This window comes from Hypanus sabinus, chromosome 1, assembly GCF_030144855.1.
Source record: "Hypanus sabinus isolate sHypSab1 chromosome 1, sHypSab1.hap1, whole genome shotgun sequence".
NCBI lineage: Eukaryota > Metazoa > Chordata > Chondrichthyes > Myliobatiformes > Dasyatidae > Hypanus > Hypanus sabinus.
This window is the reverse complement of record NC_082706.1, coordinates 62,264,794-62,408,972: the sequence shown is the minus strand read 5'-3', so window position 1 is coordinate 62,408,972 and position 144,179 is coordinate 62,264,794. Positions and strand designations below refer to the sequence as shown.

The window sequence follows — 144,179 nt, the reverse complement described above, 5'->3', positions numbered from 1 at the left end:
GGAAAGGGGCAGGATTGAGGACGGAGCAAGAGGCAAAGAAATGGAGAGTGAGAGGGAGAGCGATAGTAAAATGGAAGGAGAGGAAAAGAGGGAGAGGGATTGGGATGGAGGGAAGATGGGAGAGGGAAAGGGTGGGAGAGGAATGAAGAGGGTGGATTGAGGAAAGGAAGGGGAGGGGAGAGGCATGGGTAGGGGAAGATGGATAAGGAGAAGGGAGTCAGGGAAGAAAGGGGAAAGCAAGATGGAGAGAGAGAGAGAGGTACAGAGGGAAGAAATTTGGAGCAAGGGTGAGAGGAGGAGAGGGAGAGATTGAGGGTGAAAGGGTGGGAAAGAGGGGTTGTGAGGGGGAGATGGAGCTGAACATCCCCAGCTCCCCTCCCTCAGGCCTGCCTCCCAGTCTGGCCCAGTAGCATGGCCCCAGCACAGAGCAGACCAGCCAACAAGTTTAAGGCAGAGGTGAAGCCCAGGGCGGCCATGGCGCCCACCTTCTCAGCCCAGCCCTCCAGCCAGCAGTGGACAGCAGCACCAGAAGGGTCCATCTTGGCACAGATGGCAGGCAGCTGGCAATCCCCAGGCCAGGTCTGGGGCAACTGCAGACCAGCCATCAGGCCCAGCACGCCGCCCTCCACTAGGGCTAGCGCGAGGCTACAGCAGGCCAGTGCTGCAGGAGGCGGCGAGCCTCCATGGCCAAGGGTGCTTCCCACTATCGGCGGGGACAGCAGATAGAGACAGCCAACAGGGAGGACCACCAGCAGGAAGCCCAGGTCCCAAGCAGAGGACATAGGGAAGGAAAAGCGGGCATCAAAACAGGCAGAGTCGCAGAAAGAGCCCAGCGTGGCATTGCAGATGAAGTCAGACCGGAAGTCAGTCCATGCACGGCCTGCTACCAGCAGGGAAGCGAGGCGCAAGCCCAGTAGGCCCAACCAGGGCGCCATTCCCTGCCGAGAGCCTAGCGAGCCCAGCGCAGCAGCTGCCAGCCGGCTGTAGGCCACGATAGCTGCCATCTGAGGGTCAGGAGAGCGGGATGGAGGGAGAGAGGGGGTGGGGATGGAGAGTGGGTAGGAAGCGGGAAAGAGGCGAGGGGAAGGAGGTGAGGGAGGGACAGAGGGAAGGTGAGAAAGATAGTGGTCAACAAGAAGGCTAACAGAACATTGGGCATAAAAGTCCCAGGCTGCATTTCAGACCTATGAGGAAATGGAGTTTGCAGGTGAGGGAAAGAGAGACCAATGGATTAGGAAGGAGGGTGCTGAGAGTGGACCCTCAGGTCCCACCAGGTCCCTCCAGCCAGACCTTGAAGCCCATTCCTGATCCTTACTGATTGTCCTGGGCCTTGGGGCTCCTTCCTCAGGCCCTGAAGAACGTCGCAGCAGCACGCACCCCCATCTCCCCAGAGAACTGGCAAGGTGAATTCCAGGTTGCACTTGGAGCCTATCGGAAACCCGTTGGGGAGACTAGAACCTCACCACAATAATAAAGCCTCGGGGGCAGTTTTGGCCCTATTTCCCTAGCACAAGAGGTCTGAGGGTTGGAGATGAGGGAGAGGACAGGGGAGGGAAAGCAGGGCCAGGGAGAGAGAGAGAGAGAGAGAGAGAGAGAGGGAGAGAGAGCAAGAGCAAACTCTGGGTAAGAACAGACAGAGATAGGCCCGGGGAGCAGAATGGAGCATTGGTGTTTTACAGGGAAAGAGGGATGAGACAGGGGTTGGAGAGAAACAAGGTTGGGGGGTAAAGGAGAGAAGAGAGAAAAGGGGAAAGGGGGATGAGAGAGGAAGAGGGGAAGTCATGGAGAAAGGGTGGCAAGGAGATTTGGGGAGGTGGGTGGCGCAGTCAGAGAGAGGGTGCAGGCTGAGGAGAAGGGGAGAGGAAGATGGGGATAGGCTGAAAATGAAATGAAAAGCAATGAGGAGGAGACAGGAATGGACAAGGAAGGAGAGATCACTGCCACTATCCCCAATCACATTGAATCCTCTCACTTGCTCCTGCTGTCAGAACCCCTTCCCTCCCCCCCATCTCTCCCAAACAAATCCCTTCATCTGCCCTCCCCACCCCTCCACCTACCCTTCATTTAACCCCATCCCTGCTGCCTTCTCTTCATTCCCTGACCTACCTCTATCCAACTCGCCGACGTTCTCCAGCCCTCGCACTGACAGCCTTGCCTCACTTCCTTCCGCTTTGATCCCCTGGCCTCGGCCCTTGGACCTTTACCAATTCTGCTCATTGTTTAAACCACTTCCTTCTACATAACCCTCACTCATCTCACTTACCCTGTCAGCCACAGCTGCTCTGTCTGCTAGACTCTATATCTTCCTCTTTCATTTCTCTCTCTCTCTCTCTTCAAACCCTATGCCTCCCTCACTCTCTTAATTTTCCCAACTCTTGCTAACATTCTCCCTTTCTCAAGACTCCTCTTTCTAATCCCCACTCTCTATAATCCCCATTCTCCCACTGCCCCACCCTCTCAGGTTCTCTAGTCCCCACTCTCTGTAATCCCCGTTCTCCCACTGCCCCACCCTCTCAGGTTCTCTAATCCCCACTCTCTATAATCCCCATTTTCCCACTGCCCCACCCTCTCAGGTTCTCTAATCCCCTCTCTCTATAATCCCCGTTCTCCCACTGCCCCACCCTCTCAGGTTCTCTAATCCCCACTCTCTATAATCCCCGTTCTCCCACTGCCCCACCCTCTCAGGTTCTCTAATCCCCTCTCTCTATAATCCCCATTCTCCCACTGCCCCACCCTCTCAGGTTCTCTAATCCCCACTCTCTATAATCCCTGTTCTCCCACTGCCCCACCCTCTCAGGTTCTCTAATCCCCACTCTCTATAATCCCCGTTCTCCCACTGCCCCACCCTCTCAGGTTCTCTAATCCCCTCTCTCTATAATCCCCGTTCTCCCACTGCCCCACCCTCTCAGGTTCTCTAATCCCCTCTCTCTATAATCCCCGTTCTCCCACTGCCCCACCCTCTCAGGTTCTCTAATCCCCTCTCTCTATAATCCCCGTTCTCCCACTGCCCCACCCTCTCAGGTTCTCTAATCCCCACTCTCTATAATCCCCATTCTCCCACTGCCCAACCCTCTCAGGTTCTCTAATCCCCACTCTCTATAAACCCCATTTTCCCACTGCCCCACCCTCTCAGGTTCTCTAATCCCCACTCTCTATAATCCCCGTTCTCCCACTGCCCAACCCTCTCAGGTTCTCTAATCCCCACTCTCTATAAACCCCATTTTCCCACTGCCCAACCCTCTCAGGTTCTCTAATCCCCACTCTCTATAATCCCCGTTCTCCCACTGCCCCACCCTCTCAGGTTCTCTAATCCCCACTCTCTATAATCCCCATTCTCCCACTGCCCCACCCTCTCAGGTTCTCTAATCCCCTCTCTCTATAATCCCCGTTCTCCCACTGCCCCACCCTCTCAGGTTCTCTAATCCCCACTCTCTATAATCCCCATTCTCCCACTGCCCCACCCTCTCAGGTTCTCTAATCCCCACTCTCTATAATCCCCATTCTCCCACTGCCCCACCCTCTCAGGTTCTCTAATCCCCACTCTCTATAATCCCCATTCTCCCACTGCCCCACCCTCTCAGGTTCTCTAATCCCCTCACTCTCTCAGCCCCCTGCCTCTCCCCATGCTTCCCTTTCATCCATCTCTCAACACACTTCACTCTTCCCTCCCATTTCTACTCTCCTCTCCTACTCACTCTCCACATCAACCTCATCTTCTCCAACGCCCCTCCCACGCTTTAGACGGAGAGGGTCAGCGTGTGTTCTTCATGGAGTGCAGGAGGCTGAGGGAGAAGAGAGGGAGTCATAAAGGCCAGTGAGTGATCACCGGGAGAGAGGTGGGAAATGGGGTGGAGCGGGATGGAGGTAGGAGAAGGAAAGGAGGGAGGGGAGAGAGAGAAGGGGGAGGGAAAAGGAAGGGGAAAGGAGAGGAGAGAGGGGGAGGGAGATGAGAGGTAGAAGTGTTGAGAGAGGAGAGAGGTGGAGAGAGGGGGAGATAGGAGGGGGAAGACGAGAGGGGAGAGGAGGAGAGGAGGACAGGGGAGAGGGGAGAGGAGGAGAGGGGAGGGGGAAAGGAGAGAGGAGAGGAGGACAGGGGAGGGGGAGAAGAGGACAGGGGAAAGGGGAGAGGAGAGAAGGGAGAGGAGGGGAGGGGAGAGGAGGGGAGGGAGAGAAGAAGGGGAGGGGAGAGGAGGAGAGGGGGAGAGGGGAGAGGGGAGAGGAGGAGAGGGGTGAGGAGGAGAGGGAGATGAGGAGAGGGGAGAGGAGGGGAGGGGAGAGGGGAGAGGAGGAGAGGGGTGAGGAGGAGAGGGGAGATGAGGAGAGGGAGACGAGGAGAGGGGAGAGGAGGAGTGGGGGAAAGGAGAAGAGGAGAGAGCGGAGAGGAGAAGAGGGGAGAGGGGGTGAGGGGAGAGTAGGAGATAGGAGCGGAGGAGAGGAGGAGAGAGGAGAGAGAGGGAGAGGAGAGAGAGGAGAGGGAGAGGAGAGGGGAGAGGAGGAGAGGAGGGGAGAGGAGGAGAAGAGGGGAGAGGAGGAGAGGGGATGGGGAGTGGAGGAGAGGAGAGAGGAGGAAAGGGGAGAGGGGAGAGGAGGAGAGGAGGAGAGGGGAGAGGAGGAGGAGAGAGGGGAGAGGTGGAAAGGGTGAGGGCGAGGGGGAGAGGAGGAGAAGGGAGAGGGGAGAGGAGGAGAGGGGAGAGGAGTGGGGGGAGGAGGAGAGGGGAGAGGAGGAGAGGAGGTGAGGAGGAGAGAGGAGATGAGGAGAGGGGAGAGGAGGAGAGGGGGAAAGGAGAAGAGGAGTGGAGAGGAGGGGAGAGGAGGAGATGAGGAGGAGGAGGGGGGAAAGGAGAAGAGGAGAGAGGCGAGAGGAGGAGAGGGAAGAAGGGGTGAGGGGAGAGTAGGAGATGGGAGAGGAGGAGAGGAGGTGAGGTTAGAGGAGGAGAGAGGAGGAGAGCGGAGAGGAAGGGGGAGACGGGAAGGAAGAAAATGTAAGCGGAGGGCAGAGGAGGAAAGGAGGAATGAGGACAGGGGAGGGGACAGGAGGAGGGGAGAGGGGAGGGGAGGAGAGGAGAGGAGGAGAGGGGAGAGGAGGAGAGGGGATGGGGAGAGGAGGAGAGGAGGAGAGGGGAGAGGGGAGAGGAGGAGAGGAGAGGAGGAGAGGGGAGAGGAGGAGAGGGATGGGGAGAGGAGGAGAGGAGGAGAGGGGAGAGGGGAGAGGAGGAAAGGGGAGAGGGGAGAGAGGCGATAGGAGGAGAGGAGGAGTGTGGAGATGAGGAGAGAGGAGAGGGGAGAGGAGGAGGGGTGGAGAGTGGAGAGGAGGAGGGGAGAGGAGGAGGGGAGGAGAGGAGGAAAGGGGAGAGGAGGAGGGGGGAGTGGGGTGGGGAGGAAAGGAGAGAGGAGGAGAGGGGGAGAGGGAGAGAGGGGAGAGGAGGAAAGGAGAGAGGAGGAGAGGGGAGAGGAGGAGAGAGGAGAGAAGGAGAGGGAGAGGAGGGGGGAGAGGGGAGGAGGAGAGGTGGAGAGGGGAGAGGGGAGAGGAGGAGAGGGAGAAGAGGAGAGTGTAGAGGATGAAAGAGGAAAGGAGGAGAGTAGCAGAGGGAGAGGAGAGAGGGGAGAGGGGATAGGAGGAAAGGTGGACAGGGGAGAGGAGGAGAGGGGAGAGAAGGAGATGTGGAGGGGAGAGGGAGGGAGAGGGGAGGGGAGGAGGGGAGGGGAGGGAGGAGGAGGGAGGGAGGAGGGGAGTGGGGAGAGGGAGGGAGAGGAGGAGAGGGGAGAGGGGAGGAGAGGAGGAGGAGGAGAGGGGAGGAGGGAGGGGTGAGGGGAGAGGGGAGAGGAGGAGAGGAGGAGAGGGAGGAGAGGGGAGAGGGAGGAGGGGAGAGGGGAGAGGAGAGGTGGAGGAGTGTGGAGGAGGAGGGAGAGGAGGAGGGGAGGGAGGAGGGTGGAGGTGGAGAGGAGGGAGGAGGAGGGGGGAGAGGGAGGAGGGGAGGAGGAGGAGGGGAGGTGGGGAGGGGAGGAAGGAGAGGAGGAGGGGGGAGGGGGAGAGGGGAGAGGGGTGAGGAGGAGAGGAGGAGGAGAGGGGAGAGAGGAGAGGGTGAGGAGGGGGGAGGGGGGAGGAGAGGTGGAGAGGGGAGAGGAGAGGAGGAGAGGGGAGAAGAGGAGAGTGTAGAGGATGAAAGAGGAAAGGAGGAGAGTAGCAGAGGGAGAGGAGGAGAGGGGAGAGGGGATAGGAGGAAAGGTGGACAGGGGAGAGGAGGAGAGGGGAGAGAAGGAGATGTGGACGGGGAGAGGAGGAGAGGGGAGAGGAGGAGGGGAGAGGGGAGAGGAGGAGGGGAGAGGGGAGATGGGGAGAGGTGGAGAGGGGAGAGGAGGAGAGGGGAGAAGAGGAGAGTGTAGAGGAGGAAAGAGGAGAGGAGGAGTAGCAGAGGGAGAGCAGGAGGGGAGGAGAGGGGAAAGGAGGAGGGGGAGAGGGGAGGGGGAGGGTAGAGGAGGAGAGGGGAGAGGAGAGAGGGTGAGAAAGAGAGAGGGTGTGGAGAAGGGGAGGAAGATTCTTAAAGAAAGAGGACAGCACTCAAATTCACTTGGTCCATCTCGGACACTTCTCTCCCCTTTCTCGATCTCTCGGTCTCCATCTCTGGAGACAGACTATCCACTGACACCTTCTACAAACCCATTGACTCCCATAACTACCTCGACTATACCTCTTCCCATCCTGCCAATGTAAAAACGCTATTCCTTATTCCCAGTTCTCTCTGCTCCCAGGATGATGCTTTCCATTCCAGGACATCTCAAATGTCGTCTTTCTTTAAGAACTGTAGTTTCCCTTCTGCCGTCATCATTGTTGCCCTCACCCACTTCTCCTCCATTTCCCGCAATTTGGCCCTCACCCATCCTCCCGTCACCACAACAGGGACTGTGTTCCCCTTTCCTCACTTACCACCCCAACAATTTCCAGATCCAGCATATTATCCTCCGCAACTTCCGTCACCTTCAACAGGACCCCACCACTAAGCACATATTTCCCTCTATGCTTTTCGCAGGGATCGTTCCCTCTGTGACTCCCTGGTCCACACGTCCCTCCCCACAGATCTCCCATCTGGCACTTATCCCTGCAATCGGAAGTGCTACACCTGTCCCTACACCTCCTCACTTACCACCATTCAGGGCCCCAAACAGTCCTTCCAGGTGAGGCAACACTTCACTTGCGAGTCTGTTGGGGTAATCTGTTGCATCCGGTGCGGCCTCCTCTACATCAGCGAGACCGACACAGATTGGGGGACCGCTTCGTCAAGCACAACAGACAGGATCTCCTGGTTGCCACCTACTTCAACTCTGCTTCACATTCCCATTTGGATATAGAATATAGAACATAGAACAGTACAGCACAGCATATTACAGGCCTTTCAGCCCACAATGTTGTGCCAACCCTCCAAACGCTGCCTCCCATATAACCCCCCACCTTAAATACCTCCATATACCTGTCTAGTAGTCTCTTAAACTTCACTAGTGTATCTGTCTCCACCACTGACTCAGGCAGTGCATTCCACGCGCCAACCACTCTCTGAGTGAAAACCTTCCTCTAATATCCCCCTTGAATTTCCCATCCCTTACCTTAAAGCCATGTCCTCTTGAACTGAGCAGTGGTCCCCTGGGGAAGAGGCGCTGGCTGTCCACTCTGTCTATTCCTCTTAATATCTTGTACACCTCTATCATGTCTCCTTCATCCTCCTCCTCTCCAAAGAGTAAAGTTCTAGCTCCCTTAATCTCTGTTCATAATCCATACTCTCCAAACCAGGCAGCATCCTGGTAAATCTCCTCTGTACCCTTTCCAATGCTTCCACATCCTTCCTAAAGTGAGGTGACCAGAACTGGACACAGTACTCCAAGTGTGGCCTAACCAGTGTTTTATAGAGCTGCATCATTACATCGCGTCTCTTAAACTCTATCCCTCCACTTATGAAAGCTAACACCCCATAAGCTTTCTTAACCACCCTATCTACCTGTGAAGCAACTTTCAGGGATCTGTGGACATGTACCCCCAGATCCCTCTGCTCCTGCACACTACCAAATATCCTGCCATTTACTTTGTACTCTACCTTGGAGTTTGTCCTTCCAAAGTGTACCACCTCACACTTCTCCAAGTTGAACTCCATCTGCCACTTCTCAGCCCACTTCTGCATCCTATCAATGTCTTTCTGCAATCTTCGACAATCCTCTACACTATCTACAATACCACCAAACTTTGCGTCGTCTGCAAATTTGCCAACTCACCCTACTACCCCCACGTCCAGGTCGTTAATAAAAATCATGAGGTTTTTGATCTTCCAACCTGAGTTTGGCCTCTACTGCCCCTCCTTCTTCAGTGTGGACGAAGGGTCTCGGCCCGAATCTTTGACTGCTCGTTTCAACGGATGCTGCCCAACCTGCTGAGTTGTCCATAACATCACTCTTTGGCGTATTAGACATGTCCTCCACCATGAAGACTGACGCAAAATAGTCGTTCAATGCCTCAGCTATTTCCTTATCAACCAATATCAATTTCCCCTTCTCGTCTTCCAAGGGATCAACGTTGATTTCAGCCACCCTCTTCTGCTTTATATATTTATAAAAATTTTCGCTGTTTTTATATTTTGTGCTAATATACTTTCATACTCTTTAATCTTTCCCCCTCTCATCTTAAAGCTCTCACCTCTAATATTTAAAATTTCTCTCTTTCTACCCTATCTGTGCCTCTTACAATATTATGAATTTAAATCATCCCCCATCAGCATTCAACACTCCAGAGAGGAAAACCCAAGTTTAATCTCGACAACATTCTGGTAAACCTCTTCTGCACCCTCTTCAAAGTCTCCACATCCTTCCTGTAACGTGGCAAACAGAACTGCACAGAACATTACAAATGCCCTTTCACTGAAGCCTTACAGAGCTGCAATGTGACCTATTGACTCTTATACTCAGTGACAAGACCTGTCAAAAATGGTGATGATTCATTGAAAGCTGAAAGATTCCCTGCAAATCGACTCATCACTTCTATTGTAATCATTCTATGCTTTGAAATCTAAATTCCTTGTCTCTAAGAATCTTGCACTACACTTTATCTGTAGTTGTTACACTTAATTCTGCATTGTTATTGTTCTACCTAAATACCCTGTGTACTCATCTGATCTGTATGAACAGTCTGCAAGACAAGCTCCTCACTGTACATGGGACAATAATAAACCAATTATAATTCCAAGCATGTAATCTATTTGTACTGTCTTTTTCAAATGCTGCAAAGAACTCAGTAAAAGTAAGAATAAGTCAAAAGGGGGCTTGAATATTAGAATCAGAATCAGAATCAGGCTTAATATGTCATAAAATTAGCAGCAGCTGTACAATGCAATACATGATAATATTGAAAAAATATAAGTAAATCAGTTACAGATCTAGCACTCTGTTCTTCTGATGCTACAAATATATATAAAATAGTTAGATTAGAAATAGTATAAAAAAGTGAGGGAGTGTTCATGGGTTCAACGTCCATTTAGGAATCGGAAGGCAGAGGGGAAGAAGCTGTTCCTGAATCGTTGAGTGTGTGCCTTCAGGCTTCTGTACCTCCTACCTGATGACATGCCCTGGGTGATGAGGGTCCTTAATAATGGACGCTGCCTTCCTGAGGCACTGCTCCTTGAATTTGTCCTGGGTACTATGGAGGCTGGTACCAAGGATGGAGCTGACTAATTTAACAACTTCATTCGATCCTATGCAGTAGCTCTCCCCATACGAGACAGTGATGCAGTGATATTAGTTGTCATGTGACTGTTTCTTTTTGCACTAGACATACAAATTACACTGAACAAGAATGGCACTACATTTGGAAAAGGGATGGCAGCATTCAAGATTTTTCAGAAAGTAAAATCAGATCAGTATATTGGCTTGACTGATAGACTCAGAGTCAATTACTTACTAGTGAAATTGCATTACAGCCTCAGACGTTGTCTAAAGTAGAATGATTGAAATGCAAGTTGACAGATAACTTCCAGAGATACAAATGCTCAGCTCCTACAGCCTCATCCTATTGAGAAAATCATTTACTTAAGACTGATAAATTACAGCTACAACATTAACAACTTGCTGTAAGTTTATTAACAAAATCAAGCATCATCATGCTATTAATGCGTCACCATTGTGGCCACCCGCAATACCACCGATGTGGCAGAGAGGGCCTCAAGATGGCTGTGGCTCAGAAGAGGGGAGCCGTAGAGTCATAAGTAGCTAGCCATCTGGACACAAGCTGGGGTCAGGGTCACCTGGAGGAGGGTGTAAGATGTTGAAAGACCCGATGATTCCAGGAATCTCAGTGGAGGTGTGTCCAGAGGCATCAGTAGATGTATGTTCACAGCAAGACAGGATGCAACTTCCTATGTCAAAACAAATTCACACTCACTGTTCTCTGCAGCCAAATGTGCAAACTGCATGTGAAGCAAGCTGCAGGCAAGTGGAGGTTGGGACCATGCCTGAAGGAAATTGTTGCATGCATTTCTGGTTCTTCCATTACAGAAAGGCTGTGCAGGTTTTGGAGAAGTTGCAGAAGAGGTTCACCAGGATGTTGCCTGAAACAGAAATTATGAACTATAAGGAGAGGTTGGATAAAATCGGGTATACTTTCTGGTGCATAAGAGGCTGAGGAAAGACATAACTAAACTTTATGAAGACTGAATCGTTTCTCCCCCAGGGTTGAAATGCCAAATACTAGAGGACATTGCTTTATTGTGAGGAGGGAGATTTTAAAGGAGGTGTGCCGGAAATACTTTTTTTCCACAGACTGGCGTGTGCCTAGAATGCACTGCTGGGGGTGGTGGTGGAAACAGACATGATAGCAGCATTTATGGGGCTTTCAGACAGGCAGTTGAACATCCAGGAAATGGTTTCGTTTGCCTTTGTGGTCAGCTCAGACCTCATGGGCTGAGAACACGTGGCTATGCTGTAGTGTTCTATGAATCTCTGGCAACGAATACACAAGCGTATAAATTCAGGAGCTGCAAGCACTGTTCCAGCTCCACTGATTGTGAACAGGACAGGCAGCTGCAAAGGAAAGTTAGACTTTTTAAAGCATCTTCGAAAGGAAGAGAGGAGCACAGTTTCATTAGGGGAAGATCCAGACTAAATATAGAACAAAATGATCAAATTGTTTTTGAAGAGGTAACAATCACTTATTGAAGAAAATACTGCTGTTGATGGATTTCAGAAAGGCCTTTGGTAAGAACGCAAATAGCAGACCCTTCCTAAAGGTTACATTCCAAAGATTCCCGGGCACATTGACAAACTGGGTCCATCGTCAGCTTGTAAATAGATGGCAGATACTGATAATGAAGGGTTATACTTATGTGGTAAACTATGTATACCTGTCTGGACATGCCCCTCTGCTGACTGCTCCTGTGGCTCCTCCCACAGACCCCTGTATAAAGGCGATTGGAGGCACTGCTCCTCCCTCAGTCTCCGAGAAGTCATGCTCCCTTTTGCTGCTAATAAAAGCCTATCGTTCACCTCCCGTCTCCGAGAGTTATTGATGGTGCATCAATTTTATTACCAGCAATTTTAAAACATGGAGAGCATTTTAAGACCCAACAGATTGGATCTCCATCCTCAATCCCAGGAAGCCGGCGACGCTTTCGAACTCTGGCTGGCATGCTTCGAATCGTATCTGGAGGAAATTCATGTGACCGATCCTGCCACGATGCACAGGGTTCTCCTCTCCAGAGTCAGTGCAAGGGTCTACTCCATGATCAGAGACCAAACGGACTACCAGGGTGTGATGGATGACCTCAAAAGTCAATACCGGCGGCCGGTGAACACCGTCTACGCAAGACATCGCTTAGCAACACGGCGGCAGCGGGCCGGAGAGTCAAGCGCTGAGTTTGTTCAGGCCCTACAGACACTCGTGCGGGCCTGCGACTGCAGGGGACTGACGGCGGAACAGTGTGTGGAGCTGCTAGTAAGAGACGCCTTCGTTAAGGGGATCAGGTCAGTGTACGTGCACCAGCGTCTGCTGGAACATGCCGATCTTACCTTACATTCGGCGATCGAGCTGGCCGACACGCTGGAGGAGGTATAGGGGTCGCCATCTTGGTCGCCGCCGTCTTGCCTGCCTGCTTCCTGCGAGGCATGGGGGCAGCCATCTTTGTCGGTGCCACTTCACCTCGCCTCTGACCCACGAGTGCTTACCGGGCACCAATATGGCGATGCAACTCTGGCCTCCATGACCCTCGACCAAAGTGCCCCACACCAGTTCACAAGGTCAATGATGGACATCCTGGTGGAGGGGCACAGGACTAGCTGCCTATTTGACACGGACAGCACTGAGAGTTTTATTCACCCGGACACAGTGCAACGCTGTGGACTCGTGACACGGCTGGTAAGTCAGAGGGTCACCATGGCTTCTGGGTCGCATTCCACAGACATCCGGGGGGTTGTGTAGCGACATTGTTGGTGCAGGGCACAGAATATTGGAACTTTGCGTTACTGGTCATGCCTCAAATGTGCTATTGGGGCTCGATTTCCAGAGCCACCTGAAAAGTGTGACAATGAAGTATGACAGGTCTCTCCCACCAATCACTGTCAGGAATCCTCAGTTTTGTGGGAATTCGTCACATACCCCACTACTGACCACACACACACTCACACCGACCCGCACATCCCACCCAACACCATGCCAACAGCCGCGCTACGGACACCACTTGCAGCCTCTCCACCCTCAAGATCCCTCCCCCACCGCTGTTTGCCAACCTGACCCCCGACTGTAAACCAGTGGCAACTAAAAGCAGGAGGTACAGCGCAGGGACAGGGCCTTCATTCAGTCGGAGGTGCAGCGGCTGCTCAGGGAGGGGATCATTGAGCCAAACACAAGTCCTTGGAGGGCCCAGGTGGTCGTTGTTCAGACCGGGCAGAAAAATAGGATGGTTGTGGACTATAGCCAGACCATCAATAGGTTCACGCAGCTTGACGCGTACCCCGCATCGCGGATATGGTCAATTAGATAGCTCAGTACAAGGTGTACTCGACCATAGACCTGAAATCCGCTTACCATCAGCTCCCCATCTGCCCGGTCAACCGCCCCTACACCGCCTTCGAGGTGGGCGGCAGGCTCTATCACCTCCTGCGCGTCCCCTTCGGTGTCACGAATGGTGTCTCTGTCTTCCAGAGGGAAATGGACCGGATGGTGGACCAATGCCAACTGAAGGCCACTTTCCCATATCTGGATAACATCACCATCTGCGGTCACAACTGGCCGGATCACAACACCAACCTCCAACGATTTTTCCAAGCAGCCCAAGCTCTTAACCTTACCGATAACAGGGACAAGTGTGTGTTCGGAACAGTCCCTCACTACGCAGACAAGGCCCACCCCCTGGTCAAGTCTACCACATTTCCCCTCTCAGCCGAGGCCCGCGCGGCCTTCAGCCGCATTAAAGGGGACATTGCCAAAGCAACGATGCATGCGGTGGACGAGACCATTCCCTTCCAAGTAGAGAGTGACACCTCTGACTTTATGCTGGCTGCTACCCTCAATCAGGCAGGCAGGCCAGTAGCATTCTTCTCTCGTACCCTTCAAGGTCCTGAAATTCGGCACTCCGCAGTGGAGAAAGAAGCCCAGGCCATAGTGGAAGCTATTAGGCACTGGAGGCACTATCTCGCCAGCAAAAGGTTCACCTTGCTGACCGACCAGTGCTCAGTTGTGTTCATGTTCAGCAACCAACAGCGGGGCAAAATCAAAAATGATAAAATTTTGAGGTGGAGAATGGAACTCTCTACCTACTACTATGACATCCTGTACCAGCCTGGCAAACTCAATGAGCCCCTGATGCCCTATTCCAGGGAGCGTGTGCCAGCGCTTAGTTCGACCGGCGACACGCCCTCCATGCAGATCTTTGCCACCCGGGGGTCACCCGACTTTACCATTTCGTGAAAGTCTGGAACCTGCCTTACTCCCTTGAGGAAACCAGGATGATGACCAGGGACTGCCAGGTCTGCGCTGAGTGCAAACCGCACTTCTACCGTCCTGAAAAGGCGCAACTTATCAAGGCCACCCGCCCCTTTGAGCGACTGAGTGTTGAATTTAAGGGCCCCCTTCCCTCCACCGACTGCAATGTCTACTTTCTCAACATAATCGAATAGTACTCGCGGTTCCCCTTTGCCATCCCCTGCCCCAACACCACTGCCACATCTGTCATAAAAGCCCTGCACCAGCTCTTCACTCTGTTCGGATACCCCTGCTATATCCGCAGTGACAGAGGGTCATCATTTATGAGTGACGAGCTGTGCCAATACCTGCTGGCTAGGGGCATTGCTGCTAGTAGGACCACGAGCTATAATCCCCAGGGGAATGCACAGGTGGAGAGGGAGAATGCCACAGAGTGGAAGGCCACACTCTTAGCCCTTAGGTCAAAGGGATTGCCGGTCTCTCGATGGCAGGAGGTCCTCCCCGAGGCACTCCACTCCATCCGCTACCTGTTATGCACGTCCACCAATGCCACCCCTCATGAGTGATTCTTTTCTTTTCCCAGGAAGTCTGTCAGTGGGACCACCCTACCGGCTTGGCTGACATCCCCAGGGCCAGTGCTGCTCTGGAAACATGCGAGGAGCAGTAAATACTCCCTGATGGTCGAGAGGGTTCACCTACTACATGTGAACCCCCAGTATGCCTACGTGGTCTTACCTGGTCTTACGGAGGTCACGGTCTCCGTCCGCAACCTGGCGCCCGCAGGAGCAGCAGACCCCTACTCTGAACACTCCACGGTGACTATGAACCCCGTACCCACCGATGTATATACCCACGAGACACCGCGCACACCAAGCCCTACACAGACTCCTCACGACACTCCCATACCGGGCGCCTCGCACACACACAAGGGATTACTGACACCTAACGGGCTGACACCTTAAGTCAGGTCGGAGCCAGCACAACCACCGTCACCGGTGCAATCACCACGGGCACTGGTGCAATCACCACTGGTGCTACGTAGACCGCAGCGACAGACTCGCCCACCTGATAGACTTAACCTGTAAATATACTTGAAAGAAACTTGGCCCTGTGGGGACTCTCTTTTAAAACAAAGGGGGGGGTGAATGTGGTAAACTATGTGTATACCTGTCTGGACACGCCCCTCTGCTGACTGCTCCTGTGGCTCCTCCAACAGACCCATGTATAAAGGTGATTGGAGGCACTGCTCCTCCCTCAGTCTCCAAGATGTCATGGTCCCTTTTCCTGCTAATAAAAGCCTATCGTTCACTTGCAGTCTCCGAGAGTTATTGATGGTGCATCAATTTATGATTGAAAGTCTGTGACCAGAGAAACGCCACTGGACTCAGACCTGGAACCGTTGACGCAGATTCTGAAAACTTACACTCATTTCTCAATTATATTTTATTTACTTGTGACCAAGGAGAACAGCATGGCCCCTGTCACCAGACTGATCTACAGACTTTTTATACAGAATCGATGAGCATATGCTGACCATTTGTCAGTTTGTATTGGCTTTTAATGCCTGACATTGTGAATGAGCTTTCAAGTAAAGAATTTAAACATACACAGTTTAAAAAATGCCGTCAAATACCATCTATAAATTTTCTGAGGATACAACCATTGTTGGTAGAATCTCAGGTGGTGACGAGAGGGCGTACAGGAGTGAGATATGCCAACTAGTGGAGTGGTGTCGCAGCAACAACCTGGCACTCAACATTGGTAAGACAGAAGAGATGATTGTGGACTTCAGGAAGTGTAAGATGAAGGAACACAAACCAATCCTCATAGAGGGATCAGAAGTGGAGAGAGTGAGCAGTTTCAAGTTCCTGGGTGTCAAGATCTCTGAGGATCTAACCTGGTCCCAACATATCAATGCAGAAGGCAAAACAGCAGCTATACTTCATTAGGAGTTGGAAGAGATTTGGTATGTCAACAAATACACTCAAAAACTTCTAGAGCTGTACTATTGAGAGCATTCTGACAGGATGTATCACAGTCTGGTATGGAGGGGCTTCTGCAGAGGGTTGTAAATTTACTCAGCTCCATCTTGGGTACTAGCCTACAAAGCAGACACTCAGCAATTCAGAAACAGCTTTTTCCCATAGAACCATAGAACATTACAGCACAGAAACAGGCCCTTTGGCCCTTCTTGGCTGTGCCGAATCATTTTTCTGCCTAGTCCCACTGACCTGCACCTGGCCCATATCCCTCCATACCTGTCCAAGTTTTTCTTAAATTTTAAAAGTGAGCCCACATTTACAACTGCATCTGGCAGCTCATTCCACACTCCTACCACTCTCTGTGTGAAGAAGCCCCCCAATGTTCCCTTTAAACTTTTCCCCCTTCACCCTTAACACATGACCTCTGTTTTTTTCTCTCCCCTAGCCTCAGTGGAAAAAGCCTGCTTGCATTCACTCTATCTATACCCATCATAATTTTATATACCTCTATCAAATCTCCCATTATTCTTCTACACTCCAGGGAATAAAGTCCTAACCTATTCAACCTTTCTCTGTAACTCAGTTTCTCAAGTCCTGGCAACATCTTTGTAAACCTTCTCTGCACTCTTTCAACCTTATTGATATCCTTCCTGTAATTCGGTGACCAAAACTGCACACAATACACCAAATTCAGCCTCACCAATGCCTTGTACAACTTCCTCTTTCTTTAAGAATAGTAGTTTCCCTTCTGCCCTCACCTGCATCTCCTCCATTTCCCGCAATTTGGCCCTCACCCCATTCTCCCGTCACCACAACAGGGACTGTGTTCCCCTTGTCCTCACCTACCACCCCACCAGACTCCAGATCCAGCATATTATCCTCCACAACTTCCGTCACCCTCAACAGGACCCCACCACCAAGCATCTTTCCTCTACCACCACCCCATCTTTCCTTCTCTACCTCTCTACACTTTTTGCAGGGATCGTTCCCTCCACAACTCTCTGGTCCACACATCCCTCCCCACAGATCTCCCACCTGGCACTTTTCCCTGCAAGCGTAAGTGCTACACCTGTCCCTACACCTCCTCTCTTACCACCATTCAGGGCCCCAAACAGTCCTTCCAGGTGAGGCAACACTTCACTTGTGAGTCTGTTGGGGTAATCTATTGCATCTGGTGCTCCTGGTGTGGCCTCCACTGCATCGACGAGACCCGACGCAGATTGGGGGACCACTTCATCGAGCACTTCTGCTCCATCCACCACAACAGACAGGATCTCTCGGTTGCCACCCACTTCAACTCTGCTTCACATTCCCATTTGGATATAGAATATAGAACATAGAATAGTACAGCACAGTACAGGCCCTTTGGCCCACAATGTTGTGCCGACCTTTAAACCCTGCCTCCCATATAACCCACTACCTTAAATTCCTCCATATACCTGTCTAGTAGTCTCTTATATTTCTGCCTCCACCATTGACTCAGGCAGTGCATTCCACGCACCAACCACTCTCTGAGTAAAAAACCTTCCTCTAATATCCCCCTCAAACTTCCCACCCCTTACCTTAAAGCCATGTCCTCTTGTACTGAGCAGTGGTGCCCTGGGGAAGGGGCACTGGCTGTCCACTCTATCTATTCCTCTTAATATCTTGTACACCGCTATCATGTCTCCTCTCATCCTCCTTCTCTCCAGAGAGTAAAGCCCTAGCTCCCTTAATCTCTGATCATAATCCATACTTTCTAAACCAGGCAGCATCCTGGTAAATCTCCTCTGTACCCTTTCCAGTGCTTCCACATCCTTCCTATAGTGAGGCGACCAGAACTGGACACAGTTCTCCAAGTGTGGCTAACCAGAGTTTTATAGAGCTGCGTCATTACCCTGCGACTCTTAAACTCTATCCCTCAACTTATGAAAGTTATCATTTTGTCAAGGGCAGGTTGTGCCTTATGAGCCTGATTGAATTTTTTGAGGATGTGACTAAACACATTGATGAAGGAAGAGTAGTAGATGTAGTGTAATGGATTTCAGCAAGATATTTGATAAAGTACCCCATACAAGGCTTATTGAGAAAGTAAGGAGGCATGGGATCCAAGGGGACATTGCTTTGTGGATCCAGAACTGGCTTGACCACAGAAGGCAAAGAGTGGTTGTAGACATGTCATATTCTGCATGGAGATCGGTCACCAGTGGTGTGCCTCAGGGATCTGTTCTGGGACCCATACTCTTTCTGATTTTTTTTTTCAAATGACCTGGATGAGGAAGTGGAGGGTTGGGTTAGTAAACTTGCTGATGACACAAAGATGGGAGGTATTGTGGATAGTTTGGAAGGCTGTCAGAAGTTACAATGGGACATTGATAGGGTGCAAAACTGGGCTGAGAAGTGGCAGATGGAGTTCAACCCAGATAAGTTTGAAGTGGTTCATTTTGTTAGCTCAAATATGATGGCAGAATATAGTATTAATGGTAAGACTCTTGGCAGTGTGGAGAATCAGAGGGATCTTGGGGTCCGAGTCCATAGGACACTCAAAGCTGCTATACAGATTGACTCTGTGGTTTGTGCATTGGCCTTCATCAATCATGGGATTGAGTTTAAGAGCCGAGAGGTAATGCTGCAGCTACATAGAACCCTGGTCAGACCCCACTTGGAGTACTGTGCTCAGTTCTGGTTGCCTCACTACAGGAAGGATGTGGAAACCATAGAAAGGGTGCAGAGGAGATTTACAAGGGTGTTGTCTGGATTGGGGAGCATGCCTTATGAGAATATGTTAAGTGAACTCGTCCTTTTTTCCTTGAAGCGACGGAGGATGAGAGGTGACCTGATAGAGGTGGACAAGATAATGAGAGACATTGATCGTGTGGATAGTCAGAGGCGTTTCCCCAGGACTGAAATGGCTAGCATGAGAGGGCACAGTTTTAAGGTGCTTGGAAGTAGGCACAGAGGAGATGTCGGGGTAAGTTTTTTATGCCGAGAGTGGTGAGTGCGTGGAATGGGCTGCCAGCAACAGTGGTCGAGGCGGAAATGACAGGGTCTTCTAAGAGACTCCTGGATGGCTACATAGAGCTTAGAAAAATAGAGGACTATGGGTAAAGTCTAAGGTGTTCTAAGGTAGGGACATGTTCAGCACAGCTTTGTGGGCCGAAAGACCTGTATTGTGCTGTATGTTTTCTATGTTTCTATCATTTCTCCACCAAAATTTCCAAATGGTGACTATTCTGAAAACAAGAAATACTGCAGGTTGTGGAAATGCAAACAGCACATACAAAATGGTGAAAGAACTCAGCAGGTCAGGCAGCATCAACTGAATAAACAGTAACTGTTTTGGGTTGTAAAGGAAGGGCAAAGAAACCAGAATAAAAACGTTTGGGGAGGGGACAGGAGCTAGTTAGAAGGTGTTGGGTGCTAGGTAGGTATGAAAGGTAAATGGCTGGAGAGAAAGGAATCTGATAGGAGAGGAGAGTGGACAATAAGAGAAAGGGAAGAAGGAGGGGTACCAGTGGAGGTGATAGGCCGAGAAGAGGTAAGAAGCCAGAGAGGAAATAGAAGGAAGTGGGGGGAGGACATTTTTTTTACTGAAGGAGAAGCTGATATTCTGGGTTGGAGGCTACCCAGATGGAATATAAGATTGCTTCTCCACCCTGAGGGTGGCCTCATTGTGGTACACAATGGACAACAGGAATGGGAACCAGAATGCAATTGTTTGGCCACCAGGAAGTTCCACTTTTGGTGGATGGTGTGGAATTGTTTGATGAAGCGGTCCCCCAATTTACAACGGGTCTCACCAAATTAGAGGAGGCTGCATTGGGAGCACTGACAATAGACAATAGACAATAAGTGCAGAAGTAGACCATTCAGCCCTTCGAGCCTGCACCGCCATTTTGAGATCATGGCTGATCAACTACTATCAATACCCAGTTCCTGCCTTGTCCCCATATCCCTTGATTCCCCTATCCATAAGATACCTATCTAGCTCCTTCTTGAAAGCATCCAGAGAATTGGCCTGCACTACCTTCTGAGGCAGTGCATTCCAGACCCCCACAACTCTCTGGGAGAAGTTTTTCCTTAACTCTGTCCTAAATGACCTACCCCATATTCTCAAACCATGCTCTCTGGTACTGGACTCTCCCAGAATCTGGAACATATTTCCTGCCTCTATCTTGTCTGATCCCTTAATAATCTTATATGTTTCAATCAGATCCCCTCTCAATCTCCTTAATTCCAGCGTGTACAAGCCCAGTCTCTCTAACCTCTCTGCGTAAGACAGTCCAGACATCCCAGGAATTAACCTCGTGAATCTACGCTGCACTTCCTCTACAGCCAGGATGTCCTTCCTTAACCCTGGAGACCAAAACTGTACACAATACTCCAGGTGTGGTCTCACCAGGGCTCTGTACAAATGCAAGAGGATTTCCTTGCTCTTCTACTCAATTCCCTTTGTAATAAAGGCCAACATTCCATTAGCCTTCTTCACTGCCTGCTGCACTTGCTCATTCACCTTCAGTGACTGATGAACAAGATCTCTTTGTATTTCTCCCTTACCTAACTCTACACCGTTCAGATAATAGACACCCTCAGCAGATTCATAAGCAAAGTGTTGCCTCACCTGGCAGAACTGTTGGGCCCCTGAATTGAGGTGAATGAGCAGTTGTGGCACTTTGGCTGATTGGAGGGATAAGTGCCAGGAGGGAGATTAGTGGGGAGGGGAGAATGAACAACAAAATCATGAAGAGAGCAATCCCTGTAGAAAGTGAGAGAAGGGGAGAGGTAAAGATGTGTTTGGTGGTAGGATCCCTCTGAAGATGGAAGAAGTTGTGGAGAATGATGTGTTGGATGTGAAGGTTCATGGGGTGGTAGGTAAGGACAAAGGAAATCTATCGCTGTTGTAATACTCATTTATGTGAACAAAAGTTTGGGGGCTGAATGCTTTTACAGTCATTATATGATTTTCTGGCTGCATATCTAATGCTACGTGTCTGTGATGCTGGTGCAAATTTTTCAATGCACCTTTGCACACATGGGTGTGAGCAGATGTTCGGGAATTGGAGGTGATTTGGGTGTGAGCAGCATCAACGGTGGAGGGAGGGAAACCCCACTCTTCGAAGAAGGTGGACATCCCTGATGTCTTGGAAAGGAAATCCTTGTCCTTGGAACAGATGTACTGGAGACAAAGGAACTGAGAAAAGACAACAGCATTTTTATAGGAGACGGGGAGGGAAGCGGTATAGTCATGATAGCCATGGGAATAAGTAGTTTATAAAAGATGTCGTGTGACAGCTTGTCTCTGGAGATGGAGGCAGAGAGACCAGGAAAGGGGAGGAAGGTGTTAAAAATGGACCACGTGAATTTAAGGGCAGGGTGAAAGTTGGAGGCAAAGTTGATGAAATTGACGAGCTCAGTGTGGGTGCATGAAGCAGCACCAATGCGGTTATTAATATAGTGGAGGAGGAGTTGTTTGTCATTTCAATAGATGCTGCCCAACCTGCTGAGTTCCTGCAGCATTTTGTGTGTGATGTTTATCCTGCTCAATCCACTGACGACATTCCTCATGATCTACAACGCTGCCAGTGTTTGCGTCATTTACAAATTTATTATTCAGCCACTTTTTCTTTGGTTTAAATCTCTTAAATATAACCTAGATAACAGAGATTATTTACAGATCTGTATAAATCAACAGTGGTCACAGAGCTCTCGTCAAAATAACACATCTCCACCACCATCCCTTTGCTTTCTGTGGTCAAACCAAATTTGAATCTGATCCAGGAAACCACCACAGACCACGTGTATTTTAATCATGTTTTCCAGCTCACCATGAGGGACCTTTGAACTTACATAGTTCTGCACGGTTGTGGGCCAAAGGCTTAGTCATAGTTATTCAAAATACAGACCAAAAGATTTCAGGATTTTGAGGGATATGAAGATAGTTCTACAAAATGTCACTGATGTCAAGGTGTAGCCATAACCTTCTTGAACAACAGAGCGAGTTTGAAATGTTGGATAGACCTCTCCATTTCCTATTTTACGCATTTAGGACAAATGGGTTAGGTCGGATACTATAGCACGGTAAAGACCTTCAGCCTCATTGTTATGTCACCCTTTTAACCTACTCTAAGAGCAATCTAGTCATTCCCTCCTTCCATTTTTCTATCATCCACGTGTTTATCAAAGAGTTCCTCAAATGTCCCTAATGTATCTGCTTCTTTTACCAACCCCGGACGTTCCACACAACCTGAACTCTCTGTGTTTAAAAAAAAACTTACTTCTGACATCCACCCTAGTTTTTCCTCCAATTGCCTTAAAATTATGCCCCTTGGTACTAGCCCCCTGCCTTGTGAAATTGTATCTAGCTCAAACTTGATCTATGCCTCTTACATCTTGTACCTCTCTTTCAAGTCAACTCTCATCCTCTTTTGCTCCAAAGAGAAAAGCTCTGGCTCCTCAGTTCCTTTGTCTCCAGTACTAGTAAATCTCCTCTGCCTCCTCTCTAAATCCTTCCTATAATGAGGTGAGCAGAACTGAATACAATTTTCTACGTGTGGTCTAACCAGAGTTTTATAGATTTCGCATTTCTTGAACACAGTTCTCCGACTAATGAAAGCCAATACCACATATGTGTCTCTAATCACCCTGTCAAATTACGCCGCAACATTGAGGGATCTAACGATGTGGACTCCGAGATCCCTCTGTCACCACATTGCAAAGAATCCGGCCATTAACTTGGAGACAGAAACAGAGTCAGATGGCGCTAAACGGCAACTTCTTTGCTTGCATCTTCGGAAACAGCTCTATTTTCATCTTTAGTATCTTTATTTTTCCCTTTCGGGGTTCTTTTGAAGACCCTGACCTGGAGTTACACACTGACTTCGGTTCTTTGCGGCAATGGGTCCCGTAGTCGGGGTTTCAGCATGCCAAGGGGTCGGCCTGAGAGGCAGCCCAGTGTTTGGAAACCTAAGCTCTCGGTGCTCTGGAGACGGGCGGATCGAGGGTCGGTGTCACGGTAGGAGACTTGTGTGTTGTCGGGGAGGCTGGAAAATCTTTTGCTGTGGGCCTGAAGTCCTGAGATCTTTGCGATCTTCAGGCACAGAGATTGTAAAAAGTAATAAAATGGACTTTTTAACATCGTAAACCAGCGGGTTGTTGTTATGTCACCCACTCGCTGTGAAAATGGGGGACACCTCCCCCTCCCTTATTAGGGAGAGAGAACCTGTGGGTTGCCGAATGCCGGATCAATTGCAATAGTCTTTGGGGTAACTGCAAGGTCTGTGTCTTTGCTATCGCTTAGCTCGTGTTTGTGCTCGGTAGTGGGTGCACTTTATGTTTTGTGGGTGGGGGAGGGGAGATATTTGCTCACTGCCAGGAGGGGGGACTTTGGGATTCTCACGTTTAACTGTTGTTCATTTTATGGGGCACTTCTCTGTTCTTGTGGATGTTTTGCGAAGAAAAAGCATTTCAGGATGTTTATTGTATACATTTTTCTGACATTAAATTGAACCTTTGAACTTTGTATTCTCCCTTCAAATTCGATCTTCCAAAATGAATCGCTGCACTTCTCCGGGTTGAACTCCATCTGCCACTTCTCAGCCCAGCTCTGCATCCTGTCAATGTCACATCGTAACCTACACAAGCTTCTACATATCCACAGCACAACACGTTCAAGGACTCATGAGAGAGTCTGGATGAATACACCACGGTTGTCTCTGACTTTATCGAAACGGCTGTGAGCAAGTGTGTCCCCAACCAGAATCCCCGGATGAACCATGATACCCGCAGTCTGCTGAGGTTACACATCAGCAGCACTCAGGTCTGATGACCGAGTAAGATACGAGAGGTCCAAGTATGATATCCAGAAAGCCAGCTCACAGCTGAAGTGGCAATTCCAAGATGTTGCCTGGATTGGGGAGCATGCCTTATGAGAATAGGTTGAGTGAACTCGGCCTTTTCTCCTTGGAGTGACGGAGGATGAGAGGTGACCTGATAGAGGTGTATAAGATGATGGGAGGCATTGGTCGTGTGGATAGGCAGAGGCTTTTTCCCAGGGCTGAAATGGCTAGCTCGAGAGGGCATAGTTTTAAGGCACTTGGAATTAGGTACAGAGGAGATGTCAGAGGTAAGTTTTTTACGCAGAGAGTGGTGAGTGCATGGAATGGGCTGCTGGCGGTGGCGGTGGATGCAGATTCGATAGGGTCTTTTAAGAGACTCCTGGACAGGTACATGGAGCTTAGAAAAATAGATGGCTGTGGGTAACCCTGGGTAATTTCTAAGGTAAGGACATGTCAACACGGCTGTAGGTTTTCTATGTTTCTATTTTTCTACATTTCTAAAGTAAAATGTAGATTCCTTGGAAGGTAAGAAGAGGGAATTAATATTGGGCAATTTGGAAATGGCCAGAGAGTGGTGTATCTATGGAATTCATTCCCACAGACGCTGGAACTTGAATAGTGTAAGGGCTTTAGATGGGGCTGAATTTGATAAGTGTATCCAGGAAGGTTTCTTAAATCAATAAAGATAAGAAACCTTGGATGTCCAGAAGGGTGATTAATTTAGTCATGAAGAAAAAAGAAAAGTATGTAAAGCTTCGGAAGTCAAGATCAAATATAGCACATGAGTATAACGAAGCCCGAAAAGAACTAAAGAAGGGAATTAGGAAGGCCAGGAGAGACTATGAAATATCCTTGGCAAGTAGGATTAAGGAAAACACATACATCAAAAGTAAAATGATAACTAGGGAGAGGATGGGACCACTCAAGGATATGGGGGAAACATTTGCTTGGATGCAGAGAAAGTGAGTGAGGTACTTAATAGGTACTTTTCATCAGTATTCAGCAAGGAAAAGGATATGGAGGACAGGACCAGGAGATCAGTGCTGAGTGTATAAATATTTTTGGGTGTTTGGAGGTTGAGAAGAGTTGGGCCTCCTGATGAGAATTAAGACCATATAGGAGTAGAATTAGGCTATTTGGCCCATCGAGTCTGTTCCACTATTTCATTATGGCTGATCTAATTTATCTGTCAGCCCGGAACTCCTGCCGTCTCCCCATACCCCTTCATGCCCTGACCCATCAAGATCTCTATACATCTCTGATTAAATACATATAAAAAAAACTCTCCACAGCTGCCTTTGACAAAGGATTCCACAGACTCACCACTTCCTGGCCAAATAAATTCCTCTTCATCTCTGTTCTTATAGGACATCCGTTTAGTCTGAGGCTGTGTCCTCTGGTCTTAGATTCTCCCATGACAGTAAACATCCTCTCCTCATCTGACCTATCAAGAGCTTTCACCATTTGATAGGTTTCAATGAGGTCACCCCTCATTCTATTGAATTCTAGTGAATACGGGCCCACAGCCATTAAACACTCTTCATATGACAAGCCATTCAGATTCAGTTTATTGTCATTTAGAAACCACAAATGCAATGCAGTTAAAAAATGAGACAACATTCCTCCAGAATGATATCACAAAAGCATATGACAAAACAGACTACACCAGAAAATCCACATAATGTTTGGCAATCCCCAATCCAGAGTCCAGAGAGGCTGATTCAATTCTGGAATCATTTTGATGAATCTCAGTTGAATCCTCTCTAGGTCCAGCACTTCTTTTCTCAGATATGGGGCCCAAAACTGCTCACAATACTCCAAGTGAGGCCTCATCAGTGCTTTATAAAGTCTCAACATTACATCCTTGCTTTTGCATTCTAGTCCTCTTGAAAAGAAAGCTGACATTGCATTTGTCTTCCTCACCACAGACTCAACCTGCAAATTAACTTTAGGGAATCCTGCACAAGGACTCACAAGAACCTTTGCACCTCAGTTTTTTTGATATTCTCTCTATTTAGAAAATAGTCAACCCTTTCATTTCTTCTACCACAGTGCATGACCATACGCTTCCCGAAACTGCATTCCATCTGCCATTTCTTTGCTATTCTCCTAATCGGTCTAAGTCCTGTAGCCTCTCTATTTCCTCAAAACTACCTGTCCCCCACCTATCTTCATATCATCCGCAAACTTTGCAACAAAGCCATCAATTCCATTATCCAAATAGTTGACATATCACATAAAAAGAAATGGTCCCAACACAGACCACTGTGGAACTCCACTAGTCACTGGCAGGCAGCCAGCAAAGGCTTGATTTATTGCTGCTCTTTACCTCCTGCCAGTCAGGAAGTGCTTTATCCATGGTAGAATATTTCCTGTAATACCATAGGCTTGTAGCTTGTTAAGCACCTTGTCAAAGGCCTTCTGAAAGTCCAAGTGCGCAATTGATTCTCCTTTGTCTAAATTGTTGGCTATTTCTTCAAAGAATTCCAACAGATTTGTCAGCCAAGATTTTCCCTTGAGGCTGACTATGGCCTATTTCATCATGTGCCTCCAAGTACCCTGAGACCTTACCTTTAATAATTGACACCAACATCTTCCCAACCACTGAGGTCAGACTAACTGGGCTATAGTTTCCTTCCTTCTGCCTCTCTCCCTTCTTGAAGAGTGGAGTGACATTTTCAATTTTCCAGTCTTTCAGAATCATTCCAGAATCTAGTGATTCTGGAAATGCCTCCATGATCTCTTTAGCCACTTCTTTAAGAACCCTGGGGTATACACCATCTGGTGAAGGTGACTTTACCTTCCTTCAGACCTTTCAGTTTCTCAAGAATCTTCTGTCTGGTTATGGCAACTTCACACACTTCAGGACTGAAGCAAAATGCTTATCCATTTCTCCACCACGTCCTTGTCCCCCATTACTACCTCTCCAACATCATTTTCCAGCAGTCTGATATCCACTCTTGCCTCTCTTTTATGCTTTTGTATCTGAAGAAACTTTTGGTATCCTCTTTAATATTATTGGCTAGCTTACTTTCATATTCCATCTTTACCTTCTTAATGGGTTTTTTGGTTGCCTTCTGTTGGTTTTTAAAAGCTTTCCAATCCTCTAACTTCCCACTAATTGTTGTTCTATTATATGCCCTCTCTTTGACTTTTATGTTGGCTTTGACTTCTCTTGTTAGCCATTGTTGTGTCATCTTTCCTTTGGAATACTTCTTCCTCTTCAGGATGTATATATCCTGTGCATTCCAAATTGCTTCCAGATGTTCCAGCCATTGTTGCTCTGCTGTCATCCCTGCAGGGTTAAGGAAGGACATCCTGGCTGTAGAGGAAGTGCAGCGTAGATTCACAAAGTTAATTCCTGGGATGTCTTACGCAGAGAGGTTAGAGAGACTGGGCTTGTATATGCTGGAATTAAGGAGATTGAGAGGGGATCTGATTGCAACATACAAGATTATTAAGGGATTTGTTAGGATTGAGGCAGGAAATATGTTCCAGATGCTGGGAGAGTCCAGTACCAGTGGGCATGGTTTGAGAATACGGGGTAGGTCATTTAGGACAGAGTTGAGGAAAAACTTCTTCTCCCAGAGAGTTGTGGGGGTCTGGAATGCACTGCCTCGGAAGGTAGTGCAGGCCAATTCTCTGGATGCTTTCAAGAAGGAGCTAGATAGGTATCTTATGGATAGGGGAATCAAGGCATATGGGGACAAGGCAGGAACCGGGTATTGATAGTAGATGATCAGTCATGATCTCAGAATGGTGGTGCAGGCTCAAAGGGCCGAATGGTCTACTTCTGCACCTATTGTCTATTGTTCTTTTCCAATCAATTCTGGTCAACTCCTCCCTCATGCCTCTGTAATTCCCTTTACTCCACTGTAACCCCAATCACTTTAGCTTCTCCTTGTCAAATTTCAAGGTGAATTAGATTATATTATGATTATATTACCCTGAAGGGTTCTTTTTACCTTAATCAATTCTGGTTCATTGCATAACACCCAGTCTAGAATAACTGATTGCATAGTGGGGTCAACTACGAATTGCTCTAAAAAGCCATCTCATCTGCACTCTAGAAATCCCCCTCCTGGAATCCAGCGCCAACCTGATTTTCCCAATCTATCTGCATACAGTCACCCTTCATTGCTGGAGGAATTGAATTTAAGAACAGGGAGGTTATGCTGCAACTCTGGAGGTTACTGGTGAGGCCTCATCTGGAGTACTGTGTACAGTTCTAGTCTGCTTACTTAAGGAAAGATATACTGGCATTAAAGTCAGTGCAGAAGAGATTCACCATGTTGATTCCAGAGATGAGGGGGTTAACCAATGAGAAGAGATTGAACCACCTGGGACTATAGTTGCAGAAGTTCAGAAGAATGAGGGGAATCTTATAGAAATATATAAGATTATGAAAGGGGAAGATAATATAGAGGTAAGAAAGTTGTTTCCACTGGTGAGTGACGCTAGAACGAAGGATCATAGCCTCAAGTTTGAAGGGAACAACATTAGAATGGATGTGAGGAGAAAATTCTTTTCCCTGAGGAATGAATCTGTGAAATTTTCTGCCTGAGAAGCAGTAGTGGCTCTCCCAGTAAATATATCAGTCAGGGCATCAAAGGAGATGGTGAGAAGGCGGGTTTATTGGGTTCAGTGGGATTCGAGATCAGCTATGATGAAATGGTGAAGCAGACTCAATGGGCTGAATGGCCTAATTCTGCTCCTATGTCTTATGGTCTTATATTTAAGAGACAGTTAAGTAGATTTTTGCATAGTCTGGGAAAAGGCAGGTAGGGCGAACCTGAATTCACAGCCAGATCAGCCATGATTTTATTAAATTAATTGGCCAGATAGGCTATTCCTACTCCTATTTCCTGTGTTCTGTAACTCAGATTAGGTATAAAGTTGTGTACATTTTTTTCGTGAATGTTGTTAACCAATGTTGCCGCAAGTTTTTTTTATTGCATCTGTGGTGCACACGAGTTTCTGTACACAATAAACTCGACTTTGACAGAGTGTGGGGTGGATGACGCATGGTTAAATCTAAAATAAAGTTCCTGCGTGTCTTTTCCAGTGAAGGCAGAGACTAAATGTGCCAAAAATATCAGGTAGCCTTGTTTGTCTTTACAGCTGGAGCATCATTTTGCACTAAAGTTTCTTTCATAAGAACACGATCTTATTGAGTAGAACTAGAACACTCGAGCTGTAAGCTTGCTGGATGTGAGATCTGAAGGATTTCCCTGGCAAGATTCATCTTCAGAGACATTACAGTCCCTGCTGAGCAACTCCCAAAGGTGCTTCAGGAACTAGAAAGCAATGGAAATCTAGAGAAGGTGCACAGCTCCCCTCACGGCCTGCGAGTCACCCCGATTGGGTGAGACCGGCCCTCCTCACAGATACAATCACCGGAGTTTGAGCTTCAGCTTCCGCTTCCGAGCAACACACACATCTGCAGCGCGCTTGTGAGAAAATCCGAGCAACACAGGCGAAATGCTGCAGGAACATCGATTCGACGTTTCCAACGCTTCAGCTGCGGGTGTTGCGTAGTCATCAACTTCCGGCTTTCTTGGCGACTGCAGCTCACGTGACCACAGCGCGCCGATGACGTCATTGTAGCGCCCAATTTCAAACGTTCGGTGAAAGCGCGGGACCGAGTTCAGCGGAGAAACGGTCAGTGGACTGGCAGAGGATTGGGGGCTGGGGGCTGGGGGCTGGGGGCAGGGGGCAGGGGGCAGGGGGCAGGGGGGTGATTGGGAGAGGACGGGGCGGACCGGACCGGGGGTGTGGGGGTGATTGGGAGAGGACGGGGCGGACCGGACCGGGGGTGTGGGGGTGATTGGGAGAGGACGGGGCGGACCGGACCGGGGGTGTGGGGGTGATTGGGAGAGGACGGGGCGGACCGGACCGGGGGTGTGGGGGTGATTGGGAGAGGACGGGGCGGACCGGACCGGGGGTGTGGGGGTGATTGGGAGAGGACGGGGCGGACCGGACCGGGGGTGTGGGGGTGATTGGGAGAGGACGGGGCGGACCGGACCGGGGGTGTGGGGGTGATTGGGAGAGGACGGGGCGGACCGGACCGGGGGTGTGGGGGTGATTGGGAGAGGACGGGGCGGACCGGACCGGGGGTGTGGGGGTGATTGGGAGAGGACGGGGCGGACCGGACCGGGGGTGTGGGGGTGATTGGGAGAGGACGGGGCGGACCGGACCGGGGGTGTGGGGGTGATTGGGAGAGGACGGGGCGGACCGGACCGGGGGTGTGGGGGTGATTGGGAGAGGACGGGGCGGACCGGACCGGGGGTGTGGGGGTGATTGGGAGAGGACGGGGCGGACCGGACCGGGGGTGTGGGGGTGATTGGGAGAGGACGGGGCGGACCGGACCGGGGGTGTGGGGGTGATTGGGAGAGGACGGGGCGGACCGGACCGGGGGTGTGGGGGTGATTGGGAGAGGACGGGGCGGACCGGACCGGGGGTGTGGGGGTGATTGGGAGAGGACGGGGCGGACCGGACCGGGGGTGTGGGGGTGATTGGGAGAGGACGGGGCGGACCGGACCGGGGGTGTGGGGGTGATTGGGAGAGGACGGGGCGGACCGGACCGGGGGTGTGGGGGTGATTGGGAGAGGACGGGGCGGACCGGACCGGGGGTGTGGGGGTGATTGGGAGAGGACGGGGCGGACCGGACCGGGGGTGTGGGGGTGATTGGGAGAGGACGGGGCGGACCGGACCGGGGGTGTGGGGGTGATTGGGAGAGGACGGGGCGGACCGGACCGGGGGTGTGGGGGTGATTGGGAGAGGACGGGGCGGACCGGACCGGGGGTGTGGGGGTGATTGGGAGAGGACGGGGCGGACCGGACCGGGGGTGTGGGGGTGATTGGGAGAGGACGGGGCGGACCGGACCGGGGGTGTGGGGGTGATTGGGAGAGGACGGGGCGGACCGGACCGGGGGTGTGGGGGTGATTGGGAGAGGACGGGGCGGACCGGACCGGGGGTGTGGGGGTGATTGGGAGAGGACGGGGCGGACCGGACCGGGGGTGTGGGGGTGATTGGGAGAGGACGGGGCGGACCGGGGTGTGGGGGTGATTGGGAGAGGACGGGGCGGACCGGGGGGTGGGGGTGATTGGGAGAGGACGGGGCGGACCGGACCGGGGGTGTGGGGGTGATTGGGAGAGGACGGGGCGGACCGGACCGGGGGTGTGGGGGTGATTGGGAGAGGACGGGGCGGACCGGACCGGGGGTGTGGGGGTGATTGGGAGAGGACGGGGCGGACCGGACCGGGGGTGTGGGGGTGATTGGGAGAGGACGGGGCGGACCGGACCGGGGGTGTGGGGGTGATTGGGAGAGGACGGGGCGGACCGGGGTGTGGGGGTGATTGGGAGAGGACGGGGCGGACCGGACCGGGGTGTGGGGGTGATTGGGAGAGGACGGGGCGGACCGGGGTGTGGGGGTGATTGGGAGAGGACGGGGCGGACCGGGGGGGGGGGGTTGTTTGGGAGGAGGGGGGAAGGACCGAGGTGTTGGGAGGAGGGGGTGGACGGGGACGGGAGGGGACTGGGCGCAGGTGGGGGGTGACTGGGAGGAGGGGCAGGGTGGAGGGGATCGGGGTGGGGGAAGGACAGAAGGGGAGGAGTGGGATGATGTAGATCTGAGGGGAGGTGGTGGGTAGGGCAGAGGGGTGGGGTGAGAATAGAGGGCAAGAGAAGGAGAGCAGGGGGAGGTGGGAAGGGAGGACGGAGGGGAAAGGAAAGCTATTATTATCAAACACCAGGAAATCTGCAGATGCTGGAAATTCAAACAACACACACAATATGCTGGTGGAACACAGCAGGCCAGGCAGCATCTATAAGGGGAAACACTGTCGACATTTCGGGCTGAGACCCTTCGTCAGGACTGCTCACAATACGCCAAGTGAGTCCTGACGAAGGGTCTCGGCCCAAAATGTCGACAGTGCTTCTCCTTATAGATGCTGCCTGGCCTGCTGTGTTCAACCAGCATTTTGTGTTTGTTGCTGTTATTATCAGCTGCTTTTACATCTCATTCTTTATTATTGTTACCTTTTTCTATTAAGCCTACTGGTCCGTTGTTACCAGGGTTGGTGTGGTCTTCCTTCTTGTATACTGGGACAGTGTTAGCCCATTTCCAGTCCTCTGGGATTTCACCAGTCTTCAGTGGTTTTTGAAAAATACATATTAGGGGTTTTTGTATATAATAACAGACCTCCAAGTACCCTTGGATATATGTTGTCTTGCCTTGGAGATTTGAGTTTTCAATCTTAAGCTGAAGCAGGACTTCACTTTCTAAGATCTCTAAGTCAACCTTATTTTTCTCTGCACTTCCTAGCACATTCCTAACATCTTTGCAGGTGTTGCAATGTGAGTCAAGAGTATCTGCTATGTCCTCCACATAATTTCTCTAGCTGTTTTTGCATGATATTTATTCGTCTGTAACAGAGTGATTGCTCATTTTTCAGGTGAGTGCCTAAAATGAATCAGAACAGAACTAGTGAAGCTAACAGATATGGATTTGCTACACCTCAAAGGTAAGTTCAAAAAAACTTTAATTAATTTTGAAGTTCTTGGTGGCATAGTTTTGGTTATCTAGGTGTCTTAAGTTGGGTAGTCTGCACTGATGTCATTGGCTTGGCCTGTTTGCCATGAAGCTGATGTTAAGATGGAGATTTTAGCAGACAGGTAACATTGAGGAGGGTGGAGTTAATGATATTTGATAGTTCAAGAAAGGCCAAGCGTATAGATAAAAGCTGACCCTTGCATTTATTTATCTCAGATTTATTGTGAAAATTATGTTGCTAGTTTCTGCATGTTTTGCACCACACTGCCCAGTTTGCCACTGGGTAGAAACACAAAGTGGAGTGATTCTAGAGTACAGGTTTTCCCCCGCTGTTCAAAGGTAAAGCGTTCCTATGAAACGGTTCGTAAACCGGAATGTCGTAAAGTGAAGAAGCAATTACCATTTATTTATATGGGAAAAATTTGTGAGCGTTTGCAGACCCAAAAAATAACCTACCAAATCATGCCAAATAACACATAAAACCTAAAATAACAGTAACTTATAGTAAAAGCAGGAATGATCTGATAAATACACAGCCTATATAAAGTAGGAATACTTTTCTGCAATTATTGCAACACTGTCCACCGCAGCGAAAATTTCACATAAGCACTCCCGGCAGAAACACTCTTTCCAGTAACCTTTAAGCTATGAAGCTACCGAATAACACAAAAATACACAGCCTATATGAAGTAGAAATAATGTACGCCCAGTGTAGTTTCACTTACTGGAATTGGGAAGACAGTGAGGACACTGATGATGGTGTGTTAGGCTGAGTCGTCGGAGGTTGGGGTGGCTGGAGTTAGTGGAGACTGGAGTGTCATTTCATCGTCATCTGTTTCCATCAGGGCAGGCAGGTCACCTTCTATGTCTGCCTGCCTCAATGTCGAAGGTCGAGTTTCATCGTCTGCTGTGGCTGATGTGGAAGGATTGAAAAACGACAGTATGCTTGACTGCTTAGCCTCATGCATTTTTCTATCATACAGTTCTTTGTAAGCACTCAAACCATCCTGCAAACCTGCCCTAAACCTACGTACCCTTTCAAAATTAAAGTCATACTTTTCTGCAATCATTGCAGCATTGTCAATCACAGAGAAAATCTCACGCAATTGCTTCACGTTCAGTTCCTGGACGTCTTCACTTTGGGCCACTTTTCGCTACTGCACTCGACTTCAATTGTTATCCTTTCCTCTTCATCGGCTCTTCATCTGTCAATTCTTGGTCATGTGATGTCAAGATCTCTTCAACATCATCTTCAACTTCCATAAATCCTTAGCCAAACTCATGTAAAGGGGTTTTTTTTTCTTTGTTACTGTTGGGAAAGGGTTTCCTTTTGTTAACTAGCAGGAATGATAATTTACTGATAATGAGAATGGTATTCCTTTGTAAACCAAATGGGGATTAATGTTTTTTCTTCTGAGTCTGTAAGCTTTTGTTGACGGGCTTTTGGGCAGATCGGCGCCAGGGGGTCGAGAGAGAGGACGCAATGCTCTAAGCTGGGCGAGGACCGGACCCCAAAGGGGGGTCCGAGGCCGGGAGATTCTCCGAGGAGGAGGGGGGGGGGATGAAGCTAGATGTGCTTGGTTGACCACTCGGAGGGTCCTGAGCTGTTTGTAGAGTCGAGGAGTTCGGAGGGTCCTGAGCTGCGAGTCGAGGAGTTCGGAGGGGATCGAATGGTGGCCAGAAGACTTCAGTAATTGAGCTCCAACGGCTGTGCACGAAGTGGTTTGGACTTTGATAAGTTTGGCGCCTTTTCTTTAATTTTCTCTTCATATATACTGTATCGTTATTAATCACTTAGTTAAAGTAACCTTTATAAATTGTACTCATTTAATCGCTTATGGTGTACTGTCTGTTTTTGGGCGAGGCGGGGACATCACACTGCATCCACACCAGCTGATTACCCAGTTTGGCGGGGCCGAAGGCTGCTCCCCCTAGACCAGGGGTCAGCAACCTTTACCACTGAAAGAGCCACTTGGACCCGTTTCCCACAGAAAAGAAAACACTGGGAGCCGCAAAACCCGTTTGACATTTAAAATGAAATAACACTGCATACAACGTTTTTTTTTGCCTTTATGCTATGTATAAACAAACTATAATGTGTTGCATTTATGAAATTGATGAACTCCTGCAGAGAAAACGAAATTACATTTCTGCATGCAACAAAAACATTTTGAACTCCGAAAAAAAGACGTTGGGTTGAAAGTTACTTTTAAGTAAAATACTCAATGTCTATTTGAGTCCTTCTTGTATTTATGAAAAACGCCGAACTTAAATTTTCCGCCAGCAGCAAACCAAAAATAACATCAGCCAGCTGTCAGCCTGAAAAATAAAAGGACTATTTCACTGAACAATGAAAAAATATGAATATACATAAAATAATAGGCAATTAAAATATTTATCATACTTGGTTAATGGGATTTCTGCTCCTGGACCTCAGCGCACAGCGTCTGCACATCAGGGCTGTATGACGTCACCTTCATCTTTACACAGGATCGCAAGCTGTCATCTGTGAGGTGTGCGCGATGTTTGTTTTTAATAAAGTTCATGTTGGAGAACACCTGCTCACTTACATATGTGGATCCAAAGATCGACAGGACTCAAAGCGCATACTTTTTAATGTTTACATAAATGTTGGGCATAGCATTCCATGTTTCGAACACAAGTTTGTCCGGTTTTGGAAGGTTTTCAATATCACTCCATTTGTGTTTCTGAGCAAGAACGGCCTTCTGACGGGCAACATCTTCAAGGTCTGCTGTCAAGCGTCTAAACTTGGACACCCATATGTCTTTGTCGGCTATGTCGGCCAGTTCCATCTCAAGATCAGGTTGACTCACACCTGCCAATGCAGTCGTATTCAGTAGGGAAGGATCGATGCTTAAGAGAGTGACCGGGAAGGATAATGTTTTTTTTTCCTCTCTGAACTCACAGAAGCGTTTCCCAAACGATGTTTGCATTGCGATGATTGCAGAATGTAAATACTCCGAAATTATCATGTCGTGACCTTGTTTGAACTCTCTCAAATTGGGGAAGTGAGACAAAGTGCCTTTCTGTAAATCTCTGGCAAGCAACGTCAACTTGCGCTCGAATGCCAAAACATCCTCCAACATGTGCAGGGCTGTGCGTCCTTTCCCCTGAAGAGCTGTGTTCAGCGTGTTCAGGTGCGCTGTCATGTCTACCATGAAGTGTAGCTTTTCCAGCCACTCTGGCTGTTCCAGCTCAGGAAAGGTGAGCCCTTTGCTGCCCAGGAAAGTTTTCACTTCTTCCAGACACGCGACAAAGCGTTTCAGCACCTTCCGTCTGGACAGCCAGCGATAAAAACACGTTGTAGCGGTGTCAGTAAACTGCAGTCAAAGATAGCTTTATTCGAACTAAACAGCCTTGCTTTTAAGCCTCCCTCAACCCAGCCCCCATGGACGCAGATGCTGCAAAAGACGCGTACTCACAAACCCCCGTAGGCTATCTCCCTTAGCCGGAATGCTGGCTAATTGTGAGCCGTTTCGGATGTGCCAGCCACACTTAGATTGTACAAGATCACCATAATCTTCAAATTTAGAATTACATTTCAAAAGCTAACAAACTAACATAAAATACATTTTAATTAAATACTGACCAATTATTTCCCAAAGCCACAGGGAGCCGCAGCACAGAGGTGAAAGAGCCACAAATGGCTCGGGAGCCGCAGGTTGCCGACCCCCGCCCTAGACGGAACGAGCTGAGCGAGCCCGAGGCGACCCAGGGGGTTACACTCACTATATCCTTAACTTGTTCTCCATGATCAAAATGCTTTATTACGTCTAGTTTTATGCTAAGTGTAACACCCCTGCGCGCTCTTTTAGGCTTTTCCAATACCTTAGAACTCATCTTGCTAACGGATGCACAAAATAAGTCGACGTAAAGCACAGATGCTCACAGGCATGTGTTTAAGCAATGTCGGCTAGAATGCAGTTCCAGGGGAGGAATTCGGCTGCTCGGCGTGCGCTGCCTTTTTTCGTAACAGTGAAAACACCTTCTGTTAGCGAAAACAGGTAACTAATGTAGGTCTTTTGCAACAGCGAATTGACGTAAAGTGAGCGCTTGAAAAGCAGGGGACACCTGTATTGTAGAATTTCTCCGTCTGAATGTGGCCACAGGTGTCTGTAGGTGTAAGGTATCAAGCAATAGGGCTGATCACCGCTAACCTGCCCCCCCCCCACCCCTCAACATCATGAATGACTGTGGTGAGCTAAACGCCTTTTATGCATGCTTTCAAACTACAGCTGTTCAAATCCCTGACTTTAGCCGACATCAGAACTGCTTTCATGAGGGTGAACCCTCGGAAGGCGTAAAGCCCGGATGGCCTACCTGACAGGGCACTGAAAACCTGTGCCAGCTAACTGGCTGAAGTGTGCAAAGAAATCTTCCATTCCCACTGCTGCAGTCAGAGGTTCCCACCCCTTCCCTATGTATTTCTAATGAATGTATCACCTTGAACCTCTATGTCCATTTTAATTTGTAATATTTGCTAACCTGGCAGCCTGCATTTTGTTTAACTCCATCTTCAAGTTCAGAATTGCACCTTTAGAGGTAATAGAAACATAGAAAACATACAGCACAATACAGGCTCTTCGGCCCACAAAGCTGTGCCAAACATGTCCCTACCTTAGAATTACCTAGGCTTTATCCATAGCCCTCTACTTTTTCTAAGCTCAAAAAAGCCATCCAGGAGTCACTTAAAAGACCCTATAATTTCCGCCTCCATCACCGCTGCTGGCAGCCCATTCCATGCACTCACCACTCTGTGTCTTTAAAAAAACAACAACTTACCCCTGACATCTCCCCTGTTCCTACTTGTAGGTATAATCCTGCTTTTAATTTTGGGGACATTAAGAATCGACTGTTTGTAATTTATATTTTGCTGAGTTGTGCTTTTTTCTTTCAGTGCCCCACGTGGTGCATGGCTTGGTTCAGGAACCTCTGAGAGAAGAACTAGCTTCTTTGGAAGAAGGTAATGTCAGCAATTAACCTCATCTGGGAATGAGTTTTACAATGTTTTTTTTTTCTATGTGACCTCAAAGGTTAATATAGTTAACGGAATTTTCACTATCGTTCTATCAAGTTTACCAACCCCCCCCCATCAAGGTTATCATGTTCTGCATTGAGAGAGCAAGCTCAAAAGATGTGAAGGGCAGGAAATGAGCAAGTGGAGGTTGAAGGTGAGAAAGCTGACATGGTTAGACAGTATATGTGCAAAGGTGACAATGAATGCCTCTTCAGTTGAACATAAATGGAAGGGCAGTGGTCTGTGGAAGGAGGAGTGGATTCCTGCTTCTTCAATCTGTGCACTTCCAGCTTCTTACTTCATTCGCTACCCACCCACCTTTCCCTCACCTGGTGTCATCTGTCACCTGCCTCCTCTTCCTTTTGCTTTCTTACTCTAGCTTTATCCCATCTCTTCTCCATGTTTTCCAATCCTGATGAAGGATCTTGCCTCAATGAGTTTTTATTCCCCTCCATAGATGCTGCCTGGCTTGCTGAGTTCCCCCAGCATTTTGTGTGTGTTGTTAATGTTTCTGATTTCCAGCATCTGCAGAATCTCTTCCATTTATTATGGGACAGTGTTTATCTTGGCAAGTAATTAATTGACAAGTGATAGACCATTGTGAATTAAGTGCTGGTAAATTGGATGGCATAAATATGTACACGATTATCTGTAGACCAAGGGCCTGTTTCTGTGTTGTATGAGTTAGAGAATGTGGAAAAATTAGCAATTAGTCATATGTTAGATATTAGGTAACTGAAAGTGAAGTGAAGAGGACAAAGAGAAATGTCAAGTCAAAGGGACGAAGACAAACATGAGGGCAGTGCTTGCTGAGTGAGTGGAGAAAGTTTGTTCATCTTAGTCTCTGGAGGAATACAAACAGATGGTGATGAGAAAATGAAGGAAAGTGGAGAGGGTGTAGTTCTGAAAAGCAGCAACTCTGATTACTCAAAATCTGAAATAAAAGAAATATGCTTGACAGCTAATATCAAGAGAAAAATGTAATCATTTGGAAATTTTGACACCGTTCTTACAGTAGTTTGATTTTTGGGCCAATCATACTGCATCAATACCTGTTTTGAAACAAAAGCTCTCCTAACTATCTAAGTGGCATCTTTCTATTCTGCTTTATGCCATGATTTCAGTCTGTTCTCTAATTCCTGTGGTTCTGATGTAGCTTTCATATCACTTTTCATGAAAGATTTTCCCTTATTTTTAACTTTGGGTTTGCTTCCATCATAGTTGTTGGGGTTCTCATCTGTGTTTTTCATTTCGTTTTCCTCTTTGCCCTCTTCTTCCTTTCCTGCCCTCCCCCACCCTGAACAAGGATAGTGTGCTCTCCTTGTTCTCTCTTGTTCCTGCAGGCCTTAATACAGCAGTCCTTTTGCCCTTTTCCCACAAACAGAAAAACACTGCCTATGTTTCTAACATACTGTGCTGTTTTCACTCCTTGCCACCTGTTCTCTGCATCGGAGAATCCGAATGTAGACTGTGTGAATACATGGCAGAACTGAGAGTGGCAGGTGGAATTTAATGCAGATATATGAGGTGTTACACTTTAGGAGGGCAACATGGTGAGCAGTAGGGCTCTGAGGAGAGTGGTAGAACAGAAGGATTTTGGAAGAGATTCATAATTCCTTGAAAGTGGTATCACAAGTAGATAGTGTCATTAAGAGAGCTTTTGGCATGTTGGCCTTTATAAATCAAAATACTAAATGTTGAAGTTGTATTGGTTGTTGAGGCCTAATTTGGAGTATTGTTTGCAGTTCTGGTTACCTACCTACAGGAAGATGTCAATAAGATTGAACGAGTGCAGAGAAAATGTACAAGGATATTGCTGTGAGTTGAGGACCTAAGTTATAGGGAAAGGTTGAATAGGTTAGGACTTTGTTCCCTAGAGCATAGGAGAATGAGGGGAGATTTTATAGAGTTGTACAAAATTATGAGGGGTATAAGTGGAACTAGACTTTTTCCACTGAGACTGGATGAGAATAGAACCATAAGTTGAGGATGAAAGATGACATGTTTAAGGGGAGCATGAGGGGAAACTTCTTCACTCAGAGGGTGATGAGAGTGTCGAATGAGCTGCCGGCAGAAGTGGGTTTAGGTTTGGCTTCAACATTTAATGGAAATTTGGATAGGTACATTGGTGGAAGGAGTTTATGGACAGTTATAGTCCAGGTGCAGATTGATGGGACTAGGCAGAATAATAGTTTGGCACAGACTAGATGGGTCAAAGGTCCTATTTCTGTGCTGTAATGTTCTCAGTTCAATCTGTAGAGGTGAACCTGATCTCACTATGCCACCCCTTGCCCCACCACCACCAAATTAGTTCTTGTACTGTTCCAAGGAATCCCAATGAAAGTTCAAGGAAGAACATCTCATTTGACTCACTGGCTGACTGGCAGGAAATTAAGGGAGCCTTTTCTGGGTGGCCTCCAGTGACTAGTGGTGTTCCAAAGGGGTCGGTTTAGAGATTGCTTCTTTTTACGTTGTATGTCAATGATTTGGATGATGTACTTGTTGGCTTTGTCGCAGATGCTACAAAGGTAGGTGGAGGAGCAGGTAGTGTTGAGGAAGCAGTGATGCTGTAGAAGGACAGACAGATTAGGAAGATGGGAATACAGTGCATGGTGGTAGAAGGAACAAAAGGATAGACTATTTTCTAAGGGGGCAGAAAATTTAAAAAATGGAAGTGCAAAGGTACTTGGGAGTCATTCCGTAGGTTGAATTGGTGGTGAAGATGGCAAATGCAATGTTAGCATTAATTTCGAGAGGGCTAGAATATAAAAGCAATGTTGAGGCTTTATAAGGCACTGGGAGGCCTCACTTGGAGTATTGTGAGCAGTTTTGGACGCCTTGTTTAAAAAAACATCTGCATTGGTGAGGGTTTAGAGGGGGTTCATGAGAATAATTCTGGGAAAGAAAGGGTTATATGAGGAGCGTTTGTAGGTGCAGGGCCTGTACTCTTTGGAATTTAGATGAATGAGGGGTTAATTCATTGAAACGTATTGAAAGTTGAAAGGTCCAGATAGAATAGATATAGAGAGGATGTTTCCTATAGCGAAGGAGTCTAGGACCAGAGGCATGGCCTTAATAGTAGGATGTCCATTTAGAATGGCACCGAGGAGAATTTTCTTTAGCCAGGGGATGGCGAAGCTGTGAAATTTGTTGCCATAACCAGGTTTGGAGCCAGCCCATTGGGTATATTTAAGGCAAAAGTTGAGAGATTCTTGATTAGTCAGGGCATGAAAGGTTATGGGGAGAAGGAAAGAGAATGGAGTTGAGGGAGAAAATGTATCAGCCTTACACACAAAATGGTGTAGGAACTCAACAGGCCAGGCAGCATCTATGGAAAAGTAAACGACCGATGTTTCAAGCTGAACCCTTTGTCACATTCCTGATGAAGGGTCTCAGCCCAAAACATTGACTGTTTACTCTTTTCCGTAGATGCTGCCTGGCCTGCTGAATTCCTCCAGCATTTTGTGTGTGTTGCTTGGATTTCCAGCATCTGCAGATTTTCTCATTTGTGAATAGATCAGCCTCAATGGTTTGGCCTATTTCCGACTCGCTCGAGATCTCAATCCAGAATTTTGGAATTTCAAATAATCAGCATTATCAGTTCAAATAATCAACCCTAATGTATCAGAACTAGTAAGCTATGATGAACTGTTAACTATCTATGATCATAAGACCAAAAGGTATAGGAGCAGTATTAGCCATTTAGCCCATTGAGTGTACCATGCCATTTCATCAGAGCTGATCCATTTCCCTCTCGGCCACAATCTCTTGCCTTCTCCATAAGATGTAGGAGCAGAATTAGGCCTTTCAGCGCATCGAGTCTGCTCTGCCATTCCATCATGGCAGATCCCAGATCCCACTCAACATCATATATCTGCCTTCTCACCATATCCTTTGATACCCTGATCGATCAGGAAGAGATCAGCTTCCACCTTAAATATATGCACAGACTTGGACTCCACCACAGATTGGCAAAGCTTTCCACAGATCTAGAACACTGGCTACAAATAAACTCCTCCTTACCTCTGTTCTAAAGGGTCGCCCCATAATTTTGAGGCTGTGCCCTCCAGTTCTGGATACCTTCACCATAGGAAACATCCTTTCCACATTCACCCTATCTAGACCTTTCAACATACGGTAGTTTCAATGTGATTTCCACCTCCCTCCCCACAACATACATCTAAATTCCAGTGAGTGCGTCTAAAGCTGCTAAATGCCCCTCATATCTTGACCCCTTCATTCCTGGAATAATGCTTGTAAGCCCCCTCTGGGCTCTCCAATGACAACACATCCTTTTTGAGATATGGGACCCAGTACTTCGTCTGGCCTGCTAGTGTCTTATAAAGCCTCAGCATGATCACCTTGCTTTTATGTTCTATTCCCCTTGAAATAAATACTAACATTGCATTTGCCTTCTTTACCACAAACTCAATCTGTAAATTAACTTTCTGGTAGTCTTGCACAAGGACTCCTAAGTCCCTCTGCACCTCTGATGTTTGAACCTTCTGCCCATTTAGGTAATAGTCCACACTATATTCCTTTTAACAAAATGCATTATTGTACATTTCCCAACACTGTATTCTGTCTGCCACTTTTTATCTGATTATACCAATTTGTCCAAGTCCTGCTTCAACCTCATTGCTTCCTCAGCACTACCTACCCCTCCACCTATCTTTGTCTAATCTGCAAACCTTGCCACAAAGCCATGAATTCCATTATCCAAATCACTGACAAACAATGTGAAAAGTAGCGTCCCAATACTGACCCCTGAGGAACACCACTAGTCACTGGCAAACAACCAGAAAAGGCCCTTTTATTACCACTCGCTGCATCATGGCTGTCAGCCATTCCATTATCCATGCTAGTATCTTTCCTGTAACACCATAGGATTTTATCTTCTTAAGCAGCCTTGTGTGTGGCACCTTATTAAATGCCTTTAGAAAATCCAAGTAAATGACATCCTCTGCCTCTCCTTTGTCCACACTGCTTGTTACTTCCTCAAAGAACTCCAACAGATTTGTCAGGGAAGATTCCCCTTTACAGAAGCTATACTGACTTGACTTATTTTATCATTAGTCTCCAAGTACCCCGATACTTCATCCACAATAATAGACTCCAACACTTTCCCAACCACTGAGGTTCGGCTAACTGGACTATAATTTCCTTTTTTTTTTTTGCCTTCCTTGCTTCTTAAAGAGTGGAGTGACATTTCAATCTTCCAGTCCTCTGGGGCCATACCAGAAACAAGTGATTCTTGAATAAGCAATGCATCTACTATCTCTTCATAACCTCTCTCAGGGCGCTGGGATGTAGTCCATCTGGTCCAGGTGACATCCAATTTAAGACCTTTCAGTTTGCCTGGCACTCATTCTTTGTAATAGCAATGGCATTCACTCCTGCTCCCTGACACTCTCGGACCTCTGGCACTCTGTTAGTGTCCTCAATAGTGAAGAGAGATGCAAAGTATCCATTAACTTCATCTGCCATTTGATTTTTTTTCCCCCCATTTCTACCTCACCAGCATCATTTTCTAGTAGTCCAATATCAACTCTCACCTCCATTTTACTCTTTATATAACTGAAAAAACTTTTGGTATCCTCATTATTGGTTAATCTGCCCTTATTTCATCTTTTCCCTTGTAGCTTTTTTAGATGCCTTTTATTGGATTTTAAAAGCTTCCCAATCATCCAACTTCCACGCACTTTTGCTACCTGATATGCCCTTTCCTTGGCATTTATGCAGTCCTTAACTTCCTTTGTCAGCCACGGTTGGCTACCCCTGCTATTTGAGAACTTCTTCCTCTGGCATATTCCCAGTAATTCCCAGAAACTTCAGTCATATCTGCTCTGCTGTCATCCGCATCAGTATACTCTCTGATCCACCTGTTAAGCTCTTCTGTCATTCCCTTTATTGCATTGTGATATTGATACATGTGAGTTGTGCTTCTTCCTCTCAAACTGCAGTATGAATTCAATCATATTATGAACACTGCCAACCAAGGGTTCCCGCTGTATCCTTTCATGCCCTGACTAATCAAGAATCTATCAACCCCTGCCTTATAGATACTCAATGACTATGCCTCCATAGCTGCCTGTGGCAACAAATTCCACAGATTCACCACTCTGAAATTCCTCCTCATCTCTGTTCTAAATGGACATCCCTCTGTTCTGAGGCTGTGTCCTCTGGACTTAGGCTTCCCACCAAAGGAAACATCTGCTTGACATCCACCCTATTGCAGCCTATTGGCATTCAATAGCTTTCAATAAGATACCCCCCTTCATTCTTCTGAATCCCAGTGTGTACAGGCCCAGAGCTATCAAATGCTCTTCATATGATTAGTCTTTCAGTCCCCGAATCGTTTTTTGAACCCACTGCAATATTTACATATCTTTTCTTAGATAAATTGCACACAATACTCCAAGTGAGGCCTCACCAGTGCCTTGAACAGCCTCAACATTACATCCTTGCTTTTATCTTCCAGTCCTCTTAATATGAATGCTGACATTGCATTTGCCTTCCTGACCACCGACTCAACCTGCAGATTAACCTTTAGGGATTCCTGCACAGGGACTCTGACGTCCTTTTGCATGTTAACTAGATGCTTCTTTATCCTCGGGTATTGCTTTACCTGCTCATTATTCCCTGCATTCTTATATTTTGGATTCCCAGTAGCTGAATCTCATAGTTCCAGTGAGAGAGGTACTGAAATCACGAAGGGGGAGCAGTGAGAGATACAAAGATCAGAGTCCTGATGAAGGGTCTCGGCCTGAAACGTCAGCTGTTTTCCATAGATACTGCCTGGCCTGCTGAGTTACTCCGGCATTTTGTGTGTGTTGCTCATTGTTCCAGCATTTTTTTTACTTTCTGTTCTGTCCTTGTTTGTCTCATGCCTACTGTAGTCAAAAAGGGAATAATTAACAAGACCATCACCTTCTCTCAGCCAGCACCACCACTCTTGCTCTGTTATTTCACGTTCCCTTTATTTGGCTGCTCCCTTCAATCTTCCAACAGTTTAAAACATTTCAGTTTCTTATCTTCACTCATTTTGATGAAGGCCATCATTATGAGATGTTATCTTTGTTTCTTTCTTCCTGAGTACAGTTCCATATAGCACAAATCACACACATCAGTATCACAGTGGCAACCTGGGTCTGTACCAGAAAAGCAGGTATGATTTGCAGAGGGTTATTTCAAGGGGGAAGAGACAATTTTGAGCAAGGTTGGAGGCAATATCGAATGTACGACAACTCTGGCATGGTTTGCAAGACGTTATTTCCTACAAAACAAAACAAAATGCTTCACTACCAGATGAACTCAACACCTTCTATGCCTGCTTTGAAAGAGAGAACATAACTACAGCTGTGAAGATCCCTGCTGCACCTGATGACCCTGTGACCTCTGTCCCAGAGGCCGATGTTAGACCCTCTTTAAATAGGGTGAACCCTTGCAAGGTGGAAGGTCCCGATGGAGTACCTGGTAAGACTCTTGTGACAACCAACTGGCGGGAGTATTCAAGGACATTTTCAACCTCTCATTGCTAAGAGCTGAAGTTCCCACTTGCTTCAAAAAGGCAACAATTAATACCAGTGCCTAAGAAGAATAATGTGAACTGCATTAACAACTATCGCCCGGTAGCACTGGTCTCTACAGTGATGAAATGCTTTGAGAAGTTGGTTATGACTAGACTGAAGTCCTGCTTCAGCAAGGAACTGGACCCATTGCAATTTGCCTATTGCCTCAATAGGTCAACAGCAGATGCAATTTCAAGGGCTATTCACATAGCCTTAAACCACCTGGGCAGTACAGACACCTATGTCAGGATGTTGTTCGTCGACTATAGCTCAGCATTTAGTACGATCATTCTCACAATCCTGATTGAGAAGTTGCAGAACCTGGGCCTCTGTACCTCCCTCTACAATTGGATTCTCGCCTACCTAACTGGAAGACCACAATCTCTGCAAACTGCAGATAATATCTCCTCGCTGGTGACCAACCCTGGTGCACCTCAGGAGTGTGAGCTTAGCCCACTGCTCTTCTCTCTATACCCATGACTGTGGCTAGGCATAGCTCAAATACCATCTATAAATTTGCTGATAATACAACCATTGTTGGTAGAATCTCATTTGGAGATGTGAGGGTGTACAACTAGTGATACATACCAACTAGTAGAGTGGTGTTGCAGCAACAACCTGGCACTCAACATCATTAAGACGAAAGAGCTGATTGTGGACTTCAGGAAGGGTAAGACGAAGGAGCACAAACCAATCCTCTTAGAAGAATCCGAAGTGGAGAGAGTGAGCAGTTTCAAGTTCCTGGGTGTCAAGATCTCTGAGGACCTAACCTGGACCCAACATATCGATGCAGTTATAAAGAAGGCAACTGTATTTTATTAGGAGTTTGAAGAGATTTGATGTGTCAACAAGTACATTCAAAGACTTCTATAGATGTACCATAGAGAGCATTCTGACAGGCATTGTCTTAGAAAGGTAGTGTACATTAGTAAGGGCCTCCAGCACCCAGGGCATGCCCTTTTCTCACTGTTACCATCAGGTAGGAGGTATAGAAGCCTCAGCGATTCAGCGACAGCTTCTTCCCCTCGGCCACCTGATTCCTAAATGGGCATTGAACCTGTGAGCACTACCTCATTTTTTAAATATATATTATTTCTGTTTTTTGCGTGATTTTTAATCTATTCAATAGATGTTTGCTGTATTTGATATGATTATTTTTTGCTTCTATATTATGTATTGCATTGAACTGCTGCTGCTAAGTTAACAAATTTTGTGACACATGCCGGTGATATTAAACCTGATGATCTTTTAGATGATCTTTTCTGGTATTTTCCAATTTTGGTTGCAGTTGTAAATGCTTAAGATAGATACAAGTTTGGGAAGGATGTGGGACTTGATGGAAGTTCTAGAGCAGGGGTCGGCAACCCGCGCCTCTGGAGCCGCATGCGCCTCTTTCATCTCTGTGCTGCAGCTCCCCGTAGTTTGTTATTTTTTGAAATGTAATTCGAAATTTGAAGATTATGGTGATCTTGTACAATCTAAAAACGTTGTGGAGACCCCGTTTCCTGGCACATCCGAACCGGCTCACAATTAGCCACCTTTCCAGCTAAGGGAGATAGCCTACGGGGATTTGTGAGTATGTGTCTTTTGGAGTATCCGCGCCCACGGGGACGGGTTGAGGGAGGCTTTAAAGCAAGGCTGTTTAGTTTGAATAAAGTTACCTTTGACTGCAGTGTCTTTATTTTAGCGCTGCGTGTAGCACACCGCTACAACGTGTTTTTTATCGCTATTAATATACATCACCACTGCCAATGCCTGACACCCGCCAGTGCGCGCTTCCTTTTAATTCTTCGATCCATCGTAGGCTAACTATGGAGTAACCTTCAACCCAACGTCTTTTTTTCGGAGTTCAATATGTTTTTGTTGCATGCAGAAATGTAATTTTGTTTTCTCTGCAGGAGTTCATCAATTTCATAAATGCAACACATTATAGTTTGTTTATACATAGCATAAAGGCAAAAAAACCATTGTATGCAGAGTTATTTCATTTTAAATGTCAAACGGGTTTTGTGGCTCCCAGTGTTTTCTTTTCTGTGGGAAATGGGTCCATATTGGCTCTTTCAGTGGTAAACGTTGCCGACCCCTGTTCTAGAGCATTAAATTTTACTTGCAGTACATGCATGCTGGTAGGATTTAATACCAAAATATGACAAAGAAGGAAACCAGTTGGTCATTGTCCATATGAGTTGTGTAGAAGATGATCAAAGGATAAAGCCACAATAATTGCAAACTTTGGTGTTCCACATGCTTGTGTCCTCTGCCCCCTACTCTGCTCCCTGTACACACATGACCTGCATGGTCAGATTCTTTTCTAACTCCATCTACAAGTTTACCAGTGTCACTTTTGTAGGCTGCATCCGAAATAATGATCAATTATAGTACTGGAAGGTGATAAGATTAGTGACATGGTGTCATGATAACAACTCCCTCAATGTCAATAAAACAAAAGAGGTGGTCATTGACTTCACAAAGGGGAACCATGCTCCTGTCTAAGTCAGTGGTGTTGAGTTTGAGAGAATGAGAGCTCCAAGTCCTAAGTGGCCTCTCCTGATCCCATTACTTTGATGTAATTGCCAGGAAAACTCACCTACTACTCACAGGAGGCTAAAGAATTTTCCCATTGAGTCTTAAAAAGTATTTGGACACACCACCGAAAGCATTCTGTCTGAATGCACGATGGCTTGGTGTGGCAACTGCTCTGCATGTGACCGCAGAGAGTTATGGACACAGCTCAGCGCATCAGAGGAAGCAGCCTCCTCTCTGGACTCTGTCTGCACTTCTCACTGCCTCAGTAAAGCAGCCAGTATATTCACACATCCCAGACATTGTCTTCTCTCCTCTTCCATTGGGCAGAAGATACAAAGGCCTGAAAGCGTGTATCATCAGGTTCAAAGACAGCTGTCCTGGTTTTCACTCAGAACCAACTTCTTGTATGTTAAGATAGACTCTTGGCTTCAGAATCTGCCTCATTATGATCTTGCACTTTATCGCTTACTTGTACTGCTCTGTTTTTTTTGTAGCTTTTACATTTTATTCTGCATAGTTATTTTACCTCATTCTATCCCAGTGCACCATGTAATGATTTGATCAGCATTGAAGATGAGCTTTTCTGCTATCTTGATACATGTGACGATATTTAACCAATGCCAATACTTTATTCTCTGGAATGTAGGATATTGAGGGATGACCAGATAGGGGTATATATGATAATGAGGGACATGGATGAGGTGAAAGTATATATTTTTTCCCTGTGAGGGCATGCTTAAAAAGCAGAGAGCAAAGGTTTAAGATTGGGGCGAGAGATTTAACAGAGACATCTGGGGCAGCTTCCTTGCACAAAGGGTGTTTGTATTTGGGATGAGCTGTCAGAAATGGAGGTTGAGGTGGGCATATGAACAACTTTTACAAGTCATCCTGATGAGCAAGTGGATAGGAAGGGTTTAGAGGACTGGATCGAATGCAGGCAGATGGGACTATCTCGCTGGGAAACACAAGTGACATGGAAGAGTTAGGATGAAGATTCTGGTTCTATGCTGTACCACTGATTCTAGTACACATTTAATAGCAGGACCCTTAACTGATCATGGGATCCAAGAACATAGTTCACTGAAAGAATCTACACAGGGTGACGTGGTGGTAAAGATGTATGCTACAGTTGCCTGTATTAGTCAAAGCATTGAGTTTAAGAGTCAGGAAGTTGTTTTGCAGTTTTATAGTACTCTGCTTAGGCTGCCAGATTCAGTTTTGGTCACCCCGTTAACGAAAGTATGTGGAAGTTTGGAGAAGGTGCAGAAGAGGTTTACCAGGATGCTGCTTGGGTTGGAGATCTCTTAAAGTCAGTTTTTAAAGTCTGGGAATCAAGTTATAGGTGTATGGAGTTTGAGCTTTCAAATACACCAGCTAGCCTATACTTTTTTTCCTGACTAATGCAGGTATTCCCAGCATTTTAGGGAAGTGTTAGGGTATGGTTGTTGTGTTCCTAGATAAAGATCTGTGTTATGATTTTCCTCATTGTAAAACTGCTTTAACGGTTCATGCATCAAAAACATTGCAGTGACTGTAAAGGGAGACACTAAGAGCATATAATAGTCTTTATTCATCATGACAGACATTCTCTCCAGACCTTCTCAGTAGAACCTCCCTAGAAATGTTAGTTCACACTAGCAGCGGTTGTTTCAATGGCTGCAATGCTGCTGTTTAGTTGAATATTTTGTCTAATGAATGGTCCTATTGAATTATACATTTACAACAGAAGCACGCTAATTCACATGGATGGTCAAAATGCTTCTGACTACACCCACGAGAGATGACTGAGTACACAAACATCCCAGTTGTTGATAGAACAAAAATTCCTGATGTGCTGATATATTGTGAGTTTCTTTTGTATCATCCCACCTCGTCATTCATGGGCTCTTGTTAGATAAAATCCTGTGCATGGATTTCATTGTTTTAACATGAGGAGAACCTTACACAGAAATAATGCACTTGGAAACTCATATGATTTTTCAACCTCTCTCTAAAACACTGCTTGGGCCATTGCAATGTACAAAAGGCCAGTGGAACTCATGGTCAGGTGCCATATATGGGAAAAGTTGACGTTTTGGGCCAAGACCCTTCAGGACTGAGAGGAAAGGAGTGGTCCCTGTGGGAGGAGGAAGGAGAAAGAGGCTGGTTGAAAGGTGATGGGTGAAGGCTGGTGGATGGGAAAGATCAAAGGGTGGAGAAGAAAGAATCTGATAGAGTGGACAATAGGAGAAAGAGAAGGAGGTCCAGCTTCCTTGTTTTAAAATGTAAGTCACTAAGTATTTCAAAATTGATATGTTCTGTCTATTTCTGCTTTTATTTATTATCTCCACAAACCCTGAATTAAAATACTTTAAGCAACACAAATTTTGAAGGTCTGGGTGACACCCCAAACATTTAAAGTTTATAATTAATGTCTTTTATTTTCAAAATATCATAAATTAATTCAAAATGTAATAGTCCTCAGTATACTTACAAGATGTTTACTTTAACATCGGGCAAAATATACTGACTTCATGTATTTAGCAGGCTTTGTTTATTGTAAAAACAAATTTGTTATAGTAAAACAAATTCTCTCTATCAAATTTGAACAGTCCATGAACAATACCTCATTAATCCTTTCTTGCACTATTTATCTGGACAGATAGTAATTTTGCATGGTGGTGTTGCAGCAAAACATTTAATGTCATCTGAGACAGTGATAGTAAATCTGATTCTGGAATTTCATTGTTTTTGTTGCAGGACAAGTGGCATTGGAACTTTTGCTACTGATCTATATGGTGCCTGTGGAGGCTCAGAAAAGATAAAAGACCCCAGACCACTTCATGATAAGTCCTTTGTGCAGCAATGTATTCGGCAACTTTGTGAGGTACTTTAACATGTAATACAGTGGTATTAACGCAACAATGTCTGCTCTATTTAATTGGTAGAATTGAATTTGCTAGCACCTGGTAATTTAAAGTGGATAAGTGTTTGATGCAAGATCCCTCTTGTTTCAGACACCAAAGAGCAGACCTTTGTAGCTATGTTTCTTCCAATGTTCTATCTGTGGCATCAATCCATTCTTCATAAATGAGACCATGGGAATAAACCTGTTTCTACAGAGTAGCATTATGGTTAGTGTAATGGCTCACAGTTCCAGTGATCGAGGATCAATTCCATGCTGTCTCTTAGAAATTTGGACACTCTCCTTGTGATGCATGCATTTTCTCTGGGTCCTCTGGTTTTTTTTTTCCCCTCAATTCCAAATAGTTAGTGAGATCACTCTTGGTATATTGAATGCAGTATTTGTTACCAAGCTACATGTCACTAAGCTGAAAAGAGCAGAAAAGAAGCTTGAGCATGTTACTAGGATAGGAGGGCTTAGTTTTAAAGCGAGTTTGTATAGGCAAGGATTTTTTTCCTGTGGAGCATGGGAAGACGATGATGTGTGTGTGCATGTATGTATACACATGCACATGTTTATGTATATGTATGGGTATGTGTGTGTATGCATGTAAGTGAAACCATGGTCTCCTTGGGTTGCGTAAGTCTAGGGAATACGCACTCTTGTCCTGCCAAATCTGAAATTGGGACGGCTCTCCCATCCCATACCCCGATTTGTGTGAATGCTGTGTAATTTGCTACCCTGTTGCAACTTGATGCTAAGAAATAACAAACAGTACACCGTGTATGATTAAAGGAATTAAATTTATGAAGGTTAACTTAATTATAGGGTTAGTAAAGGAAAGAAAGAAAACAAAAAGGGCCATTCTAATTAAACAGTCAAATGTGCACAAGTTGGAGCTCAGCTCTTCCAAAGTCATATTCATGACTCAGGCGACCTCCGCACCTTGCTCGATCGAATCACTGTCCTCCACCGGGTCGAATCCTACAACCGGTTGTCTCCAGCGTCTTCTCTCTTCTTCTTTTGCCAAACAAAGACCCCAGCTCAAACTGGTGCCAGGCACACAAAAAACCTGCTCTCCTGATTGCAGGGCTCACATTCTAAAGTACTCGTTACCTCCAAACATAACCCAAATACTCTTTCTACAGAAAGACTATTATGTTAACAGTGAAACATTTTCCAGGGAGTTTACATATGTGTATATGTGTGTGTATCTGCATGTATGTATATAAGACATGGGAGCAGAACTGGGCCATTTGGCTCATCTAGTCTGCTCTGCTATTCAATCATGGCTGTTCCTTTTTCCCCCTCTTCAACCCCATTCCTTGGCCTTCTCCCTGTAAACTTTGATGCCGTGTCTAATCAAGAACCTATCAATCTGTCTTAAGTAGATCCAACAACCTGGCTTCCACAGCTAGCTGTAGTAACAAATTCCACAAATTCAAAACCCTCTGGCTAACTCTATCCTGAGGCTGTGCCCCCCTTGTCCTAGACTCCTCCACCATGGGAAATATCCTTTTCACATCTACACTGTCTAGGCCTTTCAACAATTGAAAGTTTTAAATAAAACCCTCCTCCTAAATTTCAGCAAGTACAAACCCAGAGCCATTAAATGTTCCTTGTATGATGACCCTTTCATTCCAAGAGTCATCCTTGTGAACTGCATCTGAACTCTCTCCAATGCCAACACATCTTTTCTTGGGTGAGAAACTTCAAACTGTTCACAACACTCACTGGTGCCTAATAAAGCCTCAGAACCACATCCCTGCTCTTGTATTGAAGTCCTCTTGAAATGAATGCTTGCATTGTATTTGGTTTCCTCACCACTGACTTATCCTGCAAATTAACCTTTAGAGTATTCTGCACAAGGACTCCTAAGTCCCTTTGCATCTCAGATTTTTGGATTTTCTCCCTTTTTAGAAAGCAGTCTGCACATTTATTTCTACTACCAAAGTTCATGACCATGCATTTTCCGACATTGTATTTCATCTGTCACTCTATTGCTCATTCTCCTAATCTGTCTTAAGTCCTTCTGCAACCTATGTTTCTTCAAAGCTACCTGCCCCTCTGCCAATCTTTGTATCATCTGCAAACTTGGCAGCAAAGTTATCTATTCCATCATCTAAATTGTTGATATACAGCATAAAAAGAAGCGGTCCCAACATCGACCTCTGCGGAACACCCACTAGTCACTGGCAGCCAACCAGACAGGGATCCTTTTATTCTTACTTACTACGTCCTACCAATCAACTGCTGTTAGTAACTTTCCTGTAATACCATGGGCTCTTAATTTGGTCAGCAGCCTCATGTGTGGGACCTTGTCAAAAGCCGCCTTAAAGTCCAAATATACAACATCCACTGCATCCCTTTTATCTATCCTACTTGTAATCTCGTCAAAGAATTCCAGCAGATTTGTCAGGCAGGGTTTTCTCTTAAGGAAACCATGCTGACTTTGTCTTAATTTGTCCTGTGTCATCAAGTACTCCATAACCTCATACTGAACAGTTGACTCCAACATCTTCCCAACCACTGAGGTCAGGCTTAACTGATCTATAATTTCAATTATGTTGCCTCCCTCCTTTCTTAATGAATAGAGTGACATTTGCAATTTTCCAGTCCTTTGACACCATGCCAAGTCCAATGATTTTTGAAAGGTGATTGCTCATGCTTCCACAATCTCTAGCTCTACCTCTTCCAGAACCCTGGAGTGCAGTTCATCTGGTCTAGGTGGCTTTTGTACCTGTAGGTCTTTCCCTTAGATGAGGTGTAGGGATAGAAGTGGGTGGAAGGGAGATGGAGGGGCAGAGAAGGGGTATAGAATGAGAAGAGTGTAAAAGCAAGGGGGGTTACAGAATGAACAAGAGGGGGGTATATGGACAGAGTTGGGGGGTATAGAGACTCCTCCCCCCCCCCCCCCAATACTGTTCCATGTTCTATATTAAAAATATTCTTTGCTTTGGTAATGTTCCTTGCAATGGTTAATTGGCAGTCTAAGTTTTATGGATAACCCCAGTGCAAAGGGGCTAGTTTGAAAGAAAAAGCACCTGGTTGTGAAATTACTGAATGCTTGTTTCTCACATTTGAGAATTAAAAAAACATTTATGTTCAAGTTTCTAGGGGACAATGGTTATCCGCAGTCTATTTCAGTGAAGAGTTTGCAGTCACCCACATCAAAGGAATTCGTGAAGATATTCTCCTTTATGTTCAGCTTGATTGATTCATCTTACCAACTACCTGATTCAAAGTTTGAGGAAGAAATCCCTCGAATCTTCAAACTTCTTGGGTAAAGTTGAAAATGTTATTTATGTTTTTGTGAGTACATACATTTCTGTATAATCTTAGCCTGAATGTTCTTGGTAGTTTGTCACAAGGTGATTTGAAATGATGTGGCAATCTCTCAACACTACAATAACAGCAAAAGCTGCTGGGGGAAAGCTGGGACAGATATTATTGGTAGGGTATTACACACAGATAATATGTTAGATAGAAGATTTTTCATCTTTAGCATGTCATGCGAAGTCATTTGACTTATGGTCATTGCTCAAGGCAACCTTCAGAGGACATTTCGAAGAAGACAGAGCTTCATGAGATAACTGTTCACCCTCAGTTACGCTACTGAAAATCTGTTGACCTTATTAATTCCGTTGCTATTTTGAAATGTTGCTTGGGACAAATTGTCTGTCATCTTTGTTAAAGAGAATAATAAGAGTCATACAGCATCAAAAATAGGCCCCGTAGCCCAGCAAGTTCACACTGACCATTACACAATTGTCTACACCTACTCCCCAACATTCTTATCTGTAGTTCTACACTTTGTGTCATTCACCTGCATTGGGAGGGGTTCAGCATTGCTGATTAAACAAAATTAAATGGGAGCGCATGTTGGGATGAAAATATTACCTCCCTCATGGAATACCTCTCCCATGAGTGTGCAAAAACTTCCCAAGGTGTGTTCAATGTGTCTTTAAATCGAAGTAAGCGGAGACTGAAGAAGTAAAGGCATCTTGAAGAGAAGCTTTTTTTTTAACTGATCTGGGAAAAGAGGCTAGACTGCATAGGCACTTGACGTAGCACGCCAAAGGTTTTTTTAAAAAAAAAGACCGCCATGTACAGCAGCCGTCATCGGAGTGGACTGAGGCAGAGTGGGACGGCTTTGGCTCAACAGGCAAAGGCGAGGTTTGAACAGGGCATGACTGCGCAAGCACGTGAAAGTTGGCCCTTGAGGCAGCATGAGAATTTAAAAAGTGAGCAGATTAAAGGAGAGTGCGAAGTAGTAGAGGGAGACAGAATTGGAAGGCTTTGGCTCAAGAGGCTGAGGACGAGCTTCACTCCAAGTGAGGTAAGGCTGGGTAGGTGCATCCAGCTGCAGCTCCTGACAAACCGTGTTAGGGAACCGGAGCTGGAGCTGGATGAACTTTGGATCATTCGGGAGGCAGAGGCAGAAATAAACAGGAGTCACAGGGACATAGTCACCCCAAAGAGTCAGGAGACGAGTAGTTGGATGACTGTCAGGAGAGGGAAGGGGATTAGACAGAATGAGCAGAGCACCCCTGTGGCCGATCCCATCAATAATAAGTATACCGTTTTGAATACTGTTGGTGGGGACAACCTACCCGGGACAAGTTGTAGTGGTTGTGTCTCTGGGACCAAGACTGGACCCTCAGCTCAGAAGGGAAGGAGAGAAAAGAAGAGAGCAGTAGTGATAGGGGATTCAATAGTTAGGGGGCAGATAGGAGGTTCTTTGGTAGAGATCGAGAATCCCGGATAGTCTGTTCCCTCCCTGGTGCCAGGGTCCTCGATATCTCGGATCGAGTAATCAGTATTCTCAAGAGGGAGGGTGAGCAGCTGGATGTCGTGGTCCATATAGGGACCAATGACGTGGGTAGGAAGAGTGAGGAGGTCCTGAAAGGTCAGTTTAGGGAGCTGGGTGCCAAGTTAAAGAACAGGACCTTCAGGATAGCAATCGCAGGATTGCTACCAGTGCCACGTGAAGGCGGGTTTAGAAATAGTAAGATAGCACAGATCAACACGTGGCTGAAGACATGATGCAGGAGGGAGGGCTTCAGATTTATAGAGAATTGGGCATTTTTCCAGGGAAGGTGGGACCTGTTCCGGTGGGACGGTTTACATCTGAACTGGAGGGGCACAAGTATTCTTGCAGGTAGGTTTGCTAGAGAGGCTCCGGTGGATTTAAACTAGATACAAGGGGGGAGGGGAGCCAGAGTGTAGGAGCAGATATATGGGAGAAGGAAGAAAAAGATAGTAAAGTTGTTTGCACCTTTAGAGATAAACAGAGTAAGAGGTGGAGAATTTCTTAAGTGCATTTATTTTAATGTTAGGAGCATTGTAAGAAAGGTGGATGAGCTTAGAGCATGGACTGATACATAGAAATATGTTGTAGCTATTAGTGAAACATTGTTGCAGGAGGGGTGTGATTGGCAACTAAATATTCCTGGATTTCGTTGCTTCAGGTGTGATAGAATCGGAGGGACAAGAGGGGGAGGTGTTGCATTGCTTGTCAGAAAATATTACAGCAGTGCTCTGGCAGGCTTGTCTAGGGAGGCTATTTGGGTGGAATTGAGAAATGGGAAAGGTGTAGTAACACTTATAGGGGTGTATTATAGCCCACCTAATGGGGAGCGAGAATTGGAGAAGCAAATTTGCAAAGAGATAGCAGATATTTGTAGTAAGCACAGGGTTGTGATTGAGGGAGATTTTAATTTTCCACACATAGACTGGGAAGCCCATATTGTAAAAGGGCTGGATGGTTTGAAGTTTATAAAATGTGTGCAGGACAGTTTTTTGCAGCAATACATAGAGGTACCAACTAGAGAAGGGAAAGTGTGGGATCTCCTGTAGGGAATGAGATGGGTCAGGTGACGGAGGTATGTGTTGGGGAGCACTTTGGGTCCAGTGATCACAATGCCATTAGTTTCAATATAATTATGGAGAAGGATAGGACTGGACCCAGGGTTGAGATTTTTGATTGGAGAAAGGCTAACTTTGAGGAGATGCGGAAGGATTTAGAAGGAGTGGATTGGGACTTTTTTTATGGGAAGGAAGAGATGGAGGTCATTTAAAGGTGAATCTTTATATTCCTGTTGGGTTGAAAGGAAGGGTTAGAAGTTTGAGAGAGCCATGGTTTTCAGTGGATATTGGAAACTTGGTTCGGAAAAGGAGAGATATCTACAATAAATATAGGCAGCATGGAGTAAATAAGGTGTTTGAGGAATATAAAGAATGTAAAAAGAATCTTAAAGAAATTAGAAAAGCTAAAAGAAGATATGAGGTGTTTTGGCAAGTAAGGTGAAAATAAATCCCAAGGGTTTCAACAGTTATATTAATAGCAAAAGGATAGTGTGGGATAAAATTGGTCCCTTAGAGAATCAGAGTAGACAGCTATGTGTGGAGCTGAAAGAGATGGGGGAAGATTTTGAACAATTTCTTTTCTTCAATATTCACTAAGGAGAAGGATATTGAATTGTGTAAGGTAAGGGAAACAAGTAGGGAAGTTATGGAAACTATGATGATCAAAGAGGAGGAAATACTGGCGCTTTTAAGGAATATAAAAGTGCATAAATCTCTGGGTCCTGACAGGTTATTACCTAGGACCTTGAAGGAAGTTAGTGTAGAAATAGCAGGGGCTCTGACAGAAATATTTCAAATGTCATTCAAAATGGGAATGGTGTCGGAGGATTGGCATACTGCTCATGTTGTTCCATTGTTTAAAAAGGGTTCGAAGAGTAAACCTAGCAATATAGGCCTGTAAGTTTGATGTCAGTGGTGGGTAAATTAATGAAAAATATTCTTAGAGATGGTATATATAATTATCTTGACAGTCAACATGGATTTGTGAGTGGAAGATCATGTTTGACAAATCTTATTGAATTTTTTGAAGAAGTTATGAGGAAAGTTGACGAGGGTAAAGCAGTGGATGTTGTCTATATGGACTTCAGTAAGGCCTTTGACAAGGTTCCGCACGGAAGGTTAGTTAGAAAGGTTCAATCGTTAGGTATTAATATTGAAGTAATAAAATGGATTCAACAGTGGCTGGATGGGAGATGTCAGAGTAGTGGTTGATAATTGTTTGTCAGGTTGGAGGCCAGTGACTAGTGGTGTGCCTCAGGGATCTGTATTGGGTCCAAAGTTGTTTGTCATATACATTAATGATCTGGATGATGGGGTGGTAAATTGGGTTACTAAGTATTCAGGTGATACTAAGATAGGTGGAGTTGTGGGTAATTAAGTAGGTTTTCAAAGCTTGCAGAGAGATTTAGGCCAGTTAGAAGAGTGGGCTGAACGATGGCAGATGGAGTTTAATGCTGATAAGTATGAGATGCTACATTTTGGTAGGACTAATCAAAATAGGACATGCATGGTAAATGGTAGGGCATTGATGAATGCAGTAGAACAGTGTGTTCTAGGAATAATGGTGCATAGTTCCCTGAAGGTGGAATCTCATGTGGATGGGGTGGTGAAGAAGGCTTTTGGTATGTTGGCCTTTACAAATCAAAGCATTGAGTATAGGAGTTGGGATGTAATGTTAAAATTGTACAAGGCATTGGTGAGGCCAAATTTGGAGTATTGTGTACAGTTCTGGTCACCAAATTATAGGAAAGATGTCAACAGAATAGAGAATATGGAGAAGATTTACTAGAATGTTACCTGGGTTTCAGCACCTAAGTTACAGGGAAAGATTGAACAAGTTAGGTCTTTATTCTTTGGAGCATAGAAGATTGAGAGGGGACTTGATAGAGGTATTTAAAATTATGAGGCGGATTGATAGAGTTGACGTGGATAGGCTTTTTCAGTTGAGAGTAGGGGAGATTCAAACGAGGACATGAGTTGAGAGTTTAGGGGCAAAAGTTTAGGGGTAATACGAGGGGGAACTTCTTTACTCAGAGAGTGGTAGTTGTGTGGAACGAACTTCCAGTAGAAGTGTTGGAGGCAGGTTTGATATTGTCATTTAAAGTAAAATTGGATAGGTATATGGACAGGAAAGGAATGGAGGGTTATGGACTGAGTGCAGGTCGGGGGACTAGGTGAGAGTAAGCGTTTGGCATGGACTAGGAGGGCCGAGATGGCTTGTTTCTGTGCTGTAATTGTTATATAGTTAATGTGGGAAATTGAGTGGTCATGCATTTCTGTGAAAGGAATTAAAACACACTTTATTATCTAAGTGGAAAGGGACTCAACGGCCTTCATTCTAGAGTAGGAACTGGCTGCTGGCTGTTAAGAGCTCATCATTGGTCTGAGGGATTTTAGCCCAGTTATTCCCATCTGCTCCTTGGATAGTTACATTTACCACCAAACTGACCTACTGTGTTTATATAACTTAATTAGATCTTGAATCTTAGCACCCCAGGGCTTTTTCATCGGCCGATGTTGTTTCTTGTCACATAGCAATCCCAAGACAAATGGTTGAGTTTGCCACAGTTACGGAATTTCTATGTTCCCTGGATCAGTTACTTGGACCTAATTTTCTCCCGTTGTTGTCTTTTCCACCTGTCTTGCCTAGCCCTATTTAATTCCCAAGTCTAGAGTTTTTTTAGAATTTCAGTTTATGTACCTTTCTTTACCCTTCCATCTATATTTAATCATACCCCTCCCATATGATAATCTAATTCTGTCACACTTGAGTCTTGTCATCTCAAGTCCTGACATGGCTCCGGTAAAAGACTGTGTGCAGAAAGTGTTCCTCTCAAATTTATTGGCAAAATGCTCTGGGCATTTTTCTTTCACCTGGTCTGGTTGTATAATAAATTTTTAGAGATCAGTTTTCTTGTACTCAAAAGCTTCCCTAATGTGTCAGTTATAACCCTAAATTCTCTGAGGTTTTGCACATATTTTGCCTTGGGGTATTCCATCCAATTCTGTCCCATCAAAAGTAAAAAGCAGACAGTTTCTTCAGTCTCATCAGAGCCCTGCATCCCAGCTATTGTTTCTAAGTGCAGAGAGTGTTCCTGGATATTTCACAGTTCCCAGATATTGAGCAGTTTCTTTCATCACCCATCCACACATATATACATTCCTCTAACTGCAGTAAGGGCCATTTTCGACCTGCACAGACTCATGGATTTGGAAACACTGATCTCCAGCTATCCGGTGGTCTCAAGTCTGTGAATCTGTCTTTGGGGCTTGATCCAGGCTTTTGACTGGCCTTTGGGCTCAGGGATGATGGTGATGGATGAGGGCCTGAGCTCCAGGCCATTCTAATGTGTTGCACTTTGTCAAAGGCCTTCTGAAAAGTAAACAACATCCACTGCTCTCCTTTGTCTATCCTGCCTGTTATTTCCTCAAAGAATTCAAATAAATTTTCAGGCAAGATCTGTCCTTAAGGAAACCATGCTGACTTGAGTCTATTCCATTATTTGCTTCCAAGTATCCCAAAACTGTTATCCTTGATAATGACCAACATTTTTGCCACCCACTGAAATCCGGCTAACAGACTTATAATTTCCTATCTTTTAATTCCCTTCTTAAAGAGTGGAGCAAAGGGATATTCGTCTTTCAAAATCATTCCTGACTGTAGTATTCTTGCAAGATCAGTACTAATGCCTCTAGAATCTCTTCGGGTTTAGGGTAGAGTAAAATATAGGTAAGGTTAAGTATGGACCTTAGACACGAGATTCTGCAGATGCTGGAAATCTTGAGCAAGACACAAATCTGATGAACTTAGCAGGTCAAGCAGCATCACTGGGTAGGGAAGTGGAATAAGCACTTGGGCTGAAGCCCTTCATCAATATGGACCTTACCGGAGATCGTTAAATTAGAGCAGGGTAGTTTTTGAACGTATTAGACAGGAACAATGGAGAGTGAATTGGGAACAGCTGTTTTTGGACAAATCCACATTTGAGATTGGAGAGTGTGCATGGAGTACGCCAGGGTAGAAAGAAAGGGTAAGGTAAGGGATTCTTGGATGTCGAGAGGATGGTAAATTTAGTCAAAGTAAGCTTTAACAAGTTTTAGGAAGCTAAAAGGAAGCACCTTGTGAGGATTATAAATATTCCAAAAAGGAAGGAATTGGGAAAACTAGGAGGGGCCATGGCAAGTAGGATTAAAGAGAATCCCAAGATATTCTATACCTCAAAAGCAATAGGATACCAGGAAGTCAGTAAGACCACTTGAGAATAAAAGTGCTTGGAGGCTGTATTTATCAAAGGCAAGAAGGATACGGAGGTGATTATAGAGAATGCAAATATGGCAGGACTTTTTGAATTAAAGCAGGTAGTGTAGAGTCTCTTAACGTTAAGATGGGTGGCTCTCCAGGGGCTGATGGGACATTGCCAGAGTATTGACAAAAATAAGACCCATAAAGGTTACTGTGAGTATGTTATGTTATTCCATTATTCAAGAAAGGAAATTGAATAATCCTGAAAAAAATACTGATGAATCTCATTAGTGGTAGGGTTGTTACCAGAGGGGAGAAGGAAAGGATTTGTGAGCCAAATTAGGGACAGCTAACATGGATTTTTGCAGGGTAAGTTTATCTTAAATGATTGAACTTTTTGGGATGTGATTAGGGTAGACTTCGAATGTTGTCCATATGAGTTTTAGTAAGATGTTTGACATGGTTCCTCATGGTAGGGTCAGGCAGAAAATTAAGATGCATGTGTCTATAATTAATTGGATAGTTGGACTCAGAATTGGACTGCCCGTAGCTGAGGGGGTAGTGGTCAACGGGACTTATTCTGGCTGGAGGTTTGTGATCAGTGGTGCTCCTCAGGGATCATACTGAGACTTCTGCCATTTGTGCTAACTGTAAATGTCTTGGATGAAAACACAGGTGGGTGGGTTAGTAAGTTTGCAGATGATATGAAGGTTAGTGGTGTTGTGGATACAGCAGGATTCAGATTAGTTGCAGATTTGGCTAAAGAAATGGAAAATGGAGTTCAAAGTGGCCAAATGTGAACTGTGTTCTTTGGAAGGTCAAATGTAAAGGGACAGTACACTGTTAATGGCAAGAGGTTTGACAGTGGTAATGTTCAGACAGATATTGAGGTCCAAGTCCATAGCTCTGAAATTGGCTGCACAGATTGACAGTGGTACAGAAGGGACATGGCTTGCTTCCCTTTATTAATCGACGAAATGAGTTCAACAGTCAGAAAGTTATGTTGCCATTTCATAAAGTGGTAGTTAGGTCATATTTGGATTATTGCATTCAGTTAATCATACGAAGGATGTTGAGGATTTGGAGAGGGTGCAGAAGAGATACCAGAATGCTGGTTTAAATGAAGTAGAATTTTCTGGATGCATCCAGGAGTTTTTCTTAAAAAATATAGATAGTCCAACAATAGGAGAGACCATACTGAACCTGGTTTTGGGTGGAGCCTGGCCAGATGATTGATCTTACAATGGGAAAATGGTTAGGGAACGTTGATGGCATATATAGTCATTGTGCAAGCATAATGCATTAGTTTTATTGGGTATTTCATTACTAATTTAGTTTGGCACAACATAGTGAGCCAAAGGACATTTTCCAGTATTTACTTTTCTATTTTCTAACCATGTTCATTTTCAATGACAGTATCTATTTTAGTGTCATCGGCAAATTTGCTAATTGCACCATGTTCATTCTCATCCAACTCAAAACAAAAATTAATGGGCTAAAATTAAACTGACCCTTGTGGAACACTACCTATCATGAGAGGTTTTTTTTTAAAGCCCTTCCTCTACCTATCAACAAGCCAATTGTGTATCCAGTGAGCTAGCTCTCCCCGGATCCTATGCAATCTAACTTTCCATAGCATCCTGTTAGCAATACAAGATTGCAAATCATATACATAATGTTAAATGAGATTACAAGAGGGTGATAATAACATTTTGCAATCTATTAGTCTTTCTGCTGTTCCTTAATAAAGTAGCTAGCCTCTGTCTAGACATGATCATTCTATTAGTAGTTGAGTCGCAAGCTACCCTTTAAATAGGTTCTTTCATCCAAGATGACTACACAGAACTCCTCATACAGGAAATGCCTGATAAAGTGGCCACTGAGTGTAATTGAATCCCCTTCTACAGCTTCCCCTGGCAATTTGTTCCTTTAGTGCTGAAGGAAATTTTCTCACACTGTAGGTAGTGAGTTGGCATTGTGAACACACTTGGTCCTCAGTTATTCATAGTGATAATTGATAAGACAAAGGTGGGAACAATATATTTTGAAGTTTGCTAGCTGTATTATTTGATGGGTTCATAAATTGTGAGAACATAGAATGGTACAACATGGGAGCAGGCTATTTGCCCCACAATGTTTTGGCAAACTAAATAAATTAGAAAGAAATGGCCAATTAAACTAATCTCTTATACCCACACAATGTCCGTATCCCTCCATTTTCCTTACATTCATGTCCTATCTAAAGGTCTTTTTAAAAAGTCCACAATATATCGACCACCATCCGGGTGGTATTCTAGACAAAGAAACAAATAAGTTTTAGGACACAGATCCCACAGGAAAAGTAATACAATATCGATCCAATACCATGATTAAGTATTCAGCCCCCATAACTATTTTCACATTTTACTGTCTCGTTTTCTAAACTCGAAATATTTTGAAGTAGGATTTTTGAGCTAATCTACAAAACATTGTGCGTCATGTCAAATCAAAAGAAAAATTCCAAAGTTGTCAAAGATTTACAAAAAACTATAAACCAAAATTGAAGTTGTAAAAGTGTTCATTCCCTTTGTAATTGCTATGCTAACTTTCTTCTGGTGCAATACTGTATATTACCATATCAATTTGTTGATATAGAAAATTAGGAGGATCACCTCAATAAATATCCCTCTCTATGCAAGGTCAAACAGTATGGTAGATTTTCAACAGACCAAGCCAAAATGAAGATAAGAGCATTCAAGACAAGTCAGGGAAATGATAATAGAGAAGCACAAATCAAGGGAAGGGTGCAAGACCATTTTAAAGGCACTGAACATACCTCTGAGCTCAGTGCAGACCATCTTGAAAAAGTGGAAAAAAACATGAAACCACAGCATTGCTGCCTAGGTCAGGTCACCCCTCTTGTAAGCAAGGCTACTATGATGCCAACAGTCACTCTAAATGAGCTGCAGAAGTCACTGGCTGCAACTGGTGATGAAATTGATGGTTCCACGATCTTCAAGGTCTCACACAAAATGGGTATTTATGGAAGAGTGACAAGGAAGAAGCCCCGGTTATATTTTTTTAAAAAGATGTAGTTGCCCATAAAGACTGCAAAGCATCACTTAGAAAATACTGTTAAAATGGGGAAGAATGTGGTTGTGGTTGGATGAGACTAATAGTGTATGTGACTTAAATCTAATACTGTGCATCAGCCTGGTAACACCTACCAGACTGTAAAGTATGGTGGAGGTAGCATCATGCTATGCAAATGATTTTCAGTAGCAGAGGCTGGAAATCTGGTCAAGATTGATGGGAGGATGAATGCTGATAAATACGGAAATCCTGGATTAAAAACCTGCCAGCCTCAGCTAGAAAGGTTAAACTTGGGAGGAAGTTGTCTTTCAGCAGGACATAACCTTAAGTCCTGACCTTAACCTGAAAGAACATATCTGGCAAGACCTCAGGACTGCTGTCTGCTGCTGCTCTCCAGCTAACTTAGCATAGCTTGAGCAATTTTGCAGGTGGAATGGACAAATATTGCTCCATCATGTTGTGCAAAGCTAATAGAGACTTGTCCAAAAAGTTTACTAATTGTTGTGAGAGACGGTTCAGCTAAGTACTAAGCAAAGAGGGTAAATGTTTTTGAATTGCTGACATTTCAGGTGTTTAATTTTTAGTTTTTTATGCTTTACCATTTTCCCTGGCTTTTGGGGGACTCTACTGTGAAAATGGACTACATGATTCACCAATAAAAATTCTCAGTTAAGTTGGTTAAAATCCCTGGTTGTAATACTCATGTGAACAAAGGGTTGGGTGCTGAATACTTTTACAAAGCACTGTAAAGGCCTTTCAAACAGTCAGTCCTTATGGACCACAATGCCCACCCAGTCTGCCCTGATTTCCAGCACTCGACCCATATCCCTCCAAGTCCCAGCAGACCAAGTGCTTCTTAAATGATGACATTGTACCTTAAAGCACTTCTGTTGGCAGGTCATTTCATATACTTGCCATTCGCTGTGGGGGGGGGGGGGGGGGGAATTGCTCCATAGAATTCTAAAACACTCCCCTTTCACCCCAAAGCAGGGGTTCCCAACCTGGGGTCCATGGAGCACTCTGTTAATGGTAGGAGTCTATGGCATAAAAAAGGTTGGAAGCCTCTACCCTAAAGCTATGCTTCCCTTGCTTTGGGCTTCTCTACTCAAAACATTGATAGCATCCGCATTATCTTTGCGCTTCATAATTTTAAACTTTTCTATAAGATCCCTCTCATTCTACATTCCAAAGAATAAAAACATAGAGTCCAATCTCCCCCATTACTAATCCTGTCAACTTCTTTTGCTTGTTATGACGCTGGAATTTAGGGCATCAATGAAGGTCCTCATCTCTGGCAGCACTCACGGCTTCCTTCATCGTGACAGTAGCTTCCTCTCAGTTTACTGTCAGTCATTTGTGTTGCATGGAGACTCAGGAATTAAGTACACCCTCCACCACCTCAAGTTTAAATTCCATGCAGAATATTTTGGAGGACCAAGAACCAACCAACCAACTGTCACACTGGGCTACAGAGGGATTCTTCTTCGCTGTTTCTGTAACAGTTTAGTTTGACCAGTAAGGATTGTTAGCCCTGAGCTGAACCCCAGAACCTGGAAGACTGGTAGACCCACTCTTAGTCTGGCCTTTACCCTTTTTCCTGTTTGGCATGGGTGACCCTAGTAAGAGCCAAAGCATAAAGCCCTGACTCCAGCCAGCCTAGCTCTCTGGACACTGAAACACGCAAGCCTCCAAACCACAACAAGGTTGTGGACCTCATGGAGGAGTCCTGGCAACATTCTTGTATACTTATACACTTTTTCCAGTTTGATCACATCTTTCCTATAATATGGTGATCAAAACTGAACATAGTGCTTCAAATATAGCCTCACCAGCATCTTGCACAACTGAAATGTAATGTCCCAACTCCTGTACTCATTGCCCTTACTGACAGGCCAGCACGCTAAATGACTTTCCACCACCTTGTCTACCTATCACTCTGCTTTCAATGAACTACTGATTTGTACTCCCAGGTCCCTCTGTTCTGTTACATTCTTGAGTGTCCTACCATTTATAATACATGCCCTATATTTAGGCATCCATTAGTCTTGAAGTTTCCGGGGCGCAGGCCTGGGCAGGGTTGTATGGGAGACCGGCAGTTGCCCATGCTGAAGTCTCCCCTCTCCCCACCACCAATGTCCAAGGGAGGGGTAAGGGCTGATGCAGCTTGGCACTGGTGTCATCACAGAGCAATGTGTGGTTAAGTGCCTATGCTGGTTTCATTTTCCAAAATCCATCACCTCACTTTGGTGTAGTGGACAACGAGGAAGGCTATCAAAGTTTGCAATGTGATGTTGCTCAGCTGGGAAAGTTGGCTGAAAAATGTTAGAAAGGTTTTAATGCAGACAAGTGTGAGGCATTGGACTTTGGGTGATTAAGTAAAATTTGCGTAGTGAATATTAGGGCTCTAAGGTGTGTAGTGGAACAAAGGGATCTAGGACAACAGAGCTACGATTCCTTTCAAAGTGGTATCACAGGCTTATAAAGAGAGTTGTTAGCACATTGGCCTTCAGAAGTTGGGATGTTATGTTGTACAAGATATCAATGTAAGGCTGAATATAGAGTGTGTGCTGTTCTGGTTGTGAAAAAATGTTCAAGGAAATTGATGGGACTTGAGGACAGATTATAGAGAAAGGCTGAATAGCATAGGAAAAGGAGGGAGATCTTGCAGTGGTATACAAGATTATGAGACTATTGATTGGATGAATACATGAAGGCTTTTTCCCTCTTGGATCTGGTGAGACTTAAGCTAGAGGCCTTACAGTAGGTCTAGGGTGAAAGGGGAAATATTTAACTGGAATCTAAGTGGAAGCTTCACTCAGAGGCTGTTGCAAGTGTAAAACATGCTGGCAGTAGAATTGATAGATGCAAGCTCAATTGTAATTTTTAACAGAAGATTGGAGAAGGAAATGGATGGGAAGGGTTTGGAGGGATATGGTCCAGGTGAACGTACGTGTAGATGGGACTGAGCGAAAGATAAGGTTGGTATGGATTAGATGGCTGAAGGGCTTGTTTCTGTGCTATAGTAATCCATGACTACGACTGAAAGAAAAACAAGATTACACCATATTATTTAAATTGTATTGCACTGTGGGATGTTGACATATGGAGTTTTTGTCATTGAAAGCATAGTGGAAAACAAACAAAACTGCTGATGTTGGAGTTTGTAATTATTTATATTTTTTTAAAAAAACAAATACTGGTAGAATAGCCAGTCAAGCAGTATGAGTTTCTGGTAGGTAAATTATCGGGGCAGAAATAGTTCAGGTTCTACATTAAAACCTCTTCATCAAAACTGAATGCATAGATGCAGGTGCTGTTAGGAAATAATAAGGTGAAATCACTTTCATAACAAGGATCTGAGAAAATCCTCTCCTGGAATGTTTTTAGCAGTATGGTTACATTGCCTGAGAAGCAACATGGTTGCCATAAAGGGAGTGAAGAAAAGATTCTCCACACTAATTCCGCTGCTGTGAGGCAAGACTAGACCAATTAGTTTCATATTGACTAACAGTCACGACCTGAAGAATTTTCTAGAACATGGAACAGAATGGCACTGGACATGCCATTCAGCCCACAGTGTACTAATCTTGATGCCAATTTACAATGAGTCACCCTGTGTATCATGCATATTCATTCACAACCTTCATATTCATTGTGTTAATCTAAAACCCTCTTAAATTCTATCAAACTTCCTGATTCTATTGTTACACCTATTAAACATCTGCCTCTCTGTGTAAATAACCATCTCTAATGTCACCTTTATGAATTTTAAATGTCCTCTGGTATTACAGTATCTACTCTGTGCCTCTCATGATTTTTTAAATCTTTATCAGCCTCCCCTCAGGTTCTGACCCTAGGGAGAAGAGCTCAAGTTTGTCCAACTTTTCCTTGTCTCTCATACCTTTAATCCACATAACCTTGTGCACGTTTTCCAGAAACTCTTTTCTGTAATGGGGCAACCAGAACTGTGCATAAAACTCCAGTTCGACTAAAGTTTTGAATAGCTGCAGCATGACTTCCTTACACTTGTAGTGAACGCTTGGGCCTACTATTAACCGTGCACTTTCTCCTTCTATTTGACCTCCCAAAGTGCAACATCTTACTCTTGCCTGATTTAAACTCCATTTGGCACTTCCCTGCCATGTCTGTAACTGATCCGTATCTTGCTGTATTCTTTGACAGTCCTTTACACATCTGCCACTCTGCCAGTATTGATGTTATCTGCAAATTTACTAATCCACCTATCCACATTTTCTTTCAGATCATTGATACATATTACAAGCAACAGAGGCCCTGTCATCGATCTTTACACTTCTGGTCACGGACCTCCAACCAGAATAACAGCCTTCTACCTTTACTCTGTCTTCAACGGACAAGCCCGTTTTGATCCCAAACATGCAATTTGCCTTGGATCCCGTGCATTTTCATCTTTTGAATCAACCTAACATAAGACATAGGAACAGAATGAGGCCATTTGGCCCATCATTTCTGTTCTGCTGATTTATATTTCTCTCAACCCCATTCTTCTGCCTCCACCCCATAAGCTTTGATGCCCTGACTAATCAAGAACCTATCAATGGCCACTTTAAATACACTCAATGACTTAGTCTTCATAGCTGACTGTGGTAATGAATTCAGAGATTCACCCACTTTCTAGTAAAAGAAATTCCTCTTCATCACTGTTCAAAATGGATATCTCTCTATTCTGAGGCTGTGCCCATAGTTCGACACTCAGCCACTATAGGAAACATTTCCTCCCATATTCAATATTTGATAGGTTTCAGTGATATTCCCCTCCCCCCCCCCCCCCCCCCCCCGAACTTGAGTAACCTTGTCAAATGCCTTACTAAAGTCCATCTAGATAAGACCATAAGACATAGGAGCAGAATCAGGTCATTTGACCCTCGAGTCTGCTTCGCCATTTCATCATAACTGGTCCCAATCTCTTGCCTCGTCCCCATATCCCTTCATGACCTGACCAATCAAAATCTGTCAACATCTGCCTTAAGTATATATAAAGACTTGGCCTCCAGAGGTGCCTATGGCAAAGAATTCCACAGATTCACCACCCTCTGGCTAAAGAAATACCTTCTCATCTGTGTTCTAAAAATATGTTTCCTGTATAATGTCCACAAATTCATCAAATTCCTATATCATTTTCTCAAAAAGCTTGCTCAAGTTTATAAGCCCTACTCAAAGCCATGTTGACTGTCACTAAAGTGACATTGTCTTTGCAAATGTGCATGAATCTGACCTCTCAGTATCCAAGCCAGTGGCTTCCCTACTAACCTGAGACTCACTGGCCTATGATTTCCTGGATTATCTATATATCCATTCTTGAACAGACACATCATTTGCTATTCTGCAGAGCCCAGGATCACGCCTGGTGCTTCTTAGGATGTAAAAATCCCTATTAAAGCCCCAGCAATCTCATTTTTTATCTTTCATTATTCTGGGATTGAGGAATTATTCACCTTAATGCTTAGCACTCAGCACTACCTCCTGAATATCAAAAAACGGTTTAACTGGCTCCAAGCACAAATTCCATTCTTTATCCTTCAGTGGACTTAGCCTCTCCTGAGTTTCCTCTTTTTTTAATATAACTATAATGTGCCGCTCTATAGGTGCTGCCTCAGTCACTGAGTTCCTGCAGCATTTTGTGTGTTGCTCAAGATTCCAGCTTTCTGCAGTTTCTTGTTCATCTCTTTATATTCACTGATGCATTGTTAGGGGATCTAATTACAAAATACTGACAGCAGCAAAGTGTACTCTACTCAGAGAGTGATTCTGACTGCAGGGCTGTCTAAAACAACATTGAAAATAGTGTGATGCTCAAAAGTTGAGGATGTCTCCCTTTTCATTAATGACTTTTATTATTGATTCAAGGTATCCCTTTCCATTGTCAAAAAGTTCAATGTACACGGTTGGAGCTCCACACACTTGGCCACAGATTCTTGGTGCATTAATTTGGTTAATAGATGTTGTCAAGGTAAGAATCCCTAATTGCTGACAGTTGATCTCTTTTCTGGTTGCTCTTTTTTGTTGTTGTTGCTATTTTGATCAGGGTGGACTGGCTGTGTGGCCTGCAGTCAACGAATGACACCGGTAGATTTGAACTGAACATTCCTGGACTGATTTGATGATTTTATGTTTTATATTCTGTGGTTTTTTTGCCGGTTGCATGATTTTTTTGTATGTTGGGAGGTTGACGATTTTCTTTGAACAGGTTCCATGGTTTTCTTTGTTTTGTGGCTGTCTGTAGGAAGATGAATCTCAGGGTTACATACTGCATACGTACTTTAACTATAAATGTACTATGCAGTTGATAATCATGTCGAAAATTGCGTCCCTTCCAGAGGATTGGAAGGACAGTGACAAAATAGCTGGTTAGGCGACTGCTGACTAAAGGGGTTGCATGCAGATACTTAAACAAACTACCCCTTCTCCCAACATTTTGAAGACGGTTGATAGCTCCATGGTCTTAAAATCAGAGCATCAGAAAATCAAATCAGTGCCTTTCCGGGCTCTTTGAAAGAGCTGTTTTATATTTTCCATGTTCCAAGAGTCCCAAGGAAAGGTTTCCCATACAGATTCAATTTTATTAGCCCTTCAGTAAGATTTGCAGCAAGTTTGTCTCCTACCTCTTCCCATTTGTTCTTTCATTGTTCTTTTATCCTTATCATTTACCGTATGCATGAATTCGGTTTGTTTCCAACCTTTATTGTTCTGGTTCTAATTAATGCAATTGTCCAAACCATTTCTTTGCAAGCTTCTGTCTGAAACTTATTTTCTTTCGTAAACAAAGAGGCATTTCTTCATTTCTGGTTGCTTAGATTTTGTCTAATTTGTCGTTAATACTCTGTTGTTCTACAGCAGTTGACTAAGCACTTGTTCGTTTATTTTTGTGTATTCTGACCTTGCTCTGTTCCTTGTCTTTTTGTAGTTTTTATTTAATTTTGAACCCTGTTTCTAGCATTTGGGTCTTTGCCCTGACAGTGTCCTGGTGCTTATGCCTCATGGGGGCATAATGGTCCATACCCCCCATTCTTTTGCCATGACATCCTCTTAATCTCTGTGCCATGAAGAATGTGACTGGGTAAAAGTCTTTAAGGAAGTGTTCTTTATTTTGCTTGTAGTTTGTGATTCTCCTTAATAGAATATATTTTTCTTAAGCTGACTTTATAATATAGCACGACAAGTTTTCTCTTCAAACTCCATTGCAACCGTTCTGAAAAAAAATTCTTAGTTTGAAGAAGGCTTGCAAGTTCAACCTGGCTGCACAACACACACTGGATGCTGGAGGAACTCAGCAGGCCAGGCAGCATCCATGGAAAAGAGTACAGTTGACCGGGATGCCACCCTGAGGAAGTTCAAATCTTCTGTACTCTTTTCCATAATTGCTGCCTGGCCCACTGAGTTACTGCTGCATTTTGTGTGTGTTGCTCGGATTTCATCTGCAGGTTTTTTTGTGTGAAAGAAAGGCTTGCCTGTTTCTGATTGATGGAGCTTCTTGGTTTTGGCAGGAACTTTAAGTTGCACAGTGCAGTTTAATCATCAATAGAAATGTAACATGTGGATGCTGAAAATGGCCTGAACGGTTATTCTTGTTTACTTTGTATGCAGTTGACCAAGTCCATCAATCCAGATAAGATTCTGTTTGGCCCAGAAAAGGACTGGGATGAAGTGGAGAATGTGACTGCTGATGGTGTACATCATAATAGGGTAACCAATTACCAGTTCAAATGGTTCAACTTAATATCAAAAAATGTATTACAGTATACAATCTGAAATTTTTACTCTTCGCAAAGGCATGCACGAAACAAGAAACCCAAAGAATGAATGATAGTAATATCAGAACCCCAAAGCCCCTCTCCCCCTCCCATACACAAGCAACAGCAGAAGCATCAATTCTCTCCCCCCCCCCACTTGTACCAGCAGAAGCACCCCCCCCCCCCCACCACCACCATGTAAGCAATAGCAAAAGCTCCCAAAGACACCTTGATCTAGAGCCCATCAAAAATTTCAGTTCATAACCCAGCACTTTGGTATCTCGGACAGGCTTTTTCTCTCCATTGAGAGAGAGAAGGAGAGAGAGGTTGCTCCTGCCACAAGAAGAGTGCAGACCAGGAGCTTGCTGTTCCAATGTTACAATCTTCCTTGTCACTTCTCCAAGCCCCCACATGACTTGGCTTTCACCTCCATCGAGAGAGAGATATTGCTGGAGTACAGGGGCCTTTTTCCCACAGCAGCACAAGCCTCCTCCTGTCCCGATGTTTCAGTTATCTTCAATTTGCCTAATTTTCATCATTTTGAACTTAATTCAATAAATATAGGAACATTTTACCAGTTGTGGTTCCTGTACATCATCTAATCACACAATCCCGGATACTGAGTGAATCTCATTCTATACTCACACATTCCTGGGTCAAACAAATAGTGAAGCTGCCTCTATGCCATCCATCACACACTCCCAGGGCTCAGACACACTACAGACTTCCCTCTACACCAGCCTTTCTCAACCTTTCTGCCCTGGAGGAACACTTGAAATCATTTTTAGTTTTCAGGAAACCCTGCATAAAAATAATTATATCTACAGCTCTCAGTAAATCAGCATGACCAGTAAGTTGTAGATATAATAATCCAAAAATAATTGTCAATGCTCTTTTGAGTAGAGAATTAATTTTTAGCCAGTCTTTCTTAGGGGAAAAAAACAGGTAGTTAAGCTTTCTTGAAGTTAATCTTTCTTTCCCTTTTGTAAATTTTAAAAGCTCTTATGGCAAACCTAAATAATTTCTGTTAAGTAACTAGCTTAAGCCAAAATGGGATTTAATTTTTCTAAAGGTAAACTTGGTAGATTCAATTTAAATAAAGGTTGTAAATCGATTTTTAATTAATGCTATTTACAACATGAAAATGTATTGACGATGTTGAAAAGTAAAGTTACTAAAAACCATAAGCCAAAGCGATATGAATTAAAAATATAGCCTAAGACACACTTTTATATAAGACTGTCAGACATGTTTGTAAAACACAGGGGCTAATCAAATACAAAAAAGAACGGCAAAATAAATAACTAAATGAGAAAACTGCAAAAAATATGAAAACCTCAGAATACAATTCACTTCTAATCTACACAATCCACCTTTTGCAACATTTACAACAAGAGCAAAGTGGCAATCCAGCAGCTGAATCACAGCCCGTTTATTTAAAAAAAAATTCCTCCTTTGGAATGAAATTTTCCCTCCAACTTTCCACACCGGTAGAATGGAGGAGGTAATTTGGGAGGGAGAAGCAGATGTCACAGCCCAAGTTGGGTGAGTCCATTCAATGCTTGGAAAATGCACTTCACCCTCCTCATCAGCCTACTGTCCACCCCTCCATGTAATATTACACTCATTAATTATCAACAGTCTCCCCAATTTCACATCAAAAACTGAGAATTGATACGCCTAAATAAGCATGGTCCTATTGCACACTGCCACAGTGGGCTGAGAGACCTCTAGCGAGATTGCTAATGGGACTTCTCGGTCACTGTCCGCCACTGCGAGTGCAAGCTTTGTACCTTGTAAGTTCAAAAGATGTTTTATTTTTTTAAATCACGATCTCCTGTGGAACCCTGTTTGAGAAACCCTGCTTTACACTGTCCCGTCTCAAACTCCCAGTGGTCAGACACACTATGAACATACCTCTGCACTGTCCCATCACACACTCCCAGGGCTCAGAAACACTGCCAACATCCGTCTGCACTATCCCATAACGCACACTCCAGGGGTCAGACACACAGTGAATCTCCCTCTAAACTGTCTTATCACACACTCCACGGGTCAGAGAAATGAAGTTTCCTCTACATCATCACAGATGAGGGCTGCTGGAGAAACCTGGAAGGATGTCAGGTTTTGGCTTGGCATGTCTCAGTTAATGTTTCCATACTTTGATGTTTTGCTGCATAAACAATGGCATCAGTTTCTGATGTAATCTCTGCCGGATTTATTAAAATATGTTGCGTCATGAGTTACAATTGGGATTTGTTGATCTTTGTTTTATTCTTTCATTTGGATTGCTTGCCTTTCCCTTGGATAATGTGTTGCACAAAAATGTTGTAATCTTAATTTTTCTATATAGCTGTTCCTTAGCTACGTGAGTAAGTGTTATTCACGTCACCTTGCTGGCATTGATGACCACGAAGACTTGGACTTGGAGAATTTGGCCTTGCTAAGTGAGTATGACTTGGTGATTCTGAAACAGAATTCCTCTGCTGTTTTCTATCCTTCTCCCATGAAGAGTTGTGTATTGTGGAAGTGTCTAGGATTTGCACTGTAGCTCTCACTGTTGGTAACTTAAATGAAGGTCTGTTTCTTAAATATTTTATTGTAAATTAGTGAAATGTTGCTGAATCTTACTTTTTGTGGAAGCAAAGAAGTGCAGTTTTCCTAGTTGTATCTAGATATTAATTCAAATAGAAATGACTAATGTAGAAGACAAAATAAAACTGATAAATTTTAAAGAACTGCTATCTGTCAGTGTGAAAATAAAAATGCCACAGTTGCCCTTTGCAACTTTATGAAAAATTACAGTGAATAGACTGTTAAAGAACAATGGGGATTGAGAATTGACTTTGTGTGGGGCTCAGTCAAACTCTGTGCCAGTGTCCAGGATTATTTATGTAGTTCACATCTCTGCCTAATATTTCCTCGAATGATTTGACTCTTGATTGTGTTGCAGCTCCTTGTAAAACGAGGTGAATCTTCAGTATAATAATTAGCTTCTGCAGTTGATTCCTGTTTGGTATGAACAATGCCTGTATATTGCTGGAATAAATAGGGCTCTGCTCTTCATCCCTACTAGAACCCCTTCCTTTCAAACTTCAGGGTGAATTTTATCATATTATAAGACCAACAGACCCAAAGCCATCAAACGATCCTCAGCCATTAATCCTTTAATTCCCAGAATCATTCTTATGAACCTTCTCTGGACCATCTCCAATACCAGCACAGCATTTCTTTGATAAGGGGCTCAAAACTGCTCACAATTCTCCAAATATAGCCTTTATAAAGCCTCAGCATTGCATCTTTTTATTTATATTCTAATCCTCTCATTGAATGCTAACATTTCATTTGCTTTCCTTAGCACCAACTCAAGTTAACCTTTATAGAACCCTGCATAAGGGCTGCTAAGTCCCTTTGCACCTCCAATTTTCGAATTTTCTCCCCTTTTAGAAAATAGTTTACGCCTCTATTTCTTCTACCAAAGTGCATGACTATTTTCCATCTGCCACTTCTTTGGCCATTTTCCTAATCTGTCTAAGTCCTCCTTCTATCTGAAAACTGGCACAGCTGACAATGTAGTAATGCATTCAACATTAGGTGAGAGTTTAGGTACAGATCTTAAGCCATAAAGTACTCCACAGTCCTCTGCCTGAGAATACAACTAACTGAACTGATGATTCATAGCAAGGGTGTTTTTTTTTGTTTGTTTGTTGAAGGGAAATTATTGTTCTCTAAGGATATTGTTGCCCAGGGCAATGTCTTTGATGCAAGCAACCTCAACACTACCCATCCCACTATTTATCTTCATATCATCTGCAATCTGGGCCACAGAGCCAATTCCGTCATCCAATTCATTGAGGTATAGTGTGAAAAGTGTCCGGCTGGTGGTGCAGTGGCATCAGCGCTGGACTCGAGCAAAGGCTCCTGAGTTCGAATCCAAGTTGGGCCACCCCTGATCACGCTTTCCATCTATGCCGGGTTGAGCGCCGAGCTAGCCACTTGGCCTCATTAAAAAAAAAAATTACAAGGGTAGATTCAGGAACGTTCATATCGTGGCCTGGTTAATCTGAAAGGAAACCAATCCTGACACCACATGCCAGACAAGAATGGCTGACTGTCTCGTGCGACACACTACAAAAAATAGTGTGAAAAGAATTGGTTCCAACACCAAACCCTGCTGAAAACCACTAGTCACTGGCAACTAACCAGAAAAGGCCACCTTTTATTCCCAGTCTTTGCCCTCTGCCAGTCAGCCAATTTCTTATCCTTGCTAGTATCTCTCCTGTAATACCATGGGCTCTTATTTTGTTAAGCTGCCTCATGTGCAGCTCCTTGTCACAGGTCTTCTGAAAGCCCAAATAAACAACATTCATTGATTTTTTGTTTGTCTATCCTACCTGTTATTTCCCCAGAGAATTCCAACAGAATTGACAGGCAATATTAACCCTTAAGGAAACCTTTGACCTATGTTATCATTAGTCTCATCCTTAATAATAGACTCCAACACCTTTTCAACCACTGAAGTCAGACTGACTGGCTTAGAATTACCACCTCACTCCTTTAAAGAGTGGAGTGACAGTTGCAATTTTCCAGTCCTCATAACCATTTCAGAATCTAGTGATTCTTGAAAGATCGTTACTAATGTCTGCACAATCTCTTCAGCTACTTCTTTCGGAACCCTAGGTCATAGACCACCTGGTCCAGGTGACTTATCTACCTTCAGATCTTTCAGTTTCCCAGTAACCCCTTTAGTAAAAACAACTACACTCACTCTTGCCTTCTGAAACTCTCGAATCTCTGGCATACTGCTGGTGTCTTCCATGGTGAAGGCTGATACTTAGTAATTTCATCTGCCATTTCTTTGTCCACCATTGATATCTCTCCAGCGTCATTTTCCAGGAATCCAATATCCATTCTTGATATTATGGTCACTACCTCCAAATGGCTCCTTTACTTTAAGCTCCCTGATTAAATCTGAATCATTACCGAACACCTAATCCAGAGTTGCCTTTGCCCCGATGAGCTCAAACATAAACTGTTCTTAAAAAGTCATCTTAGAACCTATAATAATACGGCACAGTACAGGCGCTTCAGCCCACAATGTTGTGCCGACCCTTAAACCCTGCCTCCCACATAAAACCTCACCTTAACTTCCTCCATATACCTGTCTAGTAGTCTCTTAAATTTCACTAGTGTGTCTGCCTCCACCACTGATTCAGGCAGAGCATTCCACGCACCAACCACTCTCTGAGTAAAAAAACCTTCCTCTAATATCCCCCTTGAACTCCCCACCCCTTACCTTAAAGCCATGACCTCTTGTACTGAGCAGTGGTGCCCTGGGGAAGAGGCGCTGGCTGTCCACTCTATCTATTCCTCTTAATATCTTGTACACCTCTATCGTGTCTCCTCTCATTCTCCTTCTCTCCAAAGAGTAAAGCCCTGGCTCTCTGTGGGTTCTCTACAAATTCCTTGTCTTTGGAATGCACCACCAACCTGATTTTTCCAATATACCTGCATATTGAAATGCCTATGCAATAATTAACATTTGTGAATCTCCTGTGCTTTTAACCCTTTGATTTGTGCAGTTGTATATTGAGCTATGTTTTTGTTATCACAACTACTAATATAACCAATATTTGAACAAAATCAAAAAATGAAACTATCACCATATTTTGAAATGGGACTCTAATCATTATTGATTGAGGCATTGAGTGGAATTTTTTAAGGTTTATTGAAAAGCAATCTTGTAGCTTATGGAAGGAACTGCTGGAAAAACTCAGCAAGACGTGTTGTCTGTGGAAAAGGAAACATTTCACGTCCAAGGCATTTTGTCTTTCCATCAGCTGAGTGTTTCTAGCAGTTTCTGTTTGTATTTCAGATTGTTGGTATGTTTCATTTTTTTCATTTTGCTGTACTTTCTAGAGCAGCATTTTGGGGTGGATGAAGCTCAATTTGAAGAAGTTGCCGCTGAGAACAGGAAGCTCTCAGAAGAGTTGAATAAGCTGGAGAAAGAAAAGCAAAATGAACCAGTTAGGTATTTTTGTACTTTTTAATCACCTATATATTTCTGGATTTTCATAAATCCTTACGATAGGTATCGGATTCTATCTATTCTGATTTACTATACTCCATAAACAGTCTTTAAATTTTACAGAAAAAGCAATCTTATAATGTAGGGTAGTTACAGCCAAAGCTGAATTAATTGTAATGAATAGGCATGCTGAAGTTCTAAGATAAAATTAATTGCAACAGCTGTAAAAAGTGCAGGACAATAAGACTTTGAGATGGATATGGCAAGTAAGGTTAAAGAAAATTCCTTGAGATCCTATATCTACATTGAGAGTAAAAGGGTGGCTAAGGAAAGAGAGGGTCTCCTTAGATATCAGTTGGGCCTCATGTATTGAGACTCAGGAAATGAGTTGGATTTTTATTAAATATTTTTCCTCGGTGTTTAACCATGATTGCTCAAGAGATAAGGGAAACAAGTGGAGATGCTTTGGAGAATATTACAATTATAGGTCGATTAGCCTAACCTCAGTGGTTGGGAAAGTATTGAAGTCCATTATTAAATGAGGTTTTGGGGTTCTTGGAGACTAATGATAAAATAAGTCAAATGTCAGGATAGTTTCTGTAAAGGGAAATCTTCTCTGACAAATCTGTTAAAATTCTTTGGGGAAGTAACAAGCAGGGTGGACAAAGGAGAGGCAGTAGATGTCATTTACTTGGATTTTCAGAAAGCATTCGATAAAGTGTCTCACTTGAGGCTACTTAGCAAGATAAAATCCTATGATGTTACAGGGAAAAATACTGGCATGGATAGAGGAATTGTATCTACATGGCAGGATGCAGTGAGTGGGAATAAAGGGCAGTTTTCTGGTTGGCTGCCAGTGACTAGTGGTGTTCCTCTGGGCTCAGTATTGGGTCAGCTACTTTTCACATAGTTTGTCAATGATTTAGATAATGGAATTGATGGCTTTGTGACAAAGTTTGTGGATGATACAAAAATGGGCGAAGAGGTAGGTAGTGCTGAGGAAGCAATGCAATTGTAGCAGGACTTAGACAAATTGGAAGAATAGGCAAAAAAAAGTGACAGATGGAATAGAGTGTTGGGAAATGTATGATAATGCGTTTTGGTAAAAGGAGCCTAGGTACGGACTGTTATCTAAATGGGGAGAAAATTCAAATATCAGAGGTGCAAGGGGACTTGGGAGTCTTCGTGCAAGACTCCCAGAAGGTTAATTCACAAGTTGAGTCTGTGGTGATTCCATTTTGTAGCATATGGAGTAAGTCGCATTCCTAGCGACTCTCTCTTTTAATAAATTTTATATCCCACTGACAGATCCCTTTTAGCTTTGATTTATTACTTCTACTGAAGGATTTACGACTTAATTACAATGGCCGAAAAAAGTCGTTCTGGTATTGAACTGAGAAGCGGCAAGACTTTTCCTGAAACGGAGCAAACCGAACAATATATATAAACTATACATATACACATACACACACACACACTCATTTACTTTTCTTTTTCGAGAGAAAGAATATTGTTTGTAATATTATTTGCATGGATTTAATTTTTTTTTGAATAAGCTACTTTAGCTGATTGTAAGATGGCCGTTGTTGATTATGTTTTTATTACAGTTAGGCATAACATTATAGTAGTTGAATTCTGCTTGTATCTTTTATTATGGCTATTTTCTGTGGGATCTTTGCTTTATTTTAATATACGGAGCTGCAAGATGGAGAACAGGGTCAAGGGTTATTAGTTAGCATGGAACCAGCCTATTGGTTCCTTAATTCTTAACTTTTGGGAGGTGGGAGGGGTCTATTAGAGTAGGTTTCTTTCTTGATTGGGCAGTTCTTCTGATGGATTTCTCTTTCCGAAATGTGTCACTCCTTCTGGTTGTGCCCGTGCCTTTTGGTTTAATCTGTACTTGTGTAACATTTCTTTTACATAATATTAAATTCAATTTTAAACATGGATGTTAATAAAATCAATATAATATCTTGGAATTGGAATGGTGTCAATCACCCCATTAAGCATAAAAAGATTTTTAAGAAATTAAAAACAATGCAGATATTATTTTTGCGCAAGAAAATCATATACGAAAACAGGATGAGGACATGTTTTTCTGCTTCTGGAAAGGACCTTTGTTTCAGTCGCTGTCGGATAATAAAACAAGAGGCATTTCTCTATTTCTTAGCCCCAAAATCCCTTTTGTACATTATAATACTAATTCGATTGGAAGATATTTAATTATTACTCATTTATTATGCGAGCAAAAGGTAGCTCTGTTGTATGTATACGCACCTAATGTAGATAACTCTGATTTTTTTTTAAGAAACTTTTTTCTGAGTTACTGAATCTCAATGAATATAAGTTGATCATGGGTGGTGACTTTAATTGTTTAAAATCCGGCGATTGACAGGTCATCAACCAATCCATCGCTTCCTAATAAAGCAGCAGCTTGTATAAACTTTTTTTTATTAGAATATGGCCCTGTCGATATTTGAAGATATAAACACCCCAATGATAAAGATTTCTCTTTTTTCTCACAGGTTCATCACAAGTATTTTCGAATTGATTACTTTTCTTTTAGATACACGTCTGTTAAACTCCATTGTTGAATGTGCGTAAGACATCATTGCGCTCTCAGATCATGCACCTTTATAGTTAACCCTTAAGCTTTCAGATAGATTTTTGAAAATGTCACAGTGGAGACTGAATCCCGTATTGTTACAGGATCCAGCTTTCCTTAATTTTATTAAGGAGCAAATTTCTATATTTTTTGAATTTAACACAACTGAAGGAATGTCAAATCTGGTTATATGGGACATGTTGAAATCTTAGGGGACAGATAATCTCATATTCGGCAGGCTTGAGAAAGAAAACTAAAGTGGAATAGTCAGTGCTTATTAATAAAAATTAAACAGATAGATAAAGCATATTCAGTTAAACCCACTGAAGACTTATATAAAGAAAGGGTTGAACTTCAATCACAGTATGATTTGCTTCTGACTTTTCCCATTGAACAGCAAATTTTTAAATTTAAAAGTTTATTTTATATAAATGGGGAAAAATCTGCTAAGCTTTTAGTGGGTCAGTTAAAGGCTAGGATGGTCAGAAGACAGATTTTTAAAAATTCGTCGACCAGATAGAACATAAACTTTAGATTCTTATGGAATTAATAAGATATTTATGGACTTCTATTCTAATCTTTATAAATCTGAATTCTCTGATATCACTATTATTATGAATAGATTTTTGCAAAGGTTAAACATACCTCAAATTTCGATTCAAGATGTTGATATGTTAGATGCACCTATTAAACAAGAGGAGATAGCCAAGGCTATATCCTCTATGCAATTAGGTAAAGCTCCGGGACCTGATAGTTATCTGGTAGAATTTTACAAGACTTTTCATGAAATGCTTATACCACATCTTCATCAAACATTTGCCGATTCTACATCCTCTGGGAATCTTCCTAAAACTTTTTGAGGCACTAATTTCATTGATTCCAAAAAAAGGAAAAGACCCACTGGGATGTGTGTTCTATAGACCTATTACTTTATTAAATGTAGATTTTAAAATCCCCTCTAGATTCTAGCAAATTGAGTATATCTTGCCTAATGTTATCTCAAGCAATTAAACAGGATTTATATTAAAAAAAAAGGTGCTCACATTTTAATATTTGAAGATTGTTAAATATCATTTATTCCCCCTCAGCCAAAGAATCTGAATGTATTATATCTTTGGATGCAGAAAAAGCCTTTGATAGGGTGGAGTGGCCTTATCTATTTCAGGTTTTGAAGAGGTTTAATTTTGGTCCAGGATTTACTTCCTGGATCAGATTAATTTATCATGCGGTTATAACTAATAGTCAAAAGTCTGCTTATTTTAGATTATATAGAGGTACCCTTCAGGGTTGTCCCCTTGGTCCTTTATTATTTAATTTGGCTTTAGAACCACTTGCTATTGCTCTTAGAGATTCTAATTCTGTGCAGGGTATTAAGAGAGGGGATAAATTACATAAGGTTTCGTTATACGCGGATGATTTATTAGTTTACATTTCAAATTCTAGGAAATCTATTCCTTTTATGTTATCTATACTTATGGAATTTGGTATTTTTTCTGGATATAAACTTAATTTACATAAAAGTGAATTCCAATTAATAATTCTGATTATTATGATCAAATACCTTTTAATATTGCCAAAAACCATTTCACTTACCTTGGTATCAAAATTACTAAAAATTTTAAAGACCTATATAGGTATAATTTCTTCCCTTTAGTTGAATATACTCAACAGGTGCTTTCTAAATGGTCACCTATGTCGATGTCATTGATAGGTCGAATAAATGCTATAAAAATGGTTATTCTACCGATATTTTTATATATATTTCAAGCAGTTCCCTCTTTTGTTCCAAAAAATTTTTTTGATAAAATAGATTCTCTGATTTTGTCTTATGTTTGGAATAATAAAAGCTCTAGAGTGAATAAACTTTTATTGCAAAAACAAAAAAAAAAGAGGACTGGCCTTACCAAACTTTAGATTTTATTATTGGGTAATTAATATTCGTTATATTACTTTTTGGATTTATGATGTAGATGACCAAGATCGCCTTTCATGGTTACAGTTGGAGGAAAATTCAGTAATGGGATTTTCATTAGCTTCTTTATTAGGAGCTCCCCTTCCATTTTCGCTCTTAAGAATAGGTAGACAAGCTCTCAACCCTATTGTTAAACATACTTTAAAAATTTGGTTTCAGTTTCGTAGATTTTTTGAATTAAATGATCTTCTACTTTCTAGTAATATCTATTCTAATTTATCTTTTAAACCATCAACTTTGGATAAGGCTTTTTTAACATGGAAAATTAAGGGAATAAAAACTTCTTAGATTTGTTTTTACAGGACTGTTTAATGCCCTGTTAATGGATAAATATGATATCTCTAATACACTTTTCAGATATTTACAGGTTAGGAATTTTTAATGTGAATGTTTTTTACCGAATTACCCCTTAACCTGCTCTTTAAATTTGGCATGCTATTTTTCAGCTTAAACCTTTTCAAAAACGATTAATAACTATCATTTATAAACACTTAATGAACGCTTGCATGTCGCCTAATGCTAGGGTTCAACGCTCCTGGAGAAGTAGAACTTGAACATTCACTTTCAGACAATCAATGGAGTAAAATTTATTATCCAGTCAATAATTCATCTATCTGCGCACGCTATACCTTAATTCAGTTTAAGATAGTACACAGGGCCCATATGTCCAAAGATAAATTGACGCATATTTTTCCTAATATAAACCCTATCTCCTCCATTATGTTATGTCTAAGCTTGGAGAAAATTAGAAGCTGGACATTTGATACATCCTTTAATTTTTAACAAGTCTAGCGACCCTTTATTCTCTTTATACCCTTTTACTCCTTTTTAAATTTTATCCTCAATTGCACTGCCCAATTTTTCTTCTCCTTTTTCTTTTTTCTTTCTCTTTTTTTGTTTCAGTTTAGTTAGTGGGGGGTTTTTCCTTTATCAAATAAATTTCCAATCTTTTTTCTGATTGCTACGAGGAGTTGTTTTTTTTACCATTGCATATATAACAGCGTAACATTTTAACTATCTGAATTTGACATTATATACTGTTTTTTTTTTATTGCTGTTTATGTCTTTTATATTATCTGTTTGCTAAACTCCTCCTCTGATTTGCATATTCTTTATTTGAAAATCAATAAAAAGATTGAAAAATGAAATGAGTCTGTGGTAAAGAAGGCAAATGCAACGTTGGCATTCCAAGTTGAATAGAATATGAAAACAAGAAGATAATTCTGAAGCTTTATAAGACACTAGTCAGGCTGCACTTAGAATATTGTCATTGGTTTTAGGCCCCTCATCTTAGAAAGGCTGTATTGTCATTGGGAAGAGTCCAGAGGAGGCTCACGAGAATGATTGCGGGAATGAAGGGGTTAACATATGAGGAATGTTTTGCTGTTTTGGGCTTGTACTCAATAGAATTTAGAAAAGTGTGTTGGGATCTCATTGAAACCTACTGAATGTTGAAAGGGCTAGCTGGAGTGGATGTGGAGAGGATGTTTCCTATGGTGGAGGTATCCAGAACTAGAGGGCACAGCCTTAAACTTTTTCAAACAGAAGAAAGGAGGAGTTTTTTTTAGCCAGAGAGTGGCGAATCTGTGGAATGCTCTGCTGCAGACTGCAGTGGAGGCCAGATCTGTGGGTATATTTAAAGCGGAAGTTGATGGACTCCAGATTGGTAGTGGCATCTAAGTTGTGGTGAGAGGGCAGGTGTATGGGGTTGACTGGTATCCGGGATCAGCCATGATAAACTGGCAGAGCAGTCGATGGCCTGAATGGCCTAATTCTGCTCCTATCTCTTATGGTTTTATGGTTTACCAGAAAGGAGATCTTTTGCTTTTCGGTGAATTAAAGTGGATAAATCCCCATGGCCTCATCAGATGCCTCCTCGGACTTTGGGGGAGGCTAGAGGGAAAAAATGTGGTGGTTTTGTGGAGATATTTGGTTTGACATTAGCCACTGACAAAGGTTGTTCTGTTTGAGGATAGCATTGGCAAACAAGCAGCAGCCAAAGCCTGAGAAAGCTACTAGAGAGAATTTAAGGGCAATCTTATTAGGAGGAGTCAGCGTGGTTTTATGTGTGGAAAAGCATGCTTGTCAAAACTTACAAAGTATTTTGAAGTGGTAACCAAAAGGGAAGAGCAGAGTAGGGCAGTAGCTGTTGTCTATTTGGAGTTTAGCAAGACCTTCAGCAATTTGGTGAGTTGGTCTGGATCCAAGGAAATCTAGTTGGGTGGATTCAAAATTGGCTCGGGTAGCAGAGGGCAGTGATTGAAAGCTCATTCTCAGACTGGGGGCTGGTGACCAGAGGCGCACTGCAGGTATCAGTATTGGTACCCATTTTCTTTCAATATTTATATAAGTGATGTGGATGCCACAAAATTAGGAGGTGTTGATAGTGAAGAAGGTTATTTTAGATTGCAGGGGGATCTTGATCAGGTAGGCAAGTGGGCTGAGGAGTGGCAAAAGGATTTCAATTCATATATGCACAAAGTAATGCGTTTTGGAAAGGCAAACCAGTGTAGGACTGAAACTGGTAGGATATTAATGGAATAAGGGGTCTTAAGTATACAAGTGCATAGTTCATTGAAATAGCGTCAAAGCTGGATAGGATGGTGAAAAAGGTGTGTAGTACACTGGCCTTTGTCAGTCTGGGCAATGAATATAGAAGTTGGGACATTATGTTGTCATTCATGAGGCCACACTTGAGTATTGTTTTATAAAAAAAAAAGATGTGGTTAAGCTTAAAAGAGTGCAGAAGGGCATTATGGTAGCATAGCAGTTAGCATGATGTTATTACAGGTCTGGGTGCTCTGGAGCTTTGAGCTCAATTCTGGCAGCATCTGTAAGGAATTTGTATGTTCTCCCTGTGGAATACGTGGAATATCCCCAAGTGCTCTGTCCAAAGATGTACTGGGTAGGTTCATTGATTGTTCTAAATTGTCCCATGATTAGGTTGGGGTTAATCACGTTGGCTGGGGTTGTGTCTCAAAGCGCTGGGAGGTCACACTCCACACTGTATTGCTAAATAAATAGATTTATGATTTTGGCTGGATGAGATTGCTGAGTGTCGGTCAATATTCCATGGAACTGTGGAGAATAGGGGAGTGGTCTTATGGATAGGGGGGTATAGATAATGTAGGTGGTAACAGTTCCCGGAGAGGGGGAGGGGAGAATATAAACTACATCTAGAGGAAAAAGATTTAATGAGTACCAAGGGGTCCACTTATTCTTACAGGAGGTGGTGGTCACCGTAACCATGGACTTTTTATTCTCCTCCCATCCGGTAGGTGCTACAGGAGCCTCCGCTCCCACACCAGCAGGCACAGGGGGAGCTGTGACACTGCTGAACCTCACATCACTGCGCTAAGCAGTATTGTACCCATCTTGCAGTGTCTCATACTTTTATATCTGTGTGCTGTAGCACTTTTTTTATTCAGTTATTTTGTATTATTTTACACTATTCTTTGCATCTGTACTCGGCACAATGGCCATAAAGTTGAATCTAATCTAATATGGCATGAGCTGCCAGAGGAAGTGGTTGAGGTATATACAATAGGCCCACTTAAAAAGAACTTGGATAGATTCATGGAATGTCAGGACTGAGAATATGGGCAGAACACAGGAAACAAACTAGCAGGAAGGACACTGTGGTTGACACAAATTGGTTACTGAAGGGCCTGCATACAGTGCATCTCTACTGTGAGCCCTGCCTCCTCCTCCACCTTATCCCATATTTTTTCCTAGAAGCATACAAGTGCATTGTTTTCCAAACCAGTACTTCCGATAAACAGTGCCTCACATCCACTTGTTTTTAAACATCCATTCTTTAGTTTGATCCCTTACCATCAGGCATTAATCGTAACATTAGGAAAAAAACAGTTAGGATGGGAAACTACTTCTTCCCTCAGGCCATAAGAATATTAAACTCTGCCATCACCCTGGTCTCATGATGTATGAAGTGCCAGTAACATTTTACTGTTTACTTTTTAACTTGTTTTGTATATTCACCTTATTATTAATTTATTTGTGGTAATACTACTTTAAGGGTTGTGTATGTGAGTTAATATGTACTGTGTTTGAGCACCTTGGTCCAAGGGAATGTTGTTTCATTTGGCGATATACATGTGTAGATTTGAATGGCAATAAATTAAACTTGAGTTAGTTGTATAGGTGAAGATGGTTTCTCAACAGGAATGAAAGAGTCCAGAACTGCTGGATAAATTAACACATTTCTCTGCCATCATTTGATTTCAGGATAGAGTTCAGGCTCTAGAGAAAACCAAAGCAAGCCTGCAGGCAGATCGGGAAAAATATAAGAAATATCTTGAAGAAATGGAAAATCATAAAGCTACCCTGGAACAGAGAGCAAAAGAAATTGAGGAAGAAATAGAAGCCACAGGTTTGTTTTATTCTCATATTGAAAGTTGGGGAGAATGGAAAAGTTACTGATATTTTGATGATGTGGACTAATCAGTGTATGAATCAATACTGCGAAGAATTGGTATGAAATTTAAACTTTTCTAACAGTTCTGACTTCTGATGGAATTTTAAAACAACTTCAGGTCATAGGTAAAGTTACTCCTAACTTTAGACATTAGTGAAAATCAAACATATGAATTTATGGCTGAAAAACTGGTGCAGGAGACAGGGTTTGAATAATGAGAGTTCTGGGATGGGGTAACCTATGCAAGGGGTGGGTTGCACCTACACTGAAAGGAATCAATATCCTGGCCAGAAAGATCATTTATGCTAATCAGGAGAGTTTAAGCTGTTTTGGCTGGAGGATATGAACCAGAACACTGGGTCAGGCAGGAGGAATTGAGAGGAAGATGGGTGTCATGAACGGTAAGTCTCTAAGGAAGAATAAGGAGGATGGGTTAAAGTGTTTATTTTAATGATAGGATTATGAAGGGTAAGAATGATGATCATCAGTACGTGGAACTATGATGTCGACGTTACAGAGACTTGCTTGAGAGGTGGTCAGGAATGGATGCTTAATATCCAGGATTCTGATGTTTTCGAAGAGGTTGTGTGGGAAGGGGAGCTGACCCTGCTTTTGGTTGTCACAAGGGCAGGAATGGCTACTAGATGTTTCAAAACGAACGGGGTAGTAAAAGGTGGAATGGATTTGATAATCAGGGATAGTATCAGCTGCAGAAAGGAAGGATGACGTTGAGAGGTTGTCTACTGAATTAGTGTGCAAATATGTCAGAAACAGGAAGGGAGCAAACAGTCTCCTCAGAGTATTCTTCCCCCACACTCCGCTCCCAATAGCAAGGGACGCTGAGGAGCAGATAAGGAAATATTTTTATGGAAAGGTGCAAAAATAACTGGGTTATTATCATAGAAGAAATCAACTTCTCTAATACTGATTGGCACTTTCTCAGTGCAAAAGATTTAGATGTGACAGAATTTGTTAGATGTGTCCAGTAAGATTCCTGACACAATGTATAGATAGGCTGACTGGAGAGGTCATACTGGATCTAGTATTAGACATTCAACTAGATCAGCAGTCATATCTCTCGATGGGAGAGCATTTCCAAGACAGCGATCACATCTCTCTGACCTTTACCATAGTCTTGCAAAGGGATAAGAGCAAATGGTATGGGAAAGTCTTTAATTGGGGGAAAGGAAAATTGCGGTGATATCAGGCAGCAACTCGGAAGCATGAAATGGGAGCAGATGTACTTGAAATCGTTGAGGTTATTTAGAGAGCACCTGCATGGGATTCTGGATAGGCTTGTCCTGTTCAGGTAGGAAAAGGGTGGAAGAACGAAGGAGCTATGGTTGATAAGAAATGTGGACATATGGATGTTTGACATGAGATATCTAGTCACGAGGAACAAAGAAGCTCAATTCAGGTTTAGGAAGCAAGGATCGGACAAGACTCTTGAGAGTTGCAAGGTAGCCTGGAAGGAGCTATAATCCCGGTCCCTTTTAGTCTAGAAGGCATGGGGGAATCGTAGACCAGTGAGTCCTACTCCAGTGGTGGGTAAATTCTTGGAGACAAGATATTACGAGCACTTGGATAAGTACACCCTGATTAGGGATAGCATAGCTTTGTCAGTGAATTTTTTGAGGATGTGACAAAACACACTGTGCAGTGGATGTGATGTATATGGATCTTGGTAAAGTGTTTGGTAAGATTTCACATGGTAGGCTATTCAGAAAGTCAGAAGATCCAGGGACCATCATTGCTGGGACATGAATGGCTCAGGAAAATCCAGTTGGATTGGCACATCTAAAGGCACTAGATGTGTCAACAAAGGAGGGCAGCTCGGTGGGGAAGATGTCCACAGCTCTCCTCTCACCCATTATTGACTATTACAACAATGAGGAGGAGCAAGACCGCGTCAACGATGAGGACGAACGCAGTATCTGTGGCCGCGCCTTGGATGAAGATACAGAGGATGCAAGGGAGACAGATATTGCCAATAAGCAAGATGATGAAGACTACCTGGAAGTAAAAGAGCAGATGTACCAGGAGAAATTGACATCTCTCAAAAGACAGCTACAGTAGTTACAGGAAGGCACTTCACAGGAGTATCAGAAAGGATGAAAAAACTAGATCAACAATACAAGGAAGGAATACAAAATGCAGAGCTTTTTCTGCAACTGGAGACAGAACAAGTGGAAATGAATTGTATTAAAGAAAAGAAAGCAGCAGTGAAGGAACTTGAAGGTAAAAAGATTGATTTAGAAGAAAAGAAAAAGATGATGGAGAATGAGAGGCTAACAATGGAACTCACAGGAGATTCTATGGAAGTAAAGTCAATAACGACTAGGAAACTAAGGAGGAGACCTAATGACCCTGTTCCAATTACTGACAAAAGACTCGTGGCCTCATTCTGCCTCCTTCTCCCACTCCTTGGCTCGTTCCTTGCGCTCTTCTTCCGAGTGTCATTATCAATTAAAACACGGCGTTCCAATACGATGTAGGTTCATTTAAACTTGTCACCAATTTGTTGTGTATGTGGCCTAGTTACACAACAATGCTATTAATAAAACGCTGGAAACTGAAGCTAAGGTTCTTTACTGGCAGAAACCGAACACGGCACACACGTACAGATCACTATGCACCTAATAGTGCATGCTCAATAGGCGCCTAATAGTATATGCAACCACGTGTTACTAAAACATAAGGTAGTCCCTTATTATAATGTAGACTATACAGTACAAGTGGTATTCTGCAGGAATCTGTTCTGGGACCCAGCTAGATAGGTACTTTATTGATCTGACAGGAAATTATAATGTTACAGTAGCATTACAAGTGCACAGATATACATATATACATATATTCTAATATATGCAAATATTAGAAGGGAAGTAAGAAAGAATAAAAACAGGTTACCTCAAACAGTCTAACAGGAGGGGGTCATCATTTCCCCAGCTACAGGCTGACTCATTATGGAGCCTAATGGCCGAGGGTAAGAATGACCTCCATGTAGCGCTCTTTGGAGCAGCACGGTTGGTTTAGTCTGTTACTAAAGGTGCTCCTCTGTTCAGCCAAGGTGGCTTGCAGAGAGTGAGCCTCCAGTGTGTCCAGTTTAACTCCTATAACAGAGCCAGCCTTTCTAATCAGTTTATTGAGCCCTATTGCCCCAGCACACCACCACATAGAAAATTGTACCAGTGTCAAAGCGTTAAATATATCTTGGCCTTTGCTTGTTTCATGCAGCTCTGCAACAGAAAAAATTTTCTTGAATTTCACCATTTACATATCTTACAAATTCTACAACATGACTTTTATGGGTGAAATCTGTGCCTCAACAATGTGGATAGAGAAGCTGTTTTTCAGTTTATCACACAGACCCTCTTCAGTATCATGTGACATGTCATCAATATGTTGACTTATTGTACTGTTTCAGAGTGCAACTTTGTGAATTTTTCATACTGCATCATGACCTTGCATTTTACCCACTATTACTAATATTATTAGGTTCTCACCAACTGTGAGACTTTTCCTGCGTAATATGTTCTGCTACTAAATAACTTGCTTCCTGAATCTTTTTACTGACTGTGACTGTAACAAAAACTTTATTTTGTTTTGCGATTCCAGAAGTTGTTTAGGGTAATCAGCTCTTTTGTGTGTCATGTGGTTGTGATTTGTAGTTGTGTCTTTTTAATTTTGCTGTATTTGTAAGTTATTCGCCACAGACTAGGCACAATGGAATACGACAGCTTGGATCACTAGCCCAGGTAAAACCCATTGATAAGGAGCTTTCATCGTAAAGACAGAATTTTTTGTGCCTGTTGTTCCACTAGTGTGAAGTAACTCAGAAGATTGTAATTCTTCATCAACCTTATCAGAATTGTCCGTAGGCCTAGAATCCTCTTCAAAAGTCGCCACATTGGACCTAAGACATGTCTGTAAAACACCGGTTGATAAAATATTTTTAAAATGGCATAATAAATATCTAAACAAGAAAGCCCCCCCAAAATACGAAAACTTCACAATACAATTCACTTCTAGCCTACGCAATCTACCTGTTGTAATGTTTAAGCAACAGCAAAGCAGCAGGCCAGCAGCTGAGTCGTGGCGTGTAAATTTTCCTCCTCTCGAATGAAAATTTCCCTCCAATTTTCTACTACACCAGTAGAGTTGTTCGCTCCCTTAATCAGTCAGTGGCACGTAAGGGGAAGTTAGGGGAGGTAATTCGAGAGGGAGAGGCTGATGTCATAGGCCAGGTTGGGCAAGTCCATTCAATGCTTGGAAAACGCACTTCAGGTTCCTTATCAGCCTACTGTACTCCCCTTCATGTGATACAACGCTCACCAATTATCAACAGCCTCCTCTATCTCATATCAAAACCTGAGAATGGACACCCACAGCCCACCACTGCGAGCACTGGAATCGCATGTTGCACTAAGTTCAAAACACGTGAAACCCCAATTGAGAAATCTCTGGTGTAGGAGGTTGTAGGTTATAACAAGACATTGACAGGATGTGAAGCCTGCTGAGAAGTGGAAGATGCTGTTAAACCTGAAAAAGTGTAACGTGATTCACTTTGGAAGGTCAAATTTAAAGGCAGAATACAGGGTTAATGGTGGGATTCATAGCTGTGTGTTGGAATAGAAAGATCTTGGGGTCCATATTTATAGATCTCTCAAAGTTGTACAAATTGATAGAGTTGTAAAAAGGCATATTGTGTGTTAGCCTTCATTAGTTGGAGGATTAAGCTCAAGAGCCCTGACGTAATGTTTCAGCTCTATAAAACCCTCATTAGACCACACTGGGAGTATTGTGTTCAGTTCCAATCACCTCATTTTAGGAGGGATATGAAACTTCAGAGAGGATGCATCTTAATTAGAGAGCATATTTAGAATTTCTAGAGTGCCTATGAGATGGCTTATTAAAGCAGCTCATGGTGGAACCCACTAGAGAATCTGCTAGTCTGGATTGGGTGTTGTGCAATGAGCCAGTATTGTTTAGAGACCTTCAGGTAAAAAAAAAACTCTTTAATATGATGGAACTCACCTTGAAATTTGAGAAGGAGAAGGTAAAGTCATCAGCATTAGAGTGGAGTAAGGGGAATTACAGAGGCACGAGAGATGAGTTGACCAGAATTGATTGGAAAAGAACACTAGCAGAGAAGGCGGCAGAGCAGCAATGACTAGAATTTCTAGAAGAAATTTGGAAGGCATAGGATATCTACATTTCAGAGAAGAGGAAGTATTCCAAAAGAAAGATGACATACCCATGGCCAACAAAGGAAGTCAAAGCTAATGTAAATACCAAAGAGAGGGCATATAATAGAGCAAAAAATAGTGGAAAGTTGGATGATAGGGAAGCTTTTAAAAACAAACAGAAGGCAACTAAAAAAGTCATAATGGAAATGATGGAATATAAAAGTAAGCTAGCCAATAATATTAAAAAAAGATACCAAAAGTTTCTTCAGAAACAAAAGCATAAAAGGGGGGATGTCAGACAGCTGGAAAACAATGTTGGAGAGGTAGTAATGGGAAACAAGGATATGGTGGGTAAACTGAATAAGTATTTTGCATCAATCTTCACTGTGGAAGACACTAGCAGTATGGTAGAAGTTCCAGATGTCAGGGGTCATGTAGTGTGTGGTTACCATAACTAGAGAGAAGGCTGTTGGGGAAAACTGAAAGGTCTGAAGGTGGATAAGTCAACTGAACCAGATGGTGTTCATGTTAGAGTTCTGAAAGAGGTGGCTGAAGAGATCGTGACGGCATTAGTAATGATCTTTCAAGACTCACTTGATTCAAGAAGACTGGAAAATTGAAAATATCACTCCACTTTTCAAGAAGGGAGAGAGGCAGAAGAAAGAAAACTAGGCTAGTTCATCTGACCTCAGTGGTTGGGAAGATGTTGGAGTCGATTATTAAGGGTGAAGTCTCTGGGTACCTGGAGGCACATGCCGTGTTCAGCATAATTTCTTCAAGGGAAAATCTTGCCTAACAAATCTGTTGGAATTCTTTGAAGAAATAACAAGCAGGGTAGACAATTGAGAATTGGTTGATGTTGTGTACTTGGATTTTCAGAAGACCTTTGACATGGTGCCACACGAGGCTGCTTAACAAGCTACAAGCCCTCGGTATTACAGGAAAGATTCTAACATGGATAAAACTGTTCCTGATTGGCAGGAGGCAGAGTGGCAATAAAGCGAGCCTTCCTGGCTGGCTGCTGGTGACTAGTTGTGTTCCACAGGGGTATGAGTTGGGACAGATTCTTTTTATTTTATATGTCAGTGATTTTGATTATGGAATTGATGGCTTGGTTGCAAAGTTTGCAGATGATATGAAGATGGGTGGGGGGCAGGTAGCTTTGAGGAAGTAGAGATGCTACAGAAGGTCTTAGATTAGGACAATGGGCAAAGGAATAGCAGGTGGAATGCAGTGTTGGAATGTGTGGTCATGCATTGTGGTAGAAGAAATGAAAGGGTTGGACTTTTTTAAATGGAGAGAAATACAAAAAAAAACTGAGGTGCAAAGGAACTTGGGAGTCCTAAAGGTTAATTTGCAAGTTGTGTCTCTGGTGAGGAAGGCATATGCAATGTTAGCATTCATTTCAAGAGGACTAAAATATAAAAGCAAGGATGTAATGTTGAGATTTTATAAAGCACTGGTGAGGCATCACATGGAGTATTGTGAGCAGTTTTGGGTCCCTTATCTTCAAAAGGATGTGCTGATACTGGAGAGGCTTCAAAGGCGATTCATGAGAATGATTCCAGGATTGAAAGGCTTGTCATATGAAGAGCATTTGATGGCTCTGGGAGTATATTCACTAAAATTCAGAAGAACAAGGGGTGACCTCATTGAAAGCTATCAAATGGTGAAAGGCTTTGATAGAGTGGAGAAGATGTTTTCTATGGTGGGAGAGTCTACGACCAGAGAACAGTCTTAGAATAGAGGGGCATCCTTTTAGTGCGGAGATGAGGAGCGTGGTAAATTTGTGGAAGTCTTTGCCACAGGCACCTCCGGAAACAAGTCCTTATGCGCATCTATGGCAGAGGTTGATCTTTTGGTCCAAATCCATAGCTCCCTGAAATTGGCTTCAGATGTTCATAAGGCATATGGCATAAGGAGTCAGGAAGTTATGTTGCAGCTTTATAAAGCTATAGTTAAGCTACAACTGAACCATTGCACGTTCAGAAGGGTGTTGAGGTTTTGGAGAGAGTGCAGGGAGAGACTTACCCAGCTGAACAAGAGTTCTAATAATTTTTGATAAACTTCTTGATTGTGGACCTATTTTAGTATCACCTGTTGACTTGCTGACCATCACTTGTGCATTCACATTTCAAAGACAGGATTCTATCATTTCTGAGGGGTGAGGGGAAGGAGTGGTCGGATTTGGAATGTCTAATTGGTCCACAATCCCCAGGGAAGAATGAGAATTCTATGTTAGTATCTGCCCTTGCCTCTCTGGCGAATAAATGGAAAAATCAGGTTCCAAGTCCCAGCTATAGTAGGCTCCACCTATTCTCTGGAATTACACCCACCCCTAAAGGGGAGGAGGAGTATGAGACTTGGGCGGAGCAGACTTTCAGTTGTTCGATGAGTGGTAGTGCTCCGATGATGTAAAGTGACAGATTGGTTAAAAGTTTGAATGGGCGGGCCGCTGACATTGTGAGAGCTGTCAGGTTAAAGTATCCTGTAGTGTCAACTGTCAATTACATGAAAGAACTGGACAGTACTTTTGCTCCAACAGGAAGCCCAATGGAGCCCATGGTGGGGTTTCAGAACATGAGGCAGCTAAATTGCTTGCGATGCAGAGGGTCATTCAGGCGGCTGAGGTGGATCAGTTAAGAATGGACCAGATAGCCAGGGGCGCCAGTCTCATGACCTGATTGCTTCGGGTCTCCGACAGTCTCGTAAAAGGTGATCCTCCTCCATCTTTTGTTGAGCTGATCAGAGAGGTACGGGAAGAGAATGTGTTGGAGGCTTGGGAGGCTTCTGTCAGCAGGGTACAGTCCTCAGTAGTGGTCCCCCTGCGGTGAAGTGACCATGGATGGCCTGCCCTGGGGTGCAGTAGAGAGGATTGTGGCAGAGTTGAGGGCTGCTGGCAGCAGGTGTCATGCCAGAAGAAGAGTTACCTCCTCGGTTACCTGAGACGAGAGAGTTGTTGGGAAAACTTTGTGGAGACCCAGTGAGGGTCTGGTGTCTCTGGAGGAACACATTCCCAGCAATTTATCAAGGAACCCCCAAAAGTGGAAGTCCCAATTCCTGAAGGCTTATTGAGACCACCCTCCAGCGTGTAGCTGCGGATAGAAGGTATTTATGCTAAGACCATACTTGACGGCAGGTGCAGGCCACATTATTTTACTGTTCGTTTTACAACAGGTTTCTGAAGCATTTACCCATGATCCAATTCAGGGCACTGAAGATCTGGGGGCTTAGTGCTAGTGATTATCCATACCCCTGTTGAGAAGGGTGATGTTTCAATTATGGTAAGGACCATCACCCCTCTTGTGAGAAGGCTCATGGGGGCCTGCAAGGAGAAGGTTGGCATGAAAGTTGTCTGTGCACCCGGTGTTTCAAGCTGCTTTTGAGAAAGTGCATGGCTGCATTAGGCAGGATACCAAATTTAGTCGGGGGACTGTGTGGTTCACCCGGTGGAAGCCAATTGTGTTGCGGCCCGGGGAAGTAGCAAGAGTGATGGGGACCCCCAAATTCCCCGGAGTGCCTCAGGGCGAGGCCCTCTTAGTGGACGCTCCAGAAGACCACGAAGGGAAGTCGGGATTTCCTGCTGGGGGACTGGTGAGGCCCGAATTGCAGAAGCCCTCGGTCGTATAGGCGAGCAGGATGGCAGTGAGTGTCAGGAACACTACGAAGAGGGAGGTCACCTTCAAGCGGGGGACGCCCCTGGCACATTTGTTCCCAGTGTCTAGTGTCCCTGTGAAACAAGCTGGGGAGAAACTATTGGATAAAGGAGGAAAGTTGACCACTGAGTCATTCAACTTCAGGGACTCCCTGGTTCCTGCAGGTTGGAAGAAGGGGTTGGTAGAGAAGATACTGAAGCTGGAAGGTGTCTTTTCCACTGATGAGTTTGATGTGGGTTCCAAGAGCACGTGTCACATTATCCCAGTGAATGAGGATACCCCGTTCAGAGGAGGGTTGAGGCGACTGGCCCCTGCAGAGGTCGGGGACATTCGGCAGCATTTGTGTAAGTTGAAGGAAGCTGGGATCATCACTGAGTCCCGAAGCCTCTATGGGTACCCAGTAGTAGTGGCATGAAAGAAGAATGAGAAGGTATGGGTGTGTGTGGACTATCGCACTCTGAACAGGCTCGCCGTACCTGACCAGTATACTGTCCCGAGGATTCAAGATGCGCTGGCCTGCTGAGTGGGGCAAAGTACAGTGTGCTGTGCTTGAGGAGTGGATATTATCAGATCCCCATGAGTGAGGTCGACAATGAGAAAATGGCATTTATTTTTCCCTTGAGATTTTTCTGGTTCAAAAGGACACCTCAGGCCATCTCAAGAGCTCCTGCAACCTTCCAGCAGGTCGTGGAGAAGACGGTGGTGGATATGAACTTGCTTAAGGTATTGGGATATCTGGATGACCTCATAGGAGATTCATTGACCGCCAGGTGGCTACGCCCGATGTGATGGAGAGTCAGATGCCAAACCTACCAGTTTTCTGGTCCTGTCAAGATTCTCCATCAGAACCACCTGCTGCCCTGGGACAAGAGGTGCAGGTAGACCCAGAGCCTAACTTGGAGCCTACACCTAGTGAGAGGACTCTGCAGAAATGTGGGATGACTGCAGGGCCCAGAGCAGGCGAGGTTAGACCGGAAGTATCCCCAGTAGTGTCTGAACCTGAAGAGTTAGGTGAGGGGGTGCGGAGGTCTCGGAGAATTAGGAGACCACCGGATAGGCTGGCCTACGTAGCACCAGGGGAGCAGAGTGCGACCTCTACTGTTTTGGGAGCTCTGTCATTGCCTTGTGCACCTGGATTGGACTTTGTGTTTTGCAGGAAGGGTTGGTGAATTATCTCAACAGCATGAGGAAATGACTAACTTTGGTGGGGGGGGGGGGGGGGGGGGGGAGGGGAGAGAAAGTAACACGCTTAAGGTTTCACTGCTAATGTAATGGCTTCTCTGTAATGATCCACTGCTGAGGTAATAGTTTCTCTGTGGCAATGTCTGGGTTATGACTAAAGATAACGGGGCATGCCAGCCAATGAGTGGGATGGTGTTCTTTCTTGTGTGTCTGGGAATCGGGAATTCGCAGTCTTTTGCCGAGGAGAGAAGATGTGAATGGAGAGGGTTGGTAGACCTCAGACAGACTGGGCTTGGAGAGAGGGTCCAAATGTCAGCGATAATGGGAGGAGGTTGATGGTGGATGAACGGCCTTATCAGTGAGCTTCAGTGATGCGTATTGAACTGGTTCATGTGAATGGGCCCCTTTTGTTTTCTTTACTAATCATATAGTCAAATTAAGAATTATAAAGCTCAATTATTTAATCGTATATCGTGTACTGTTTATTTTGTGGTACTGATTTGTAACAGGACACATCGTGCAGCACCCACCCAAACGAGAAGTTTGGCCGGGCCGGGGGTGTCTATCCCCCGTACTAAGCCACTAGCTGAAGTGAGAATTACAATAGTTAGTAAGTTTTTAGATTGCATAAAAATCAGTGGTATAGTAGACAATGTTGAAGGTTGCGGGAGGTTACAAATAAAAATTAGATCAACTGGGAAGGCAGACAATGGAGTAACAGATGGAATTTAACAGACAAGTTTTGGGAAGTGAAATTAGGGCAGCACTTGCACAGTAACCGTTAGTGTACGGTAATGTAATTGGTAGAAACAAACAACGAGTTTCCACTTTAAGAGCTGCTCTGAAATGATGATGTATTTACGTTAAGTATTTTTACCACACTTTCTGTTCAGTGTTTGGAGTACAATAAATGAGCTGTCATGTAATTTCTTAAACATAAAATGTCTGCAGTTTTATTTATGAAAACTTGCATTGGTGACCCCGATACTGTCTAGGACGATTCCAGAGTTATTGAACGGGTCGGTTAATGCAGTCTCTTTGAAACTCCATGCAGTTTTGGGAGCAAAATGACATTACTTGGTTCATAAAAGCCGAGGCCTAATTTGCTCTGCGAGAAATTGCCGCCGACAAAACCAAATATTTCTATGTGGTAGCATCGCTCTGTAACTCCATGGCCACGAGAGTGAAGAGTCTACTTGAACACCCGCCTGAACAGAATAGATACCAATTACGAAGAAACCTCACTGGAGGCTGCCAACAGCAGCAGGATCCAGACTTGCAGGACATGACTGGTGATGCTCTGCTTCAGTGGGTAATGTTACACATGGGAATTCTTCCTGGCAAAAGTGGCTAGACCTCTGCTTGTTGCTGATTTCCTGTGTGCCTAAGGGCTATTAGTCGATCTTAAGATCTGCTGCTTGTGAATGCCAAGGACTTTGGGTTGTTACCCTGTTTCCCCAGTAAGATCCCCACAATGATTCTGTCAAGCGCATACATTGCCACATGTGAGTTTACTTGAATTCCCAAACCTCAAGCCCGCATTCTCCTTAACATCACGAAACATGGGGTCCAGAACTATGTTTCTACAACTGACCCTCCAGTCCATGCCCGTGCATGGAGACTGGACCCAGAAAACTGGCAAACATGAAGGTAGAATTTGCCAACAAGGAAAGACTTAGGAATGTATCCCAGTTAAATAGGCCCATATGGTCCCCAAGTCAGATGGTGGTTGCCACCCATGTGGTGATTACTGATGCCCCCCTCCCCCCCCCAATGCGACCGTTAGTTGATAGCACACAGCCAAGACTTTTTGGTAAGTTTAGTTGGGAGTCATTGATTGGAGAATTGCACAGCTGCAACATTCCTGCACTGGTCCAGCGAAGAACTTTCAAAAGCAGTAAGTTTCTCGGGAGTTGAGTGGAGTACTGTGCAGACACAACGGAAGTGTTCCCGTGCAGGTCTGGCACAGAGCTTTGAAAGCCCAGTCAGTCTCTGTGAGAGTTACCACCAAGTGGAGCAGTCATCAGCAGAGTAGTAAGGCTTTGGCGAGAGCAGGCGGATGCAAGGTTAATGGGTAAAATCATTCCTTATTTCTTCTTTGAATCTTGAGAGAATGGGGGAATGTTGTGGTAGATATTGGTGCCAGTGACATAAGAAGAAAAAGGGAGGAAGCCCTGAGAAAAAGAATACAGGGACTTAAGGAAGCTGAGAAGCTGGACCTCCATGGTGGTAGCCTTGGGATTGCTGCCTGTGCCTTGTGACAGTGAAGAAAGGAATAGAATGAGGTGGCAGATAAATGTGTGGCTGAAGAATTTGAGCATGAGGCAGAGTTTCAGGTTTCTGGATCATTTGGAGCTCTTCTGGGGCAGGTGGGACCTGAACAAAAGGGACGTGTTGCACTCGAAGCTGAGGGGGACCAATGTTCCTGTGGGCAGGTTTGCTGGAGCTAATGGGAGTTGTTAAAACTAATATGGCAGGGGGGTGGGAACCAGTATAATAGAGCTGGTACAAATGCAGACAGCAAAGAGTTAAATTGTACCACAGGGCAAAATTCAAAAGGGCAAAGAATGCAGGACTGGAGGTGCTGTATTTAATTGTGTGTTGCATTCGGAATAAGGTGGAGAAACTCGTGGCGCAATTAGAGATTGGTCGGTATGACGTTGTGGGCATCACTGAGTCTTTGTGGTTGGAGGTAAGAAATTGCAAGAGTTTTTAAAAAAAAAAAGACATTATGGGACTTGTATATAGTAGCCAGGATGTGGGGTTGAGAATGTAAAGGGAGCTGGCAAAGATGTGTAATAAAGGTAATGTCATAATTGTAATGGGGGACTTTGATATACAAGGGGATTGGAAAAATGAGATTGGTGTTGGATCGCAAGAGAGTGAATTTGTTGAATGCTACAAGATGGCTTTTTAGAGCAGTTTGTGCCTACTCGAAGAAAGGCCATCTTAAATTGTATGTGTGTGTGTTGTGTAATAACGCTGATCTTATTAGAGAGCTTAATGGCATGGTCCCAGAGGACTGGAAGATTGCAAATGTCACTCCACTCTTTAAGAAGGGAGGAAGGCAAAAGAAAGGAAATTATAGGGCATTAGCCGAACCCCCACAGTGGTTGTGAAAGTGTTTGAGTCTTATTATTAAGGATGAAGTTTTGGGGTATTTGGAGACTAATGATAAAATAAGTCAAAGTCAGCATGATTTCTGAGAAGGGAAGTATTGCCTGACAAATCTCAAGAAAGTAGCAAACAGTGGACAAAGATTTTCAGGAGGCATTTGATAAGGTGTCCAACATGAGGCTGCTTAAGAAGATAAAATCCGATGGCATTACAGGAAAGATACTGGCATGGATAGAGGAATGGCTGACGAGTCAGCGAGTGGGAATAAAAGGGGCCTTTTCTGGTTGCTGTCAGTGACTAGTATTCCTCGGGTGAGTATCGGGACGCTACTTTCACATTGATTGACAGTGATGTGGATGAAAGGAACTCCTGGCTTTGTGGCAAAGTTTGCAGATGGTATGAAGTTAGATGGAGAGGTAGGTAGTGTTGAGGAAGCAATGCAATTGCAGCAAATTGGAAAGATGGGCAAAAGAGTGGCAGATGGAATACAGTGTTGGGAAATATATGATAATTCATTTTGGTAAAAAGAACAATAGTGTGGACTAGTATCTCGATGGGGAGAAGATTCAAGCAACAGAGGTGCAAAGGGACTTGGGAGTCCTTGTGCAAAACTCCCAGAAGGTTAATTTACAGGTTGAGTCTGTGATAAATAAAGCAAGTGCAATTCATTTCAAGGGGAATAGAATATGAAAGCAAAGAGGTAATGCTGAAGCTTTATAAGTCACTGGTCAGGCTGTACTTGGAGTATTGTCAACAGTTTTGGGCCCCGTACCTCAGAAAGAATGTGTTGTCATTGGGGAGTCCAGAGGGAAGTTCACTAGGATGATTCTGGGAATGAAAGGGTTAACATGAGGAGCATTTGGCAACTTTAGGCCTGTACTCACCAGAATTTAGAAGAATGCGTGGGGAACTCATTGAAACCTACTGAATGTTGAAAGGACTAGATGGTGGATGTGGAGAGGATGTTTCTTATGGTGGAGGTATCTAGAACTAGAGGGCACAGCCCCAAAATTGAGGGGTGACCTTTTAGAACAGAGATAGAGGATTTTTCTTTAACCAGAGAGAAGTGAATCTCTGCGATGGAGACTAAGTTCATGGGGATATTTAAGGTGGAAGTCCTGCACAAGGATTCCCTGTGCACCCCTGATGTGAGAACCTTCTCCCCATTTAGATAATTGTTCTTTTTACCGAAATGCATTATCATACATTTCCCAACACTATTCCATCTGCCACTTTTTTGCCCATTCTTCTGATTTATCTAAGTCCTGCTGCAATCATATTGCTTCCTTAGCACTAACTACCCCTCCACTTATTTTCATAACATCCGCAAACATTGCCACAAAGCCATCAATTCTGTTATCCAAATCACATGCAAGTAATGTTGAAAGTAGCAGTCCCAATACTGGGCCCCCGAGAAGTACCACCAGTGACAGGCAGCCAACCAGAAAAGACACCTTTTTTCCCCACTTGCTGACTCCTGCCTGTAAACCATTCTGCTATCCATGCCAGTATCTTTCCTATAACACAGTAAGATTTTGTATCTTGTTCAGAAGCTTCATGTGTGGCACCTTATCAAATGCCTTCTGAAAATTCAATTAAATGACATCCGCAGCCTCTCCTTTGCCCACCCTGCTTGTAACTTCCTTGAAGAATTCTAACATATTTGTGAGGCAAGATTTTCCTTTACAGAAACCATGCTGACTTTGACTTATTTTCATAATTAGATTAAGTACCCTGAAGCCTCATCCTTAATAATAGACTCCTAACACTTTCCCAGCCACTGAGGTTTGGCTGACTGGCCTATAATTTCCTCTCTTTTGTCTTCCTCCCTTCATAAAGAGCGAAGGGACATTTGCAATTTTCCAGTCCTCCAGGACCATGTCAGAATCAAGTGATTCTTGAAAGATCATGACCAATGCATCCATTAACTCTTCAGCAACTTCTCACAGGACTCTGGAATGTAGTCCATCTGGTCCAGGTGACTTACCTACCTTAAGACCTTTGAGGTTGCCTAGTACTTTTTCCTTTGTAATAGCAATGGCACAGACAGACCTCTGGCACACTGCTAGTGTCTTCCACAGTGAAGACAGATGCAGTGTACCCATTCATCTGCCATTTTTTCATCCCCCATTACTATCTCACCAGCATCATTTTCAACTCACCTCACTTTTACTCTTCACATAACTGAAAAACTTTTTACTATCCTGCTTTGTATTATGGGCTCGTCTGCCCTTATATTTCATCTTTTCCTTTCTAGCTTTTTTAGTTGCTCTTTTTTTTTTTTGGATTATAAAAAGCTTCCCAATCATCCAGCTTTCCCGTTCATTTTTTTTTTGCTGCCTTGTTTGCCTCTTCCTTGGTTTTTAAGCAGTCTTTACCTTCCTTTGTCAGCTACTGTTGCCTACCCCTGCCATTTGAGAACTTCTTCCTCTGTGGGTCTTATCCATCCTGTGCCTTGTAAACTATTCCCAGAAACTTCAGCCATCTCTGCTCTGCCGTCATCCCCGTCAGTATCCTCCTCCAATCCACCTGAGCGAGCTCTTCTCTATTTCCCTTTATTCCATTGTGATACTGATACATATGACTTGTGCTTCTCTTGCCAATTTCGGTATGAATTCAATCATATTATAATCACTGTCTCCTAAAGGTTCCTTTACATTAAGCTCCCTAATGAGATTTGGGTTATTACACAACTCCCAATCTAAGGTAGTTTTACCCAAATAGACTCAAATACCTGCTGTTCTAAAAAGCCATCTCATAGGCATTCAACAAATTCCCTCTCTTGCGATCCGACACCAATCACCTCGAATATTGAAGTCCCTCATTACAATTGTCATTACATGCCAGCCCCTTTGCAATCTCAACCCCACTTCTTGGCTACTATTTGTGGAGGCCTATATATGATTTCCACAATGGGTTTACCCTTGCAGTTTAACTGCACCCACAAAGACTCAACATTCTCTGACCCTATGTCACTTCTTTCTAAAGTTGTAAGTCCATCTCTTACCAACAGAGCCACAGCAGCGCCTATGCCTTCCTGCCTGTCTTTTCAATACTAAGTATATTCTTTAACATTAAGCTCCCAAATATGGCCGCCTTTCGGCCACGACTCAGTGATGCCCACAACGTCATACCAACCAATCTCTAATTGCGCCACGAGTTAGTCCACCTGATTCCGAATGCCACCTGCTTTTAAGTACAGCACCTTCAGTCGTTCATTCTTCACGCTTTTGAATTTTGCCCCTGTGGTACAATTTAACTCTTTGCTTTGTCTGCATTTGTACTCAATCATTGGCTTGTCCTTCCTTACGTTCATGTTACACACATCATCTACTTGTAAACCTGCTGTCTCATCCTCGGCTCTGTCATATTGCTTCTCATCCCTCTGCCTATTTGTTTAAACCAATCCCAACAGCTCTGGTAAAACTGCCTGTAAAAATATTGGTCCCCCTCAGATTCAAGTGCAACCCAACCATTTTGTACAGGTCCCACCTGTTCTAGAAGAGGTCCCAATTATCCAGAAATCTGTATCCCTGCCCCCTGTTCCAGGCCATACATTTATCTGCCACCTCATTCAATTCCTATCATCACCGTCGTGTGGCACAGGCAGCAATCCTGAGCTTACTACCCTTGAGCTCCTGCTTCTCAGTTTTCTTTTTAAACCCCTGTATTCTTTTTTTCAGGACCCCTCCCTTTTTCTAACCAAGACATTGGTACCAAAATGTATCATGACTTCTGGCTGCTTCACCCTACCTTTTCAAGATATGGTGGACACTTCCAGAAGCATCGCTGATCCTGGCACCTGGGAAGCAAATTACCATCTGTGTTTCCTTTTTGTGTCCACAGAATCACCTGTCTAACCTCTAACTATAGAATCCCATATTACTGCTGCCATCCTGTTCAGTTCCCTATCCTTCTGAACCAAACTCACTGCCAGAGGCACAGTCACTGTTGTTTCATCCAGGTAGGTCGTCTTCTCCCCCCTCCCCACAACAGTACTCGTAGTTATTATTGAGGGCCATGGCCTCAGGTGCTAACGTTCCCCCTTCCCTCTCCTAACAGCCACCTATTTATCTGTCTCCTGTAGCTCTTGTCTATCACTGCTTTAATTTCCCTAACAAGATGAACATCATTGAACTGCAGCTCCAGTTCCTGTTACGTACCCCATAACTGGGTTAACAGACCAGCAAAAATGGAAGGATATGTTGGAGTCTGATGGTACTGTAACTAAAGGTGTTTATTAGTAAACTACACAATACAGTATCAAAAATGCAAATATACATATAACACAGGTTAGCAATAATAAACTTAGAAGTGTAGGAATAATAATCAATAATAAGAAACAAGCTCTATCAATGTCTAGGGGTAAATGAATTGTCATAGAATATAAAGTTCAGTTCAGTTCGTGCTGAGGTAGTTGGTTAGTGTGTTGCAATGTTAGAGAGAGAGAGCGAGCAAGAGATTTGGCAGCTGCAGCAGGCAAACCTTCTGTCGTCTTGTTCCGTCATACCGTTGTGGTCATTCGGCTATGACCCCTCTGTTCTCAGCTAGACCGTTCTTCTGTGGTGGACTCGTCACTCTGGCATGAGTGAACACACACACACAAGCCCCCACCAGCCCTGCCGTCACACCGTGAGCTTTGTGACCAATCTCCTGGTTTGGTCCTCTAAACCCCCACCTTCCTGTGGGTGCACAACACTCTTTCAGTGTCCACTGGTGTGTCTGAGGGGTGTCTCCCCAGACCTGTCCTTTATCCCCGTGGACGGGGTATCAGCCATCCATCAACTCCACATGTCTATGTCCATCAAACTAGGCCACTACTGCTGTCTCCTCAGGAATGTTAACGAGCAAAGAAACTTCTTTGCAGCGAAAGGTAAATAATCAGTGAAGGAGCCATAATACATAAATTATCCGTCTCTCTCTCTTATCTGTAGCGGATGTCTCTACCTCTGTTCTTTCTCTCTCTCTCCCCCCCTCTCCCCCTTGGTGTGGGGGGTTAACTCTGGACCCCATTTTCCATCAAGTCTGTTCAGCACTCGTAACATTCCCCAACATGGTCTTTAAGGAGCAGCATCTTGATGCACCTATTGTGGATGTGGCCACTGAGAAGGCTGGCTGTCTCAGAAATCCCACTCTGACACCCAGGTCAGTACACTTGGGTCTGTAGACATACCCCTGATTCTCTCTAGAGTTAAGTAAGAAATTAGGAATGATCTCACCTTGCCTCCATCTGTTCTCACTGAAGCCTTGTTGAGCCAGTGCTTACTACAGTGACTCAAGACTACATCGACAAGTGCTGCTATGATGACCGTTCTGCTAGGCGGTACCTCTCTTATTAAAAGCTCTTTACCAGGCTGGTGCAGTGCACCACCCCACCCCACCGCCTTCTCTTCCTAGCCACAAAGGCAAACTCAATGTCAGAGACTTGACCACTGTGACTCTTTTAGGTCAAACCCCCCACCCCCACACACCAAAAACAGTATCCAAATTGATTTACCACAGGGCTACTCTGCTCCGGTTCCTTAACCCTTTCCCCCTTTCTGACTGTCACCCAGTTTCCTGTGCCCTGCACCTTGGGAGTAACTACCTCTCTTTCTATCCTATGTATCACCCCCTCAGCCTACCAAGTGATCTGGAGTTCATTTTGTTCCAGCTTCAACTTCTTAGAGGATTGTTAGAAGCTGCATCTGAATCACTTATCAGAGTTACGATCTTCAGGGTCACTGGATGTCAGCTTGCCTTCTCATATCCTGCATCTCTTCTGTCCTAGCTGAGGAGAAATAAGAAGGGAAGGACAAAAGAAAGCTTAACCTGGAGATTTTGTTTTCTTTGCTTTCTCTGACTGAAGCCTTGAAGAGTTATAGCCTCAGGATCACCACTGTCTCTGTCCACTCAGATTATGGCCACTGTGCTTGCCCCGCCTTCCTTTAATGTGCTCTCACTAATCAATCCCAAACACCGATTGGTTGCTGGTCGAAGCTCTTTTTGCAACTTGGGCAGTCGACCTGGTTGAAATGCCCTTGATTGACATGAGTGAAAAAATGTGACTTTTCTCCAGATACAGAGGAAGAATCAAAGGTGTATGATAATTGTTGATTTAGTCATGGATGCAGGAACAGCTTCCCTTTATTGAACTGTGTCCCCATTGCTAAAGACGCAAAATAAGCAGGAAATTTGATTAGAAGCAATGAGTGAAGATACCTGAAGTAAGATGTTGGAAATAACTCATCAGGTTGTGATGGAAGGTCAATAAAATGTTGATGGTTTTGCTTTGCACTGCCAGAGGAAACTGCCGAGGCAGGTACAATTACATTTAGACAGGTATAGACCAAAGGCACTCCTGTGGGACTAGCTCAGGGAAATAGCTTGCTCAATTGGACAAATTAGTGTGAAGGGCCTGTTTCCATGTTGCCCCAACTGCTGCGTTTTCAGAGCAGCTGTAGTTTCTTGATCTCTCAATGCCTGTTCATGACTAATTTTTATCTCAGCATGTAAGTAGATAATGTTCATCATCATTAGATAATGTCCACACAAGCCAGATTATAGTAGCTCTAGGTATGCTAATCATTGGTGTAAGTGTTACAGTTGTTAACTAGAATTATATGCATTGTGTCTAATAGTTCTTCTTTCTTTTCTTTTCCAAGCACCTAATTGTTATGCGGTAGAACTTGTCTACTTTTTGTTTTTATAGCATTGGAGTTGAATGCAGTTAAAGAAGAGAACAAACGATTGCAGCAGATCTATGACCGGCAGGAGAATTCAGCTGTAGATGCAATGAAGATGAATCGTGAGAAAAATGAATTACATCAGACATTAATGTCACTGAGTGAAAGTCTCGAGGATGCAGACAAAAGGATGTGGAAGGAAGAGATAAATGTGTCGAAGGCCAAAGAAATGGTGAGCAGATGGCATGATGCTCTTCAATGCAAGATTATATTGTCAGATTCTTATTTAACTAATGGATTTTAGAATAAAGGTGTTCCCAGCCAAATTGTGAGAAAAGACTGTGGTGTTTCAGAGTGTGCCTCTGGCTGCATGAAAAATAGCACTGCGAATGTTATGAATCTCAGATTGAAAAGTTAGCCTTAATCATAATCAAAACAAAGTTCTAACCTTTGATGCAGTCCTACCTGCGCCTCTCTTCAATTTTCTTATTGAATGACCTAAGTCTTGCCCTTCAATAGTCTCTAGCTAACCTATTACTTGGGCAAATAGTTTACTCTTAAAACCTATCTTCTGCAGTCAGTCTGAACCTGTCCAAGTGAGGTAAAACTCGTCAAGACTCACTGAGCAAAATGACACTGAGCTATTTTATTAAATCTGCAAGGCTAAAAGGACCCTGATGCAAGCTATATACAGGCCTCCCAACAGTAATTGGGATGTGGACCACAGATTACAATGGGAAATAGAAAAGGGTGATGTTATGATTTTAACATTTGGTCAATTGGGAAAATCGGGTTCGTAGTGAGAGTAAGTTTTTTTTGAAAGCCTACTAGGGAATCAGCTCCACTGGATTGGGTGCTGTGTAAGGGAGTTTGAGGTAAAAGAACCCTTGGCAGTAGATCACAATATGATTGAGCTCAACTTGAAATTTGATGAGGAGAAAGTAAAGTCTGATGTAGTATTTCAGTGAAGTAAAGGAAATTAGTGGTATGAGAGAGGAGTGGGGCAAAGTAAAATTGAAGGAGATGCTGCCAGGGATGACAGCAGAGCAACAATGACATGAGTTTCTGGGGAAACATGAGGAAGACGCAGGATAGATGTATTCCAAGAAGCAAGAAATACTGTACTCAAATGGTAAAATAGTACAGCCATGGCTGACAAGGGAAATCAAAGCCAGTATAAAAGCAGAAGGGAAGCATTCAACAAAACAAATTAGCGGGAAAACAGAGGATTGGGAAGCTTCTATAAACCTACAGAGAGCAAATAAAAGAATCATTAGGAGGGAAAAATGAAATATGAAAAGCTAGCAAATAATATCAGTGGATAGTAAAAGATTTTTCAAGTATGTTTTAAAAAAAAAAATAAGAGAGAAGAGTGGATATAAGACTGCTAGAAAATTAGGCCAGAGAAATAATGATGGGGGACAAGGAGATGGCAGATGAATTAAATGAGTATCTTGCATCAGTCTTCACTGTGGAAGATACTAGCAGTGTGCCAGATGTTGAAGGGTATGAGGGCAGAAAAGTGAATGCAGTTACTATTATTATTAAAAAGCTGAAAAACCTAAGGATACCTAAGTCACCCTGACAAGTTGAACTGCACCCTAGGGTTCTGAAAGAGGGATTGTGAATGCATTAGTAATGATCTTTCAAAAATCATTGGACTTCAGCATGGAAAATTTCAAATGTTACTCCACTCTTTAAGAAAGGAGGGAGGCAGCAGAAAGGAAACTATAGACCAGTTAGCCTGACCTCAGTGGTTGGGAAGATGTTTGAGTCAGTTGTTAAGGATGAGGTTATGGTATACTTGGTGACACAGGACAAGATGGGACAAAGTCAGCATGGTTTCCTTAAGGAAGAATCTTGCCTGACGAACCTGTTGGCTTTCTTTGAGGAGATTACACGTAGGATAGATAAAGGGGATGCAGTGGGTGTTTATTTGGACTTTCAGAACTTTGACAAGGTGCCACACATAAGGCTGCCTACTAAGTTAAGAGCCCATGGTATTACGGGTAAGTTACTGGCATGGTTAGAGCATTGGCTGATTGTAGGAGGCAGAAAGTGGAAATAAATGGATCCTTTTTTGGTTAGCTGCCAGTGACTAGTACTAGTACTGTTCCGCAGGGGCCCGTGTTGGGACCATTTCTTTTTATGCTGTATATCAGTGGTTTAAATTAGTGGGCACCAACCTTTTTAAGCCCAAGATCCCCTACCTCGGCCTTGGTGAAAGGCAAGATCGACCCCAGATCGATGAGTTACACGCATGCACACCGGGGGCAGAAAAGACCGGAAGTAAAATCCCACAATCCGGAAGCAGAAATAATGTATAAACACCAGGGGTCACCACCCTTTTTATTGCATCGTGGACCGGTTTAATAATGACAATATTCTTGTGGACCGGCTGGCCAGGGGGTGGGGGGGGTGTTAAACACGACAGGAATACAGCGATACTCGAAGCAGGTTCCTTATGTCCAGTCTATTCCGCTATTTAGTTTTCGCGGCTTTCAGCACTTACCTTCTGTCTCGCTTGCTCACATTTTTTCCACTGAAAAAATCTCAACGGGTTTGTCTTTAAGTGCAGGGTGCTTGGACTCAAGGTGCAGAAGCAGTTTTCATTTCCTCATTAGACGAACTCCAGCCTGCCGCCATCAGATGCCTTGGCCAGGTGCGGCTGGTCGTGGGTGGAGTAAGAGGATAAGGTCAGGGCCGGAGGTCCCCGTACTGGGGCTGCAGCGGTCGCTGTCCGGAGAGAGCGACTGACTGAGCGAGGAGTGCGACAGGGCGCGCGCCCATCCCCCTTGTAGGATCTATCGGCTGACAAAAGTTTGTTTCTGTAGATCGCATCGAGGTAGCTGCTCTGATACTTACGACTCTCTAAGCCTGAATTAGGTCGTCTGCGAATATCTTAACACCGGACTCCCCACGAACATTTGGTGTGGTGAGCAGGTTTAGAGGCGGCACCCATCTGTCCATACTCCAAGCCAGTAGCCACGGCACTTCATGCCAGCCGCTGGAGGCCAACCAGTAATCCCTGGAGCAAGGGTATCACTGCGTTTAGGTGACTGATGACCTCGCATGCGTTCAAGTTCAACAGTGGGCGTGACAGGGAATGAGGAAAGGTGCAGCTGACTCCTATCTGCTTTTTGGAGCGATCATTTCCTCTGTGACTGCCTGGTCCACACGTCCCTCCCCACAGATCTCCCACCTGGTACTTATCCCTGCAAGCAGAAGTGCTACACCTCCTCTCTTACAACCATTCAAGGCCCCAAACAGTCCTTCCAGGTGAGGCAACACTTCACTTCTGAGTCTATTGGGGTCATCTATTGCATCCGGTGCTCCCGGTGTGGCCTCCTCTACATCGGCAAGACCCGACGCAGATTGGGGGACCACTTCGTCAAGCACCTCCGCTCCGTCCGCCACAACAGACAGGATCTCCTGAATGCCACCCATTTCAACTCTGCTTCACATTCCCATTCGGATATGTCCATACATGGCCCCCTCTACTGCCATGATGAGGCCAAACTCAGGTTGGAAGAGCAACACCTCATGTACTATCTGGGTAGTCTCCAGCCCCTTGGTATGAACATCGAATTCTCCAACTTCTGGTAATTCCCTCTCTCATGATTCTGCCTTTTTCTACTACCCATAGTGCTTTCCCCTTAGATTCCTTCTTCACCTCTCCAGCCTATCCCCTCCCTACTTCCCCTCTCCCACCCCTTGATCTTTCCTCTGATTGGTTTTTCACCTGGCACCTTCCACCCTCCCCCCACCTTCTTTATAGTGCCCCTGCCCCCCCCCCCCTTCTTCAGTCCTGACGAAGGGTCTCGGCCCAAAACATTGACTGCTCATTTCAACAGATGCTGTCTGATCTGCTGAGTTCATCCAACTTCTGTATGTGTTGATTTGACCACAGCATCTGCAGTGTACTTTGTGTTTACGACTCATATCGTTTCCTCGCGGCCTGGTGGTTGGGGACCACTGAAGTACACTGTATAGATTAGTGGTCACCAACCTTTTTAGCCCAAGATCCCCTACCTCAGCCTTAATGAAAGGCGAGATCGACCCCAGATCGATTAGTTACAAGCACGAAAAGCTGCAAGAAAGCAGGAGGCTGAGAAGAGGATCTCAAGGGTACTAATCTTGGGATTGCTGTCTGTGCCACACTACAGTGATGATAGGAATAGAATGAGGTGACATAAATCCGTGGCTGGGATAATTGGGATTTCTTCTGGAACAGATATGACTTATACAGTTATTCAGGTTGCACATGAATCCGAGGGTGACCAGTATTCTTGTGGGTATGTTTACTATAGCTGTTGAGAGTGCTTTAAACTAATATGGTAGGGGGATGGGAACCAGTATGATAGAGCTGAGGATGTGCCTGAAGTTTTACAAGTATATGGTGGGTGCAACATGAATGTAAGGAAGGACAAGCCAATGATTAGGTACAAATGCAGATAGGGCAAAGAGTTAAATTGTAACACAGAGCAAACTTCAAAAGGACAAAGAATACAGGACTGAAGGTGCTGTATTTAAAAGCAGGTGCATTCGGAATAAGGTGGATGAACTTGTGGCACAATTAGAGATTATTTGGTAGAACATGGGCATCAGAGTCATGGCTGAAAGAAGGCCATAGTTGGGAGCTTAACATCAAAGGATATACTTTGTATTGAAAAGGCAGGCAGGAAGGCAGAGGTGGTGATGTGATTCTGTTAGTAAGAGATGGAATTGCATCTTTAGAAAGAGGTGACAAGGACAGAGAATATTGAATCTTTGGGTGACATTAAATTGCAAGAGTAAAAATAACATGGGAATCAGATAGGCCTCTGAATTGTTGCCAGGATGTGGGGTTGAGATTGCAAAGGGTGCTGGAAAAGGTGTTTAATAATGACAATGTCACAATTGTAATGGGAACATCAATGTGCAAGGGAATTGGAAAAATGAGGTTGGTATCAGATCACGAGAGAAAATTTGTTGGATGTCTATGAGAATGTTTTTTAGAGCACCTTGTCCTTGAGCCTACTCAGGGAAAGGCTATTTTAGATTGGGTGTTGTGTAATAACCCGGGTCTTATTAGGGAGCTTAATGTAAAGGAATCCTTAGAGGGCAATATCATAATATGATTGAATTCAGAGCAATTTGAGAGAGAGAGAAGCATAAGTCACATGTATCAGTAATAGAACAAAGGCATGAAAGAGGAGCTTGCCCAGGTGGATAAGAAGGGGATACTGGTGGGAATGACAGCAGAGCAGAGGTGGTTGAAGTTTCTGGGAATAGTTTACAAAATGCAGGATAGATATGTCCCAAAGAAGTAGTTCTTAGATGGCAGGGGTAGGCAACCGTGGCTGACAAGGGAATTTAAGGATTGCATAAAACCCAAGGATAGAGCATATAAGGCAGCAAAAGTGAGTGGGCTGTTGGATGATTGGGATGTTTTTAAAATCCAAAAAGGAACTAAAAAGCTATAAGGGAAAAGATGAAATGAGGGCAACACACAAAATGTTGGTGGAACTCGGCCAGATAACATCTATGGAAAAGAGTACAGTCGCCTTTTTGGGCCAAGACAGGCTGAAGGGGTTAACATATAAGGAGCGCTTGGCAGCTTGTGCTGTCTGGAATTGAGAAGAATGCAGAGGGAATCTCATTGAAATCTACCAAATGTTGAAAGGACTAGATAAGGTGGATTTTGAGAGGATGTTTCATTTGGTGAAGATGCCCAGAACAAGAGGGCACAACCTCAAAGTTTTGTGGCAACCTTTTAGAACAGAGGTAAGTAAGGAGGAGTTTTTTTAGTCAGAGTAGTGAATCTGTTGAATGCTTTGCCAGAGGCTGTGGTGGAGATCAAGTCTATGGTTATATTTAAAGCAGAAGTTGATAGTTTCCTGATCAGTCAGGCTATCAAAGAGGAAGGCAGGTGTATGGAGTTGAGTGGGCTCTGGGATCAGTCCTGATGGAATGACAGAGCAGACTCAATGGGCTGAATGGCCTAATTCTGCTCCTATGTCCTATGGTCTTGTGGACTGGAAAATTGCAAATGGCACTCTTTAAGAAGGGAGGGAGGCAGAAGAAAGAAAATTATAGACCAGTTAATCTGACTTCAGTGATTGAAAGATATTGTCTATAATTGAGGATCAGGTCTCAGGGTAATTGTAGGCACATGAGAAAATAAGTCAAATTCAGCATGGTTTCCTTTAGGGAATTCTGTTGGAATTCTTTGCAGAAATAACAGGCATGATAGACAGGAGAGTCAGTGGATGTTATTCATTTGTAGGCCAACCTATTGGGTATATTTAAGGTGGAGGTTGATAGATTACTGGTTACTCAAGGTGCCAAAGATCATCGGAAGGAAACGAGAATAGGGTTGAGGGGGTAATAAATCAGCCACAGTGGAATGGCAGAGCAGACTCGAAAGCTCTGATTCTGCTTCAATGTCGTATGGTCTTACAGTTTGTGAACCCAAGTGGCATGCTAACTGTATCTTTTAAAACTTTTCATTGATATTAATCCTGTGATTGATCACCTTTTGTTGTTGCCTTTCCTTTAGCTGGAAATCAAACTACAGGAGTATCATACAATGGCTCGGAAGCTCAAACTAATCCCCAAAACAGCGGAAAATGCTCGAGGACGAGATTTTGAGATAAGTCTCATGGATATTGCCTCAGGGAAAAGGGATTTCTTACAAAAGACCCTAACAATAAGGGTAAAGTATTTTATAATACTTTTACATTGCCAAGTCTGACTAATGTGATTAGCATATATTACTTTGTAATGTAGCAATAAGGGAATGATTAAAAAAAAAGTTGAATCAGATGATTGATACAGAAGAGATGAATCGCTTTATTTCTGTGAAGTATGTGGAGCAGCTATCTCACAGTGTGTTTTATTACCAGAGAAATATTTTATAGGTAAGAGTTCACTGGATGAGTCCTTAGTCCAGATTTTGTTAGTTCAGCACAGCATCATCTTGTTCTGTACTGAACATCTACCACATACTGCCTTTTCTAGGTATTAGTTTATTAAAGATTTCCCTGGAAAGCTTTCACTGTATTAACCCATTTCCTATCATAATGCTGTACTCAGAACACCAGATCTCATTGCTCTGGATAACTTAAGTAATTGCACTACTTTTGCCACCAGTTTTCCAAACAGTGTGCAAAAAGATAGCCATCTTTCTTTGCTATACCTGTCTTTATCATTTTGATGTCCTTTTTTTCTTCCACTTATCTGTCTGAAAAAGAATATCTAACAGAATGCAAATAAATCTCTTCTCACTCTTTTGCAAATGACAGTAAAATTTGTTCACCCAAGCTATGTTTCTGTCATTGGCAAAATGTATTTTACTTGTAAATGGTCATAGAGGTCATAGGTTAAGGGTGAAATATGAAATATTTAAGGGGCCATGAGAGGGAACTGCACTCAGTCAGTGTACCAGCAGAAATGGGAGGTGCAGGTTCGATTTCAACATTTAAGAGAAGTTTAGGCAAGTACGTGGATGTATGGAGGGCAATGGTCTGGGTGCAGGTCGATGGGGCTGTGCAGAATAATAGTTCAGCATGGACTAAATGGGGTGAAGGGTCTGTTTCAGTGCTGTAGTCTTTTTACTACATTGACCTCCATGAATTCTTACACCTCAAACTTGACTGGTCATTATATATGGTTCCATTCTCCTAGTTCTCTGAACCGCTACAAAACTGTAACATTCTCACTGAGTGTAATGCATGGACATACTCCAGCTGAGACCTCCTCAATGATTTATTGAGGTTCCAGTTAAGCTGCCGTCTCTGCTATTTCCTTTTTAATTCATAGGGATGAACTTGGGGACAGAGAAGGGTGTTAGTGGTTAGGTTAGGATTTAGGGATAGTGGTTTGGTAAAGTTAAAGGTCAGATTTGTTTCTAGGGACAGGATGTTAAGGAGATAGAGATCAGGCCTCTGCTCCGTGTTTGAAGCCTAGTAATGGGGATGGCTGACAAAGGACATCTGGAAACTAGGCCTTGATTTGCCCTTGATTTGTCCAGCAATGTGTACTTTGCTGCTCCACTTGTGTTCAAACTCCAGAGATGTGGACATTGGGATGAAGGATATCTGGAGACTAGGTTTCCACTCTGCACTCTATGGTCAGTGATGCGGACAAATGTCGGAAGACAACTGAGGATGTCAGGCTGTCCCAAGTTAGTCTCAGGATTGGATGTCTGTGTGAACAGGAGGCACGAGGGCTGGGCAGCTGGCAAGCCCAGAGAAAGAGTCTGGAATTCGGTCCCTGTCGTTGTCTAGTCCAGGGGTCAATACCAGAAGGTCCAGAAGTTGAAGCCTAGAGGTCCCAAGACTAGTCCTGAAGTTCCAAGTTCAAAAGTACAGTCAGCCCTCCACAAGAGAATGCTCCTCTGGGACATTGGTTCCGCGACCCCCCCCCCCCCCCACCCCGCAGATACCAAAAATTGCGGATGCTCAAGACCCTTATTTAACCTGTCTCAATGCGGTGTCTTTAGGACCCAGCGGAAACCCGGACTTTATTTAACCTCTTTCAGTGCGGTGGACTTTAGGACCTGGCGCAGCTCTGAATCCACAGTGTTTCTGTTCACGAAAGTAATCACGATCACGATTGAAAATAAGGTGGAAGTAATAAAGTGATCAGAAAGAGGTGAAATGTCATTGGAAAAGCGTTAGGCTACAATCGGTCAACAATCAGAACAATTTTAATGGAGCATGTGAAAGGCCCTGCCCCGATAAAAGCTACAATTATTACTAAGCAATGCAGTGGTTTAATTATTGAAATGCGTATGTTTCTTAAGTGTTTTATATGCATAGAAAGGTAAAATATATACTATGAAAAACGTTTTACTAACTGATGCTAAATAATACCGGATGTACCTATTTCGACTTACTTAAAGATGGGCTCAGGAACAGAGCTCATTCACAACCTGGGGACTGCCTGTACTTTTAAATTACTTATTATAGATAAGTATATCTAGATTACTTATAATACCTAATACAATGTAAATACTGTGTAAATAGTTGTTATACTGTACTGTTTAGGGAATAATGACAAGAAGAAATAGTCTGTACATGCTCAAACAACAAGAGAACTTCCGTGTTTTCCCCATCCACGTTTGGTTTCCGCGCATGGGGAACTCGCGGATAAGGAGGGCCGACTGTAAATATATTATCAAAATACATATGTCACCATATACAATCCTGAGATTCATTTCTTACGGGCGTACACAATAAATCTAAGAAATACAGAAGAATTAATGAAAGACCGTTCCCAACAGGACAAACAACCAATGTGCAAAAGACAACAAACTGTGCAAATACAAAAGAAACAAAAACCTAATGAATATCAGAAATATGACATGAGGGGTCCTTGAAAGTGAAACGGGTAGTGGGAACAGTTCAGTGTTGGGGTCAAGTGAAGTTATCCCCTCTGATGCAGGAGTCTGATGGTTGAGGGGTAATAACTGTTCCTGAACCTGGTGGTGTGGGTTCTGAAACTCCTGTACCACCTTCCTGATGGCAGCGGTGAGAACAGAGTGGGGGGTCCTTGAGAATGGATACTGTTGTTTTGCTATAGCACTCTGTGTAGATGTGCTCAGTAGGGGGAGGGCTTTTACCTGTGATGGACTGGGCCATATCCACTATTTTTGATAGGATTTTCCATTCAAAGGCATTGGTGTTTCCATACCGGGCCGTGATGCAACCAGTGAATATACTCTTCACCACACATCTATAGATGTTTTAGATGTCATGCCGAATCTTTGCAAACTGAGGATGTAGAGATGTTGCCAGACTTTCTTCATATTAGCACTTTCGTGCTGGACCCAGACAGATCCTCTGCAATGATAACACAGAGAAATTTAAAGTTGCTGGTCCTCTCTACCTATGATGCCCTGATCAGGGCTGGCTCATGGACCTCCAATTTCTTCCTCCTGAAGTTAATAATCAATCTCCCTCCTAATTTGTGATTTGACCAATGACAGTGGCATTGTCAGTAAGCTGAATTATGGAGTTGGAGCTGAGCATGGCCTCACAGTCATAAGTATGACGTGAGTAGAGCAGAGGATTAAGTATCCAGCCTTGTGCTGCACCTGAGCTGATGGAAGTTGTGGAGATGTTGTTGCCAATCTGAACTGAGTTCTGCAAGTGAGGTAATCGAGGATCCAATTGCACCCAGGGGTACTGAGGCATAGGACTTGAAGCTTATTGATTAGTTTTGAGGGGATGAGCTGAAGTTGATGAAGAGCATCCTGATGTATGCATCTTTGTTGTCCAGGTGTTCCAGGGTTAAGTTGGAGAACTGGCAGTGATTGTGGGTGAGAGGGAAGAAAGAGGCTTGTTTTTGCTGTTATTTTGTTGCTTGTGTTCTGCCAGGCATCGTGGGCATGCTGTGTTGGTGCTGGGAAATGGCAACACTTGCGGCTGCCTCAGTCACGCCCTGAGCGTGTGATGTTAACACGAGTGATGATCTACAGCTGATAAATAAATCTGAAGGCTGAGTGTATCTTCTTATCATTTTATGCAATTTGGATTGGTATGTATTTAATTTTCTGAAATAAGTCACATTTTGACATTGCACAGATTACAGTCCTCCTTCTCTGCGGGTTCCACATGCATGAATTCGACCAACCGCGGATCAGGAAAACCCGGAAGTTCTCTCTCCAGTACTTGTTGTTTGAGCACATACAAACTTTTTTCTTGTCATTATTCCCTAAACAATGCAGTATAACAACTATCTACATAGCATTTACATTGTGTTAGGTATTATAAGTAAGTCGGAACAGGTACATCCAGTATTGTCTTAGTATATAGTATATTTTTTCCTTTCTATGCATATAAAACACTTAAGAAACGTATGTATTTCAATAATTAAACCACTGCGTTGCTTAGTAATAATTGTAGCTTTCATCGGGGCAGGGCCTTTCACATGCTGCATTATTCTCACTTTATCCTTTAAAATTGTTCTGATCGTTGACCGACTGTAGCCTAACGCTTTTCTAATGATTGATGACGTTTCACCTCTTTCCGATCACTATTATTTCCACTTTATTTTCAATCGTGATCGTTTTCCGTCAACGGAACAGAAACACTGTGGGCGGAGGGTCCTAAAGTCCACCGCACTGAGACAGGCTAAATAAGGTACTTGAGCATCTACGTTTTTTGGTGTCCGCAGGGGGTCCTGGAATCAATCCCCCGCAGACAAGGAGGGCCGACTATATACACTTTTGCAGCTATTGGTTTAGATCTATCTGAACAAGGTTATAGGAGCTGGCATGACTCTGGTGGTCTAAATGGCCAGCTTTATGCAGATAATGAGATGTTTGTCTTGCAGATAGTGGGAAAAGTTGTCCAAGTAGGTTGTTAATCAGATGGGACATTGGACATAGCAGTGCCAAATGGAAGTTAATCCCAAGAACTGTGAGGTGATACTTTTTCGGAAGGCAAACAAGGAAGGATAGTAATTGGATAACTATGCACAATATTCCAAATGTGGCCTAAGAGATGATTTACTAAGCTGTGAAGTGATCTCCTAGCTCCTATATTCTATGCTGCAGCTGGTGAAGGCAAGCATCCTATATGCCTATTGTTGTACCCTATCAATCCATCTATGTTGCTGCTTTCAGGTCACCGCAGAATTTAATCCCAAGGTGTCTCTGTACATAAATGCTCCTAACTCTTAGGATTTGACTTCCCAAAATGCATTAAATTCCATCATTAACGCTTCACACAATTTTCCAATTGTTTCTGTAATATTGTTAAACAATATGGCTTGTTATTCACAACACCACTAATTGTGCCATCTGCAATGTACTAATTATACCTCCTACATTCATATTCAAATTGTTAACCTATGTCACAAACTGCAAAGGTTCAAGCACCAATTCCTATAACACACCATCAGTTGTTTTCATTTATTTCCAATGTGTTTTTCTTACAATAACAACGTTATTAAAAAGTGCAAGGAGAGAATGGACATTGTTTCCAGAAATTAAGTGAGGAGGCATTTTGGTATAGATGCTATAACAGGAATGCTAAGTGATAGAGTGTGTCTCCAAGCAGGACAATTGTGTGTTAAGAAGCAAATTTAAAATATGGGGAGTACACTGAATTAATTACAATTCAAGATGGCATTTTTGGATTTTTAAACTAGACTGAAAGATCAAAAGAATTCTGTTATAATAATCTTTTAGTTTCATGTGACCTGTCCTTATTTTTGCAGCATGACCTAGTGGCACTTTTAAAGGAGCAAAATAAAGAAATGCAACATTTGAGAAATAAGCTGATGAATGTGCAAGAGGCCAATGAACAAGTATGAAGATCATTATAAATTCAGTGAAGCACTCTTTGCAGAATTTGTCCGGATGGGTTAAGTGAGAGTTTTCTGCTGAATGTAACTTTTCTCATCTAGGTTCAGGCCATGATAGATGACAAAGCAAATGATTTGAAAATGTTAACAGAACAAATTCGTAAAGTGGATGGAACCATGGAACAAAAAAAGGAGGTAAATTGCTTCAGTTATGTGGAGATTTAAAATGATTGAACTTGTACCTTAATGTTGTTCCATTATGAGAACACTTAACCACCAAGCTCAACAGCAGCTTTTATTCCGCTGTTAAAGACATACCTCTTGTACAATGAAATGAACTTGGCGTCCAATCTACTTGTTTTCATCTTGCACTTTATTTTGTAGCTTTTATACCTTATTCTGAATTGTTATTGCTATTCTTTATTCTACCTCTACATTTTGTGTAATTTGCTTTGTATGAACAGTATGCAAGACAATCTTTTCATCGTATCTTGGTACATGTGACAAAAATAAACCATTACTAATTTTCAAGAAGGGAAATAGGATTAATGCTGTAAATTGTAGACTGGTGAATCTAAATTCAGTAGCAAGCAAGCTATTGGAAAGGAATACGAGAGGTAGGAGTTGCAAGCATTTGGAAAATCATGGGCTAATTATAGACCATCAGCATGGCTTTATGAAGGGCAAGTCAGGTCCTACTTACATAGTTCAGTTTTATGAGGGAAACTGGGATCCATGTCCATAGCTCCTTGAAATTGGTTGCAGAGTTTGATAAGGTGGTAACAAATAGCATGCTTGCCTTTATTAGTTAGGGCACTCATTTCAAGACACGAGAGTTATTTTGCTGTTTTATAAAACTCAGTTTAGACTGCATCTGGAGTATTCCCTTCATTTCTGGTCACTGCATTAGAGGAAGAATGTGGAGGCTTAGGAGAATGTGCAATGAATCTTGCAAATGTTTAGAGGGCATTTGCCAGAAGGAGAGTTTAGAAAATCTTGGGTTGTTTTCTCTGGAGCAAGAGAGGCTAAAGGGAGATCTTTTAGAGGTTTATGAGATTGTGTAAGGAAAAAGTCAGCTAAAATGGTTTTCCCAGGAATTAAATGTCTAATACTAGAGAGCATGAATTTAAGACCATGAGATGAGATGTAGGCCACTCGGCCCATTGAGTCTGTTCCACCATTCAATCATGGGCTGATCTAATTCTTCCAGTCATCCCCACTCTCCCGCTTACTCCCCATACCCTTTGATGCCCTGGTTAATCAAGAACCTATCTAACTCTGCCTTAATTGCACCCAATGACTTGGCCTCCACAACCGCTCGTGGCAACAAATTCCACAGATTTACCACCCTCTGACTAAAGTAATTTCTCCACATTTCTGTTCTAAATGGATATTCTTCAATTCTGAAATCGTGCCCTCTTGTCCTAGACTCCCCTGCCATGGGAAATAACTTTGCCATATCTAATCTGTACAGGCCTTTTAACATTTGGAATGTTTCTCTGAGATTTCCCCCCTTGTTCTCCTAAGCTCCAGGGACTAGAGCCCAAGAGCTGTCAGACGCTCCTCATACAGTAACCCTTTAATTCCTGGAATTGTTCTCATGAATCTTCTCTGAACCCTCTCCAATATCAGTATATCCTTTCTAAAATAAGGAGCCCAAAACTGCACACAATACTCCAAGTGTGGTCTCACGAGTGCCTTATAGAGCCTCAACATCACCTCCCTGCTGTTATATTCTATAACTCTAGAAATGAATGCCAACATTGCATTCGCCTTCTTCACCACTGACTCAACCTGGAGGTTAACCTTTAGGATATCCTGCACAAGGACTCCCAAGTCCCTTTGCATCTCTGCATTTTGAATTCTCTTCCCATCTAAATAGTCTGCTTCTTTATTTCTTCCACCAAAGTGCATGACCATACACTAGCCAACATTGTATTTCATTTGCCACTTCTTTGCCCATTCCCCTAGACTATCTAAGTCTCTGCCGGCTCTCTGTTTCCTCAACACCACCCGCTCCTCCACCTATCTTTGTATCATTGGCAAATTTAGTCACAAATTCATTAATCCCACAACCCAAATCATTGACATACATCATAAAAAGCAGCGGTTCCAACACTGAGCCCTGTGAAATTCCTCTGGTAACAAGCAGCCAGCCAGAATAGGATCCCTTTATTCCTACTCTCTATTTTCTGCCAGTCAACCAGTGCTCCACCCATGCTAGTAACTTCCCTGTAATTCCAGGGACTCTTACCTTGTTAAGCAGCCTCATTCAAAGGCTTTCTGAAAACCCAAGTACACTACATCCACTGCATCTCCTTTGACTACCCTGCCTGTAATTTCCTCAAAAAATTGCAGTAGGTTAGTCAGGCAAGATTTTTCCTTTCAGGAAACCATGCTGACTTTGGTCTAATTCGTCGTGTGCTTCCAAGTACTCCGTAATCTCATCCCTAACAATTGATTCCAACATCTTCCCAACCCCTGATGTCAGGCTAACTGGTCGATAGTTTCCTTTCTGCTGCCTCCCACCCTTCTTAAGTAGCGGAGTAACATTTGCAATTTTCCAGTCATCCAGTACAATGCCAGAATTTGTCGATTCTTGAAAGATCATTGTTAATGCCTCCACATTCTCTCCAGCTACTCCCTTCAGAACCCCAGGGTGCATTTCAACAGGTCCAGAAGATTTATCCACCCTCAGACCATTAAGCTTCCTGAGAACCTTCTCAGTTGTAACTTTCGTTGAACATACTTCACTTCCCTGACACTCTTGTATGTCTGGTATACTGCAGATGACTTCAACTGTGAAGCCTGATGTAAAATACGTATTCAGTCCCTCTGCCATCTCTGCATCTCTCATTACAATATCTCTAGTGTCATTTTCTATTGGTCCTCCATCTACCCTTGACTTTTTTTACATTTTATATACTTTAAAAAGCTTGTAGTATCTTCTTTGATATTAGTCATCAGCTTCCTTTCATAATTCATCTTTTTCTTCCTAATGACCTTCTTAGTTTCCTTCAAGTTTTTAAAAACTTCCCAATCCTCTACCTTCCCACTAGCTTTGGCTTCCTGTATGCCCTCTTTTGTTTTTATTTTGGCTCTGATTTCACTTGTCAGCCACAGTAGTGTCCTCCTTCCATTCGAAAATTTCTTCTTCTTTGGAATGTATCTGCCTTGCACTTCCCTCATTTTTTTTGCAGAAACTCCAGCCATTGCTGCTCTGCTGTCCTTGCTAGTGTCCCTTTCCAGTCAACTTTGACCAGTTCCTCTCTCATGCCATTGTAATTTCCTTTATTCCACTGAAATACCAACACATTGGAATTTAGTTTCTCCTTCTCAAATTTCAAAGTGAACTGAATCATATTGTGGTCACTGTTCCCTGGGGGTTTCTTAAGCACTCATATTACATCTGGATCATTGCTCAACAACAAACTGTTCTAAAAAGCCATCCCTCAGACATTCTACAAATTCTCTCTTGAGGTCCTGTTAAAATCCGCAACGATTTTTATAACATTGCCCTTCTGACACACCTTTTCTATCTCCAGCTTTAATTTGTTATCCAACCTAAACTTAAGGTGAGAGAGTAAAATTAAATGTAGATTTACAGGGCAGTTTTGTTTTTCATAGTGCTGGGTGCCTGGAATGCACTGCCTGAGGTGCTGATGTGCGACAGAGGTGATCAAGGGGCTCTTAGGTATACATTGACAGATGCGTATGGTGTAGGCAGAAGCAATCAGTTGGTAGACTTGGAGAGGTTGAAAACTAATTTGGCGGGGGGGTGGGAATCAGAGGGTGGACAGTTGGTGTACAAGTACTTGCAGCATACAGAGACACTGAGCAAGGAACAGGGAGGTGGGGAGTGGCATTGTTAATCAGGGTTAGTTTGACAGTTGCAGAAAGGGAGCAGATTGTGAAGCCTGTGTCTATTGAGTCAAAAACAGGAAGGGAGAAATTATTAGAACCATAGAACATTACAGCACAGAAACAGGCCTTTCTGCCCTTCTTGGCTGTGCTGAACCATTTTTCTGCCAGGTCCCACTGACCTGCACCTGGACCATATCCCTCCATACACCTCTCATCCATGTACCTGTCCAAGTTTTTCTTAAATGTTAAAAATGAGCCCACATTTACAACTTCATCTGGCAGCTCATTCCACACTCCCACCACTCTCTGTAAAGAAGCCCCCGCAATGTTCCCTTTAAACTTTTTCCCCCTTCATCCTTAACCCATGTCCTCTAGTTATTTTTTTTCTGCTAGCCTCAGTGGAAAAAGCCTGCTTGCATTCACTCTATCTATAACCCATCATAATTTTATATACCTCTATCAAATCTCCCCTCATTCTTCTATGCTCCAGGGAATAAAGTCCTAACCAATTCAACCTTTCTCTGTAACTCAGTTTCTCAAGTCCCGGCAACATCCTTGTAAACCTTCCCTGCACTCTTTGAACCATATTAATATCCTTCCTGTAATTTGGTGACCAAAACTGTGCACAATACTCCAAATTTGGCCTCGCCAATGTCTTATTCAAGTCAAGTCAACTTTTATTGTCATTTTGACCATAACTGCTGGTACAGTGCATAGTAAAAATGAGATTACATTTTTCAGGACCATGGCACAGTACAAAAACTAGACTGAACTATGTAATAAAAAAAAACAACACAGAGAAAGCTACACTAGACTACAGGCCTACACTGGACTGCATAAAGTGCATAAAAACAGTGCAGACATTACAATAAATAATAAACAGGACAGTAGGGCAAGGTGTCAGTCCAGGCTTCAGGTATTGAGGAGTCTGATAGCTTGGGGGAAGAAACTGTTACATAGTCTGGTCATGTGAGCCCGAATGCTTCGGAGCCTTTTCCCAGAAGGCAGGACGGAGAAGAGATTGTATGAGGGGTGCATGGGGTCCTTCATAATGCTGTTTCTTTTGCGGATGCAGCGTGTAGTGTAAATGTCCGTGATGGCAGGAAGAGAGACCCCGATGATCTTCTCGGCTGACCTCACTATCCGCTGCAGGGTCTTGCAGTCCAAGATGGTGCAATTTCTGAACCAGGCAGTGATGCAGCTGCTCAGGATGCTCTCAGTACAACCCCTGTAGAATGTGATCAGGATGGGGTGTGGGCCAATGTACCAAAAGCTCTCTTTACTACCCTAGCTACCTGTGATACCACTTTTAGGGAATTTTGTATCTGTATTCCCAGATCCCTCTGTTCTACTGCACTCCTCGGTGCCCTATCATTTACCTTGTAGGTTCTACCTTGGTTTGTCCTTCCAAAGTGCAATACCCCACATTTGTCTGTATTAAACTCCATCTGCCATTTTTCAGCCCATTTTTTTCAGCTGGTCCAGATCCCTCTGCAAGCTTTGAAAACCTTCCTCACTGTCCACTGCACCTCCAATCTTTGTATCATCAGCAAATTTGCTGATCCAATTTACCACATTATCATCCAGATCATTGATATAGATGACAAATAACAATGGACCCAGGACTGATCCCTGTGGCACACCACTAGTCACAGGCCTCCACTCAGAGAAGCAATCCTCCACTACCACTCTCTGGCTTCTCCCATTGAGCCAGTGTCTAATCCAATTTACTACCTCACCATGTATACCTAGCGACTGAATCTTCCTAACTAACCTCCCATGCGGGACCTTGTCAAAGGCTTTACTGAAGTCCATGTAGACAACATCCACTGCCTTCCCTTCATCCACTTTCCTTGTAAGCTTCTTGAAAAACTCTAATAGATTTGTTAAATATGACCTACCACGCACAAAGCCATGTTGACTCTCCCTAATAAGTCCCTGTCTATTTAAATACTTGTAGATCCTATCTCTTCGTACTCATTCCAATAATTTACCTATTACCGACGTCAAATTTTCCGGCCTGTAATTTCCCGGATTACTTTTAGGGCCTTTATTAAACAACGGAACAACATGAGCTATTCTCCAATCCTCCAGCACCTCACCCGTAGATACCGACATTTTAAATATATCTGCCAGGACCCCTGCAATTTCAACACTGGTCTCCTTCAAGGTCTGAGGGAATACCCTGTCAGGTCCTGGGGATTTATCTACTCTGATTTGTCTCAAGATAGCAAGCACCTCCTCCTGTTCAATCTGTATAGGTTCCATGACCTCACTACTTGTTTGCCTTAGTTCCATTGACTCCATGCCAGGTTCCTTGGTAAACACAGATGCAAAAAAACCATTTAAGATCTCCCTCATTTCTTGTGGTTCCATACATAGCCGACCACTCTGATCTTCAAGAGGACCAATTTTATCTCTTACTATCCTTTTGCTTTTAATATACCTGTAGAAGCTCTTTGGATTATCCTTCACCTTGACTGCCAAAGTTACCTCATGTCTTCTTTTAGCCCTCCTGATTTCTTTCTTAAGTATTTTTTTGCACTTTTTATACTTCAAGTACCTTATTTGCTCCCGGTCTCCTATACATGTCATACATCTCTCTCTTCTTCTTTATCAGAGTTCCAATATCCCTAGAGAACCAAGGTTCCTTATTCTTATTCACTTTGCTTTTAATCCTGACAGGAACATACAAACTCTGCACTCTCAGAATTTCTCCTTTGAAGGCCTACCATTTACCAATCACATCCCTGCCAGAGAACAACCTGTCCCAATCCACGCTTTTTAGATCCTTTCTCGTTTCTTCAAATTTGGCCTTTTTCCAGTTTAGAACCTCAACCCGAGGACCAGATCTATCTTTATCCATGATCAAGTTGAAACCAATGGTGTTATCATCACTGGAACCAAAGTGTTCCCCTACACACACTTCCGTCACCTGTCCTAACTCGTTTCCTAATAGGAGATCTAATATTGCATCCTCTCTGGACGGTACCGCTATATATTGATTTAGAAAACTTTCCTGAAAACATTTTATAAACTCTAACCCGTCTAGACCTTTAACAGTATGGGAGTCCCAATCAATACGTAGAAAGTTAAAATTCCCTATCACAACTTTGTTTCCTGCAGTTGTCTACTATCTCTCTGCAGATTTGCTCCTCCAATTCTCGCTGACTATTGGGTGGTCTGTAATAAAACCCTATTAATGTGGTCATACCTTTCCTGTTTCTCAGCTCCACCCATATGGCCTCAGTAAACAAGCCCTCTAATCTGTCCTGCCTGAGCACTACTGTAATCCCCCCACCCTTCACGTCTGAAACATCGGAACCCTGGAACACTGAGCTGCCAGTCCTGCCCCTCCTGTAGCTAAGTTCCACCAATGGCTACAATGTCATAATTCCAAGTGTCAATTCACACCCTCAGCTCATCAGCCTTCCCCACAATACTCCTTGCATTGAAATTGACACACCTCAGAAGATTATTACCACCACACACAACCCTTCTATTTGTGACTTTGCATGAACCTTTAATATCATTTATTTTCACCCCCACTCCACGATCTACTCTGGTTCCCATCCCCCTGCAAATCTAGTTTTAAACTACCCCCCCCCCCCACCCACATAGCACTAAGAAACCTCCCTGCAAGGATATTGGTCCCCCTGTAGTTCAGGTGTAACCTGACTCTCTTGTACAGGTCCCACCTGCCCCAGAAGAGGTCCCAATGATCCTGAAATCTGAAACCCTGCCCCCTGCACCAGTTCCTCAGCCACGTGTTCATCCTCCAGAGCATCCTATTCTTACCCTCACTGGCTCATGGCACAGGTAGCAATCCTGAGATTACCACCCTCGAGGTCCTGCTTTTAACTTCCTACCAAGCTCTCTATACTCACTCTTCAGGACCTCCTCACTCTTTCTTCCTACATCATTGGTACCGATGTGTACCATGACATCTGGCTGCTCACCCTCCCACTTCAGAATGCTGTGCATGCAATTAGAGACATCCCTGACCCTGGCACCCAGGAGGCAACAAACCATCCGGGAGTCTCTGTCACGACCACAGAACCTCCTGTCTGTACCTCTAACTATAGAGTTCCCTATCACTACCGCTCTCCTCTTGTCCCCCCTCCCTTCTGCACTGCAGAACCAGACTCAGTGCCAGAGATCTGGCTGCCACAGCTTGTCCCAAGTAAGCCATCCCCCCCCCCCCACAACAGTATCCAAATTGGTATACTTGTTGTTGAGGGGAATGGCCACAGAGCCACTGCTCTACCTGCCCTTCCCCCTTCCCTCGCCTGACGGTAACCCAATTACCTGTGCTCTGCTCCTTTGGCGTAACTACCTCCCTGAAACTACTGTCTATAAACTTATCATTCTCATGAATGATCTGGAGGTCATCCAGCTCCTGTTCCAGTTCCCTGAGCGGTCTGTTAGGAGCTGCAGCTGGATGCTCTTCTTGCAGGTGTCATTGTCTTCCCACATCCTGTAAGAGGAGCATTCCAACATCCTGCCTGGCATTCTCTCTACTCTAAATGAACAAAACAAAACTTACCAGAACCTACCCTTGCCTCTGCCTGTTCACACCGAAGCTTGTTGAGCCAAAGCCGACCCACTCTGACTCAGTCCACTCTGTTGTATGTTGCGGTCTCTTTTTTTTTTAAACCTTTGGTGTGCTACATCATGTGTCTGCACAGTCTAGCCTCTGCTCCCCGATCGGTTAGAGAAAATGGCTTCTCTCCGAGATGTCTTTAGTCCTTCACTCTTTGCCTCTTGTTTCGATTTAAAAGACCGTTGAAAAATTCCTCTCCTTTTTAAACCTTTGTTGTGCTACATCACGCGCCTGCACAGTCTAGCCTCTTTTCCCCAATCAGTAAAAAAAAAAATTGGCTTCTCTCCGAGATGTCTTTAGTCCTTCACTCTCAGCCACTTGCTTCGATTCTATTGGAGTTATTCAATAGACCCTACAATAGCAACAGGGAAATTGAGGAACAGATTGGGAGGCAGATTTTGGAAAGGTGCAATAATAAGAAGATTGTCATGGGTGACTTCACTTTCCCTAATACTGATTGACACCTCCTTAGTGCAAAAGGTTTGGATGGGGTGGAATTTGTTTGGTGTGCCTAGGTCTGACTGGATATATCAACAAGCTGATGAGAGGACAGGCCTTACTGGATCCGGTGCAAGGCAATGCAATCAGATCTCTTAGTGGAAGAGCATTTAAGAGACGGTGACCACAACTGACTGATCTTTGCCATAGCTTTGGAAAGGGATAGGAGCAGACAGTATGGGTAAGGTTTTAATTGGGGGAGAGAGAAATTATGCTATTAGGCAGGAACTTGGGAGCATAAGTTAGGAAGTACTTGTGGAAATGCACAATGGAAATGTGGTGGTTGTTCCGAATTGGATTAAAGAAATATCCAAGATGTATGTGAAGAACAGGAGGATGACTAGGGTGAGGGAAGAACTGATCAGGGATAGAGGAGGAAATAAGTCCCTGCAGTCAGAGGAGAAAGGTGGGTCCTTAATGACATCCCTGACAAAGGGTCTCAGTCTGAAACGTCGACAGTGCTTCTCCTTATAGATGCTGCCTGGCTGCTGTGTTCCACCAGCATTTTGTGTGTTGTTCCTTAATGATTACTTTGTTTCAGTCTTCCCCAGTGTGAGGAACCTTGAATTAAAACTGGCTGATATGCTGAACCATATCTATGTTAAGAAAGAGGATATGCTGAAACTTTTGAAAAAGATTAGGTTGCTTACATCCCTGGGATTGGACACGATATACTCCAGCTTGCTGTGGGAAGCAAGGGAAGAGTTTGACGTGTTTTGGTGATGACCTTTGCGTCCTTACTCGCTACGGGAATAGTACCAGATGGCTGGAGGGTGGTATATATTACTCCTTTGTTCAAAAAAGGCAATAGGGATAACACTGGGATTTATAGACCAATGAGTCTTATTTCCGTGTTTGGCAAGTTATTGGAGAAGATTCTTAGAGACAAAATAATTAGGGAGAGTCATCATGGCTTTGTGAAGGGCAGATCATGCCTCATGAGCCTGATTGAATTCTTTAAGAGTGTGAAATTGATGAAGGTAGGACCTTGGATGTGCTAAAATGTATTTTAGTAAGGCTGTTGATAAAGTTCCTCATGGTAGACTCATCCAGAAAATCAGGAGGCGGGGATCCAGGAAAACTTAACTGGGTGGATACAGAGTGATGTTGCACCTCTATAAAATCCTGGTTTAGCTACACTTGTATTTAATTCTGGTCGCCATTATAGGAGTGATGTGGAAGATTCACAGAAGGTGCAGAGGGAATTCACTGGGATGCTGCCCGTCTTGTGAGGATAGGATGAGCAAGCTCTAGCTTTTCACTTTGGAGCAAAGGAGGATAACTGGTGACTTGAAAGAGGTTTTAAAACAGGGGCATTTGAGACTTAGGCACGTGCATGATAGAAAAATAAAGGACTACATAGGAGGAGAGGCTTGCGTTGATCGAAGTGGGTTATAAGTGTTGACAATTCATCAATACATCTAGGCGAGGCAACTCACTACGCAGCTCTTAATTAATCAAAGCTCATACTCTATTGTCTCTGCATAAGCAACAGTGTAGCTACGTTAACCCCTGGCCAACAACTTAAAATATAAATTCTACTGCTCCCTCTGTACCAGTACTTACTTGAGTCACTTTTCCAATTTATAACAGGGAAACAGAGATCTCCTGTTGGCCGGATGATCAATCCTTTCTCCCAACCCCTGGGTGGGGATCCTTCCTTGCAATACTTGGTCTCTAGAGTTCTTGCTCCTTTGCATTTGAAGCTCCTTACTTTTCAACACTTATCAGTTCAAAAGTTGCGCTTCAATCTTGTTGGCTTCAGCTTATCTGACTGAACTATGTCAGATTCCCACTGGATGTAGTCCAAGAGCTACACAACTTCGTGCCCCAGGTGACTTTTGTTCTATTCAAGTCTGGTTCAAACTAGATAAACCAGGTCACCAAGACACTGGGCTGAGATTGCGAGATTATTCCTGCAAACCTGCCATTGTGCACAACAAACAGCTTATCTGAGGATGGTCTCAGGTTTAGCAGATCAGTGGTGCAAACTCCTTGAGTGCATGTTCGATTGCTCTGATTAAATTATCGCAGAGCAAGAATCAGTTCATCTAACAATTCTCAAAATAGAAGTTACAGAGCAGCTTCACAAAATGGCAGCCTTCATTCCTTTAAGCACACAGCAACATTTTGTGTGTGTTGTTTGAATTTCCAGCATCTGCAGATTTCCTCATGTTAGCAAGAACAAAGACTACTTCCACAGTCCTTGACCCATTTGAGTTTGATGTTTTCCACATTTTAATTCCTGCATGGCCAACGAAAAGTTAACATAACATTGTGGGCCAAATGGTTTGTACTTTGCTGTGTTCAGTTTTCCTAACTGATTATTTATTTCATGATTAATTATTGTCTGGAACATAGGTAAATAACCTCACCTGTAGTTTCCTGCCTCCATTTTTGAAGAAGGTTTTACTTTCAGTGTTCTGGTACTTTTCTGGGTCTTAGCGAATTCTAACATTTTTTTAGCAATGGGTCTGTTATCTCTCTAGCCACTTCCTTTAAAACACTAGCGTGCAGTCCATCAAGTCCTGATGAGTTGTCTGCCTGTTATCCACTAAATTTCTCTTGTTGGGGCTAGTGAGTTATGGGCATGGTACGTTGATGCCAGAAGTGTGGCGATATTAGCGGCTGCTCCCTCCACGATCGGGGAACTATGATGCAAACAGCACATTTTACTCTTTCAGTGTTCTGATGTAAATTTGACAAATATCTTAGAGGCTATTTCTGGTATGTTCGTGGACTATCTTCACCTGTCCCGTGGCATCGATTTACAATAAAGTGCTGTGAAACAGTTAATGGCATGCAAAGTGAATATCGACAGGATAAAATATATGCAAAACCAACTCTCAACTTGATTTGGAAAAATTGAAAATATAAATTGAATTACTTGCAGGAAGATGATCGAAAAATGGCAAAACAAGTTGAAGAGCTTGAATCTCTGGAAAACAAAAAAAGGTTTTTGCAGAAGACCTCAAAGACCATGAAGGAAGAATTAGATGAAGCAATTGGACAACTGAAAGCAGCTAAATACCGGTTTGTACAGGTTCATTTGTCATAGTATTGGGAGAGGTGGTTTAGTCAATAGAATCTATAATAAAAATATAATTTCCATTTAAGATTTCACTTCTCAGTTTTCTGACTTTATTTAGGATTTGATAATTGATTAAGATTATAAGCTCAAAACTAGTAAGAACAGACCATAAGACTAAGGAGCAGAAGTCGGCCATTCAGCCCATCAAGTCTGCTCCGCCATTTTATCATGAGCTGATCCATCCTCCCATTTAGTCACACTCCCCCGCCTTCTCACCATAACTTTTGATGCCCTGGCTACTCAGATACTTATCAATCTCTGCCTTAAATACACCCAATGACTTAGCCTCCACTGCCGCCTGTGACAACAAATTCCATAGATTCACCACCCTCTGGCTAAAAAATTTTCTTTACTTCTCTGTTCTGAATGGGTGCCCTTCAATCCTAAGTCATACCCTCTTGTACCATGGGAAACAACTTTGCCACATCCACTCTGTCCATGCCTTTTAACATTTGAAATGTTTCTGAGGTTCACCCTCATTCTTCTAAACTCCAAGGAGTACAGTCCAAGAGCAGTCATGTTCCTCATATGGTAACCCTCTCATTCCTGGAATGATTCTAGTGAATCTTCTCTGAACCCTCTCCAATGTCAGCACATCCTTTCTTAAATAAGGAGCCCAAAACTGCACACAGTACTCCAAGTGAGGTCTTACCAGTGCCTTATAGAGCCTCAACATCACATCCCTGCTCCAATGCTGTATTCCTCTAGAAATGAATGCCAATATTGCATTCCTCTTCTTCACCACCGACTCAACCTGCAGGTTAACCATAAGGGTATACCGCACGAGGACTCCCAAGTCCCGTTGCATCTCAGAACTTTGAATTCTCTCCCTGTTTAAATAATAGTCTACCCATTTATTTCTTCTACCAAAGTGCATGACCGTACATTTTCTGACATTGTATTCTCCCAATCTATCCAAGTCTCTTTGCAGACTCTTTGTTTCCTCAGCACTACCGGCCCCTCCACCTATCTTTGTATCATCAGCAAACTTGGCCACAAAGCCATCTGTTCCATAATCCAAGTCATTGATATACAAAGTAAAAAGAAGTGGCCCCAACACGGACCCCTGTGGAACACCACTGGTAACCCGCAGCCAACCAGAATGGGATCCCTTTATTCCCACTTTCTATTTCCTGCCAATCAGCCAACGCTCTATCCATGTATGTAACTTTCCCATAATTCCATGGGCTCTTGCTTAGCAGCCTCATGTCTGGCACCTTGTCAGAGGCCTTCTGAAAATCCAAATACACAACATCTACTGCATCTTCCTTGTCTAGCCTACTTGTAATTTCCTCAAAGAATTGCACTAGGTTTGTCAGACAGGAATTTCCTTTAAGGAAACCATGCTAAGTTCTGCCTATCTTGTCATATGCCTCCAGGTACTCTGTAACCTCATCCTTGACAATCAACTCCAACAACTTCCCAACCACCAATGTCAAGCTAACAGGTCTATAATTTCCTTTTTGCTTCCATGCCCCCTTCTTAAATAGTGGAGTGACATTTGAAATCTTCCAGTCCTCCAGAACCATGCCAGAATCTATTGACTTTTGAAAGATCATTGCTAATGCCTCTGCAATCTCCACTTCAGAACAGGAGGGTGCATTCCATCTGGTTCGGGAGATTTACCCTTAGAATATTCAGCTTCCTGAGTACTTTCTCTGTCGTAATTGTGACCGCACACACTTCTCTTCCCTGACACCCTTGAGTGTCTGGAATACTGCTGATGTCTTTCTCAGTGAAGACTGATGCAAAATACTCGTCCAGTTCCTCCGCCATCTCCTTACCTCCCATTACAATTCCTCCAGCATAATTTTCTATTGGTCCTATATCTACTCTCATCTGTCTTTTACTCTTTATATACTTGAAAAAGCTTTTAGTATCCTCTTTGATATTACTTGCTAGCTTCCTTTTATAGTTAATCTTTTCTCTCTTAATGACTTTCTTAGTTTCCTTTTGTAAGCTTTTAAAAACTTTCCAATCCTCTGTCTTCCCACTAATTTTTGCTTCCTTGTATGCCCTCTCCTTTGCTTTTACTTTGACTTTGATTTCTCTTGTCAGCCACGGTTGCATCCTTTTTCCATTCGAAATTTTTTTTTTTGGAATATATCTGTCTTGCACCTTCCTCACTTCTCGCATAAACTCCAGCCACTGCTGCTCTGCTGTCCTTCTCACTAGTGTTCCTTTCCAGTCAACTTTGGCCAGTTCCTCTCTCATGCCACTGTAATATCCTTTACTCCACTGAAATACCGACACATCGGATTTCGGCTTCTCTTTCTCAAATTTCACAGTGAACTCAATTTTGTTGTGATCACTGCCTCCTAAGGGTTCCTTCAACTCAATCTCTCTAATCACCTCTGGTTCATTATACAAAACCCGATCCAGTACAGCCGATCCCCTAGTGGGCTCAACAAGTTGTTCTAAAAAGCCATCTCGTAGAAATTCTACAAATTCTCTCTCTTGAGATCCAGTGCCGACCTGATTTTCCCAATCCACTCGCATGTTAAAATCCCCTACAATTATCATAACACTGCCTTTCTGGCAAGCCTTCTCTATTTCCTGACTTAATTTGTAGTTCACATCACTGCAGCTATTTGGAGGCCTGTAGATAACTGCCATCAGGGTCCTTTTACCCCTGCGATTTCTTAGCTCAACCCATAGAGATTCTGTACCTTCCGATCCTATGTCACCTCTTTCTAATGATTTAATATCATTTCTTACCAATAAAGCCACGCTACCCCCTCTGCCCACCTGCCTATTCTTCTGATACACCATGTATCCTTGGACATTCAGCTCCCAGAGACATGCATCCTTTAGCCACATCTCAATGATGGCCACAATATCATACCCGCCAATCTGTAGCTGTACAACAAGATCATCCACCTTATTCCTTATGCTGCATGCATTTAAGTATAACACCTTAAGTACAGTGTTTGGTATTTTTTTGCTTTGATTGCACTGCAACTCATCCCAATGGCTGCAAATTTGCCCCATCACTTGCCTGTCCTTCCTGACATCTTTACTGCTCACTATCTTAGATTTATTTCTGTTTTCCCCCTCCTCCACTCTATCAGGTTCCCAGACCCCTGACAAATTAGTTTAAACCGTCTCTAACAGCTCTATTAAACCTTCCCAACAGGATATTGGTCCCCTTCAGGTTCAGGTGTAACCCATCCTTTTTGAACAGGTCATACTTCCCCCAGAAGAGATCCCAATGATCCAACAATCTGAAGCCCTGCCCCCTGCACCAGTCTCTCAGCCACGCATTCATCTGCCTGATCCTTCTATTCTTGTCCTCGCTAGCACATGACTCAGGTAGCAATCCTGAGATTACTACCCTGGAGGTCCTGCTTCTCAACTTCCTTCCTAGCTCCTGGAAATCTCTCTTCAGGACCTTCTCCCTTTTCCTATCTGTGTCACTGGTACCAACATGTACCAAGTCAAATCACTTTTATTGTCATTTGGACCATAACTGCTGGTACAGTACATAGTGAAAATGAGACAACGTTTTTCAGGACCATGGTTTTACATGACACAGTACAAAAACTAGACTGAACTACATAATAAAAAAAAACCACAGAGAAATCTACACTGGACTGCATAAAGTGCACAAAAACAGTGCAGGCATTACAATAAATAATAAACAGGACAGTAGGGCAAGGTGTCAGTCCAGGCTTTGGGTATTGAGGAGTCTGATAGCTTGGGGGAAGAAACTGTTACATAGTCTGGCCGTGAGAGCCCGAATGCTTCAGAGCCTTTTCCTAGATGACAGGAGGGAGAAGAGATTGTATGAGGGGTGCATGGGGTCCTTCATAATGCTGTTTCCTTTGCGGATGCAGTGTGTAGTGTAAATGTCCATGATGGCAGGAAGAGAGACCCCGATGATCTTCTCAGCTGACCTCACTATCCGCTGCAGGGTCGTGCAATCCGAGATGATGCAATTTCCGAACCAGGCAGTGATGCAGCTGCTCAGGATGCTCTCAATACAACCCCTGTAGAATGTGATGAGGATGGGGGGGGGGATGGACTTTCTCAGCCTTTGCAGAAAGTAAAGTGCTGCTGGGCTTTCTTTGCTATGGAGCTGGTGTTGAGGAACCAGGTGAGATTCTCCGTCAGAAGAACACCAAGAAATTTGGTGCTCTTTACGATCTCTACCGAGGAGCCATTGAAGAAAGCTGGCTGCTCGCCCTCTCCCTTCAGAATATTCTGGACCCGATCTGAGACATCCCATACTCTGGCACCTGGGAGGCAACACACCATCCGGGTATCTCTATCAGGCTCACAGAATCTGTCTGTTCCCCTAACTATGGAATCCCTTATGAATACCGCATTCCTCATCTCCCTCCTTCCATCCTGCACAATAGCGCCAGGTTCAGTGCCAGAGACCCGGTCACCATGTCCGTCCCCTGTCAGGTCATCCCCCTCAACAACATCCAAAACAATATACGTTGCTTGGGGGGGGGGGGGGGGGGGAGGTGCAGCCACAGGGGTGCTCTCCACTATCTGGGCATTTCCCTTCCCTCTCCTGACAGTCACCCAGTTTTCTGACCCTTGTAGCCTGGAGATGACTACCTCCCTGTAGCTGCTGTCTATCACCTCTTCACTTCCCCTAATAAGCAGTCGGTCAGCAAGCTGCAGCTCCAGATCCCTAACACATTCTCTGAGGAGCTGCGTCTCGGTGCACCTGGCGCAAATGTGGCCATCAGGGTGTCTGGAGTTCTCCCAGGATTCCCACATCTGACATCCTGAACAAAGCACTAACCCTGCTAACATGCTACCTAATTCTACAGGAATGAAACAAGGAAAAATAAGTCTACTCACCCACTTACCTCGCCAAACACACAAACTTTTTAAACCGTTAGCTGTGTGAGCCCTGCTGTTCCTCCATCTGTCTGGGCCGATTTGCCATGGGGTAAAAAAGACCACCTCCTAAGTTAATTAGATTAATTCAAGGAGCTGACCGGCCTTACTGGACTGGGAGCAAGCTCATCCTCTGCTCACTGAAGCCCCTCAAGCCAAAGCCTTCCTACTCTGTCTCCCAATGTTCCGCACCGTTAATCTGCTCGCTTTTTAAACTCTGCCGCTGTCTCAGAGGCCGACCTTCACGCGCTTGCGCAGTCGTGCCCCGTTCAAACTGCCGAAGAAATGACTAGGAGCATTGCCCTGAGAAGTCCCCAAACAGAGCTCTGTTGCTGGAAGTGGTTGCCAGATGGCAGAGAAAAAAGATATAAGCATGTGTTCAAAGCCGCTTTGATGAAATGCAACATTCCCACAGTTCCTTGGGTCACAGGAGCGTTGGAGGAGCAGAATCTTGGAGGCCATGCATTGGGAGGTCATGCTTCAGCAGCAGAAAGTGTGCACCCTGTCCTAGATTAACCAATTATAGTTCCATCAGCCACTATCTGCTCCATCTGTGGAGTCTGGCCTTGTGTGCCACCTCAGAAGCTACAATAGGGGAAGCAAGTTGTCCTTGAAGCTGAGCTGCCTCCTAAAGCGGACTAAATGCAGCTTGATGCGTTGTCATTAACACCATCCCTGACTTTGCTCTATTTATCTGGATAGGATTTGTCCTATTTATTGTGAGCTGGGATGTACTGTGGCATTTTTCAAATATTTTAAAATCTTATTAACACTTGTCATAGGATTTATAGTACACACAAAATCTTGTGCAAAGCAATTCGAGGCACATCTTCCTCTCACTTGAATTTTCCAATTGCCTGTTAAAGATTAAGGCTTTCTTCCAGTACAATCTTGCACAAGTTTTGACTGGCAGAGCTGAACCTTGCATTAGAGCCTTAGCTCCCAACTCATTGGCACGGCATAGGCCACTCCCAAAGCATTTGTCCAGCAACAGAAGCATGAAAGGCATTAAAGCAGAGATTCCTTCTCTCCTCTGTTTGTTAGCTATCAAATGTGTCATTTCATTTGAATATTTCAAATTCAGTTAGTCAATAACCTTCAGTTTCTCAAGAACTGTAAAAAAAATACAGTTGTCATTGAAAACATTCACATATACATTAATTAAATCAAAACTTTGTGCTTAAGTTTACCAATTCAGGATGGGAAATCTGTAAAGGTTAATGCCACCCAATAGATTTCATGGGGAGTCTTGTGAATAATAATGATCAGCTTAGGGGCAGAAAACAGTAGCTGAATAGTTTGTAGGTATTTAAGTCTGATATAGGGTTTGATATTTATGAAACTAGATCAGCATGGAATAGGAGAAATAATATAATCCTCAGAAATTTTAATCTATAATTGACTCCACAGATAAAATGGATTCTAACAATGTAGATAATAAATTGCTGGAATGTATCTGGGAATGATTTCTGCATCATTATGGTGAGGGATCAACAGGCTTTTCCTTACATGTACTGGGCTAGAAATAGGAAGATTGTACAGTTTAACACACGGCTAAGGAGTTGTTGGAGGAGGATAGGCTTCAGACTTTTGGATAATTGGGTTCTCTTCCAGGGACGGTGGCTAATATGCTATTGGCAAGATTTGCTAGAAGAGCATGGGCGTGGGGGTGAGGAGGTTTAAACTAGAGTTGCAGGGAGATGGGAACCAGAGTGCCAGAACAGGTAGTAGATGGATATGAGAAATGTTGTTGAGACCGCAGACAAATCCAGGAATGGAAAAGAGTTGAGATGTTATGTTGAAGTAGTTTGAAGCATTGTTGAGGCCTAATTAGGAGTATTGTGCTGTTTTGGTCACCTACTTCTAGGAAAGATTGAAAGAGTACAGAGGAAATTTGCAAAGCTGTTGCAGGACTCAGAGGATATGATTTATAAGGAAAGAGTGAGTAGGTTAGTTTATTCCTTAGAATATAGACGATTAAGGGGAGTTTTGATAGAGGTGCACAAAATTATTAGGGTAAATGCAAGCTAGCTTTGATAGTCTTTCATGAGCTGGAGTTGGCTGCACTTCCCGCAAGTGTAGTCATCAGGAAGACTATCAGGTTCCGTGAATTCCCACATCCACTGCCATACTTGCACAATGGGCCACCAAGACCAAATCTTCTAACCTGTTTCCTTGGCCTCAGCCTCTTCTCATCGAAGCCTCTTGAGTTAAAGCCTGAAGCTCCTACTCTCACCGCTGGCCTACTCCCAACAATAGCCGCCTGCTTGTCCCTTCCGTACTTTTATTTATTTCACAGTGCTCTGCTCCCAACACTGACTGGACCTCTGGAACTCAGTTCCTCAACTAATGAAGGCCAGCACACCATACTCATCCTTAACAACGTCAAAAATCTAAGAGGCATCTTTGCAAGATCTATTAACATAGAAACCAAGATCCCACATTCCCTCCATAATTAAATATCCTGCATTTAACCATGCATTCTGCCTTCAAGTTTGACTTTTGAAAGTGACCACACATTTCCAGATTGAACTCCACCGGCCTCTTCTCAGCCTAACCATGCATCCCATCAATGCCACACTGTAGCCAACGAAAACCTCAACAATCCACAAGACCACCAACCTTCATGTCTTCTGGAAACTTACTGACATGTTTGCTATGTACAAAGTAATTCTGAATCCACACAGGTAAGTTTCCCTCATCCCATGTCTCATGACTTTCTGAATGAACGTACCATGGGGAACCTTGTCAAATATCAAGAACGATATGCATCATATAAACTACTCTGCCTTTATTGATATGTTTTGACACTTCCTCAAATAATTCAATCAGGCTCATGAGGCATGACCTGACACTCTCAAAGACATGCAGTTATGTCTAATCTGGAAAGTTTCCTTAATCAGTAGATAGAAGTCCCAAAGAGAGAGTGCAACACTTGATCTCCTATTAAGGAATGAGAGAGGCTTGATGATAGTTTGTGTAATGGAACAGTTTCCATCTTGTGATCGCTATTAGTTTCAAGGCAATTATGGATAAGGATAGGTCTGATCCTTGCGTTGAGATTCTAAATTGGAGAAAGGCTAATTTTGATGGTATCAGAAAGGATGTGGCGTGTGGATATGGACAGACTCGTTTCTGACAAAGGTGTACCTTTGGGAGACCTTCAAGAGTGAAATTTTGAGAGTACTAACCTTGTATGTGCCTGTCAGAATAAAAGGCAAAGATAATAGGTTTAGGGAACCTTGGTTTTGAGAAATATTGAGGTTAAGAAAAAAAGGAGGCACATAGCAGGTATAGGCAGGTAGGGACAAATGAGGTTCTTATGAAATATAAGAAATGCAAGTGAACACTTAAAGAAATCAGGAGGGCTAAAGAAAGGCAAGACGTTGCTCTAGCAGACAAGGTGAAGGAGAACCCCAAGGGTTTCCAGAGATATGTTCAGAACAAAAGGAAGATCAGAATGGTAACTTGTGTGGGGCCACAAGACAGAGGGCATCCTAGATGGATTTTTAATTTGCATCTGTATTTATTCGGGAGATATAGATGTGAGGCAAAGCAGTAGTAAGGTCATGGACCCTATACAAATTACAGAGGAGGTGGCATTTGCTTTCTTGAGGAAAATTAGGGTGGACCTATCCCCAGGGCCAGACAAGATGTTCCCTTGTACCCTGTTCGAGGCAAGTGCAGAAATTGCAGCCTATGTCTAAAATAAATAGCCTATGTCTGCTATTATAGGTATGATTTTTTATTCTATAATCTTAGTTAACAATTTAAGACTAAATGGGAGCAGGTGAATTTCCACCTTTCAGATAATTCCCCTTCTCCCACAGGTGCCTCTTGATCCACTGAGTTCCCAGTGTTTCTGCATTTGCCGTCTCTTGTGTCCTCCAACCTATCCAATCTCTTAAAAATGAAACATACAGTCCAAGCAACAAATTGGTGAATCTTCTCTGCACCTTCTGCAGTGCAATGCAAATACCCATGTCAGGATGGTGTTTGTTGACTATAGTTCAGTGCTTAACACCTTCATTTCCACAGTTGCATCGTTGTCTGGCATGGGGGGGGGGGGGGGAGGGCGTGGTGGCTACTGCACAGGATCAAAAGAAGCTGCAGAAATGAGTCAGCTCCATCTTGAGTACGAGTCTCTATTGTATCCAAGACACCTTCAAGGAGCAGTGCCTCAGAAAGGATTTGTCCACGATTAAAAGACATTCATCACCTAAGACCGTCAGCGATTCAGATACAGCTTCTTCCCCTCTGCAATCTGATTTCTAAATGGACAATAAGCCCAAGAACACTACCTCACTGTTTTAAATGTATACTACTTCTGTTTTGCACTATTTTTAATTTAACTTTAACATACGTAAATATACTTAGTGTAATTGATTTACCAATTTTTTTCTATATTATCATCTATTGCATTGTACTGTTGCACTAAATTAACAAATTTCACAACATATGCCAGTATTAGACATTTTGATTCTTATGATGTCTTGGTCAGAGCTGTACATAGTGCTCAAGGCTTGACCTAAGCAATGTTATAAAGCTGGAATATGACTTTATCTTACTTTCAGTGACACAGCTGATGAAAGCAAACATACCCATATGCCTTCATCGTTTTATCAATCTGTGCTGCCATTTTAAGGGATTTATGGGCTTGTACGTCAAGGTTCTTGTGTTCACTTGCCTTTTCCTTGTTTCAACTTCCAATATTCATCTTCCTGATAATCATTATTATTCAATGGCTTAAGACAATCCTTGCTACCCACAGGACAGGACTTTTGTCTTCAAACTTGTATTCCTACCTCTACATTCATATCCAAACATCAAAAACATCAAGGATGCCAGCACTAGCCCTTGCTAGGATCAGCATGAGAGTCCCAAGAATTCTCTCAGATTCTCAATGTTCTGCTCATGGGGAATGGGGGGTAATAAACTATTTCACTGCCAGATTCTGGGACAAATGTTACTCCTCTCTAAAAGGTTGTACTATATGATTTGCTTGCCAGGGCTGATGAAGTGGAGCTGAAGATCACAGAAGCAAAGAGAAAAGCGAAAAACGACTTGCACTTTGCCTTGGAGACAATGATCCAGCATGTTACCATTATAGAGGTGAGGATCTTAAAATTCATATAGCTGGTAAGAAAAATGTGTATGGGAAAGGTCTGTAATTTATACCTCTAGACCAAGTCATGGCCTTTTCAATTATGTCAATTAATTTCAGCTGGCTGGGCTGGAACCATTTGAGTGGCAGTGGGTGACCAGACCAGTACACAATGTTACAGAAACTATAAATAGGGTCAGTAATAAGAATCTTTTTCCTTTGCTAGTATTTAAAGCAAAGGGGAGACAAGACACCATAGCATGTTCCACAGAGATCTCAAAAGAGTGTTGATTTTGGAAGATGGGTCTGTGGCAAATATTCCATACTAGTTTTTGGGAGGACAATGTCAGAGTATTAGTGCATTTGGTAAAAGGCTGTATAGAGACAGAGAATAGCGTGGAAAGGTCCTTTCCAAATTACAGTTGTAAAAGGAGGACTCAATCCTTTGTGCTTAACTTCTTACAGCATATTGTAATTCTAAGGCCTTCCCTGCAGGATAGATTATTTTATTTTTGTTTAGAGATACTGCACAGTAACAGGTCCTTTTGGCCTGACAAGCCTGTGCCAAACAATTAACCTTCTAACCCATGTGTTTTTGGGATGTGGGAGAAAAGTGAAGCACCACAGGGAGAACTCTTTACCAACGGTGAAGGGAATTGAACTTGAGTCACTGATGTGTACGTATTTGTGCTGAATGTGAAACAAGAGGATAGGTCAATTAAATATGTAAATGGAAGAGCTTTAGATTTTGGGATCTCTGGGATTGTTTCTGGGGAAGATGGATGTGTACAAAAAATGCTGGACCTGTAACAAGCACTAAGTTCAAGTTTAATTGTCATTCAAACATACACATGTATGCAGCATTCGTCTGGGACAAAGTGCAAATCGCAGTGCCAACAGTCACACACGGCACATACGGCGTGTATAATAATAGCAGAAAAACATGGTTACAAAGAAATTAATTTTAAAGAAAATGTATAACCCAAATCCCTGAATGTCATGGCCTGTTGATTGATGCTGCATGGAAGTTGCCTGCAGCCATGTTTTTGTAAGAACAGCTTGCAGCTCACGTGTGCAGCTGTGGACAAATGGAGGGGACAAGCCCGACCCAGTAAGGAACACAGCAGCTATTTCTGCAACAGGCCATCCTGAGGCAAGCATTAAGGCCTTGTCCATGCAACAGCCAAGGCAACGCATCTCCACTGCCATCAGTCTCGCCAATAAACCAATGAATCAGACTCGTAGTATTCTACATTACCGATGTTCAACAATCACAACAAAAATATTCTAGCCAGCTACCTGCACTGTCCATTGGACTGTGCTCTGCGCACTGCCTCTGACATAGGCAATGTTGCCCTGTGTGCAATAAGTCCAGCCCTACTGCTATCGATCACCTGCCGTACTTGGTGTTCTTAATATCGAATTGTGTCTTGAGATCATAAAAAAGGCGTAAAAGATGAACAATTACACCTTTTCATTGAACCCAGAGAACCCCAAAAGGGGAGCAACCTTGTGGAAAAGAAAAGGTGAAATGTCCTTTGTGGAAAGGTTTACTGCTGCTGTTCAAGAGTGTTTGAAGCTAATGTGGCAGGTAAGTAGGAGACAGTGTAGAATGGTTGGCAGCAGGAGTTTGTTCAATAGACTCAAAGGAAAAGCAAGTCAATGCAGCAGGAGTGGCAGATATGAGTGAGACGAATGGAAGAGTGACGTGTCTATTTTAATCAAGATTAGCAAGGCAAATGAACTGGGAGTATTGATTAGAATGTGTTTGTTTGCACAGAGACATGGTTGAGAGAAAGGCAACGCATTCAAATGGGGAGCTGATAATGATGGATTGTGCTTTCAGGTGGAATGTGGATGGGATGGAAAGATCAAAGAATAACATCTCGAGCTTCAGAGGCTGAACGCAGGTCTGAGAGATAGGATAGAGACAGTCATTTTCACAGGAGTGAAAATTGCATTTTAGTTGATAGGGAGACAATTAAAAGGAGTTGTGTGCAGCAGGACTTTTTTTATACAGTGGTGAGTATCTGAATTATTTTCCCAATGGTGGGGATGGGGGTGGTTTGATAACCAGAGGTAAGAGGTAATTGGATAGACACAGTGGATATGTAGATAATGGAGAAGCATGAATCCAGAAGTGAATTCATTGGTTTAATTCGGCATTGTTTCAGTGAAGTCATTGTGGGCCGCAGGGCTTGTTCCTGTGCTGTATCGTTCAGTTCCAACACTGCATAAGGCTGTATTGGGTGCATTCAATAACAGCTTTACCTGGAAGGGATGGTTTGAAATTGCTAGAATAAATAAAAATGCAATGATATTTTTAAGGTCTCCAGTTTCTGCCTACCCGGCAACAGAACTAAAGTGATAGTGATGTGCACCTCCTTGCAGTGCATGGTAATCCAGTTGTTTCATGGTTTTGTGAACTAATGACTAGAGTTATGCTCCATGTTTTTTTTATCATGTGGCATCTTTGATGGGACTGATTTTATGTTCTCAATAGTGATTACACGTAGCCACTGAATAATATTGCCATGGCTTGGGCAGGGTATCCATCTACAGACATATTGCATGTCCGTTCTGCTGGCCATTTTTCTACTGGGTTTATGAACTTCCCAGCTTGTGTACAAGTCACTTAGTGCTCACCAGTTAGCAGAGTCAGGGCACTCCACTGGTCAAGCTTGATACTGCGATTAGAATCTGAAATGCATTGGGTGGGTGTTGGTTTGCAAGTGACTTTGGTTTCCTATGGCTTTACACTTTGGGCCATGACAGTTCCTGATTTAAAGGTCAAATATTCATTTGCGACGCTTTCCTTTAAGGATACACTTTTTAAAAAGTGTTTTATTTCATTTAGAATTACCTTGAAGATTATCAAAGGAGTGCTGCAAGAGACCATGAAGAACTCTTGAAAGAAGACTTTTTAAAGGATCTTCAGTGCATAACTGAATCGTGTAAAGAGAAGAGTAATTCTGTGTGCGCTTTGGCCAGTTAACATTGTACAGGGTTCTGTTTCTGTGTTCATTTTATATTAAGAAATAAGTTCACATTGTTGCAGTTGTAGGTTGTCTTCTGGCTGGTCAAACAATTGTTAGATGCAGTAGAAAGTACATGCTTAATCTAACTTCTAAACAAGAAATGTATTCCTGAATTTATCAGCAAAATTATTCAAGTAAATCCATAGGATAACCTGCAAAAAGCGCTTTGTAGCCTAGACTGTTTATTCTATTGAGGTCATCAGTGCAAGACTGCAAGTACACAGAATATGTTAAGAATTATTGTTGTAAAATTCATAATAAACTAGCATCAGATGAAATGGAGTAATTCAAAATTCTGTCTCTTGTTTACAGCTTATTTTAAGAACTTATATCATTAAAATAGAATTAAATGCTGGAAACCCATTGGGCCACAGCTGCTCAGGGAGAAACTTTCCGTTTCAGTCAATCTGTCTTCAGGGTTAGGGTTACAAATTAAATCCATTCGTAGAGAGGTGGCGAGAACAAAGGGAATGCTTTGGGGTTGGACTGTGCCCAATCAGTAAACGGGATTCATTAGAAAAAGTGAATAAAAATGAGGCAGGGGCAAGCAGAGCAGTCATTGTGTGAGTGGGCCTCTGTTAGAGTGGGGAGGCTGTGGCTCATCAGGCTTAGGCGAGCCAAGTTTCTAATTTTTTATTCATTCCTCGTTAGGGCACAGTTACCGCAGTGAGAATGGCTCCAAGTGTAGTGTTCTTTGTTTGAGATGTGAGAAT

At 43.6% G+C, this 144,179-nt stretch overlaps 2 protein-coding genes across 4 annotated transcripts in view; one reads left to right on the top strand and one right to left on the bottom strand.

Moving 5' to 3' along the window:
* The window catches only part of gjz1 (gap junction protein zeta 1), a 3,665-nt gene extending 1,513 nt beyond the window's left edge, over window positions 1–2,152 (bottom strand). Inside the window, exons 1-2 of the mRNA XM_059975125.1 lie at window positions 2,107–2,152; window positions 1–1,004 (exon numbers count right to left, since the gene is read on the bottom strand). The exon at window positions 1–1,004 is cut by the window's left edge and continues 1,513 nt beyond it. Of these exons, the coding sequence (XP_059831108.1) occupies window positions 381–1,004 (624 nt within the window). The 5' untranslated portion in view covers window positions 2,107–2,152 and the 3' untranslated portion in view covers window positions 1–380. The remainder of the gene's footprint in view (window positions 1,005–2,106) is intronic.
* A 26,604-nt stretch (window positions 2,153–28,756) lies between these two features.
* Window positions 28,757–143,743, top strand: ndc80 (NDC80 kinetochore complex component). 3 transcript variants are annotated; one of them, XM_059974835.1, is made up of 17 exons: window positions 28,757–29,405; window positions 32,200–32,268; window positions 37,216–37,281; window positions 50,172–50,298; window positions 53,427–53,599; window positions 69,386–69,488; window positions 71,123–71,221; window positions 73,622–73,715; window positions 77,188–77,294; window positions 86,119–86,263; window positions 106,141–106,346; window positions 112,656–112,811; window positions 118,325–118,414; window positions 118,514–118,606; window positions 130,270–130,409; window positions 140,334–140,436; window positions 143,286–143,743. In XM_059974835.1, exons 2-17 carry the CDS (start codon window positions 32,213–32,215, stop codon window positions 143,421–143,423), a joined length of 1,896 nt encoding a protein of 631 aa, XP_059830818.1. In that variant the 5' UTR covers window positions 28,757–29,405; window positions 32,200–32,212; the 3' UTR covers window positions 143,424–143,743. The 3 variants fall into 3 exon arrangements, with proteins under 3 accessions (XP_059830818.1, XP_059830988.1, XP_059830907.1); XM_059975005.1 differs by lacking the exon at window positions 28,757–29,405 and adding an exon at window positions 31,616–31,637; XM_059974924.1 differs by lacking the exon at window positions 28,757–29,405 and adding an exon at window positions 31,716–32,101.
* The last annotated feature ends 436 nt before the right edge of the window (window positions 143,744–144,179 follow it).

What these genes read in the sequence shown, in the direction of transcription:
- ndc80 (XM_059974835.1), top strand. Translation starts at nt 32,213, where the DNA reads ATGAATCAGAACAGAACTAGTGAAGCTAACAGATATGGATTTGCTACA. An exon ending in AAGAAAAGCAAAATGAACCA is followed by an intron (nt 77,295 to 86,118) that starts GTTAGGTATTTT and finishes ATTTGATTTCAG; the next exon opens with GATAGAGTTCAGGCTCTAGA. An exon ending in TGTCGAAGGCCAAAGAAATG is followed by an intron (nt 106,347 to 112,655) that starts GTGAGCAGATGG and finishes CCTTTCCTTTAG; the next exon opens with CTGGAAATCAAACTACAGGA.